The sequence below is a fragment of the Necator americanus genome, chromosome III (genome assembly GCF_031761385.1).
Source record: "Necator americanus strain Aroian chromosome III, whole genome shotgun sequence".
In the NCBI taxonomy this organism is placed as follows: domain Eukaryota; kingdom Metazoa; phylum Nematoda; class Chromadorea; order Rhabditida; family Ancylostomatidae; genus Necator; species Necator americanus.
The window spans coordinates 9,818,142-9,962,320 of NC_087373.1; the positions used below are offsets into that span (position 1 = coordinate 9,818,142).

The 144,179-nt window shown below is 38.7% G+C and overlaps 13 protein-coding genes across 22 annotated transcripts; 6 read left to right on the top strand and 7 right to left on the bottom strand.

Annotated features, from left to right (window-relative positions):
- Positions 1-4,553: 4,553 nt before the first annotated feature.
- On the top strand, positions 4,554-18,488 carry RB195_009119 (uncharacterized protein; the record flags this gene model as incomplete). 4 transcript variants are annotated; one of them, XM_064195964.1, is made up of 22 exons in its annotated part: positions 4,554-4,586; positions 6,186-6,281; positions 10,043-10,204; positions 10,282-10,435; positions 10,506-10,649; positions 11,330-11,454; positions 11,523-11,627; positions 12,700-12,848; positions 12,943-13,030; positions 13,155-13,284; positions 13,341-13,446; positions 13,505-13,601; positions 15,132-15,245; positions 15,341-15,430; positions 15,533-15,673; positions 16,058-16,153; positions 16,242-16,388; positions 16,528-16,695; positions 16,774-16,902; positions 16,972-17,121; positions 17,190-17,355; positions 18,481-18,488. In XM_064195964.1, 22 exons carry the CDS (start codon positions 4,554-4,556, stop codon positions 18,486-18,488), a joined length of 2,598 nt encoding a protein of 865 aa, XP_064047106.1. The 4 variants fall into 4 exon arrangements, with proteins under 4 accessions (XP_064047106.1, XP_064047108.1, XP_064047107.1 ...); XM_064195961.1 differs by having other exon boundaries at positions 13,350-13,446; XM_064195962.1 differs by lacking the exon at positions 16,774-16,902.
- Positions 18,489-23,612: 5,124 nt separating this feature from the next.
- RB195_009120 (uncharacterized protein) lies at positions 23,613-31,600 on the bottom strand (the record flags this gene model as incomplete). The annotated part of the gene is made up of 16 exons (XM_064195965.1): positions 23,613-23,773; positions 23,883-23,988; positions 24,640-24,742; positions 24,859-24,980; positions 25,065-25,160; positions 25,233-25,401; positions 26,026-26,123; positions 26,206-26,328; positions 26,465-26,596; positions 27,263-27,339; positions 27,393-27,569; positions 27,624-27,786; positions 27,903-28,069; positions 28,226-28,352; positions 28,463-28,576; positions 31,490-31,600. 16 exons carry the CDS (start codon positions 31,598-31,600, stop codon positions 23,613-23,615), a joined length of 2,046 nt encoding a protein of 681 aa, XP_064047110.1.
- Positions 31,601-31,840: 240 nt separating this feature from the next.
- On the top strand, positions 31,841-34,779 carry RB195_009121 (uncharacterized protein; the record flags this gene model as incomplete). Of its 3 annotated transcripts, XM_064195967.1 has the most annotated exons (4): positions 31,841-31,857; positions 31,942-32,945; positions 33,020-34,073; positions 34,121-34,205. In XM_064195967.1, 4 exons carry the CDS (start codon positions 31,841-31,843, stop codon positions 34,203-34,205), a joined length of 2,160 nt encoding a protein of 719 aa, XP_064047112.1. The 3 variants fall into 3 exon arrangements, with proteins under 3 accessions (XP_064047112.1, XP_064047111.1, XP_064047114.1); XM_064195968.1 differs by having other exon boundaries at positions 33,020-34,779; XM_064195966.1 differs by lacking the exons at positions 31,841-31,857; positions 31,942-32,945 and having other exon boundaries at positions 33,136-34,779.
- Positions 32,075-32,950, top strand: RB195_009122 (uncharacterized protein; the record flags this gene model as incomplete). Its single annotated transcript, XM_064195969.1, has 1 exon — positions 32,075-32,950. One exon carries the CDS (start codon positions 32,075-32,077, stop codon positions 32,948-32,950), a length of 876 nt encoding a protein of 291 aa, XP_064047113.1.
- Positions 34,780-44,767: 9,988 nt separating the features above from the next.
- Positions 44,768-45,312, top strand: RB195_009123 (uncharacterized protein; the record flags this gene model as incomplete). Its single annotated transcript, XM_013438787.2, has 3 exons — positions 44,768-44,904; positions 45,057-45,152; positions 45,222-45,312. The coding sequence occupies 3 exons, from the start codon at positions 44,768-44,770 to the stop codon at positions 45,310-45,312; spliced, it is 324 nt and encodes a 107-aa protein (XP_013294241.2).
- A 3,529-nt stretch (positions 45,313-48,841) lies between these two features.
- RB195_009124 (uncharacterized protein) lies at positions 48,842-49,696 on the bottom strand (the record flags this gene model as incomplete). 2 transcript variants are annotated; one of them, XM_064195970.1, is made up of 4 exons in its annotated part: positions 48,842-49,060; positions 49,147-49,242; positions 49,310-49,438; positions 49,565-49,696. In XM_064195970.1, 4 exons carry the CDS (start codon positions 49,694-49,696, stop codon positions 48,842-48,844), a joined length of 576 nt encoding a protein of 191 aa, XP_064047115.1. The 2 variants fall into 2 exon arrangements, with proteins under 2 accessions (XP_064047115.1, XP_064047116.1); XM_064195971.1 differs by lacking the exon at positions 49,565-49,696 and having other exon boundaries at positions 49,310-49,423.
- Positions 49,697-51,979: 2,283 nt separating this feature from the next.
- Positions 51,980-55,618, bottom strand: RB195_009125 (uncharacterized protein; the record flags this gene model as incomplete). The annotated part of the gene is made up of 13 exons (XM_064195972.1): positions 51,980-52,135; positions 52,449-52,574; positions 52,703-52,825; positions 52,873-53,010; positions 53,191-53,345; positions 53,450-53,520; positions 53,606-53,736; positions 53,825-53,983; positions 54,044-54,172; positions 54,231-54,284; positions 55,101-55,196; positions 55,432-55,512; positions 55,565-55,618. 13 exons carry the CDS (start codon positions 55,616-55,618, stop codon positions 51,980-51,982), a joined length of 1,473 nt encoding a protein of 490 aa, XP_064047117.1.
- Positions 55,619-56,247: 629 nt separating this feature from the next.
- On the bottom strand, positions 56,248-71,661 carry RB195_009126 (uncharacterized protein; the record flags this gene model as incomplete). 3 transcript variants are annotated; one of them, XM_064195973.1, is made up of 21 exons in its annotated part: positions 56,248-56,412; positions 58,855-58,987; positions 59,068-59,162; positions 61,910-62,026; positions 63,163-63,225; positions 63,282-63,399; positions 63,653-63,741; positions 63,814-63,909; positions 64,073-64,165; positions 64,226-64,294; positions 64,780-64,895; positions 64,996-65,085; positions 65,348-65,491; positions 68,769-68,901; positions 69,123-69,251; positions 69,311-69,385; positions 69,485-69,572; positions 69,722-69,819; positions 71,152-71,289; positions 71,352-71,473; positions 71,538-71,661. In XM_064195973.1, 21 exons carry the CDS (start codon positions 71,659-71,661, stop codon positions 56,248-56,250), a joined length of 2,295 nt encoding a protein of 764 aa, XP_064047118.1. The 3 variants fall into 3 exon arrangements, with proteins under 3 accessions (XP_064047118.1, XP_064047119.1, XP_064047120.1); XM_064195974.1 differs by lacking the exons at positions 68,769-68,901; positions 69,123-69,251; positions 69,311-69,385; ... (3 more) ...; positions 71,352-71,473; positions 71,538-71,661 and adding exons at positions 64,362-64,569; positions 65,530-65,604 and having other exon boundaries at positions 64,784-64,895; positions 65,348-65,474; XM_064195975.1 differs by lacking the exons at positions 56,248-56,412; positions 58,855-58,987; positions 59,068-59,162; ... (8 more) ...; positions 64,996-65,085; positions 65,348-65,491 and adding an exon at positions 65,806-65,897.
- A 582-nt stretch (positions 71,662-72,243) lies between these two features.
- On the top strand, positions 72,244-81,105 carry RB195_009127 (uncharacterized protein; the record flags this gene model as incomplete). Of its 2 annotated transcripts, XM_064195976.1 has the most annotated exons (25): positions 72,244-72,276; positions 72,357-72,365; positions 72,442-72,588; positions 72,717-72,884; positions 73,286-73,452; positions 74,249-74,340; positions 74,450-74,589; positions 74,647-74,790; positions 75,230-75,313; positions 75,383-75,514; positions 75,582-75,679; positions 75,772-75,847; positions 75,924-75,992; positions 76,085-76,150; positions 76,434-76,556; positions 76,652-76,794; positions 76,974-77,064; positions 77,158-77,262; positions 77,412-77,531; positions 77,592-77,723; positions 77,787-77,914; positions 78,049-78,166; positions 78,342-78,503; positions 80,853-80,947; positions 81,024-81,105. In XM_064195976.1, the coding sequence occupies 25 exons, from the start codon at positions 72,244-72,246 to the stop codon at positions 81,103-81,105; spliced, it is 2,724 nt and encodes a 907-aa protein (XP_064047121.1). The 2 variants fall into 2 exon arrangements, with proteins under 2 accessions (XP_064047121.1, XP_013301968.2); XM_013446514.2 differs by lacking the exons at positions 72,244-72,276; positions 72,357-72,365 and having other exon boundaries at positions 72,445-72,588.
- A 2,494-nt stretch (positions 81,106-83,599) lies between these two features.
- RB195_009128 (uncharacterized protein) lies at positions 83,600-99,340 on the bottom strand (the record flags this gene model as incomplete). Its single annotated transcript, XM_013446515.2, has 19 exons — positions 83,600-83,698; positions 84,310-84,431; positions 84,498-84,585; positions 84,943-85,024; positions 85,197-85,354; positions 85,573-85,693; positions 85,998-86,136; positions 86,426-86,487; positions 86,596-86,664; positions 87,076-87,166; positions 88,205-88,273; positions 88,612-88,727; positions 88,909-89,097; positions 89,179-89,259; positions 89,341-89,426; positions 90,576-90,673; positions 90,904-90,994; positions 97,564-97,648; positions 99,294-99,340. The coding sequence occupies 19 exons, from the start codon at positions 99,338-99,340 to the stop codon at positions 83,600-83,602; spliced, it is 1,893 nt and encodes a 630-aa protein (XP_013301969.2).
- Positions 99,341-104,282: 4,942 nt separating this feature from the next.
- Positions 104,283-106,571, top strand: RB195_009129 (uncharacterized protein; the record flags this gene model as incomplete). The annotated part of the gene is made up of 1 exon (XM_064195977.1): positions 104,283-106,571. One exon carries the CDS (start codon positions 104,283-104,285, stop codon positions 106,569-106,571), a length of 2,289 nt encoding a protein of 762 aa, XP_064047122.1.
- A 9,196-nt stretch (positions 106,572-115,767) lies between these two features.
- Positions 115,768-115,998, bottom strand: RB195_009130 (uncharacterized protein; the record flags this gene model as incomplete). The annotated part of the gene is made up of 1 exon (XM_064195978.1): positions 115,768-115,998. One exon carries the CDS (start codon positions 115,996-115,998, stop codon positions 115,768-115,770), a length of 231 nt encoding a protein of 76 aa, XP_064047123.1.
- Positions 115,999-139,658: 23,660 nt separating this feature from the next.
- Positions 139,659-140,378, bottom strand: RB195_009131 (uncharacterized protein; the record flags this gene model as incomplete). The annotated part of the gene is made up of 2 exons (XM_064195979.1): positions 139,659-139,810; positions 140,174-140,378. 2 exons carry the CDS (start codon positions 140,376-140,378, stop codon positions 139,659-139,661), a joined length of 357 nt encoding a protein of 118 aa, XP_064047124.1.
- Between the last annotated feature and the right edge of the window lie 3,801 nt (positions 140,379-144,179).

Below are 144,179 nucleotides of genomic sequence, written 5' to 3' on the forward strand. Positions count from 1 at the left end.
ATTCACATTCGTTTTAGTACTGGAAATGTCCCAGCAATAAACCGCTAGGTCCCACGGCGAGATGCTCCTACACCCAGTTTTCGTCAGCAAAATAACCAAATAATCGTGATTAGCACGGTTGGAACAAGAATTCGCCGATATGGACTATATAAGTGGGTGACTAGAGACCTAGGGGTTTTATCACCCTAATTGAACAGATCGAAACGGTAGTTCAGTGGAATGTGTTTATTATACAGTAGGCAGAGAATGTGAGCGAAGTAATGAGTGGACAGAGCGTTGCCTGCCGCATTCTTGGACGGTACAAGTCGTTATGCCACGAAAATAACCACAACAGCGAACATATATATTTACAAATACGTATATTGGATATATTTACAAATACAATACAAATATGTAATACAAATACAAATACATACACAAGGACGGACACGTAACCATAACACGGTTTTCCACTAGAGCTCGTTTATCCAGCTGGAGAATTTCATTGGATACATGTTCCAGTTATAATTAACACGACTACCTATGTTGATTACAATCACAATTGTATGCGCGTATACGTCACATGGGTAGAATGTAATTGGAGTTGTGCGAGGGGAGCACTCAGCGTTGCTCTAATCGAACTATACATCCGGGCGCAAAAAACGTTTTCAGAGCACAAAAAGCGTGCTTACCCGTCATACGCGGATTGCAGGGAAGCCACCTCTGAGGTCATTTTCGAATTCGTTGAAGAAACTACATGATATGAATGAGATATTCACTTTCACTAAGGTTATTCGGGGAATTTGGTAAAGTTAAAGAATTGGTAATGGCAGCAATAGCTTCCCCTTTTCCTCTAGTAGCTTTAGCCTACACTTCATGGATCCCGAAAAGTAATACTTAGGTTTTAGGGCTGTCATTGACTCAGCTATGCACTTACAGTGATGAAGTTTCGATTGATGAAGTATCGCCTTCTCAAATAAGAAGTCTATTCAAGAGTTAAGGACGATTTCATGTGCTCTGGGATAGATTTCCTGCGCCCTAATCGCAGTTTGAATAGAGTTCGATTAGAGCAGTGTTAAATACCCCCAACTATACTTTACCCGTCCCATTATCGAACACAAAGCTCCGCGCCGACAACCGCACGGGTTAAAATTACCGGCGGGCCAAGCGGCCAGCCGCCGGACGGTACTTGACGGCTTCTGTTAGCTGCGATGCGACGCGCTGTGGCGGTCAGACAACGTCCGAGAGAGCGTGCGACGCACGGAGACGTCGACGATGCGCGTCGCGGTCGTCGGGTCAGCGCGCGCCGATAATTGCGGACCGGAGCAGTGCTCGCCCGCTCGCTCGCCAGCAAACCCGATGTTTCGCAATCCAGAGATGCCCATTCCGTCGGCGGATTCGGATTCCCCCTCCCCACACCCCCCATACTCCGCGCAATGATTTCCGTTGTTTTCGTTGTTCAGCTGATCCTCATTTTGCAACGACGTTGACGTTTGTTTCGTCGATTTGTTCAGCGTTCTTCTCTTCTTCTCGGGGCCTTTCTTCAACTAATTATAGCCCGTCATTCCGGTCTAAAATTACCTCCATTTCGAGCCGTTTCTTTTTCTTTTTTCTCTGGAACCTGTGTTGTTTTGCCGACATTGTTCGCATTTCTCTTGGTTTATTGTTCATTTCACATTCTATCATGTCAACAAATGTTGCTTATATTTTTATTAGTAACCTACATACGTCAATATCTTACACGGGACTGATCTCTGCTCGTTATATTTTCTTTTGTGTCTTTTCACTGTGTATTCACTGTATTTATCCTTGCCACATCCTCTTCTTCCATGCCATTGAGCGTAACCAATAAATAAATAAATATCTCTTCTTGCCAACTCATTTCATTCAACATTTTTGTTTTTCCGTTGGAGATACGTGGACTGTTGGATGAAGTGTTCGTTCGTTACCGTCTTGCCTTTCATCATTTTTCTTTATTATCCAATAAGCACATCGATTCACAGAGGTTCTCTACATTCAATAAATGCAATTTGGCTTTTTCTTTCCTCTCCATCTAATTTCCTTCAGAATCCACGGCAATGTCTATCTGCTCTAGCGTCATCGACCATAAACAACGTTATATTAATTCAAAGGGTTATGGTGGTTTAAACAGAGCACTCAGAGCGTTCAGTTCCCATTTTATCGTAGTAATAATGTACGTTAGTGATGAATAGACTTACCTTGGCATTCCTGGCAGTATTTTTCCGTTTACTTTTTCTTTTGTTGTGCAACACACTCGTACGGTCATGGACAAGTGAGTGCTATGATTCACCTTAGCTGACTCTTTTCCTTACTAATCTATGATTCATTTGTTTCTTCCTAAACGCAACGAAATCACTATCACTATAATCATTCATTTTAGTTAATATGAACATAAAACTAAATTAATCACAGAAACTCTCAGGAACAGCAAAGTTGCATGGTTGTCATGGATGGAGTTAGTCCTCCAGTTCCATGTAACCATCTTTTCGTCACCCAAAGAGGCTCAAAAATATCTTTAACTTTCAAAGTTGTTAGCTGTATGCACGTACTTTGAAGTGTCAATTGGGTGTCAATCAAAACAATTGACCTCGGTTTTTTTTTTTTTTTTGAGACCTCTTCGTTCACTTCTTGAGACGTTCACACAATCACATGATCATTTCAACAGAAAAGTGCAGAGGAGTGCTTCTGCAAAACCCGGTCACAGATTGTTACTGATGTAAACGGACCGGGCCTCCTGAGAAAAAAAAACTGACTACTGCAACGGTTCTACGAGGAACTGTCAAGCATGCCTCCACAGTAGAAGATTCTGAATAAATTCTGTTACAAAACGTCGAGGTGCATCTGTCACTTTTTTTTTGCAGTACTTTCCGTTTCTTGTTTTATTTTCTTATAATGACGTGCTCATATTCTTTCCACATCCAGTTTCTTTTTATCTTAAAACGTTTATATATGTACTATAGTATGTAGTATACGTATATTAAGTATATAATTAACGAACATAACTTTGTTATACAAGTATTACTAAGTATATTGTGTATTTATCTTTATTATTATTATCACTATATATCATTATAGCTTGCATTTTAGTGCATACATATGCATGCAATAGATGTCTATACATATGCTTAAGTAAATCTTAGGTATATGTAATTATATGTACGTATATATCAACTACTAATTTTCTGGCACAAAAAATCTCTTGGATGTTAAAAGATGTGCCGCTTATTCAACGCTAACAGTTTTTATTTACCAACAATTAAGTGCAGATCTAGTTCCCAAGTTTTCTGTCTCACATCAGGACCACTGCGATGCGACTGGTCATAATATCAGTATCGATTGGCGTAATTGTGTTGCATACAGCCGCCAGTATACACAGGAGCTGTTAAGAATTATTAATAATGCATACGGTTAGGCTGTCACCATTTAAAGTGAAGAATACTTTTACGGATTCTTTATCAGAGCTCATCTAGGAAATTTTCCCTTTTTTGTTATTTTGGCCGAGTACGCACACGTACTCGATCAGTTTTCAATCGTATTTTGCACTTCTATCGATTTCGAGGCGATGGCGAAGTGGTCTCTGAAGTGTCGCATCGCATTGTATATTGTTAGGACTCCTTTTGGAAGTTTTTCCTTACTCTTAAACTCTTAAAATGACAAAATATTAACATCCCATCGCACAATTTTGACCTTCATTCAAAACTTAAATTTAAACATGGAATTTACATTAAATAATTTTGCACTATTTTAACAACTGAGAAAGAAAAAACAATAGATGACCTCGCAGAATTTCTTCGTGACAATGGGATGTGAGTATCAATAAATGCGGTTTTCTTTTCCCAAAGAACAAGAGCAACATCTGGTACATCTGTCAGCCTTCTCCACATTACTACAATCACAGCTTCAAGGTCGTCATTGCAAGTAGAATTCTTTCGAAAACATTTCTCGTTTTTTCCCTCCACTTAACGATTATTCTAGACATAAGACACAAGAGGCTAGGAATTGATTTCGAACATATTTCATCAGTTCCTGCCTCATAGTTAATTTCGCGCAGTCTCGTGCAGCTTTCCGAAAATTACTCTTCACTGGGATCGAAGTCGCCTCTAACCATTCAATGTTCTGCGTTGCGATGATGTTTTGAAACTCTTGTTTTGGTTCATAAAGTACAGCATGAAGTCGAGCATATTTGTAGCGCCATAGTCTCGGAATTTTGTCTGGAAGCTCTCGGTTTCGTGTGGTGCTATGGCCGAGAATCGATACATTTCGCAATGGCCGCACGCTTGTTATATCCATGCACTCGGCGCTTATCCGTATCCATTTCTGTGCCATGGAAGTTCGATTGTTAGCCTCATTCTTTCCTCATCCGGTTGCGCATCTCGGTTCTTTCCTCACCCGGTTCATCAACTTCGATCCGATATTCTTAAGAAGTGCGATTCCTTAGAACGAAATTTCGTTATTTTTGCAATTTGTGTGTGTTTGTATAGCGACTCAGGTTATTTTTTCTTCCATTTCAGTGCTGAATTTTTCAGGGTAGGTAGACCGAGCACGGTAACAAGATGGCCGAAGGTCCAGCTGAATGCGGCGTGCAGGTGCTGTTCGGTTTTTTTTTTGCTTCAAAATTATATTTCTATATTTAGCGGAACAGATTAGAAAATATTAAGGACAGTATACGTCAAAACAGATTATTGTGAAAATAGTTGATACTAATTGCATATGCATTCTTGTCGAGTAAATGGTTCATGGTCTTACTGTTCTCCTGAACCATGTTTTTTTAGCCTTCCTCAACTTCCTAAGGTTGTATAAGTGTAACTTGGGAGAAAAGAGTTTTACGAGTAGAAATAGGGTTCTTTCATTATGTCTCCTTTTCTGATTTCATTTTGAAGTTCTGCATCATTTTTCCCACAAAGTTTTCTTAAATGTTTTGAGAACTTCGAAGAACTGTGTTTGCACTTTCTTTCATATTCACGATGGTTTCTAATTTCTGCACTACAACGTTCTAGTGGGTCCAACTCATATTTGCTTGCACGGTTTTACTGCTGTGGAAATTGTCTATGCAACCTAAACGAACCCGCAAAGCATGCTGTCAATTTCAGTTTCTATATTATGTTATTTGTTTTTGTCCATGATATTTAGATTTACTCTATTGTATGTCCCCGTCACCCTCAATTTTCTTCAAAAACATCGGAGGTCGTACCATTAGCATTCTTTTTATTTTTTGTTGAACCTATTCCTTTTCTTCATTTGTGATTGTTTCCTGATCACCTGTAATGGCACAGCGCATATGCCTATTGGCTATGGAGGCACTGAAATCACATAAGAGGAAAAACTATTGGATTTGCATGAATTCATCAAGAAGACTGCTTTATAGAGCTTAGCGATTATTCACGATCCTGTGGAAATATAAGACGTCGGTGCTAAATTTATGCGCAGAATTCTGCACTTGCAGACTTAAAATGAGGGAAGGCTGGATTTACGGCATTTCTGACTTCACATAATCACTAGACGTTGAATGAATCACAAGAGAGTGCTTGTTATGGTTGCAAAGTGCATGAAATATAAGGCTACAGTAGTAGGGGATTAATTCTGGGTGCATTTCCTTACTTAAGACTTGGGATTACCTCTATGCTTTTGTTGAGACATTGGCACTTGCACTTCTTGTCTTTCGAACCTCGTTAGAGCTGCAGTACATAGTTTAGCTGGAAAGTCCCACTTTGTCCTAGACTTTTTGAGAAATCAACTTATACATTTTCCTCAACACTAATCTGCAATCTTATTCCAAATTCCTAGTCGGGTTCTAAGAATTCAGAGATTTACGTAATTTTCTTTGAATTCGCTTGAAAAATGTGATGCTGTAATACAAACTGTCGAAGAAAAAGTTAGATTGTAATCTGACAACTAGCATCTCACCGTGAAACTTACAACACTCTCAATATTTGATTATTTGCGTGGTCATGTACGATTTTTATCTGTTACATTTTAGTGTCAGTTGAAAAGGAATAGGACATTGGAATCAATAAAATCTTTGTTGACAAACCAATAAATGCACCGTCATTTTCTACGGTATTGTACAAATATTCGGGACTTATGAATACTGTGGTCTTTAAAAAAGGACATTCTCATCTTTATAATGACATTTTTTTATTTCATGTTTTCTTTTCAATTAAAGTTCTTTCATTTCTGTTATTTAGGTGTTCTGTCGTATCCGACCGCTCAATAAGACGGAAGAAAAGAATGGCGATCGATTTTTGCCGAAATTCCCCAGCGAAGACACAATTTCCATCGGGGTGAGTTGTCGTTCACTGTTGTTGAATGAGGTTCACTCACGCGCTCTCTGCACAAAACCCTCAGCGATGTCGATGTCTTCTCACCATCCCTCTGCGGGTTGCGATCACTATTGATTTAGGTGTGTTCTCGGGGGTTTCAGACCTGAACAGGTGTGTCATCATTGTGTATGTGCATGTCGGCGGGCCCCATTACCACAGTAATTGGGTTGTAAGTTGCAGCGCATATTTATAGGGTTTCTGAACGCTGCATGAAAGAAATAATATAAATTGGAGGATTTTAAGGATTCAGAATTATAATTCGGGTGTTTTGGTTGGACTGAAACGAGGACTTATTCCTATTCTTGGGCTGCACTTCTTCTACATTTCTCGGCCTTGAAATTGGTCTGTTTACGATCGTTTACGATGTTAGAGGTATAGAGTGGAAGTATATCTATCGTGGATGACCTCATTCAATAGTCGTGCTTTCCCGAATATGTAGTGGGTCGGAGAACGCTATAAAATAGTTTGTGAAATGAAGACTGAAAAAGAGAACAGATATTGATCGCAGTTTTCAATATTGAAGTTAAGGTTATTATAAATACTAAACTTTTATCAAAGATAGCTTGCGGCACATGCATTTGTTTTATCAATCTTTTTTCGTTCAACTCATCACTTTCAGATGTTTTTTTAGTTATTGACAAATCCATTTATAAATATGTTCCAAAAATTCGAAGGTAGACGATTCAAGACAGATGGCTGCTGAATCTTGAATGTTTCTGTGCAACTTACGGTAAACGATGGAAAAATTTTGTTGTTGTGGACAAATAAGGAGATATTCCTTTGACTGACTGCTAGTAATTCTTGCGTATTCTTGTTTGCTTCATTTTAGCTTAGGCTAGTGAGGATTTTTGAGTCCAGAAAATGTTGGGATGCCGATTTGATTGTTGGGTACAATAATATGCTTCGTACTTTTAAAATGCTTTCAAACACCGCAGCATAACTTTAACTGGTTTGAGAATAAATAGAAACATTTCCATTCATTTACTCTGTCGTCTGTTGAATATTCGTCGAAAACGAAACGTGAGCGGCATTCTAAAATTGTTGAAAACGAAGTTTACGGTCGTTTGTGGATCTTGTGAATTGGTAATTGTATTTAAATACTTAATGGAAACGGAGAGCTTCTCTTATTATATTGACACCACATTCGTCTGTTCCAGTGAGGTTTAGGATCCGGCACGGAAAAAGAGGATCGTATGGCTGGCAACTGCAGATCGCTGTCGCGATAGTGTTCGGTTTCGCCAACTGGCCGCATCTTGTCAATACACATTAGTTCATAGAGTTTTTCGGGCACATATGTGTTTTCGGGAATGGGCTCGTACGCTCTACAATGGCCAGGCGTACAATGTTTGATACAAAGGGGCGGTGCAGATCAGTTGTTCACTTCTAGCGTGTTACATTAAGAAATTATCAAAAATTGATGAGTTGGGGATCATGAAGTAGTTAGAGCTCAATATATTCCCAATGATTAATGGCTAAACTTCTTCCCTAATACTCTTGACTGGCCGCTGTTTCACACAGAGACAAGCGATTAATCTCAATGGCGTTAGCCGATCGATGTGTGCAGGGAAACAGCGCGCTGCTATTGAGAGAAAGGGGTGAGCCGCGGTGGTGCAGCTTCTGCCATCGTGTCTGATGGATTCAGCGGATTCAAGTACACCGCTTAAAACATCCTCCCCCATAAGTTATGTTATGGAATGTATTTAACTCCGCTGGACTTGCTTTTATCAATCGTAGTGTGACGTATGAGTGAAGACAGAACAGATCAACCTGACGGAATTAATTTGGAGAAATATGACAGCACGGATAAATATTTTTCTTTTTTTTTCGTTTGACGTACAACATTTCACATTTTCGTTCTCAGCTGAATGAGAAATCGAGTCTAACTAGCCCTCCACACAAAAAGCTGGGTCTGTGCGGTGTAGTAGTGTCATCGTTTGTACTAGAGGCACAAATGTTGCTTGATTATTCCTCAAAACCTGAAGAAACCTTCCTCATGGAAGAAAAATTCTGAAGAATTGAAGAAAAATTTTGAGAAGAAGTTATCGGCGTGGACAATTCCTTCAAAGGTCTTTTTTTTATGAAGTTGTGTCATCAATGACGCAAGCGCACGGCTGCAGTGATATGTGGATTGCATTTGGAGAGGGGCGTAAAGGCAAGAAATGGGAAAACATTCGATTTTTTGTTAAGAAAAAAGATCCTGCGACTTTTATTGGTAACATTTGCTCGTGTAGTTAATACCACACAATACATTGCAAAATGTTTGCATCCTTTATTAGAACTTTTTTAACACGAACTCTGCTGTCGGTTACGCGGACCACATTTTCTTTTTTTCTATGAGTCTGTTTTAATTTTGGAACTTGATTCAAACCCATTTGAAGACTCAGTAACTTCGTGACATGCATAAGGAACTGTTGTGGATAATTTTATAGTCTGAGGAACGGTATGCAATGTTTTCGTTTTACCAAAAAATTATTAGCTTTAGTTTATTAGCTTTTCTACAAAATTTTGGCGAATTAATCATGCTGTCTTCTATTTCTTGAATTGGTTCAAAATTTTTGTTGCTGTATTTAAGTAGTTGCGTACTCATCTTTGTTCAGCTTTACACGACGGAAATAGTTTCCTTGGCTCACGTAATTTTTTTGGAGCATCGATTTAATATACGTAGCTCTTAACTCACAGAGTCTCAGACCCAGAGGTTTTGGTTACTATTTCATCCAAATTTTTGCGTTTTATTCCTTCTCTGGCAAAGGCTTCCAAGGTAGATTCGAAGTAAAAGTGTCTGATTTTGAAAGGGAGGAGAGCAACTGTAATCGGATACTTTGAGAGAGCCCACAAGGTGAACGTGAAGTGCGCTTTTTTGACTTGTGCTGTTTGCGGTGCTTTTCCGCAATGTAGTTAGATACAGTAGTGCATTTAAACACGGCCTTTAAAGGCATCACCGCACGAATCTGAGGTGGTGCAGATTTCAGGTGGAGTGTTTTTATGAGGGATAGTAGATTATGGGGAGGAGGGTGATTCCGCCCATTTCTTCCTAATTGCCGTAAAAAACGGCCTGGAAGATGCGGTGCCGCACAAGGCTGGTGCGCTCCAGTCGAACTCCCTGTAGAAAATAGTGCGCCAGAACGCCCGAAGCTGTATTTCCCGGGCCGTTTTTTACAGCAATTAGGAAGAAATGGACGGAATCACTCTCCTCTTCATAATCTACAATGCCGTATACGAATACTCCACCTGTAATCCGTACCACCTCAGATTCGTGGAGTGATGCCTTTAAGGAAAAGTAACGAATGCGACTGGAAGTAAAAAGATTATTGGGAGGAAAGAAGGTAGTACATATAATGCACTATGTAGTGTTGAAGCCAAAACAATCAGATCAGGTCTGGTACTATTAGGATATGACTATTCTCACAGTAGTTGTTACCGGTGCTGAATTCGTTTGTTGTCTCCTTTTCCTGTATTATTGATGCTCTCGCTATTTTCCTCTTACACGCAGATGGAAATGCAGCGAGGATAGATAGTGTAGTGAATGGATGAATGTAGTTATTCAGCAGCGATTTTACGTGTTCTCAGTTTCCTGTAGTGAATAGTTGAGATTCAAGCGAAATGAAATTGGGCCAAAAAGACTGGTCCTTAACAACTCTTGAAACCAAAACAGTTCCACTTATTTTCCTCCTTTTTTTCTTCCTTAGAATAGCCAGATTTATTTGTTTTATTTATTTTTCTAGGGCAAAGTGTTCGTCTATGATAAAGTCTTCAAGCCAAACACCACTCAAGAACAGGTATACATGGGAGCAGCGTATCACATAGTACAAGATGTGTTGTCTGGTTATAACGGGACTGTATTTGCGTACGGTCAAACATCTTCTGGAAAAACGCATACCATGGAGGTAAGCCGTGTTTACGTCATAACGTATCTCTTATGTAAAATATGTGTTCATTATTTAATCAAAAATCTTTTTTTAAGGGTGTAATTGGTGATCAAGTAATGCAGGGTATCATTCCACGAATAGTACAGGACATTTTTAACCACATTTATACTATGGACACAGAGCTCGAATTTCACATAAAGGTCTCCTACTTCGAGATTTATAATGAAAAGATTCGCGATTTGTTAGATCGTGAGTGTTGCTCTTTTATTTTTATTTCCGTATTTATATACACGATAACATAAATAGTCATGTTTTGCAGCTGAAAAAGTTAACCTTTCAATTCACGAAGACAAAAACCGTGTTCCTTATGTGAAAGGTGCCACTGAAAGATTTGTTGGAAGTCCGGATGAGGTATTACAAACCATCGAAGATGGAAAGAGTAACCGAATGGTCGCTGTTACTAGTGAGTCTACCGGTTTTTTTTCAATTAACTATTTTAGAATTGTTTATTTTCATTGAAGTAATTTTATCGCAATCTATGCTTCCATAAGTTTCTCCTATTTCAATTCTGTTCTATTTCTAAAGCATGGGTTTTCAACAAATAAACTTGGGTTCATTTCACTCAAAAAAAGCAGTTGTAGTATATTCGTTCATTGGGTGCGCCGCATACAGAATGCAGCTTGCACTCACCGTCGTCAATTCAAGATTTAAGATGCAATTACATATGCGTCTTTTTTAAAAGCTAAGAGGCGTGCTATATTGGGTTGCGAAACGTTATTTTTTCAACTTCGTCTAATTTCGAGCATACTTTTAATTTTATTCTTAAGTTCAGTGCAGTTTTTTTAGTGCGAATTCTGCATCAATTACTTCAAAAATAGTGAATGGCTTTCCGTTAATAGAGTTTGAGCTTAGCATTACCCGTTAACGTTAGGGATATTGGACGCCCTAATTTTAGAGCGCGGAAGCTTCATCGTCATGGGTTGCATGAGAGCCTTGTCGTAACTTCCTCATCGGAACCTTCCTCCTTAAGCATTATATCTAATGTGTTTGTGAAGTGCTAACTAATCAATGACCAGTCATAGTTTCGTTATGTTTCCATTTTTAGCGTTATCCTATCATGCAAGTGATGATTTCAATTTTTAGACATGAATGAGCATTCATCTCGTTCTCATTCCGTGTTTCTAATCACGGTTAAACAGGAACATCAAGCAACAAAGAAACAATTAGCTGGAAAACTATACTTGGTAGATTTAGCAGGTTCAGAAAAAGTGAGTTACCCATTAAGCATTGATCTCGTGTTTCCCTTTCTCACCTCCTCAATGTTATTTACTTTTAGGTTAGTAAAACTGGTGCCCAAGGTACAGTTTTAGAAGAAGCTAAGAATATTAACAAATCGCTCACAGCTCTTGGTATCGTCATTTCCGCCTTAGCTGAGGGGACGGTAAGATGTACTTTTTTCTTCGTTTGACCATCCGACCGAACTTTTTAGGGTTGTTTTTGTTCGGTAGAATTCTGAAATAAACTTCGTATCATTACAATTAAGAACCAAATCTTTGAAACTAGCTATGAACAGCATGATAAATTCGTCTTTTTTTCGATTCTTTCTGTAAGTTGATGAAAAGTCTGTGAGCAATTTATTTTTTCGTTCTTTCATGCATTCTTTACGTCACCTGTGTCATGTTTAATTTTTCTTTTCATCTCAAGTTCGTATACTCCCGCTTCAAATCTTCCTTATTCCTCATATATGTGGTTGATGGGTGTTTAAATCTTACTAGGAATCTTATGCTCACTTTAATCACAAATTCAAGGCCAAATAAGGAGGAACTCGTTTGAAATTATTCAATCCGTATCGCTTTAGACGTACTTTTTTCTACAACTTAGTTTTGAACACATTAACGGCAATGTTAGTGGTTTTTTTTTTTTTTGGGACTTTGTCCGAGGGTGCAGCCGGACATTCGGCGCTCGAAAAAAAAAACGCAAAAAAACCGCTTAGTCGCCAATGTATTAATTAGGTTAGGATTGTTCTGCATGACGGATGGTTACTATTGTAGATTTATTCTTTTGCTTTTTGAAGTTTCGACTCCTACTTCTTCGTTGGAGTTCGAGTTAGTGGTTGTTTTATGTGTGGTTCGGGCCATCAATCCAGATTTATCTCCCTTTTGGAATGTACTGATTGAGGCCCTTCACTAAGGATAACTTCGAAATGTAAGGTGCAAGCACTACCAACGAAATAAATGCCGAGTCGAGACGAAATGTTAAGAGTAAATCAACCACCATAGCAATCTGTCTTTCAAATACTCCTAACATAGTTTGGATGTCCAGTTTTAAAGGGCGGGGAACTCCGAGTTTTCTACTCTTTGACATTTTTGTCGTAATAATTCTGAAGAACAAAATTCTTGAAGCATTGCATTTTAGTAATCTAATTCATAAGTGACGGGACTCGGAATGTAGATACGAGCAAACATAAACTTTGATGTTGTTTCTGAAATACTCTGCAAAAAATTGTCTTCCAGAAATCCCATGTACCATATCGAGACTCGAAACTCACTCGAATTCTTCAAGAATCACTAGGAGGAAACTCACGTACAACTGTCATCATTTGTGCTTCTCCATCACACTTCAATGAAGCGGAAACAAAATCTACGCTCATGTTCGGTCAACGGTGCGTTATATAGCGAAAATTATTTTAGCATCATCCTTCCAACGTTTTCTGTGCAGTCTTTCTCTTGATGAGCTCTTTTCAATATTTAATTCAGTGCGAAGACTATAAAGAATGTCGTCCAAATCAATGAGGAGCTGACTGCTGAGGAATGGAAGCGCCGATATGAAAAGGAGAGGGATAAGGTTTGTTTGTTTCTCTCTGTTCGTGAGACAGCCTTTTCCATTTTCTGCTTTCCCTGAAGGCATTGTGTTTTTAAACAGAATAAAAACTTAGATTTTTGCTCTCTGGAAACGGGTTTCTTTTCAGGTCACTCGTCTTTCGACCGTTCTACAAGCCCTCAATTTAGAGATGACTCGATGGCGGGGAGGTGAACGTGTCAGTGAGGCTGAATGGATCAACCTCAATGATACTGCTGGTCTCTTGGCTGTCTCTGAGAGTAAGCTGATGTTTACCATATACTGGGCACTTGTTGCAGAAGTAGTTGACTTTCAGCTCCTACAGATTCGACGACTCCGTCAATGGAAAGGTCGATGATCGCCCCAGCACCACCGATGCTCACTTCAGTTACTGGTCCTATCACGGATGAAGAGAAGAAGAAGTTTGTGTTCACGTGTGTGAAAACAGCTATTCTGCATTTGACGTATTTTTCTTTGAAGGTATGAGGAAGAACGAGTGAAGTTATACCAGCAGCTCGATGAGAAGGATGATGAGATCCAACGCGTTAGTCAGGAACACGAGAAGCTGAAGGCTCAGGTAACGAGGATTTCTCCTCCCTTTTTTCTTGAAAAAAAAAACAGATACAATCGAAGTAAGCATAATCGAGCATTAGTAACGTATTCTGCATAGCAGCACAGATCTTATTTCACCAAAATGATTGGCTAAAAACAGAAGAAGATATTTTAAAAAACACGCCAAGTTTCGAAAGAGGATTAACTTGGAACATTATAGTCGATGAACCACCAATTGTATTCGTACTCGTGTACCGAATCTTCTCGTTCCAGCTGAAAGTGGTTGTAGTTCGGGGAAAAACAGCTTTTTGGAATATTTTCTATTATAATCGTTTGCATACTAAAATTGAAGTTGGAATAATGTGGATAGAAAACCAGTACGTTTTGGACTACAATGATAGATCACTGTTGTTGATGTTCGCCTACTTGGTGCGGAAGTAAGAGCTTCTGAACCCTTATGTTCTGGAGTAGCCTTTAAAGAGAGCACAAACGTGGAATGATTTATGACATTAGTTGTTAAAGATAAAGATATGAAAGATATAAAAAGAATTGAAGAGATACAAAAGATAGGATTTCGTAGTTGCGAACGAGAGTTGCTTACTCGGTGATGAATTAATTGTCGTCGGTTCCCTGCTTCGTTTCGCCTTTTTGCCATAATATTACTGTTTTCATGTTATTTTGTCATGACAATATTAACCATCGATGTGTCGTCATTGTCCGTGCAACTTTTTCGCCATCTCCATGACTTTCTTCATTAATTTCCGCTTACTTTCTTTTTGGAACTAATTCTCTGAAGGAATATTTACGTTGTAGTTATTTAAAATGCAGTAAATTACTTCTGTAAATTTTACGAAACATTTGGAGCACGTGAGAGTTAACATCATTTGTGTCTGTTAAACTTCCAGTATTTGTAGTAAAGTCAATGCGAAAGGAAGCAGCGTGTAGTCGTAGTGGAAGCTTGTGTATTAGAACTAAGCAGCCAATGAACTTGTGCATGAAAGAAATTTCTCGTATTGATCGATCATTATTTGTATGTACGAGCGCACTCCTCTTCTTATCATAAATTTGAAGGCATCACTCCACGAATGTGGGGTGGCACGGATTTCAGGTGGAGAGCTCCTATACGGGTCGTAGATTAAGGGAAGGAAAGTGATTCCGTCCATTTCTTCCTAACTGCAGTAAGAAAAAAAAACGAGCGAGAAGATACGGCTCGTGTGCAAGGCTGGAGCGCTCCAGTCGAACTCGTTGTAGAAAATAGCGCACCGGAACGCTTGAAGCCGTATCTTCCGGGCCATTTTTTACGGCTGATAAGGAAGAAATGGACAGAATCACCCTTCTCTCCACAATCTACGACTCCGTATAGGCATATCCCACCTGAATTCCACACCACCCCAGATTCGTGGGGTTATGCCTTTAAATCGTTAGACTTGTTCCCGTTGTTGTAAGTACAGTCATATGCACTGTTTTTGGACAAAACATTAATTTCTTATTACTGCATTCGATTTCCTGTTTTACTGTGTACAATCCTGAAAAAACGTGTTTCTTCTGTCTATAGGTATTGCTGCAAGATGAATCGATTCAAGCGATGCGAGAAAACGAGGAGACCTTACGCGAGGAGCTCGTACGAATCCAGAAAGAGAGCGACGATAAGCAGAACGAAACCAAAGAGGTTTGATGTTCTCTTTTACAGCACTTATGGTGTTTGTTATGTTTGTGATCCTAATCATTTTCTTGAAAACCAGGTAAAATACGGTTCGGTTTCAGATGATCTCCGCAATTGAGGATATCGCAGTTCAACTCGAGGTCCGAAACGCTGAGTATGAGAAGTTGAAGAAGGAGCTAGAGATTGTGATGGTTTGTGCTAATATCGTTTCGCAACATTTCTGTTTTTTCCTGGATTCGCTGCGAAGAAATTCATCATTACGAGTGTTTCTAACGCTAATTTTCTGGTTTTAGGAGGAGAATCAACAACTCGAAGATAGCTCAAGCCAGGCTACGAGTGCATTGAACGCCCATCTTGATGAGTGCGGCCCGAAGATCAAACATTTCAAGGACGCGATTTATAACATCATCCGCGAGTACAACATTGCAGACATTGTGAGTTCCATTGTTTTAAAGTAGATTTTTTTCCCTACAGTCATTTATCTATCTTGGATATAGTATGATGTTAGTATAAGTGGTTTTTGAGATTCTGCTTCTTCAGTAATGTTTCATTAATCCAGTCATCCGTAAATTCTTGATGGTTGCCGATTTTTCATGAGACAATTGGTAGAATTTTACGGGTAATTTGAAACTGTTCAACGACCATGTATATTCAGTTTTTAAGTAACCATGCAAATAGTTGTCTAGTAAGCCACTACACATCAATTGATTAGGTTATTTCCACCTTAACGGGTAATTCACGACAACTGGTCATCCTTAAATCCTCGGAAACATTTCGTCTTCTTATTGTTGGATAGATTTTGTGATGCTTCAATTCAGGTTAACCAGAATGACATTCTTCCTGATCACGAGCTGCTCAACCACATGCGTATCGGTGTATCGAAATTATTCAGCGAGAACACTGCTGCAAAAGAGGTAATTCATCTAACATTTGAAAAGAATTCTTTCTCTGATTCATTTCTTCCTTATCACTATTTCGTAACCTAGCACAAACGTTTTCCAGATGAACTCAGCCGAGGCGCAAGCTGCCGGCAAGAAGCTGGAGGAGATGAATTCTGTCCAAGGAACGGATGCGAACAAATTGAAGCAGCTTCTTGTGAAGGATCAAGCGGCCCGAGAACTCAAGCCACTTTCCGATAGAGTCAATGTGGTTAGTGATTCTTCTTGGTTATTTCAAACATGGAAAATATTCTCTCAATTGTAATTCCGCTATGCATTTAATTGTTAACATCGTCAATATACACAGTGGGAGTATTTCATTTCTCTTATTCTCCCATTATCGTTTGCAGGAGCTGGCTACCCTCAAGAATTTGAAAAAGGAGTTCGTACGTATGATCCTCTCACGATGCCAGGCTGGTCTCGATGTTGAGGAAGACTGTCTTTCTGGCCCCGCACAGAAACAACGCATTCAGTTCCTTGAGAACAACCTGGATAAACTCACCAAAGTTCACAAACAGGTGAAATCGAGCGGTCTCGCTTTTGTCTAGTACGGTCTAGGGCTTATCATAGCCAACTTAGTTGTGATCTGTTTTTAGATACAAGAAAAAGTGCTTCGCACACAATCAGCAATTTCTAGAAAAGCAATGTCATTTTTGAATAAGGATTCAGATTGTGAAGAGTATATTAAAGGAAATGCTGCTGTTATTCGACCATTATTTGAACGTGTTCGACTTTCATTTCATTCGTGTAAATTTCTTCGGTATGACCGCTATGAAAATTATGAAAATATTCAGCTCGTACGCGACAACGCTGACCTTCGTGTTGAGTTACCGAAGATGGAGGCTCGTCTTCGCGGAAGAGAAGATCGTATCAAGCAGTTGGAGACGGCTTTGAGGGAGACGAAAGAGCGCTCACAACTTGAGCGAAGGAAGTACCAGCAAGAGGTACGGAGTTTTGTTTTATGTTCTTATTATTATTTTTTCAGTATTGGTTGTGGAACTGTTAATTTTAGGTGGAGCGCATCAAGGATGCCGTTCGACAGCGTAATATGCGCCGTCAAAACACACCACAAATTGTGAAGCCGATTCGACCTGGACAGATCTACTCTCCCTCCCCGGCTGTGGTCGGAGGCGTCCCATCTCCGGCCGTCCGACCAGCAAATGCGACACAAATGAACGGTGAGGAGCCATCCGATGTCGTCCTCTAGGAATTCGTGGTCGGTACATTCAGTGCCGACCACCAAGAGGATTGTTCAGTGATGAGCGTCAGTTTAAATCATAGCTTCTTCATCGAACAATGTAATAAACGAGAAAAAGCTGATCGAATGACTATTTCTCAACTAATTGCTGATTTGTAGCGTGGTTCAAAACAACTGTTTTGCTTTGGTAAACAAATGTAGAGAGGCTTTGAGTCTAGTTTTTAGTATTCCTTGATAACACACGCATACCCTTCGATTTATCTTTTGTGGCTACAGCTTTGAGTTTGTTGTGGTAGAAAACCCCCTCTAGTGTTTTCCTTAACGTCAAACCAGAAGCTGGAGACAGAAAAAAATGGAGATTGTTTTGTTGACGATTTTTTTCTGTTTCTAGTTTGGTATCCTTGCTCGTGCAATTCCTTATGTCAACTCCACTCAGAAACATCACTTTTTCGTAGAGACCGAATCCGCGGAAACTTTCATTTTGGAACTGCCCAACTTTTGATCCCACTTTGAAGATCTGTGATTTTTTGGCAATATCGAGGCAAACATCGAGAATAATCTTTTTTAAAAAACCGAGAGATTATCCCACAACCACCGTCCCTTACATACACTGCTAAAACTTTGTTTACTGATTTACCCTCTTACGAAAGTGTAAAATGTAGTAGTTGCCAGGAAGTGATATTTTTAGCTGTGTCACCTTAGTATGTGTATCCAAACGCTGATAGACTATCCTAACAGCTAGCTTTTCGAAAAAAAAAATTCTGTGTAAATTGAAGCCTCGTTGTGTGATTAGCACGAAAATGCGGTTAATGGGTTAAATGACCCAATTCTTCTTGTTTCTAAACGATTCTCACGTTTGTTTCTAGTATATTCATTGAACAATATTCTTCTTCGCGGAGAACAAAGTAGTTTGAAAATGGAAGCTCCAGTGGATGATATGTCTCAAAGAGAATTGTCGAGTCAAGCGAGTGAAACCTTGTGTTGAGGTGGGGAACTCAGATTTCCCTGAGCAAATTTCTAATCTCCAACAAATGTACTTGAGTGTCCCTTTTGTTTCAAACCAACTAACTCGTCAATATCGTGTGTTTAACGGAGTTAATTTCAGCACAGTAAGACAGTGATGGAGTAGCAACGCCTTTTGTGGTTTCTCCCAACATTTGGAAAAAAAAATCAGGTCGGAAAGCGCTTTTCCTTTTTGTGGAAAATCGTTTGATTGCCTAGTAACTTATTATTATTTCTCTATGAATATGACCTATTATTGCCTGTTGCATAGTAAGTTCTCTGTGATGAAATACCAGTCCCATTGTTTGCATCTAGTTTCAAGTTGTTGTTCGAGTATCAGTGCTAGTTGTTCTATTCGTCTTGAATTCTGGGGGTTTCTGGCATGCTTTTTGTTCTCTTGTTTCGATATTGTCGTTTAGTGATGAGCTTATCAAGCTATATGGATTGATTGGTTGTGCATGCGTTCAGCTAGGACTTTGTCCGTGTTCGCTATTTTTTTTAATCCTCTCTATGTTTCTAAGATAACCGCCCTTCTAGCTTTCCTTTCGCTTAACATAACCTTCATTGTCTGACAGAACCTTTCAAGCATGTCCTAACAATCCCGCGAGATTTGTGTCTGTTTGTTTGAGCAGCCTAATAAAGTTTTAATGAATGTTCTTGTGTAACAAAATGACCGAGATTTGATCGCAAAACACGGTTTGTTCTAACAAGAATTTTCCCCGCACAAAACGCGGGAGCATGTGACATTTCACTCACGATCGATTCATTAGCTTTGAGCATGTTATGCTTTGTAAATTAGGGAATCTGTGTAATTCTAGTTTTTTCCCGTGCTTATTGTCAAATTCACCATTCAGCGCCGCGATATTATGGCCTCTCAATGTTGATTTTCCTTGTGATTTGAAAATGCAGTTATGATTCGACATCCCATGCCAATATGTATAAATATTATTAATTCTACTGTTATGAATATGTATTCCGGTTATTGTTTGCCGTTCGTATCGAAGTCGATTTACTTTTGTGTGCACGTTCAAATGTTTGGAGTAAAAGGGGGTATCCAGAAATGGTTCTGTGGAGATCTGCCGGTATCAACTATGTGCGTTTTTCGCAGATTGCTGCTCAAGTAACGAAAGAGTGCTCAAAGGTGGGAAACAAGTAGAATAGATTATGAAGTTTCTATCACGTTAGAAAAGATATTATTAGGCAGGGAAAGGTATGGAAGGACACAAGGCGCGCACTTGGCTGAAGACCGTCTACTGGGAAAACGGAAAACCCAATATCAGCAACAATAACAACAACAAGAAATGAAAACTGCAATAAGGATGTTAGAAGCTGAGTCAAGGATTCCACTCATAATTTTGCAGGATAGGATATATTCATAGAATAAAGTTATCTAGTAGCATATTTGTTGCTTTTAAAGAACTGGTAAGTTTGTTGTATTCCATGTTACGTATTCTAAGACTTGCTAAATCGCCATTGATATTTCAATGCCACAAATTTTCCACGCTCCACGGTGAGTGGGCAAGCGCTATTGCGGTAAACAAAAAACAAACAACGACTTGGTTCAACAGTGAAAGATGCCCAGAACGCATCCTATTTACACTCAGCATATTTACGTATAGTAGGGTCAAAACGGAATGAAGCATGGTCCAGTTGCTTGGGAGGCTACGGTCGAAGAAGTGCGGAGGAGCGTAACGGTAAGGATCGTGGTGAAAGCAGCTACGCGTCGCTTCAGACGCAGGCGCTCACGCTACTGCACCATGTTTAATATAGTTTTGACCCAATTATGCGATACGTAGTACCAACAATATCGAGGTTTTGCTTTGTTGACGACCGTTGTGATGCAGTTGTCGATGCGAGGTGCTTTGTTAGTTGAATTCTGTGTTTGTAATCCCGTTACCTTACAATTGAATCAAGTAATGTGGCGGAGATATTGTAGTTATTATTATTATTATTATTGAATCAAGAAATATTTGTTTAGAAATTATCGGCAGAGTACTGGAAGAAGTGGGACCGTTATTCGATAAAAAAATATTATTATTATTATTATTATTATTATTATTATATTATTATTATTATATTATTATTATTATTATTATTATTATTATTATTATTATTATTATTATATTATTATATTAATATATTATTATTATTATTATTATTATTATTATTATTATATATTATATTATTATTTATATAATATTATATTATTATTATTATTATTATTATATATTATATTATTATTATTATTATTATTATTATTATTATTATTATTATTATTATTATTATTATTATTATTATTATTATTATTATTATTATTATTATTATTATTATTATTATTATTATTATTATTATTATTATTATTATTATTATTATTATTATTATTATTATTATTATTATTATTATTATTATTTATTATTATTATTATTATTATTATTATTATTATTATTATTATATAATCGATACCTAATCAGTTAGTATAGGGATGATCTCCTGCAGTCGGATCAAAACTGCATGAAGTACGGTGTTAGTTGTGTAAGTGGTGGAGCGTAGTGGTTGGGATTGAAGTGGAGGGGGGTTGGAGGACTTGCTAGGACCACTCATCGGTGCAGTTCGCGATGATCCCACGTCGATCACTACCGTGCTGCTTCGAGCGTAGACGCTTACGCAACTGCACCGAGCTTCGCTTTGTTTTGACCCTACTTTACTTGTCTATGTGTAAAACGTCCTCATAGTGTGCGCTTATTTGCTTCCATTTCTTCCGTAGTCGGTCAGGAACTCCTCTTTTTACATCCTTTCGTTGCATTGCGCTTGAAGCTGCAACATTACAGCGACAAATGGAGTGCCTCGCTCAACACACAGAATACAACGCTGAGATCCGCGGTTTTTTGACCACGCTTTAGAAAGTGTCTGAGTCCGCGCAAATGCCTCACACATCCTGAATTCTCGATTCAGTTGTTCTTCAGACTTTGCGGTAACGGGTTAGCGTACCTATTCGTTGATGTAATCAGTGAGATAGTGATGTCCTGCTTGTATGTGTAAGGCAGTTCCTCTTGTTTTGTGCTTGATCGCTTATTTCTGTCGTTGGACCTCAACACGGGACATGAAACGCTGCTACAAAGCAGGAAAAAGTGACCGTATGAGCAGATTGAGTGATCAGCGAATGCTATTTCTGTAAATTGTCGAAGTGATTCTCAAAACCAAGGATCTCAGTCCCGCAAAATTGTTGATTCAGTTGCGCTAGTGCAGATACGTAGTAATTTTCGTGATCCACATCATCAGTAACTTCTGTATGAACTTTTGAGAATCCATTTTTCCCATTACCCCTTTCAGGATACACCTCTGGGGTAAAGTGTGGTTTGGGGGCACTCAACCACGCCTTCATTTCTCGAAGTAAATAACCAAACGAATCGAGGCTCTAAGAGTATTAAACACCAACCTTAAGGTACCTATGACATGCAGGCTAAAGCTACTAAGAGAAAAAGGAAGATAGAGCTTTTAGAAATAAGGGCGCGGTTGAATTTCCCCCTCCACCACAACTACATTTTCCCTCACCTCTGGGTCATTGAAGTCCCCTAGCTCCTGGCTTTTTTTTCGATATAATTACGATATGCATTGTCGAGTAAAAGGACCTGAGGCTCAATGTAGTTGCGTAAGCGGTTGCGGTCGATGCGATGGAGGGTAGGGAGTGGTTGGAATTGATGAGGGATCCTTACTTTGAGTTACTTGTTTGAGAAGTGAAGCAAATGATGAGCGATTTCCGCAAAACACTACATTATGAAAAACCTCCAGATGATGAAAAAGAATCCACTTAGAAATTCCTACATATTTTAGCGGGAAGACGTGCAACCGGATAAACAATGAGGCATTTATCTAGGATGAGCCATAGTGCAAGTTGCAAACAAAAACTCCTAAGCCGAACTTGCAATGAATGAACTGAAGTATCGAATATTATGTCACTAGTGAAAACATCCGGTTTTCGCTGGCATTCCTGCTACACTCCGGTCAAAACTTTCATGGATTTTTAGCAGTACTACTCAGATTCCGAGTGGACCAGACCAGTGCAAGCGGTCCTATGCGCGCCGGTTACCGGCATTGTGTCTGTTGGGATAAGGTTCTTCCTTACTTTCAACCACTTCCCAGTGGCCTATCGTTCGGATTTGTCGTGGTTGTTCCTAGATGTGGTCTTATACCTCGAACCACTAATATTCCGTTTCGCTTATCCAATATTTTCTCTTTGAACTGCAGTGTATTCTGCTTAGTAAAATCAAACCATATCCATTATTGCGCGGTGGATTATGACGTTTTCTCTGCGAAAGAGCGCAACTTAGGCTGAGCTCTGCAGTTTTACCGCCCTTCGCAGCGTTGTTGTCCTCGTCTCTCCTTTAGATCCCTGAACTAGGACAGAGTTCGTTCTCCTCTACAACACATTGGAACACGAAATGCTCTTCAAGCGTGCTTTATTAAAGGTTGGAAGACGGTGGAGCCTATATTTCCCGCATCGAAGCATCGAAGGAGTTGCACCGCCAGGAAGCTAAAATGATTAAAGGCAGCATACCGAATCTGAGGTGATACGGATTTCAGGTGGAATGCACGGGATCGTAGATTATGGAAAGGTGGGTGATTCTGTCCATTTCTTGCGAATTGGCGCAAAAAAAAACGGCCCGAAAGATGCGGCGCGTGTACAGGGCTGGCGCGCTCCAATCGGACTTCTTGTGGAAAGTAGCGCGCCGGAACGCCCGAAGCCGTATCTTCCGGGCCGTTTTTTTACGACAATTAGGAAGAAATGGACGTAACCCCCCTCCCCCATAATCTACTATCCCGTATACGAATACTCCATCTGAAATCCGTACCACCTCAGATTCGTGGTATGCTGCCTTTAAATATGGACAAGCAGTAGTGTGATCACCAGAACGCTCACCCAGCAAAACACCACTGGCTTTATATGGGACAAAATTGCGCACTTGGAGGAAACCTTTTCTGGAAGTACTGCTAGCACTTAACGTACTCGTTTCACTTCTGGTTAAGACCGCCACCTTTCAGTGCCTTCGCTTGAATAGATCTTTGAAAGGAACACCGAAGCGTGGGCGTCCAATCCCACTACATCGAATTAGCCTACTCCTAACAATAGCTATAAACTCCATGTAATAATACAACATTGAGAAAGAGGTTTTTAGGACAAAATTTACAATAAGATGAGTGATACGTCGGAAATATTGGCGTTAACATTGTTGAAGTTTAGAAAAGCCCATCGATAATCTCAGTGTTGGGATCAATTGTGATGTCGAAGAAGCAAGGACGGGTACCAAGTCCGGGCATCGTAGTAATTTCCCCCGTCAATGGAAATATAAATCCAGCACCAATCGAAGCGCTGACGTCACGAATCGGTAGCGTAAAGTCTGTAAATAAACAATTAGAAATGCTACAAATGCAGTTTTACTGCTCGCAAAGCTACAAAAGAATTGCAACAAAAAAAAAAGAAGGAAAATGCGGAGAAGAGGTACTCACTTGTTGGAGCTCCCTTCTTCGTAGGGTCGTGCGAAAGTGAAAGTTGAGTTTTAGCCATGCAAATCGGTAAGGCTCCGAATCCTTGCTTTGTGTAAAGTTCCAGTTTCTGGACAAAAATTGTTGCAAGTTTATCAGTGTAATTCTTACCGAGCTGTATAGTTCAGCAATGCAAACTGATGAAACTTATGAATGAAGAATGTTCGAGAAGAGATAATTTATGAACTAAAGGATAAAGGATGAAGTCCCTGGCTTTTTTTTTATTCTTTATTTCATATTAAAAAAAGTGCCTGGCTGAAGTGGTTGAGTTCCGGATGCGCCACCGCATTCCTTTCATTCCAGAATCTTTTGAGGTTTATGAACACATGCAAAGATTTAGAATGACCTGCGGGGCGAACCGAAGTGCTAAGTCAGTGTTTTTATCCTCTCAGACAAGTCTGATACGAAATCTTCGACTTCGGAGAGTTGGAAGGCTTTGCTGGCACTAGGGGGTTTCGAGCCATCAATCGATCGTGCAGTCACAGTTGAAACTGCTACCGGCTGCGCTACACTCGCCTCAATACATGAATTATTGTTTTGTAAATAATCAAAAATGGTGAAATATCACCTTCCGAAGAAAGAGAATCCGGAATCATTTGATTTGCCGTTGAAGATACTCTACAATTTTTGTTCGATTTTTGGCTCTTTTTTTTCTAGGAGACGCTATCCTTCTTTTTTGTAGGTGTGTAGTTATTAATGCCTTACGCAGAAATATCCTCACATCTCTGGCTTCTTTTGTGAAATCAACTCCATCAGCGCCATAAATCTCACGAGCAATGACATCTATCTTCTCCTCAAGTGGAATGCTTAGCGGATACAGGAATCTGGAAAAAAGTACAATTAAATTAAAAGAGAATAAAATAAATAAGAATTATTTGAAAAAGAAAACAAATAAAGTGAAAAATGCTTAGAATAAATAGAAAAAAGATCTCTACATCACCTGAAATTTTCATTATGTCCAGATGTGGCTTCAACAACAGCGTTAGCCAGTGGAATTGCTCCAGCTCCACCTTTAGACCAATGCGATGAGATAACCGCATTCCGAGCACCATGAGCTAATGCCTAATGAGAGAATATAAAGATAAAAAAGAGAATGAACTTTTCACGAAAAAAAAATCGTTGGGAATTGCTGTTGGATTCGCTTACCCTACTAACAACCAACTGCAGTTCTCTATTCGTATCGGTGGTGAATCTATTCACACATACAACCACAGGTATTCCAAATTTGTTCGTGTTTTCAATCTGAGAAACATTTGTTTTTTTTTTTAACATTTACCACTAAGAAACGAGTTGATAACTTCCTTAGATTCTCACCTGCTTCCTTAAATTCGAATCACAACCTTGTCGTACAAGATCAAGGTTCTCTTCAGTATATTCGTGTCTCAACGGCGTCCCCGGCAGCACAGCTGGACCTCCACCGTGCATTTTTAGCGCTCTCACCGTTGCCACCAGTACAACAACGGATGGCTCCAAGCCAGAGTACCTGTCAATTTCTTTTCTCCTTTTTCTTCCAAGACATATTCCAAAGTATTTTTTGGAAGCATGACAGACAATAAAATAAAATTCTTCATTTACTTTAATTTTTTTTGGATATTTCTGCGAGATCTTTAAGCAGACGGGACAAATCGTTACTTCCGTAGATCATCCCAGTGGGAAATCAAAGACTTTTACTGCAAAATCTTCTAGAAAAAAAAACGGAGTGATATTCGAAGAAGCGATTATTATGGTAGGAAATAAAGTTTGAAGCAGTTTTTAGGAATTATTCAAGAATATTAAATTCGAATAATAAAGTTTGCTTACCTATGACTTCCGCGATTCGCGCTTTTTTAAATAGCGGAATACAGACACTTAAATAGCTTAAATAGAATTCAAATAACAAATATTGAAATCATCACAATATTTTCGGCCCATTTTTTGGTGAAAAAGACAAGCAGACGGGTGAACTTGGTTACCAGTGTTCGCTGGGCCATCTCAGCCATAGTAATATAGAAATTACTGAATAAAAGTTAATTTTGATTCGGAAAATTTCTTTCGGGGAAAATTTCAAGTGCTACGATAGAGATTTGATCAAAATTTGAAGGAAAATTTCCCAGAACAATGTGTTCACCTGCACTTAATGTTGAAAAATTTCTCCATACCAATATCGGCACCAAATCCAGCCTCAGTGATCACAAATCCATCTTCTCCAACAAGTTTAAGCGCAATCTGAACGGCTTGGATTTTTTTTTCTGTGGTCAAGAGTGCTAGTACAGTACAAAGTACAGCATTGATATCGTGGACATTTCACCTCATCTGCAATAATGCTGCTCGATCCATGGGCAATATTAGCAAACGGTCCAGCATGCACAAATACTGGGTTCCCCTCGAGGGTTTGCATCAATGTTGGCCGCACCGTATCACGCATCAGAACCTTTAAAAACGATCATCAGTTGAATTCTTAAGAAATTCCCTCGAAATATAACTAGCAGCGATAAATTTGAAATGATTTTGTACTTCTGTAAGTGAGTCTAGAACCAAGAAAAAGAGTTTAATTTCAAAATTCTTACTGTCATCGCATCTGTCACTCCTATGTCATCTGCTGTCACTGGTCTACCGTGCACATCCGATCCGATTACTATTCGGCTTATACGCTCACGCAGGTCTCTCAGTGATGTTGTGAGAGCAAGAATTGCCATCAGCTGAAAAAAGCTTATATTTTGTGTATTTCTGAAAATGTGCGAGATCCCAAACACATTTTTTTTGACGTTGGTATGTTTCTGCGTTGAGAAGGTATCGGTAAATTATTGTATTCCTAACTTCGTATGATCCGATTGTTATGTATCCAAAAAAGCAACATTTTGCGTTAACATAGAGCCTTCACGTGATTCTTTCTTTGTTCCTTTCAAAATAATCAATAATTGAAATTTAAATCAATGTGATTAAAATGTAAGATCTATTCTTGCAAAAATTTTATAGGTTCCTAGGTAGCCTTGCACCAATGGTGGTGAAAAACTCGAAGAACAGCCGGAGTCCTATAGAAGAATATTCTTATTTTTTTCCATAGATATTTCGTATTGTTTTTTTTTTTTTGCAAGAAATCCCACTTTCAGTCGAAAGATGAAACACCTTTTACACAGCTTTCCATTTGAAATCCTTTGTTGTCTACGTATAATTTCAAATATAGGAGAATTTGGTCCTAAAAATCTTTGCATCTACGCCTAAGGAACCATGGATGCTCGAGAGGGCCGGCAAAGCATTTCCATTTCTTTTTTTTTATTCCTTTGATAATTCTTCTCTTTTGAATTATTTCCTTTCTGTTTCTTAACAAAAGCGTTTGAAAAAATATATCAAGAGAGGAAAATTACCTCACTGGCAACAGATATATCGAATTTTGTTCTTCTTTTATGACCTTTTTCAGATGGTGACAAACCGATCTCAATTTCTAAAATGACAAAGTATAAACAGACAGATCACTCAGATCAGTGAAAAATTAACCTCGAAGGAAACGATCATTCGTATCGATCACACGATTCCAAGTGATTGAATTCGGATCGATATTAAGTCGACTGAATTCAACACGTTGTTCTGGTGTCAGTAAGTTCCCATCTTTAATGTCACTAATCCCCAAACGAGAAAGTCGTCGTTGCTGGACCGCTGTCAGAGGACGTTGACCTATAAACATGGTGGTAAGCATTAGCGTTATCGTTAGGTAAACTCTAAGTACACCTTGCTTATTCAAAGGACAAAGCCTGTTGAAAAGCGCATCGTCTTTTTGTGTGGATTCATGGAACATTCTAGCATCAATAGCTGCGGCGAGAAGATTGTTGGCCGCCGTGATAGCATGGATATCGCCGGTCAAATGAAGATTGAATTCTTCCATCGGAATTACCTGGAAAACTAGGCTCCACTCAGAATTAGTTAGAATCAAAAATAAATAAAAATAAATTATTTGAACAAAAATTAACTGGAATAATAAAATATATACAATTAATTTTTTTTGTGAACCTGAGAATATCCTCCTCCTGCTGCACCGCCTTTAATCCCGAACGTGGGTCCCTGTGAAGGTTGACGCATGCAAGCGAATACGTTCTTATGTAGATGAGCACCAAGCGCTTGAGTAAGACCCAGGGTTGCTGTGGATTTACCCTCACCTAGCGGAGTTGGTGTGATTCCTGAAACATACAAAAACATCCTAATCCGACAGCTTTCTCGGAAAAAAAACGAATACTTTCTTATGCAGATTATGAGATGGAGATAGATATTCTGGATAGTTTTTTTAATTCTTTTTTTTTTTTGCTTTCTCAAAAAAAATTAGAAGTAAACATTACCTACGACGACCACATACTTCCCGTTTTTCACATGTTGCAATCGTTTCAAAATGTTCAACGAAACTTTCGCCTTCTTTCTGCCATACGGGTCTAACTCCTCCGGCAAGATACCGACTTCCCTGGCTACCTGAGAGCATATCGTAACCCGTCAAATATCAAAAAGATCTCAGAAACTGAATAAGACATCACTACCCTTCTAAATAAAGCATATTGGTGTAATTAAATAAAAACTGTAACCTGTTCAACGTCCTTAGGAACTTGGCTTCGCGAAATCACAATATCAGATGGAACAGGGTCCACTAGGTTTGGCTTCAAATATTGGATATTCCAGGTGTTAACGCTAATATTACTCTAAATGAAGGATATTTCTGTGATATGTTGAAAATGTTAATAAGATTTGATGTTGCAGTGTACATATTTTCGAAGGATTCAATTTTTGAAGATGTATCATCTAAGGATAAGAATTGTAAAAAGCCATAGTGGAAAAGTTCCTGTTTGTCATGAGGTTATACTTCATTCTAATATAGTTTAAGCGATTTCTGAGGTGTATATACTCATCCTTCGATTTCAGAAAATTTTCAAAACCATATAATCAGTTTACAAAATGATCTACAAATCATCCGTACCACTTGTTTTCTGCCTGTAGAAATTCTACAGCGGTTTAAAAAACACTAGCAGAATTTCTGCGAACGGTCACAGTTCTACTTAAAGACAGCATACCACGAATCTGACGTGGTCAGGGAATCCGCTGAAAAATCTAGAGTTACGATTGTAGATTGCTGGATAAGGGGTGGTACTGCTCATTCCTCCCTAATCGTCGTAAGGAACGGCGTGGAAAAGGACTTTTTATAGAAAACAATTTCAGTTGCAACGCGCCACCGTTGTGCACGCGCCGCATCCAATTGCGAGCGGTCGAAGATCGGTGATCTCTTCCCATCAGCCTATGCAAATGAAATCAATGAATATGCTGCTAAGAGAACCTGAGCGTGTGCATAGAAGAGTGTTCTAGCGTATCTCGTAGGAACTGAAGAGGTTCCCACGCCGTTTCTTACGACGATCAGGGAAAGATGAGCGGAACCGCCTCTGATCCCGCAACAACCTACAACCTTATCTCTAGCTTTTCTCGTGGATTCCATGACCACGCCAGATTCGTGGTATGCCGCCTTTAAGCAATAGATATGGGTCATATCGTGTGTCACCGTTTTCCACGGTGGATTGGTAATGTAGCCTTATACATATGTGATGAACGACACCGAGGTTACCGAGAGCCTGTCTCATCGCCACTGAGGTATGAAGACAAGCGACTTGAAATCTTACTGAGCTGGAAAAATTCTTTTGTGTCATTTAATTAGATTTAAACTGATTGGCTCTATTCTAATAACCTGTTATATCATTCCTGAGGAAAAAGGAGGAGTAGAGACGAAAAAAAAAACTGAGAAGTGACTGGAAGTGAGGTGTGGTGAATAAGGTAAAAATTCCGGGAAAGATACTAGGTTGTGGAGACATAGCATACACAGAGACTTTCGATTTCGGGCGAGTTCACCGGGAATATCCGCATTGTTTTGAACTTGTGAAAGGTGATTATGTTTTCTGTGTTCAGTTAAGGGGACCACTATTGACATCATTGTTTGTGTAACTTCTAGCTGTCATTAATATCAGTATGAATAAGTTCTGCCATAACACCAAAATATAACAATTCAAAATACTCAGTGCTCAGAAAAAGAAGTGAAAGGATGCGAGGAAATTTGCTTCGAAAAATTATGGATCTATCAGGCTACCTTCTATCTTTCTTTCCCTTTGACATCAGAGTTTTGAGAAGGTTGAGAATTCAAAAATATAGTGTTTTACCGTCTTTACCTCGAACATGGTAAACCTCAAAATGGATTTTTTTCTACCGTACACAAGTTCTCAAAGTAAACCGGGTGATTTCAAGATGTCGGCGAAGTGAAACATCATGAGTGAACCTTACGGTTTTTGAATTATTGCTAGATAAGCGACTCTTTGCGTACTGTATTGACATAGCGAAGGGTCGCTATGCATTTGCATTTATAAGAATTGATAGAGAATTGAATAATATCTTCAGGAGGAACGGGAATCCTCAAAGATCAGAGAATTTAACCTTGATTTGGTCTTTGAGATTTGAATAGGTTCAAACCTGAGGATGTTGAATGAGGAGATGAATTTTTACAACTTCATTCTCCATTCAAAAAATTTCTGTAGCTTTTTTAGGTTAGCTGTAAGTTACTGGTTTTCGTATACTGATCAAACAGTATTTGCATTATTATTAATTAATTATTATTATTAGTATTAATAGTTTTGATCGAATTTTCTTTCACTTTTGAAGACTGTTAATTAACGTGTTATTTAATGTTATTTGTTAATTTGGCGGTGTAAATAAAAAACAATTCTATAAAGACTCGCCATTGCTGTTGAGGGCGCGCAGCGAAAGCGAAGAAGAAACTGACACCACCCTTTTCTTCTATATTTATTCACTTTGTCATGATTTACGGTGTAATGTGCGGCTGCATTAAAAACAACCAGTTATTCTTTTATTAGTATGTGATAAGTGAATAGAGAGAGAGGTGGATATAAATAGGTCGTTTATGAACGAGAAAACTCTTATCACCACTATTCGGTCATTGATCGTTTTTAACCACCGGATAATCACTGAATGATTAGATCATTAGACGATTACGGATGTTTTCTATAGAAGTTATGAAATATAAAGAAATTCCAGTGAAACGCGTTGGCGCATCCCAAGTGGATTGATACGCCGGTGAATTTATCCTTTTTTTTAAATTGTGATGCTTATAGGCTCCACTTGTTTACAATACAGCTCAAAAGATTGATATAATGATAACTAGGTGACATTTCATCGAGTTCGCTTTTGTTCAGGATCTTGATAGCTTGAAATCAACAAGAATTGCTAAAAGCAAACATCTGTACCGTAAGCCTATTTGGTACGTATCATTCCGTAAATTAACGAGAACAGCGTACTTTAACGGTAGACCATGCGTCTGAGATGTTACGTGGGATCATGAGTTACTGTCCATCCATCATCGCCTGTCAGTCAGTAAAATTGGGCGTGGCGCTTTATATAATGGTCTGGGATGCGGTGTAAAACGATCAAAAATCAACAGTTTCCTGTTCCGGCTGGTACAACCATCCTGCTTCTGCGTAGTATTCTATTTCATACTCTTGGCTTTAGGCAAATAATTGACTATAATATAATAATAGCTAAATAAGCCCTCCACAAAGGTTTACCGCCTCATAGTGGCGTGGAGGTGACACTGGGCGTCGAACTGCGATGCACAGCGGAGGTTCGTCCTCCGGCAGGGTCTTCCAAGCTGAGAAGGAGTTCGACACATCCGACATTCCGACTTCTCGGAATCGGAAGCCTAGCTAAGAGTAAACCACTGCTAAGATTCACCACCGTCTTGGCAAAATGTCGCAAGGTGGTTCCCTGATCCATATAGGTTGGGCGACGACCTGTGGTGAAAGCTAAGCTCGCCGTGGCATGGCTGCTTATTTTGGGAAAAAGTCTCCTTGCCACTCCAGCATATTCACTGCCTCAGTACCCTGCACACTGCCCTGCCGTCTCAGACGTCGGACGGTATGGCGACCAGTGAGAGGTGATCAAATCTCAGGTTGCTCAGGATATCATCGATTCTGGACCAAGGCGACACACGCACGACTCGCCATGGAGACTGTCTCAGACTGTGTACTTACAACGCGAGAACAGTTTCCACAGACGCTGACCTGTATGCCCTTCGCGGAGCTGCAGAGCTTATCAAATTTCACGTGATTGCTCTGCAGGAGACCAAATGCAGAAGGAGCGACGTACAACAGATGAAAGACGGTACACTCGTCATTCGTGGAGAGAAGGTTCCGTCGCGAAATGTAGGCGGGGTTGGTTTTGTTGTACACCCATCTGTCGTCCATCTCGTCGATTCTCACGAGATCCTGTCACCTCGTCTGGCCATTCTTCGCCTCCGTCCTCTGCGCCAAAAATCCATCAGTATCATCAACTGCTATTCACCAACATCAACAGCTGATGATTCCGAATTGGACGCGTTTTACGAGGAGCTGGAGGAAGTAGTCCGCAACGAGAAGTCCTTTTACAAATTCGTTGTCGGAGACTTCAACGCAAAACTAGGAAAGGCCACAGAAGAGGAATACAGGATTGGAAGATTTGGACTAGGGGACCGGAATGAAAATGGCAATCGTCTCGCCGGGCTGTTGTCCGCCGCTCGCCTCTTTCATGGGAACTCTCTTTTCATGAAAAAAGATCATCGTCGGTGGACATGGGAATCGCCCAATGGCGCGACTCGTGCGGAGATCGACCACATACTCACCAACCGGAGGTGGTGTCTACTTGACGTCTCAGTAGTACCATCCTTTTGTAGTGGTTCTGATCACCGTCTCCTTCGTGCGAAAATACGACTTAGCCACACGATGGAAAAGAACATCTGCTATCGGCAACGAAGGAGAAAAGAAGTCGTCTACGACGATTGCGTTCTCGAGGACTCCTTGTCCCAAGGTGACTGGCACATCGAGGAGGACCCAAACGTGGACGACGAGATGCTGCTCAGAGGATTACGAGCCTGTGCTGAACGTGCCTCGAAGTCGCGCACGACAAACTTGGATCGAATTTCGAAGACCACCAAGGAATTGTTGGAAAGAAGAAGGACTTCGAGGCTTGATCCGAATGCATTGAGCGGTTAGTAGTAAACACTAGCTGCAGAAAAGCGTTGCAGGAGGATCTTTTGAAGTACAGGCAGAAGAAGATTCTAGAAGCAGCACAAAGAAGAACGAGTCTAAAGAAGTGCCGCAGGGATCTCCGCGAATATAATATTCCGCTAGCAACCTTGCTGAGCGAAGACGGGACTCGCATATCTTCTCGTCGTGAGATGGAAATCATTACGGAGAGGTTCTACTCGAACCTTTTCCGTTCATCAACTCTTGTGTCAAGCCCAATCATCCCCACTGGCGAAGCTCCACCACGGATTCTCCCTTCGGAAGTACGAGTCGCTATCAAGAGCATGAAACCTGGCACAGGCATCGGATCTGATTTTATATCCTCAGACTTTCTTCGTGCTGGTGGGCATCCGCTTCATGTAATCTTAGCAGCGCACATGACATCCTATCTTCAGAAAGAAAGGATCCCAGACCAGTGGAAGACTTCGCGAACCGTTCTTATCCATAAGAAAGGTGACCGAGAGGACCTTCGGAACTACCGTCCGATATGCTTGCTGAGCGTGTTATACAAAGTATTCACCAAGATCATCCTCACGCGCATATCTAGGACGCTGGATGAAGCCCAGCCTCAAGAACAAGCTGGATTCCGCCAAAAGTTCAGCTGCTTGGACCACATCCAGACCGTGTCAAGGGTCATAGAGGTTTGCCGGGAATACCGCCTGCTCCTTGTTCTAACCTTCGTCGACTATGAGAAAGCCTTTGACAGCGTAGAAACGAATGCAATACTGTCAGCGCTGGTCGATCAAGGTGTGGACGCGTCGTATGTGAGGACATTAGCCAATTGCTACGAACGATGCACGACTAGGATACAGCTTTTCCACCGCCGTCTCACCATACCCATTAGAAAGGGGGTACGACAAGGCGATACTATATCGCCGAAGCTGTTCACGGCTGCATTGCAATGGATAATGAAATCACTATCCTGGGAAGAAAGGGGCATACGTGTTGATGGAAGATTTCTTTCGAACCTTCGTTTCGCGAACGACATCTTTCTCTTTTCGAGCAGTACCAATGAAGCAGAAACGATGCTCAACGAATTGAACGAAGCAGGGAAGAGAATAGGACTACGAATAAACAGAAAGAAGACACAGTTCATGCAGAACGCCCACTGCGAGGACGGAGGAGTACAACTTGAAGGCTCCCAAATCGTGGAAACTCCGTCATACGTATACCTCGGACGTTCTATGAACATGGAAAACGACTTGAAGGAAGAACTGAATAGAAGAATGAGAGCAGCATGGGCAGCATTCGCAGCCGTCAGGGAAGCTACGGACCAACTGACGGACCAAGATCTTCGTACTCATCTGTTCGACTCGACAGTCCTTCCATCGTTCTGTTACGCAGCGGAGACGTGGGCAGACACCACGGCCACGTCTAGGAAGTTACTTACTACCCACAGAGTCCTTGAGAGATGTCTCCTGAAGTTTAACCGGCGCACACAACACCTTGCCGGTCTTCGTAGCTCCGACTTAAGAGGAATGTCCCGTCTTCGCTACCCAGCGGAATATGTATCGAAAGCAAAACATAGATGGGCCGGTCACATCATGAGAAGAATCGATGATAGATGGACCAAAAGAACGCTAGAGTGGATCCCAAGGGACGCTAAACGCCCCCGAGGGAGACCGCCAACGAGATGGGGTGACGTGTTCGTTGCACGGATGGACCAGCTGAGAGCTCAGCTGGATACGGCTCAAGGACCTCGTCAACGTCACTCACGAAGCTTGAGAACATCTTGGATGACAATGGCGAGGCAACGAAACGAGTGGAAGAGATGCTGGGGCCCGCACGTCGAGTGAAAACGGGCCATCTAAATATCTAAGTAAGTAAGTAAATAAGCCTAGGCTATGCCAAAACAAGGCTAAAGTGGCTGGTAGTCCATACGAATGGTTCTGGAGGTGGGGGTTTGGAGGTTTTCTGAATGAAAATAGCAGGACATTAACAATTTTGGAGCGAATGATACGCCTGGCCCAGTTGGTAAGAGCTTTAACTGGGAAGGTCGACGGTTGGCTGCCGCTCTAGACCCCACCAAGCCTTTCCTCCTTCCAGGATTGATTAATTAGTACCAGACCTGTCTGAGAAGGATAAAACACTGACTAGATAGATCATTGTAAGGCTGCACACACTCCCATGAATCTCAAACGATTCCGAATTGCCTACAAATACGTTGGCGTATCCGAAGAAGGGCAATTTGGAACGCTAGAGATTTTTGTTTTCAAATATATTTTATAAATGAGACTTTCAAGATATAGGCAATCTAATTTCCAGCGAACGGCGAGTATGAATAGAAAAAAAAAAAAACAGAGAGAATGATGAAGTGGCTTACAACTTTATTATTTTGCGGATGATGAAGCGACACCACCGAATATAGTTACAACTCATTGTCTACGTTAAAAATATATGCATTTTTCTGTCAGGGTGATATACACAGGCTAGTTTTTCTTGATTCAGGGTGATGTGATAATTAAAATGACGATTGGATCATATCTTCTGATTTTATCGATGTTTACTACTTTAGATGGTAATTTCTATAGTCTTTGCAACCCGAGCATTTGATGGAGATGTTTTTCTTTCGTTCTCCGTTCATTGACTTTAACTCGACGTGCAAGATTGATTATTGTTGGTTGGTTACTTGACTTGATAAATAAACTAGTAAATATACAAAAAGTACATTTAGGACATGAACGAGGAAGACGATGAATAAAGCTCTCCTTTCCACAAATCACCGAGCAACGGCTCGTGCTCGTTGCCGATCCGACGAAGCTTCGAAGCGAAATTCACGAGCGCTTTTCAGTGATTCCTCGAATAAACGTACGTAATGCCTAACGTTGAGTCAACGTTAGGCGTTCTACCATGGAATACGTATGTGTATGTACCTTACATGTGTGTGTGTGTGCGTACATGACTCGTGATAGCATTCAACCTGGCCCGTCTGACTCATCCTTGTCCCTCTTTTCTCCCTCCTCAATCCTGACCATCGTTAAAGTATTCGTTCGCCAAACATACAGCTATAATTTCGTATCCGTTGCTTGTTGTACTGTATTTTCATGTGAAATCTCTTTTTTTTGTTGTTTTCCCTGTTTTTTTTTTTAAACGAGTACAGGAAGAAATGAAGAAGTTTTTCCAACGCATAGAGAAGAAGATCTTTTTTATCAATTAATGTATGGATTGTGTGGCGTAAAATGTTTTATTTTTTCCTCTAAAACCTTCTGCAAATTTTTTTTATGGATAATGCTTGTTCTAAGATAGTTGTAATATTTATAATTTATTGTGTTTGAATTACAGTTGTAAATTATTTATTCTAATGGTTATGGATTAAATTCCAATTAGTTATAAGATTTGATTCTAATTATGAGTGTTGGGTAAAGCAGAAAACCTTAAAAAACCTAAACTCACTGAAAATAAATAACACCACATCAAACGTAAAATCATCCGTCACAAAAGAAACAGTTATGAAAACTTTCTAAACCCTTCTCAGAAAATTTATTTTTTACTTCACTTCGTACCACCTACCAATGAAAATGATTTTTTTTTAGAAATATTCAACAAATTCATTCGAATATTTGCATTAATTAAAGTACTGTCAGAGTCTTCTCTAGGAAATTATTCTCAATTTAACTGTTCTGAACACTGAGGAGTTGGTGATGATATGAATGAATCTTAGTATCTTCGAGTAATCCTTTTAAAGGTATCACCCCACGAATCTGAGGTGGTGCAGATTTCAGGTGGAGTATCCGTATACGGGATGGGAGACTACGGAGAGGAGGGTGATTCCGTCCATTTCTTCCTAACTGCCGTAAAAAACGGCAGATAGCTTGAGAAAGATAGCTTGAGGGTTCCGGCGCGCTATTTTCTACAACGAGTTCAATTGGAGCGCGCCAGCCTTGTGTACGCGCCGCATCTTTCGGGCCGTTTTTTACGGCAATTAGCGGCAAGAAATGGACGGAATCACCTCCTCTCCATAATCTACTATCCCGTATACGAATAATCCACCTGAAATCTGCACCACCTCAGATTCGTGGGGTGATGCCTTTATTAAATGATCGGAAAAAAACTTTTAAACTTTGTTCAAGTCATGGAGAGATAAAAATTTATTCGGTAGTTGTTCATCCATTACTTTGTATAACTTGATAATTTACTGAACTTCCAAAGCACACGATACACTGTGTGAGCAATTACATATTATCCTTTTCTACAAATTCATCCCATTAAAAGTATATTTTTTAGGATTGATTTTCTAGGAAAACCTTAACTCCTACTTTTAACTTAACTTTTCTATTTTTGATAGATGTAAGAGGATTTGTAGAATGTTCTACATTATGGATATATAATCATTTCCTCCTCTTTGGAATTCCAAAACAATGACAACAAATGTTGATAAAAAATAGTTGCTGCAAGTCATCTACTTTTACGAATTCGGAGAAAACATTGTTTTAAACTTCTCCATGACACCTATACAGAAAGAGACGTCACGGACACATATATACAAAAAATGAGGTCGGATACAGAAGTCAATCTGATACTCGTTTAAGAAAAATTGCAGACAAAACAGCAGAACAACGGCCGATTCGTGCTCCACTACGGTGATGCAGGTCCACCTTTTTTTTAGTCGATGTAAAAAAATTGCAAAAAGTTGAAGTCGCAAATTTAAAGGCATCACCCCACGAATCTGAGGTGGCACGGATTTTAAGTGGAGTATTCGTATACGGGATGGTAGATTATGGGGAGGAGGGTGATTCTGTCCATTTCTTCTTAATTGCCGTAAAAAAACAGCCCGGAAGATCCGCGGGTGCACAAGGCTGGCGCGCTCCAATCGAGATCGTTGTAGAGAATAGCGCGCTGGAACGCTCGAAGCTATATCTTTCAGGCCGTTTTTTTTGCGGCAATTAGGAAGAAATGGACGAAATCACCCTTCTCTCCATAATCTGCTATCCCGTATACGAATACTCCACCTGAAATCCGTGCCACCTCAGATTCGTGGAGTGATGCCTTTAAGGCGTTGTTCATAACTATCACAATGGAAACGAGCAGATCCCTGCCCAAAAAAAAAATGAGGAAATTCGATCTTTGAAATCATAGAAGAATTAAGAAACATTTCAATTAAGTGATTGAGCAGCTACGGGAACAATAATAAGTAATCAATGGAGGATTTGTATTTGTTGATAGTCGAATTTAGGCAACAGCCAAGATTGTTAACAAAATTTATTACGGCTAAGGTTTCGGCGTTGTCGCCTTCGTCAGAGCCTCAGTAGCCTTAGACTATCAACAAGTTGCAATCTCTATGCCAAGATTCAAGGAAAGTCGAACTTTCGCACTTCTGGAAGATTTGTATCTGTTTTTTTTTCTAAACTTAACTGCCTAACTTTTAACTGGCTCCATTTACTGCACGTTTTTGTCAACAAACCTGCCAACATTTAGCTTGCTGTCAGAAGCTTCCATTGCTTACATTCCGCGATGATCCGTATCGTCACTACTGATCTGATACTAATCGATACCGTCCCTGACCATTTCTCTCCGTATGTTCCAGGAATAGAAGTGGTCTGTTTGTTTGAGCAACGAAATTCCACTTACTTTTATGTGCGTTGAACGCCTTTCGATCGATAACACTCAGAAAAATATTTGCGCGTGCAGTTTTGCAAAGATATTAACTGGATTCAGGTACAGTATAGAATTTGAAAAAATAAGGGAAAAACATTTTTTACGCTCAAATATATTCTGGGTTAGCGCAGGTTAACGTCGGCTAGGCTCTGAAGTGATCTTCGGAGAAGCGAACATATGGGTACTGCAGTGACTCCAGGAATATGAGTACACACAGAAATGCTTTTGTAAAATTTCCTTCAAATGTAACCGTTTTAGGTTAATTACACCTATAGAATTTTCCAGGGATTCTGAGACGATAGAAAAAATGTGTGAGAAAGAATGATAGGAGAAAAAGCAGCGTGAAGCTGTAAATCCCCCAAAAGTGAAAAGTTGGGAAAAAAAATCGATAAAATTTTATGCCAAAAGAGAATCAACAGCATAAGTCCCTAGGTACGTGGCCAAGTTTGCAAGACCTGAAGAGATCCAGATTCGTTTGCAAATTTTAAGAAAGGGTCCCACTATACAAGCGCTCACTGTAAAGTCAGGGAGTGAAACGCAGTGTGGACATTCGCAAACACCAGGAAAAAAATCCAGCTTTCAAAATTGCCCCGCTTTAAGTGTATCGCGATTTTTTAATATAAATAAAAGCATTTCCACCAATTCCCTCTATCTTACACATTTATTTATTATTTTTTAGTTAGTTTTTTAGTTTTTTCTTTGGTTTTGGAAACTTTAGAAACAATGGACGAATTTTTTTTGGTAGCTATCAGAGCTGGTACCATCAATAAAATGGATGACACTCATAGAATCCAACGGTCCGTGCTGAATTGATCCGCAAAAGAACTTTCAAACACTTTCAATAATGAACGTTAGCGCCAAAAATGGAAACCTCATCGTTCTCATTGAAGAGCTGTTCGTACAGTATTTGCCTACGTGTGATCGTGATCTCTCAAGTATCGCCGGTAACTCATTTACACACCTCTTCTGACTTTCCATTATTTATTTGACATTTGAAAATTCAAATTCCAGAAAGATCGTTGTCCAGAGACACTACGATTATTTGTTGCTACTAGAAACACTAGAAATCATTCATACCTAGGTCCTCATCTCCTCCTATTCTCTCTCATTCCGTAGAATTTTCCATCCTTTGTACATAGCTTTGGATCTCTTGTCGTGGAACTGTTACCAATTAGTTAATTAATGGAAACATGGTATAACCGTGATTATAATTAATTAATTAATTAACATATGTATTAAATTAATTGAATTAATGTATTATGATCACGGTTATACCATTATTCTCGTATACGTTTCTGTTTGAATCGTTTTTAAGGCATTAGTTTGTTTGTCTTAAACCTTCTGTCTTATGATTTAGCGTTTTTACGCTTTACTTTTCTGGAATCTGAACAATTGTTTTTAAAAATTATGTTTTTGCAAAAATTTAAGTCATATATACTACGATATTTCGAGGTTTTTTCTCGCTTTTCATGCTTTTCTAATTTTATTTTTTTCCTAATTAGAACAAAAAATTTAAAGGTGGTGTTCAGAGAATTTTTTGATGTTAGTTGTATAGAGTTGAGGACGTGTATCACAAGCACTCAGCCTGATCAGAGTAACGCAACGAAGCAACTCTTTACACCAATAATAGCGGTCCACTTCGCGTAATTCCAGTTTCATTGATCATATGGATGTAAATAGTTGCTTCGTTGGATGAACTGAGAAATGTCACAGTTGGATTATCCTGGAGGTTCAACGTTCCTGTTGTGAGACTAGCATATGCTACGTTCCTTCGAACCTTACTCGCTAATGAAACAAAAAAAATTGCAGTTCTGAAAATTTTACGAACTTTCCCTTAGAATTGGATAGGAGTTTTAGTACGTGCATCTATCATTGGTTATTTCTTATGGACCACGCCCACTTTTTCCCATTCTCACATAGGAGGCCGGTTTGCTGCTGCAACTATCGATGCAAACATATCAAACAGTTCTGGATCGCTATGTGAAACTAGAATTTGCGCATGACTGAGTACATTTTTCCTTGTTGAGGTGCTTTAACCAATCGAAGCAAAGTTGGGGGAATTTTCGACGAAGTAGTAGCAAACGAAAGACATCGCACAAATTCGAAAATCGAAGTTCAGTGAAAATTTGTAGGGGTCAGTTTGCCCAACGAAACAATTTTTAACACTAGTGAAGTGTTAGAACAGTACGAGATCTCAGAATCTAGACTTGGGACCAGTCCAATGTTTTTTTTTCAATCGAAACTTGCATACTTTGCACCTCAACAAGTACTGTTTGAAAAGTTTTGAAAAGTACTCGTTCCATGTCGTTACTGGTGTAAATTGTTGCATCGTCATGTGAATTGATTCTTTTGGGTGTTTTTACTGTGTTCTTTGCAAAATACGCGTCGAAAGAACCATTTCGAGATTTCCTCGATGTTCCTTTCAAATAAATGACGTTAGTGAGTCACCGATGTCTCACGATGTTGCAGAGCACAAGCGTTGGCCGAAAGAAGGTCTATAGTAACACAAAACGTCTCTTTTACCGCATTTTTGTGTTTCTTTTTTGCTATCGGTATTAAGAAAAAAACTGCATTTTTGTACTTTTTGTAAATTATGTAGGCCTTTTAAATGCCCTCAAGCTGTTTCTGATATTTCTCTAAGATGATTAGAACAGAATCAGGTAGTTGACCGGTTCTCCTACCTCCGCCCCCATATTTCAGACCATAAAATTTTGCGTAGGATTTTCTTTCCTTCTAAAAACGTGTTCCAAATAACTCAGTCTTTGAGGTCTTCAAAACTACGTGCTTCACTGCTACTCTGGAAGAGGTACGCAGTCAATTGGTCGTTGTTACTTTAATTACGCCTTCGTTTTGTTAAATTTAGAAAAAATCACTTGCGATAAAACTACAAAAGCAATGATAAACGCTTGTGATGAATAAGCTAAAAAATAATAAAATGATGAATAAGCGAATAAAGGAGGACAACACGTCAGGAAGAAATTTTCATGGAAAATTCTAATTCACGCTCGCTGAACATTTCGATCCAAAGAAAAAGTCTAACAATGGTCGACCTTTCGTTTGTGAAAGAAATTGAGATTTATGTCCTACTAGCGCTTATATCACGCAAAGAATCATTTTTATATACCATCATTTTTATTTATTCTCATTTATTTATTTTTGTTTTTATATTTCTCCCCATTTTTTCCTTGCCTTCGATTACATTTTTCTAGAATGTGTGTATAAAGAAGTGACAGATGTTGGGAAGGGTTTCAGTGGAATTCGTTTCCAACGTTTATTGTTTAAGTAATGAACTATGGTGGAGAATTACTTCAATTATCTGTTGTTGGTCCACCATAAACGCACAGCACAGTCATTTCGTTGACGTCTACTTCTTAGCATCCGGCTGAGAAGAAAGCAAATATTGCACTGCATAGATTTCTAGTTAACAGTGCGACGTGCTCATTTCTCAAATTAAAACTCAAACATTTTCCTCTGTTCTTTTTTTTACTTTATTAATTTTTCATTTTACTTATTTGTTTTTAATTTGTAGTTCCTTTTTGTTCCTAAGATTCTTGGACTCAAACAAAGTGTGTTCCATTTTTTTACCCTTCTTTTCTGGTGCACCATTGGTGTATGTGAATAAATGAATAAATAAATTATTCCCAGTTCTTTACTTACTTTATATTACTACTACCACTTTACTTCACTACTACTACTACTATTATTTCGATTACTTAACTCATAGAAAAGAAACTATCGGAACCTGGCTTCAACGTTCACACATACAGTCGACGCAAACCGTGTTGAACTCGTTGCCGCGACGCGTTCCCGGTGAAAATGACTTCACAAAGACCACGTACGCCTACTGATGCACTATGAAACGACGAAAAGTGAATGAGAATAAAAATCGAAAAGAGAGGAGAACTGGGAACACCTAAAGCATACTGTAAGAGGAGCGCTGTGCACGCCCTCACTGAGCACTGAGGACGCGTTGCGTCACTGCATACGCTGCAACACGTTTCAAATCGACTGTAGGTGCACACACCTACGTAAGCATAAACACATACAATTAAGGAGATGAATAAACCACCGCATCGAAGTGAGTTTAGGTGTTTCCTCGAAAAAGAAAGACACCATCTAAGAAACAACTTATAAGTAAGTAAAAGAAAAAGTATATACAATAAAGTAAATAATATATAACATAAATATACATAATATATATAGTATTGGGATTCTTTTTAAACTTATTTTAAATGGTCCTTAATCGTGAAATGTCCGCTTATCAATTTTTTACAGTGTCTGTGATTCGATTTTTTATCTCACACACTTTCCTTTCCTCAAGTTTTTTTTTTCATATCTACTCATAAGTCCGCGTACATTATAAGAAACAACTTTCCTCTTTTCTTTTTTTTTAACGATTTTTTCCTCTTAAGAAGTCCATACACATGCAAATATAAACAAATAAACGAATAAATAAATAAATATGCGATAGCACTGTACTTTAATCAAATGTTTTCCATTCATTTATTTCCTAGAATATCAGAAGGAAATTTTGTTGGATTCAAATATTTCCAGAAGTCTTCAAGTGTCTGATTATAAATATATAAGATTTCTAGGTTACCGTGTTTATTTGTGCTACATTATATTTTCGTTTTAATTCCAAAGTTCGAGATCAAGTTCATGTCGAAATTTCTTAACAGAAAGAAATAAGCAATGTAGGAGATGGGTTTGCTCTTCGATGTGTATTAAGTTGTCTAAGATTTGTTTATTGTTTGTTTCACTTCTCTTACAAGATCATAAAACCGTGGTTCATATTGACCAACACTTTCCATCCTGACTAGGAGAGAAGACTAGAGCGATGTGCAACATTCACAAAACAAAAACGAATAATTTTCCTCACTCCTACAAATTTATGGTAAGAGTTTGTCGAAACTCTGAACTTTGCACATCTTAATCTCAGTTTAAGAAATTGACCTTTTCTTCTAAGAATTAATTTTTACTATAGTTTATTTCACAGAAATACTACAAAAGAGTGATTTTCTCTGAAATCTACTGCGAATGACACATGAAATGATGATGATACCGTCAAAAAACCCACACTGTTCAATAATATGCAGCAATTTTTGTGAGATATGAGATCGCCCGCCAGAACTACAATATGGGGACTAAAATAGATGGTATAGTGATGCGGTGCACACGTATCATTTAAGTACTTGTTTTTTTTTATTTTAACACTTTATAATTACTTGCATCATGGTACAATGGTGATTATAATTATTTCGTCTTCGTATCTAGTGATAAAGCAACGTCTACGAACTGCTTCATCAATCAGAGATATGGTAGCGAGAAGCACGTAGGTTTATGAAACCCTTCCTGGAAATTTACTTGCTATCGTTGTTTACAATCCGAGAAATTTCTTGAAATTTGACTTTTGGAAGTGAAGACATCCAGGGCATGGTTGGGTTTTGTCAAAAATATCCACAAATAACTTCAAAAATTTCCATCTGAATTCTCTTAAATTCTTCAAATTTTGTTACTATTCGTATTTTGATATTAAAAATTTTCAGACTAATAGTAGTCCTCATTTTTCCTACAATTAACACCGACGTAACCACTGCGAAAGGAAAAAAATTGTCTTTTTTTTTACCTGGTTGAGGTTGCGAGACTAATATTATTGTCGTTGAAATTTCTACGATATATCCATTTTTTCGTTTATTTCTTGATTCTTTCCACGTGTAATCTTTTCTTTTAGCTTTTTTTAATATCCAGTAGAGAAATTTTTGTCCAATTCAAAAGTGACACATCTTTAAAAAACTGACATTCTGCCAATTAAGAATAGTAGCATGAAATGCAAGTATATGGAAGAAATTCACCTTTGAGGATTTCTCACCTTCTGTAGCAGGAGAATGACTTGCCAACCCACCACCCCTCACGCTTTGAAGGACCAGTCTTGTTGTGGAAAATTCAGGCGACATTTTAGTGAGCTTTGTTCCATCTTGTTTTTTTTTGTTTTAGGGCACACCTGTAGGTGTTTTCAATGAATAAATAAATAAATCGGTTCGATGTCGATTGTGACTTTTCAAAACGTATCAGTTTTTTTTCTCGAATTTTCTATATCCTCTGAATGTTGTTTATCTCGTAATATTATTGATCCTTTCTTATTATTGATTGATTTACACGAATAAATTTAGCTATTACTCCGAAATAATCATGATGGAGGCTGTTTGCCTCTACTCCGCTGTGTTCGTCTCGTTGATCGAAAGTTGTGCACCTATCTACGGTTGTCCAGGTGGTGGTCTGTTGTCGAACGTTCTGGGAACCGGCTACGGATACGGTGGTAGTTTTGGGTAAGGTATCAACATACGCCAACACATCCTCACTTTTTTCAAACAACTTTAAAATGTTTTATCAATTTTCTTTTCTTCAATTTTTTTCCAACTGTTTTTCTCAATTTCAATTCAAAATGATTTCAATTCTCCTACAATTTTTATATTTTTAGTTATGGTCGTTGTGGTCCGGATACGATCTTTTATCATTGGACTTGTTGTGATTACAACGTCTACGAGTGTTGTATTCAACTGGAGACATGGGTGATGTAAGAGAATCCGAAAGAAAATCCTTTTTCCCAATTTTTTTTTCTATCTAAAAAGAGAATTTCTTTCAGAGTACTGCTCGTAATATTCGGAATTGGAATATTTCTTTGTTGTATCTGTTGTGTAGCCGCTATTATATGGAATTATAGCAGAAATCGTTGATGGACGTTCACCGACAGATCCAGATCTGATTCCCGAAAATGTTTGGCACCTTCAGCATTTCATGATATGTGTATGTATATGTATGGCGGATCACATCGAAGGCCTTTTTCTCCAATCTTTCATCACTTCATCTCGGTTCTTGATTATTACTTATTCGTCTCCTTTACTGGACGATTATCTTGCATGAATTTGTCATGCGCTGCCCAAAATCCGCCCATGTTCTCAGCTCATAGCTCTCCATACCTTTGTGCCTTGCTAAGGGATAAAAGTTTTCTATGATTCTGCACAGAAAACACCTCGTGAAGGTGTTATTCAATACAGGAGCCTGTCTTCAATAATTCTAGAAAAATTAGGTTCTTTTCAAATGAAAACAACACCACTTTACTCATGAAAACAACAGAAAAGAGTACTTTTGTACTACTTGTACAGCAGGTCAATTTATCTGAAAGAACCGAAGAACCTGCGGACATGAGAAACGTCATCCAGAATTGCCGCAGTCGTAGAGATTTTCGAAATAGTGAAGTCGGATTACTGTGCACAGCTGTGAATCAAAAACAGCTGATCGAATGGCTCTATTCCTCCGTTAGAAAAGGATCAATGCGACCGTACCGCGCCTGTATGAAGAGACCACCAGTGCAACACTGTCCAGTACATAATTCTTCTTTGAATAATTGTGAAAATGGACAAATGTACAGTTAGAACAAGAGTAAAGCAGTCAGAGAGGAAACAAAAAGCAAAATTAGGCGGCACCAGTGAGAAAAGAAAGAAAGAAGCAAGAAAGTGTATTAAGAAACCCCATAGCAATGACTAGGGATTCGGCGTCCACCTCAAAAGCAGCATGCCGCGAATCAGGCGTTACGAGGGAGCCCGCGGGAAAAGCTAGAAATAGAGTGCTGTAGATTGTGAGATTAAAAGTGGTGCCGCTCATCTCCCCCTGATCGCGTGGAAAACATAAAAAATATAAAAAAAATAATAGAATAATAAAATAATAAAAAGTAAATAAAATGAAAAATGGCGTGGAAGACAACGTTTTTTCTTAGACGATTTCAGTTGTAACGCGCCACCGTTGTGCACGTGCCGCATCCAAGTGCGATCGGTCGAAGATCAGTGATGTCTTCTCCCCACCCTATTCAAGTAACACCAATGAATAGGCTGTTAAGGGGACCGCAACGTTTGCATTGAAGAGCGTTCTGCTGTACCTCGTAGGAACAAGAGCGGCTTCCACGCTGCTTTTCACGACGATTAGAGGGAGATTAACAGAAGCTCCCTGGATCCCGCAATCCACCATCCTATCTCTAGCTTTTCCAGCGGATTCCATCATAACGTCAGATTTGTGGTACGCTTCCTTTAAGTCGTTCTAGGCCCTATATGGGTTTGACGTATGAATCAATTAAAAGATAAAGGATAAAGTGGAGGCCAATGCCGTGTTTCAGTGTCTCATCCTCTTGAGCAAGTCTGGTACCAGCTTATCGACCCCTTGGGCTAGAGGCTTGGTTGGCGTTAGGGCGGTTTCGAGCCATCGATCCACCGTGCTGTCACAGACGAACCGCTTACCGACTGTGTGCTACACCCACCCCAAAGTTTTGTCGCGTCGCCCTGTGCCATTTTACGGAGAATATGTAGGGAAACCGAAACGAAGAGAGGCAAGAGGGCGCTTCTAGCTGGAAACGACACGGAGCGGGTTTTTGCACGCTTTCTTCGAAAACCGTTCGTTACCGTACTGCAGATTAAACGCATGAAGTGAGTCCGTTACGAATGAATTAGCGTGCAGTTGCCCACACGTAAATACAGGGTTTCTCAGGCATAGAGATTAAATTGAAGCAAATCATTTCTGCTCCACATTTAGAACATAAACGCACAAATAGAAAAAAGGATATTAAAAATTGAATTCTCTACAAAAGTCAAGTGTTTAATTTTACTTCTTTTCTAGATTCTTGTACCCACTAAGCATACCAGTTGAGGAGAAGATCGAAATCATTGCTCGTGAGATCTACGGAGGTGATAGGGTTGAATTCACAAAAGAAGCCAGAGATCCAAGGATACTTCCTTCTCAGGCATTACTAATAATTACGCAACAACAAAAAAATGGATAGCTCTCCTACAAAAACTGAACTGAAAGGTCGAACAAAAACTGCAGAGTACTAACTCAACCACTAATTAAGTGATTCCGAATTCTCTTTCTTTGGAGGGCGATGTTTCACCATTTTTGATTATTTACAACACAATAATTCATATACTGGGGCGAGTGTAGCACAGTAGGTAAGAGGTTCCGCTTTTTCTGCACGATCGATCGACGGTTCGAGACCACTCTAAACCCAAACAAGCTTTTCATCCCTCCGGAGTCGTAGATTTGGTATCAGACTTGTCTGAGAGGGTCTCTATCTATAGTAAGATAAAACATCTCTACTACTGCATTCTAGTACTTGGTTTTTATTATCAGTAATAAAGGAGCGGGTGTGGCGCAGTCGGTTAGTAGAGGTCCGTTGTAGCCACATGGTCGATGGTTCGAAATTGCGCTAGGGCAAACTGCAACGCCTTTCATCCCTCCGTAGTCGAAAATTTGGTACCAGACTTGTCTGAGAGGATAAAAACAGTGACTTTAGTTCGTTCCCTAAGTCATTCGACGGCTGTACACGTGTTCTTCATCCTAAACGATTCTGAATTGAAAACAAGCGCGTAGGCGCATCTCCATAGCGATTAGTCAAGGACATGCATTATATCCTTTACCCTAATTAATAAATTAGGCGATTTTTTCCAGAACTACTCGAAAAAAACGGATGCAAAAGAATGGCTCGAGATCAAAGGTTAGTCAGAAGACCAGCGGTAGCTGAATGTTTAACTCCTTTCCGGTGTTTGGCACAGAAATCAAAGGTGAATCCAACTTATTGAAATTGAGGATACTCTGGTGGAAGCGCATACGATGAGAGGTTAGGAGCATGTGATGCTTATATCGGCGGAAAGTAATGGGACGAGCATGATTAGAATAGGCGGAGATGTCCCACGGAGAGTGCTGGATGCTTTCTTAACAACTTGCTTGGATGCTTTCTTAACTTTCTGCTTTACCGACGTAAGAGGATTTGATTTGACACTTGACACTCCCTTGACCTTAATATAAATTGTGTTTATTTTGTATTTCTTCGTTGTTTACCACTGATTACCCCCGGAATTTGTAAATAGTTATTTGTATAGCTACTGGAAGACGTCTGTGTGTTTATACTCCTCGAAATGCAAGGCGGTCTCCATCATTTATGAGCTCTCCACAAAATGTTTAGAGTGGTATAGAGACAAAAGAAGATTTGTAGCTTACAAATCCATACCTTAAGGAAAGGGTGGAAAAGACAGTAACATTGATTTTTTTCTGTTAAAACCCCTTCCTTTCTGATAAATAACTACGCAACAGGGAACTGTGGTCAAAAAAAGTGAATGAGGTGAATAACTGGTAATGTTTCATGGATAGTATAGACTTCCTATCCATGATTTTCACTTGGTCACAAAAATGGCTTGTCGAAAATGAAATAACATTTTTATCTCATTTATCTGACGCCGATTTAATCTCATTATTTCCAAATTCTTCCCGCAATTTTCGCTGCATTTCACGTTTTTTCTTCGCTTTCGCCTCTTTTTCACGTTGTAACCGCTTGTACTGTTCCTCGTAACAATTATCACCGTTCAGATGTCTATCCAAGACGTGCTTTAATCGTTCGAATGCTATGTCGATGTTTTTCGGGAGAAGTCGTGATTCGTGGACCTAAAAAATGAGGAGAAAATGAGTGAAATTTTACTGGAACTTCCCTACTGAGGATAATGATAGCAGTCAGCTGGCTGTCAACAAACCTTAACGACGAGACCTGTTGGTAGATGTCGCAGTTGGACAGCATTTTGTGCTGTGTTCACTTTTTGTCCGCCTGGGCCCCATCCGGAAATGTATTTCTGTAGAATAAGCGCATTAAAGACGTATCGCAAAGCTTGAATCTCAGAAGAAAATTTCCTATTGAACCTGCTCACAGTCTTCTGGTTTCAGTTCTGGAAACTTGTAACCTTTTAACTTTTCCTTTATGGAGACATGTCGGACACTTATCAGGAATGCAGGTGACACTCGATATCGTGCCATTTCCCAAAAAAAAAACTGTAAAATCGGAATCAATATCCTTTACACAGCGTGACATTTCAATATTTGGAGTAGAAGACTCCAAACACATTGGAAAAAAACAAATAAGGGTAGAACTGCAGAGTGTACCGAGTATTTACTTACTACCAGTACATCAGAGCATAATTCCAAGAAGATAACAGCGAACAAGCCCGAAAGAGCAACTCCAGCAAGCATTTTTCGGATCAAATCGTTATGGATCAGATCAGGAACTTTTGCGTATATCTGCTTCATCATTAACGTCATAGAAATCCAGGGAAAAGGGACGCGTGCATAGATTCAAAAGAATTCTGTGCTCTTCGTTTATTTGTGACTAATACTGAATTAGCCTATAATTTCTCGTCCATTTCCACATCGTTTTACTTCTAGGTTTTTTCACATTTTTCTCTACAAACGTAAACTAGGATACGATGGAATTTTCCAGACAGATTACCATAAGAAGCATATTGGTAGAGGAGAGACTGTAGCGATTTCATATCTAAAGTGACTTTTCGCTTCAATATTGGTTAGAGCATAAACGATCCACTCTAGACACATGTAGCAAAAATTGAGGCCATGACTGAACCTGTCGCAAGATTTTCCTTTGGGGTAGGTGGTGGGAAAAGCATAGCAAAAGCAGTTTCTTCAGCATTGTTCCCATTAAAGGCAGCATACCACGACTCTGGAGTGGTACGGATTTGAGGTGGAGTATCCGTATACGGAGTCGTAGATTATGAAGACCGGGGTGGTTCCGCTCATCTCTCCCTGCATCACTGCAAACAGCCTCCAGAATATTGTTTTGTACGATGCCTTCTATTCCACCCTTGCACGCCTAGCGTCCCTTACTGCCTATGGGCAGTCCGGATTGATTTTCGACGAATCGCAGGGCGGAGGCGGCGCAAGGGGTGGAGCGTTGCAGCAGATGGCGTCGTACAGAACAGCATTGTGGAGGCGACTGTTTGCAGTGATGTAGGGAGAGATGAGCGGAACCATCCCGTCTCCATAATCTACAACCCCGTGTACGGATACTCCACCTGAAATCCGCACCACTTCAGATTCGTGGTATGCTGCCTTTAAGTCCCACCAATGCGATGCAGTCGAAGTGCACCAATTTTCAGAGCACACTATGACAGCGTACAAACAGGACCACTCTTATAGATCAGATTCTTATTACAACAGCACTAATCTTACCAGAAGGATAATGCTGGCTGATTCCAACTTTTATGGGCTTGTAATGAAATCCTACAGCCGCCGAGAAATGTGTTTAACGGGATTAGAAGCAACTTCCCACGGAATTGACGATGTTGGGATCTCTCCAGGAAAAAGTAGAGTTAGCGGTGTAGATTACGAATATGAGCGTGATTACGCTCGGTTCCGCATAATCCTCCTGAAAAAAAATGACCGGAAGGCAGCCTTCTTGTACGAATTTCACTACGTTAAGCACATTAGAACGCGCCACCTTTGCAAACATGCCGCGAACAGGAGCAAGCGGACGAAAATCGAAGGTTATCCCTATAGGACACTTAAATGAAACCAATGGAAAGGCTGCTGGAACCGTTGCGCATAGAAAGATGACGTTATAGGGTGTCTCGTAGGAAAATTCCTACAGGAATGACGCTTCCCACGTCGTTTTTTTTAGGACGATTACCTGAAATTGAGTGGGGGTCAACTTCATACTCGCGGTCTACACCATGAACCTTATCTTCTCCTAGAAAGATCCCAACGTTGTCATTTTCGTAGCATGCTACCTTTAACGCGATGCGTACGCGCGTTCGACGAAGGTGTTGCGAGGACCGTAGTAAAACTACCTCAGCGATAGGTGGGTGCATCATAAAGTTATACGTTCATTTCCTCCGTCGAAATCAGAGGCCGCGACTATTTCATAAAGATTATCTTTGATTTTTCCTTTCTAATCATGCAAAAAGATTACTTGCGCGCATCTTCAAATCTTCTGACATTTGGATTTTCACTTTTTATTGGAATGGAAAGGACTGTTTACCAGCAGTGAATTACAACCTAGTGATAAGCTCTCTAAATACTTTTATTCAAATGAAAAATAATCAGTAAAGAAGGCACAAAGCCAATGTTCGACTCCCTCCTTAGTAAACTCCCTCCTTAGTAAACTGATTAGGTTTACTTGAATAAGAGGAAAAAATTGCTAAACTGGACCTTATGGGTTCACCAGGTCCATTCCGCCTAACCACACTAGAACACTACCATAAGAATCTGTATAAGGAATTCAAACATTTCATGCCCAATAATATTTCTATAGACAAAACATCTACGGAATCTCTAGGGTAAAAATAGCCTTTTGACACAAATATCGGATAAGAAAGCAAGAATAGCAAGGAACAGATCATAGAAGGAAGATCAACAGAGGGGAATTGATAGGCAGGAGATGCTCACCTTCACAACGCTAAACAACTAATTTCGATACATTCCTGAGTGAATGGAAGTTAGTTAATACGAATAAGCACTTTGACTATGAAGGTAATCCGGGAACAGTGACTATTTAATCTTGAGTATTGCACCAAGAGATGATTAGCTAGTCATATCGCCGTTGCCTTTGTGAACACCATTGACAAAAACGTTCTTCTTGCTTTTCTTCACCAAATCGATTTCTGCCCTCTTTCGAATTTCATCCAGCGTCCAGTCAACAAGTAAATGGCCATTTTCAAATACTGTCTGGAGAAGATCCTAAAAAGCGGGAAAATTCAAGCACTAAGAACATTAGCCAGAGTACCACTCAAAAACAACAGCGTTGAGAGTACACGGTTTCATAAAAGAATCAGTAATCTAATTTTTTTTTAGTAATGTATAGAACCATAATCTAACTTTTAATTATAATCCTCCAATTTTAAGCCAATCCTCTCAGGAAGCTTATGACAGAGTTATGAAAGAAACTTCATTTCACTACTATCGATCGCACTCAAGCTTTAATCCCGAACAGTTCGTAAAGTTCCACGGGATTCCTTTGTAGGGCAATCAATTGATATAAAGACGAAATTACCTTGTTCGGGTCACCCAACCCTTCCTGAACCGTTTCCAAGTTCCCGGTTTCATTGCGTACCAATGTGAGGTATCCTTTTTTCGAACGCTTTCCTTCATCAGTGGCAGGGTTTTTATAGACATCTCTCTGAATGAAAGAAAAGAGGGACTACAAGAAAGAGGTGGAAGAAAAAGAAAAACGAATAGGTCTATGGAAATCAAAAAAAAAGGGAAGAACCAGAGCATAAATCACAATACATATGAAATAAAACTTACGTGCTCCCCGTTAACAACAACGTGGCTACATTTGAACGCGCACTTCTGTGTATCGCGATCAATTCTTTGTAGGAGAGCGCCACCCGCGCCAAATACTACATTATCCGTACTCCATCCGGCATTCTATAGAATAGACTATAGAAAATTCACATATAATCCTGATTATTTACCTTCAACGCCTCAAGAATCGCTCCAGTTGAATCGTAATTGATGCCATCTCCTTGAATAACCCGTAGGTATGCGGGTAGAACTTTGTATCCTTTACTATTACGAGTAACTGGGAACTTCTCTTCGAGTAAATTTAGTACCTAGAAAGACAACATTCCACACTCACTTTAAAGCACTATTTTCACCATTTACCATGATGACAAACGAACTGCTGCTCCGTAATTTTCTAACCACGTGGTAATTTGAAGTGAAAACAGTCAATAAGAAGTCGACCATGAACATTTATATGAGATGGGAAGTATAAATGTGTGAGAACTTACCTTAACTACCACAGTTATTGGATCACCCGAGTCCGGTCGAATAACAAGGCAACCATGCTCGCCTCTAGCAATTACTTCCTCACGGAGTTCTCCACCCCAAACCGACGAAACAGCATGATAGACGTCATAAGAATCAGATACAACAGACACAAGACCTTTAAAAGAAGAGGATAATCGTATTTCATTAGCACTTCACTGTTTGGGAAGCATCCCAGCAATGTTGGCTGAAATAAAAAAAAAAGAATAAAATTCTACTCACCCTTTGGATACTGCCGCAACATATTTCGGAAAGCTGCAACTTCCCCACTCCTCTTCCATGTGGTTATGGTGCTAGAAGTGTTTTCTGCCGAAAATTCATGGAGAACGAAAAACAAAGTAACTAGAAAGTGAAGATACGAATATGGATAGGACAAACCTATGCTCAGCAGCAGGAATACTATATCCAGCCATTTTGCAAGAGTAGTACTTGCGACACAGCTGCAACCCAGCTATGGTGTCAGTACCAAAAAAATTGACCAAATGAGCCGCACCTCCGATGCCTGCGCTCTAAAATTTCAGACACTATAGTACAATAAAAGGAGATAAAACCGGCAAAAAAATAAGAGGTGAAGAAACAAAAAACATTATAACTTACTTCTACAGATGTTGATCCTCGATAACCGAAATCGTGCAGTTTGAAAGGGAGGCCTTCCATGGTATCACTAGTTGCGTCTAGATACCGAGCGATCAGTTGTTTGTACGCTCTTGAACTCGTGCATACTGTTATGGGATACCATGCTTGCACGAGCAAAGTCTGAACAGACAGAACTTCTAGAATTTCTGCGGATTTTATCTAAAAATATTAAACTTTTACCTCGAACCAATTTGTTAACCATGGAACTGCTGAATCCGTGTTTTCAATTGTAAACAACACATTTTTCGTTGGCACTACACTCCCCTCTGGTACAGCTTTAATTCGTAAAGGAAGGCGACCTCCATGTTTCTGCAAAATAACAAATAAAAAATGAAATGGATCAATATAGAAAAAAAAATCGCGTTACTTCTACAATATGTCTCCAACCACCTTCATTGAACACATCCATAGTAAAGTGGAGCTGTAAATAGACAAACATAGACCACAAACGAATAAACCTGTTTCCATAAAGCAAATCTTTCCCATGATGCACCAATTTATAGGTACAAAAAAGGGATTATTAGCTGGATCTAGTCTTTTCCACGACCTGCTCGAGGCAGATTCGTGGTTATAAACACAATCACAAAAACCAACACTCAATGCGTATGTGCATTCGAAAAAAAAAGTGCATAAAATAACAGTAAGTATTGTAGCAAGCACAAACATTTCAATGTGGTTGGGTTTGCAGAAGAGGGTTGTGGATTGACTACCTCAAGATACACAAATAAGCTCATGTTGGTATACTATACCTATAGCTTATACTACTTATTACTTACATCATGTCAACACAATATCATTGTATTTTCACACCTACTTGCAATGTATAACTCTCTTTTCTTTATGTTAATACTTGCGCCAATCCGAATTTGATCTTTTAGGTGTCCGATAATAGGAACAGACCAATTAAAACTTGGTGGCTTACAAAATATAGAGTGCACAAAATCCTTGGTGTTGATCAGTTCCCCTTGAACTGGTCTAATACGTTCGACTTCAAGTTAGAACCCATAATTTTGATGAATAAATAAATAAATAAATAAATCTGCGGTCTGAACGGTAATTTCTAGGAAGAAGGAACCAATGCAATGGGACAGAAATATGGTATCATTTTGTAGAGACCCGAAACGATGAAACGCTTAGTTGGCTTCCGGCGCAGTCGAACCGTCGACTGCGCAGATACGGTGGTGACCTTTTCCACTGAGCTACTGAATCCGCTTAAAAGATGCGCACAAAAGCATACCTTGTAGAACTCTTTGGCCTCATCAATCATTTCGTGAGTAACGACGACTCCAACAAGCCATCGCTTCAAAATATACTGCAGCCCGAAGAAGCATACCTAAATAACTTCAACTAGATGATTTAGCGGATTTTTCGCACCCAACAATGAAAATAATTGCAGGAGCGTTTTCTCCTTCATCTACAGGCAAAATAACAACAATGCCGAATCAAGGGAAGTGTGGCAGACTGTTGTAAAGGAACTTCTTCACTGACGAGTAAACTGTAGTTGGCATAGTTGGGGAAAAACAACAACTGCCATTCTATTTGCGAAGTAATCGGAGAAATACACGTACCTCTGGGAATTTTCCGCCTCTACTCTCAAAATACGAATAAACATGTGTTGTACCTTCAGGATATTGGTTATGGTGAGTGATCTGGAATAACAAACAAAATTGTAGTCAGTTATAAGTGAAAAGAAACCCTGACCTTGTAAGAATCAGCCAAATAAAGGACATTTTCTACGAAAGATGGTCCACTCATGATACTTTACCGAGCAGACAGCAATTTCTTGAAAATAAGCTGTCTTAATACAGTGGAAAACCTGGAAAAAAAACAATTCTGTAAAAGTGAAGAATATGAGAAAATCGTTCTCAATGATATGATGACATCGATGATGAAGGTTGACTAAATAGTATAAGGATGAGGAACCGAGCAAAACCATTGTAAATAACGAAACGATTGCTTTATTAGCACACAAACAAATGGGTAGGAGATAACAATCAAGAAACAACGAACCATAACCGTATTGAATAACAGATAAAAGCGAACCACGATGTGCTGTCATAGAACTCCGCAACTGATGGCACAACAACAATGTACTGAGTAAATAGTCTCCAGCATCATGTAGTCAGTCGCCGTAAAAAGTGAGCAACAATTATACACCAAATGACGTTTGAAGTTAAAAAAAAATAGTTACATAACCTACTACTGATAATTTGAATTCAGATTAAATTTCAAATTAGTAACATAACCAACAACTGATAATTTGGATTCGGATGAAACTTCAAATATCTACAAAAGAAGGTTACGGGAGGAACATTGGAACTAGTTCAAAGATCATGTACATTTAGGTAGAGATGTAAACATACTAACAACAAAAAAAAACTTCTTTAGTGTTTGAATTGACATTTATCTTTCATAGGGCATCCATCAGGATGATTTTCAGCCATCCAGCATGGTGTCACACCACTCCGAGCAGCTACCCTTTTGGATTTTTTGAAAGATCGTGAGGCATCTTCACGAAAATCACGCAACTGAGCCATGCCACCAGTGACCTAAATTCGTCAAAGTAACTTGATGTACGTCCGCATGTCAGTGAACGAGGAAAAGAGAAAATACGGTGCATGGATGTAGCAATTTTGACCAGATTCGTGCGGAAAGAACTAAAAATAAGCTGTAAAAAAGCAGTGCACGGAACTTGGTAAAACATCATCCATAATTATAGAGATGGAAACGATGACATTGACATTATTGACAATTTCAAGGCTTCATAAGGGAATCAGAAAAGCGATGTAATATTTGTACCCATCGCCAGATTTCAATCAAAAGAAATAAAAACAAATTGTGTCACGTCCGAATTTTTTTGTTCGGTGTGAATGCGCTCTCAACCAACTTTTCGATCCGATATCATTCAAAAACTGGAAAAAAGGAAACATAAGTGCGAAGAAAAAAAGATCCGTTAACATACAAGATTGTCAAAAGAACATTGCCTTCTCTTGCTGGATTTCTGGCACCGCAGAGACATTTTATATGTTGGTAAATCTCCACTGGTAAATATAAATCGGGATGCAATGTGCAAGTATCAAAACGAAAAGGCACAACAAAAAAGTTTTCCTTTGTTTTTTTTTGATTCTTGTTCTTTACATACTCCGTTGCGGATCCTGACTAATATTGGAGAAAATACAATTATCAGTTCAACATCGGAAATGAACCCTAGTGTTGTATTTGATGTAAAGAGACAATACAAAAAGTTGCATAAGGAATTCGACTTTGCTTTGCTTGGTCAGTGAGGCAAAGGAAGCATTGCAGGCACAATTACTGTACACCACTACTAGAAAATCTAGCGAATTCCATCGGCATCAGTAAAAATCGTCGTAAACTGAAGAGGATATCAATGAACATGAAGGAACAATGAGCGTGATGATAATGTGCAGTTGTTCAGCTGGCTATTGTCAGAGAGTATTTAGTCTCTGATGATCTAAACTACATGAGAGATTTTTTGTTTAGGGAATTTATTTATTTAGAGGTGGGACTATTGTGTGCTATGCTTGAAGGGAGTGAGTGTATCACGATTTTGACGTAGTGAGATGAGGAAAACACAACGAAAGCCTAGACTTCGGATTGTAGGTCGGAGTACCAAGTGTAGTTCGGCTCAATTTCCCTTAATCAGCGTAAAAAAAATGGCGTGGGAACCACATTTGTTCCTACGAAGTGCGCATAGGTGCGATAGAGAGGAGCCGGGCACTCCTTCCTTCGCCAATCGTCCAAAGGTGAGGGGGTCAGAGCTCCGATTCCGAATATCACATGTATGGAAGTGAGTTAGAAGGCTCTCTCTTGTACACGGCTTAGTGGCTCTCTTGTACACGCTAGGGTATCCAGCTGAAATCGTAGGAAAGAACAACATCTTCTACGCGTTCCTACGACGATTAGGGAAAGATGAGCGGAATAGCTCATACAATCTACCCAAACCCTAGGCTTTCGCTGTGGTTTCCACGTCACGTCAAAGCCGAGATACGCTGTCTTTAAGTTTAGCACAATTGAACTATTACACAAGCTAATGTATATAATGTAGTTGCTGAAACGTGTGAATAATGGTGGAGTTAGCAAAACGATTTCCTTAGGTAGTCTGTCCTTAACCAAGTTTTTTTTTTTAATAACGCCTGCGTGGGCCTTTTGTTGACATCTTACGCTACGTAATTAATGAAATCCGCTGTTTTGGAGTTGTTGTGTTGCAACCGAAGTTTGCCATCAACACAAACGATCTACGTGGTATCACAGTAATCAAGTGAAAAAGGTTTTCTGAAGTAAAATAGTATACAGAAACAATTTTAAAAAATTTCAAAAAATTATTCTACCTGTAGATTGAAAGAATGTAGCGACATGTGAAACTCGAATCGTTTACATTCGTAATTGGAAAGATGCGATAGATCTCACTCATCGTATAGGTTCAGGCTATCAGCGTTCTACACGCACATACTTTCCTGATCTTCAACAAAGGTAATGCGGTGAGCACTCAGGACAGCGTACAGTGATGATAAATAAGGTTAAGTAATCACTGGGTCAGTCACAGGATGGTTAATTCAAGAAATGCATCATGAACAGAAGTGCGGAAATTCGTCTGTTGGCTGTGTTGACATATTTTCAGAGTCTGAAGAATGAAGAAAGATACGAAGTTGTCAAAATAACTGCAAGCAAGATGAAAGTGGAGTGAGAAATTGAAAAACTATGACTATTAAAATCGTTCTTTGAATTTAGAAAACGGATAACGCACTTATCATAATGGAAAACGTGACAAAAGTATGGAGTCAATGTAAATTATGAAGATAAAATACATAAAATAGAGTGATAAACCACTTTCGAGAAGAAGGCACGGAGAAAAAATTAGAAAAAAAATGAAGCGATAAGAAAACATATAGCAGACAGCATCTGCTTCTCAAGGCCATTGTACCATAACATCAAAGAAGAAAGAAAAAAAAACCTTCCACATGTATACTTACCTTGAAAACTTGATGCTGATTCCTCAGAAATGTTTGCAAGCCTCCACACTGCTGCTTCATAAGTTGTTTTTCACTCTCAGTCAACATTAGCGCCAGTTCGCTAAGCTCAATTGCTCCACCACATCGCCAACCGCTAAAAGCCGGAAAATTATGTGTTTCTTAAACAGATAATATTAATAGAATAATAGCTGATAGAAAAATAATCGTATTCACTCTTTCAGCTCATCGCTATTCAGCAGAATCTTATCGAAGAAGCGTTTCGTTAACACCAACCGAGTTTCTGCTGGGATGTTCAGGCAATTACGAACCTAAAATATGGATCTAAGGAGAAAGAAAAAAATGTTGGGGTCGAGCAGAGTATGCATTCTAGAGTATTCTAGAGTTTCTTTTAGAGAAAATTGTCGAATTTTAACAATTGTCGGTTCAATAAATGACATATAATCAAGTACACATATATAACACAAAAGCCCTTCCTGTAACCAGGTACATCGACATACGCTCTGGGAGCGTGCTAAGCAAGGTGCGCCATTAGAATTCGGACAAACTTGTAGTACAATGAACTGAACTCAGGTGTACGCGTTAATTGGTGTTCAAGTTAATTACATATATATCAGTAAATCTTCTATAACTTCAGAATGGCAGATCTCGTCAAGCGAGACATGGATCATGATAAAAAAAGCTGCGATTGTAGAAACCCCTGCTTCGATAAGACGTCCGCGAAAACTATCAAAAAACCCCTCCTGGTACCTAAGATCGACGAGTGTTCTTCCGCTGGAACGAGGAAAATACACGACTCCAGAGACCATTCGAAGGGCCAAGACATGAGGACCACGATTCGGAAACTGTACTCTGTCTTGAGGATGAGCTTAACTATCACCCCCCAGATCGCTCAAGAGAATCTTATCTTTTTTTTCTTGGCATCATTGCATATTAGTTTTAAATAAACAACTTTTTTCACAGGGAAATTTTTTGTCCAGATTCGAACGGCGCATTATATACAGGCTGCATAGTTGTAGGTGAAAGTTTTTTTATATATTGTAAAAAAAAATTCATTCAGCGAGCAACCAGGCGAATACCACGATGATGTCGGCAATTCCTTCGGGAGATAACGTGAACTCGTCGATTTAATCAAAATATATTATGTATAAAAATATGTAAAACGCAAAATGTACAAAATGTAAGTATGCATAAATGGGGTGCAAAACAAAGCATAAATGGAATGCAAAAATCCGTTTGAATCGTGGCAGAGCGATTCCTCTCAATCAGCATTAAAATGCACAAGTGAATAAATTATAAATTTATGTATAGTGAATGCCGCCATCAAACGATCTAGACCAATTTTTGCACAAAGATGTTGTGGAACGGGTGCGTATTGTTAGGTACCCGCAGCCTCCGCGACAAACTATCCTTAGGGGAAACGACTGGGAACTGCTATGGTTAACTGCTCTACGGAGCAGTTAATAGCGTCAGCAGAGCATTGCTCTGCGTTTGCCTTATGCCCCGCCCATCATATCGTCCCTCATCGTCTAATGAGGTGCGAAACATGCTTCGCAGGAGCACGTTGTCTTTGGTATTGCTTCTGTACGGAGTACCGATCGCTTACGTATAGAGATACATCGAATTACACACGAAATGGCAGAAATAGAAAATAATAGTGTTTTATTCAAACGAAAAAAACGAACAAATCGAAAATTTTACGAACTACTGCAGTATTTTACGTGGATTATCTGTATAGATACCAACATACATCTATATCTTCTATATAGTTTTTCAATTACAAATCTACGCCTTTCAGACACCAGGTTCTCGTTTCTGCAACCTCTAATTTTATTTTGGAACGTTTTCAATTTTCAGCTTCATTTATGTTTTCTGTTGTTTTTTCTTGTACAAATCTTCTACGTTCCTTCATTTTTAGCATTTTCAATTTCTACGTTTTTTTGCGCTTGCTGCGTTGTTATCTTTTCGTTCTTTGAACCTTCCTTGAAGGCAACCCTATCACTTAATTGCAATACACACGGCATCTGACCTCAGTGATGTGGTGATGGTTGGGCGTGGCTTAGTGATTACAGCTAGCCTAAGATATGCCTGCTCTGGCCTACCGACAACCTCTTCTGTAGTCACATATTCGGCTGCGGGTACCTAACGACCTCCCTCGAGGCCACAGAAAAACATTTTGAATGAAAACACGTGTCCAAAGATTGTTACGCTCGCTGACTACGACTAAAATTACGCAGGTTGATTAGGGAGTTTGGTTTTGACGGACATCTATTGTCCAACCTTGAGAGATCATTGCCGGACGTCGACAACGCAATAATGGTGAGTTCTTCACATAATAGGGCCATCTATTCTCCTAATGCAGCCGGACCTTTTGCTAACCTCTCAGTAGCTTAATCATACGCAGCGTTTGTTGGAATCTTCGTTTTTCAAACACTTTCGCCGACCTGATACCGACCCAAAACTTTTAGTACTTTCAATGCTTCTAATTTCTGGATTTCAGCGAGGAGTTGCGCATTTTCACTGTGATAATTCCAAACCATGTTCAGGTCACTATGTACTGGTTGAGATCCCAACCTCAAAAATTACCCTGAATACTAAGTTAGCCATTTTCTAACCATTATATGGACTAACTGAAAAATTGTCAATTCAGGGCGAAAATGGGTATGCCGGCTAATTAACAAATAACGCAAAATTCGACAAGCAAATCGATAAGTTTACAAATGATAGTACAGTAAACATAAATATATATCCCGAACATGTACTAAAATTGGAATAATGAGCAGGAAGAAATCCTGTGAGCTGCAGCTGTATTTTTAAATGCATTCCGTAAAGTTGGTCGTATTTTTGAATACCATAAGAATCGAATGGGAAGAAATTTTTAATTGTAGGCTGAGATGTAAAGAAAAAGCGGGTGTTTTCACTCGATCTGTTGTATTTGAACAGAAAAGAAAAGAAAAAAAAAAACAAAGAAAAAGGGCACTAGCAAGTAGGGGCTGTGAAAGTTGTAGTGGGGTGATTACAAAGAGCTCTTTTTTTAGTTGATAAGCTACACGCGTACCTGTTCCATCTTTAGCCTGGGAATGAATGCTTTTGTTGAGGAAGAAGTGAGCTCTTCCACAACATCTTCAATGTCCGGCACTAGACCATGGGGAGGAATAGTGCAAACGAAGCAGAGCTGAACACGACTTAGAGTACTTTGGTAAAATACATGAATAAGTACAGGAATTTATCTGACACCTAGTTTGTAAAGACGTTCTTCTGTTTCGTGGCATATCACAAAGTAATTTTATGAAGGGAGTGAGCAGTTATAAAAAAGCTACCACCGAAATTCCGAAGATAATTCCTTCAATACATTTTTTTTGCGGAGGCAACTCTGCATGAGGGGACAGTCGAGGAAACACGACAGAACTTTTTCTGCGTTCTAGTAGTATAAGGGCACAAATCGATGGTACATGATGAAGAGCAATGGGTCAAAAAAGATTCAGCGATAGATGCAGAGCAGGCCAATCTCACTATCTCAAATCTATCGTAATAGCATAGATCACAGGGTCACGAAATCATCCATGATATACCTGATGAAGAGCGTTTCAAAGAATTAGTATAATCTGTTCGATGTATGAGAGTGAATTCGATAGAATGTCAACCAATGATATGAGCAATAAACGGTGCACTAATACGGGCAAGAAATTTCGGAATTTGTTTCAATTAAGAACAATCTCTTCCCGCCATTTAACTTCTTTTTCCCCTGAATTTCGCATACGATATCAGTAACGCAGATAAATAGGAACATCTTGCGTGGTCAATCCCCACTTAATATACACGGGATAAACAGTCGGCATAAAATGTTTTTCTAGTAATTACTCTTCCAATATTCTCACAACAAAAAAAAAGCATTTTGTGAAGAGTAAGGAATCAGTGACACTATCGAATTTGTACCCTCATTTATGAAACCAAATTACGCTGTAAAATATAAAGGGATGTTAAGAATGAAGCATTTTTCGAAGCAGTTTTCTATAGAAGAAAGAGAACAACAGTAGTGTTGATCAAGCGCAAGCACGATGGTGTGCAATTCATCAATCACGTGATTCAACCATACAATTCGTCATTCGTCAGGAATACTACAATATATGTTTGCGTTGTTACTCAGATTGGGAAGCAAACATTTAGAAAAAAAAACCAAAACGAATAAAAGAAACGAGTCCAACACGCTGCAGTAGTGTTTTTAGAGGTCCACGTTTCAACACACGCGTCAGCAGACGAACAAGTTTTCGTAAGCACGTGATTCACTACTAAATAAAACAAGTTACTCACTCTTTTGGTACTGGGAATGCTCAAACGATCTTCTTCCACAATGAAACCTAGGCGAACGCAAACCTACAAAAATCTTTCTGTATGAACAAGTAAATCAGCACGAGTAGATGATTGCCCACCTCCCGGACAAATCTCAGGAATGAATCGTACTGACTTCCGTTATCTCCACGTCGAGCAACGTACTTACCATGGAAATTAAATGGACAACAAGGCAAGACGAAGAAATTGCATTTTCTTCTGAATGAAGAAAAAGTTCCAGAAAGCATCAACTTCTCAGACACATACAGATCAGGAATGATATCGATAGGAACTACAGCTGCACATTTAATTGTCTCTAATTGTTTTCGCAACAAGATGCGATTGCAAAACAACATTAAACATGCAACATGAAACAAAAAGTGAGCCATCGATCCGCGGAACATCTACGTTTTCGGGCACAGACGTACACCAATAGAATTTCAAAAAACCCTCAATTGTATAGTAAACCAACCTAGCAGCAATAATAGGAATCCAAGGTGTCAGCTCGTCAGTATGGTTACCAATAAGATAATCCACATCGGCAGGTATACAATTTTCTTTCTGCATTTTTTATAACTTTTCGCAGTCATTCAACCACACACAGTTCGAAACAAGCTTGTTCAAATACGCTACCTCGGAAGGATCCACACTTGCTTCAATGAGAGAGGTGTCTGAGAGAAGCTGAGACCAAATTTTTCTTTTACGCACGTCGATTCCGATACCGTTAACCTGAATATTATAAGTTCATAACATAAAAACAAAGAAAAACGAACAAAGGAAGAAAAAAGCTACGAAACGTAAATCTATGTATATTTCATTGAAATAAAAAAGGTAATTGTAAACTAATAATTAGCCCTTAAAACGACAACAAGTGAACAAATGTCCATCTCACCCCTTCTTTGTTTAAAAGATGCACAAGCAGCCCATTTCCACATCCCAAATCTGCAAATTTTTTCGGAAAGCAATCGCGCATTCCCCAGTACTCCTTAAAAAAGAGCAGAAAGGTATGTGGTGCAACATGATAGAGGGATTATGACGAGCTAACCAACAGATAAGTAGCAATGCCACAATCTTCGTAGACGAACTTCTTTGGATCAGTCTTTTCTGTCCAATTCTAGAATGGAATAATTTTTCGTGAAAGTAACGCAGTAAGGACTAAAATCAATGCAAACGGGACTCACTTTAACTAAATTTCTTCCGTGTTCCTCTTTAATTCGCTTATAGCGAAGGCTGTACTCTTGAATATCCAATAAATTATTTGTTTTCCGCACCAGTTTGTGTGGATCCATGAATCGTAGCCATTTAAACAATGCGGGAAAAACCGTATTCAAGAGCCAGTGGCATTCTTTATCATCAAATTTTGTTGGGACGGAGATCATCAAACGCAAACTGTAATAAATACAGGAAGATAATGCATCAAAATTTCGTAATTCCAATGATCCCAGCCAGAAGAAAGAAGAGGGAAACCTTTGTAGAAAGCCTTATGAAAGAATGCAGTCCTACATCATGAAATGTCTAAAACTGAAATGGATGCTATGTATGCAATTTGATAGGTGGGTTATGAACCAATAAACAAAGCGAGACTAAAGCAACATTCACATGCCTGGAATCAGAAGACTGCTGGCAGCTAATCCTATAAGGGTAGGGAATGTGCGGTGTTTTCCTGCCGCTGTTGATATCTAGTTGCAAAGGAACGAAAACAATATCAAGATCACCTATAAAAAGATGAAAAACAGCTCTTGAAATTGGTTTCGTGCAAGCCTGACTCCGGTGTTCCCAGAGCAATTGTAAATGAAGTTCAATCGCGCAGCATACCTTCACGAAAAGAAACTTCGTAGCAATTATGGGAAAACAATCCATCTTTCGGTATCAGCTTTCGAACTTCACATTCTTGTTCAGATGGTACTAAGAACAGATTATCAACAAATATAACAAAACCACATTTGTTAGCAGACATCGTGCATAGAAATTTGTTAATCAACAGTTTTTCACCGCCTATTTTTAGCTTCTATTTTTAAAATTCCAGATTAATTATCTTATATTAGAATTCCAAAGAGGTCTTCATTTTGCTATTCCGCCCAGTTGTTGTTTTAAAAACTACAAATCAAAATTTTTGGTTGAGAAAGAGAACACGTGTCTCTTGAAACAAATATGGCCAAGAACTTACAATTATCTATCAGTTCCGAAGCCCTCTGAAGAATAACTTCATATTCCCCGGATTCAGCATCTACTCCCACCGTACCAAAAAGACGACGATTCACTGACTGACATTGGGTTCTCCAGATAAGCACTAACTGAAACATGTGTAGAACTGAAAGAAAAACTACTAAAAAAAAGCTGAATGTCAACCTTGTGAAAATAATCGTGAGCCACGACTGGAAACTCGTACGTTGCAGTGTCCTCACATAGCGTTCTCCAAAGCATAGAGTCCAAAATATGTAATAACTAATTACGACGGCCAAAATAAAATATATGTAGCATTCCAAGCATCCGGGGATCAAGCCCGTTTGCAAGCACTCGCTGGTTTCATTGACTACTGTACTTCTTTATGGAAAATGAGATCAGAACGTACCAACAATAACAATGCACAAACAATTATCAACAAGATGAGCAAGAAAGGCCGATTCATTGTGTCTGAGGTCCAATATATCCATAATTTTTCATTCGTTCAGCAACATCAGAGCTCGTATCAGAACCCGTAGCTCCAGCAGAGACATCTTGAAAGAAGAACTAATACATTCCAAATGCATAGAATAGAGCGTAGAATAGAAAAAAAAAGGAGAATTAAAGTATGGATCCAGCTAAATACCACAATTTGGAAATAATGTCCTCCAACGGAACTACAATGAAGAGAGAAATAGATTTGGTAGTAAAGGTAGGAGAAACTTGCCACCTTTTGCACAATACTGAATTCACAAATTTTGAGATATTTTGACGTTAAAAAAGAATTGCAGGACAGCTATCAATTTTGAATCATTGACACATGAAAATATTAGCTAAGATTGTTTCAAGGAGAAAAAGTGACGACCGAAAAACGAAAACCCTACTATTCATACTAAATGAAGGCTGAGACTTACATTAAATGATATCCATAGGAATGAAGTTTTCTTCAACCTATTGATGCAGAAGGATTTCAGAAGATTTTCTTATTTTGACTCAACTCTTCTTAGCCATAAGCGTATAGTTTTAATTAATGAAATAATCTGCTCCAAAAGACCTTGCTATGCAGCCACACGAATGCATCAAATACACCTAGCCATTATTATTTTAGTAAAACGCATTTTCATTTGGGATACAGTAGTGAGTGATCAATAAAGAGCTGAGAGTTACTAAACCCTTCTAGCTAACCAGATGTTCAGTACCAATGTAGCTAAGTAAAGAATGCTACCACAATCACTCTCAGCTGCATAGTATTTCTGCTTCCATTATTTTGCTTAGATCATTCTAATGATTTGATCAGAGTAGAAACGATAGCAGGCTGTAATCTGAAGGAAATGGCTTGGTTCTTGCGTGCACAACTAGCATTTTTTGATTTTTCCCTTTCAGTAATCGGTTTTAGAACGAATATTCTTCGAATGGTGAAGTAACAAGAAATGGTATCCCATTATAACTGTCATTATTATATTTTTTAAGAGAAAAGAAAAATGGCAAATAGAAAAAAGAAAAAAGACAGGAATTGAAAAACAAAACAGATGTCTGTTCTCCTATCTATCCGAAAAAGTGCAATTTTATGAAAAACTTCAAGATTACAGCTTAAATATTTACAATCTTGTTAGGAACTTTTCTTCCTGCGTTCCACTCATCGACGAAAGCATAGCTACCGTTTTTTGCAGTAGAGCTCTAGCTTAACTCCGTTCCTGAGCAGTAGAGCCATTAGCTCCGTTACAATGCTACGATGATACGCTCGTCGTACACTCGTCCAAACTACAATGTCGTCCGAAGGCGATCCGCTCTCTAACACTTTTTTTCAGTGTGATAATAGTATAATATTTAATATTAAGAAATAGTACAATAGCAACACTATGCAAAACACGTACTGATGGAGTTTTTAAAAATGGTTTTCTAAGGGTATTCGCGATTAAGGCTCCACAAATATTTATTTGAAAACACCCATAGATGCGCCATAAAACAGAAACAAGAAATAGCAGGGCACGCTGGAATTTCGCCAAAGTTTCCGCTTCAAAAAGAAACATTCATTGCACATTGTTTGATGGGTTGACAGGTTATTCTTCTGCTACGCTGTTAGAAAATGGGAATCCTCATGCGAGACTCTTTTCCCAAACAGAGAACGCTACAGTATACAAACGGTTACCAGGGTTTGGGTGACCAACTTATCCAGAACAGACAAGTCCGTCAGGGAGCCCAGCGCGAAGATGTAGGGGACCTCAAGCGAAAGGGCGGCGAGCGTGTGGAGCGACGTCATGCGAATATACTGTTCGGAGCCACGTTTTATCATTAAACTCCATGCATTTTTCTTACAAAAAAAAGAAGAAAAAATTGTGGATAGGAGGTTCCTTTCGTCCGCTACCGGGTCCTCAATTCACTAGGATAATACGGGGAAGATCAGGAACCGGATCTATTAAAGAAACTATTGCGTAAAGTTAGCCTGGCGCATTCAATGGAAATTAAAGCAAGTAATCACAATTCTTCTTAAATGACAAATCCACCTAGTATCCAAAAGAAAATTTTAGTTCCACAATTCAAAAGTGGAGCTCATGTAATATTATATCTTAATGTTATATGCTACAATTTTCAGATTCATTCCCTCAAAAGGAAATGCCCTCATACAATCTGTTTAGTCAACATATTACTTTAGTTGTATGTCTTCCTATCAGGGTTAATTTGTGTGATATGTCCTGTAAGGGTGACTTCTCCGTTGTTAGAGTTCCTCTTCAAGTCTTCTGTTCACTTTCAGAAGATTAATCAAAACTTCACCAACTCAAACGGCGACTAACACGGAGAGTTCTAGAGTAACTCCACGTTTTATTTTGAAAAACGGTTCCGAACAAGATTAGATGTAATTACACGTCTAATGTAAAGCTTAGAAAACATCTCTCAGCTCAGATTTTTTATGCCGCTGATCAGCAAAAGCGTCCATAAATTCCCAAGTTTTTTTGCCCTCGTAATTGTTGTTTTTGTGTTATCGAGTCTTGCAATCTCTACAACTCGATGACACAAAGTTCGACTGAAAGAGCACCAAGCACGTCACTCAAAAAGAGACGATGGAAACCCCGGAAGAGTTCCCTGCATTTTTGTAGGATTCATCGATATTGGAATAACCACATACTGACGTGAAATCCTTTTCCGTTAGTACCGTTAGGACGAAAACAGGCTATGAGCGATATGAGAACATCCACACTTATACGAAAGCATTTACGATTATTTAGGAGTTAGGTATTAAAATAACAAAACGTGATTGGATAACTAAGTCAGAAATGAATTCATTTCTTTTCTAAATAAGGGGTGAAGCAAGTCAAATATTGCAATAAATTACATAAGATAGCGTAGCAGAACCTATTGAATTTAACAAATTTAATCTGAAAATTTCTTGCTAAAAACAACACCGAAACAAAAATAAAGACACTTACTTTGACTTGGAGCTGTGTAGTTGTACGCATTTTGAAAAGCTGCTTGATCCAAAGCATTTTTGTATTGTCGCTGCATTTGATATTGCTGTACTTCACCATGGTATTTGTTGAGCTTTATTTGGTACTCAGCCAACTAAATAACTCTTAAATGTACTAGTGTTAAAAAGGGGAATGTACAGTTTGTACACAAACGAAATAACAAGAATCCGTCGACAAAGGACGACTATACTAGAAATTGACGCTTTGCGTCATGAAAAAAGCAGAACCTTATGATTTTGACAGGTATTTAACGCAAAAGAAAATCGGTCAAAGATTCAAGCAAAGCCCAACTGGATAATAAGATCACTTTCGCACCTGTTTTTGATATTCTACCATTTGTTGCTGATACTGTTCGTATTCACGAAGATACCGTTCCTGTGCGGGATCAACTTGTGGAGTAGATTGATAAGCATAACTGCTCGGATTAGCAGAAGGAAAGCCATTCTAAAGTTATGAGGAAATTAAAATGTATCAGCAACAGCAATAAATGATGAAACGTTTACCATAACAGCGACTTGCGAAGGTAATGCTGTTACCGCTACGTACGCTTTGCGATATCCAGCATAGCCATGCTTCTGCTGAAAACGTAACAGAAACTAAACGACGATGAAGAAACAACATAGTAGTCTGATAAAAGATTCCACCTAAAAAGGGATGACAAAATCGAATGAACTCACATGCTCCTCAAGATGTGCTCGCTCTCTTTCAGATTGTTCAGCCAATTTGACCTGTTCTTTTCTCACCGCTTTTCTCACCACTATAGACCTGAAAAGTGAATTTTCTGATAGAGAAAGCGACATGCAACTGTTCCTAGAAAGTTTTGACGTAACGGCGGAGCACAGTTAAAAAACGCAATGAAATTGAAAGGAGAGCATTGGGGAGTGATGAAAAAAAATACCGCAGCGAACACTTACCGGCCGTTCACGCAGTGATTGACGGCCAGACATCTATCTACCGATTCTTCTGTCTCGAAAGTGATAATCGCATAGTAAAGCAGATTTTCTTCATCATCCTAAAAACTGCAAGTTGAAGGGAACATGGGAAGAACTATAGATAACAAGAAGAAGATTGTTATAGGTCATCAGAGAATTAGAGATCAACATAACAACAAACATCAAAGATAAGTGAGAGAATGTACACATCGGATAATGAATTAGGAAAAGAGAGCTTGCAATAAACCACCAACAGTCGAATTTAGTAGTGAAAGAAATTTTGAAAGTAGAAATGCGTGCATTTCTAATGGTTTAAAGTCAACACAACTACCAGCTCATCAATTTTGATTCAGCAAGACGACGCAAAAAACGGAAGTGTAATTTGGTTGTCGATAGCAGTCTACTGCAAGTGAGTATCTATCTGTAGAATAGAGCACATCAGTGGAACCAAATAACATCAGCTCAATATTGTTTCAAAAATAACCATTGGTTGCCTGATTTTTTACCCGAAAGCTTGCAAAACTACAAGAAAAAGAAAAAAATTGGTTATCTTGTATGATCACGTAATTCGCGGCTCAATAACACTGCCGGTGTTCAATGACAAAACAACACCTGTACTATACGAGCATCTTTATGCATAACATTGTAAAACTATACAAAATCCCCTCAGAGTTATTACTCGCAACAACACATTTCCTATATACCCATTGGTGATCGGAGAATGTTTGTTGGAACAAATGATGCAAACGAACTAGTCGAGGGTAACTTTTTGGGAACCAAGAAAGCCGTATCCGAAATGAAAAGTCCCGTATCAGTCTATTTGACGTCTCATATATATTTATCTATTCCATATAGATATTCAAGGATTCTATTCTATATAGATACTCAGGGATTGAATATTTCACCTTATCTCAAGTCCAAAGTCACCTTACGCACTTTCTTAGCAAAAATTCCATTCTTTAAATTATTTTATTCTTATATTTTGACCTTCAGGACAAAATAAACAATTTGGAGCAACAACCTCCCAAAGAAATCCTAAAATCAAGTCGTAACGACAAAAACTACTCGTCAAAATCGGGCTACAGAGTCGAAGAAATGCGCAATCGGTGCAGAATGTGCTTGTTCCAATGAACTAAAAAGCGTGCATTGCGACAGATGCGCCACGTCCACCCGGTTGAACAGATTTGGTGCCGACTGTAGCTATTACGTGCGCGGTGGACTACCACCAATATCACAAAGGAAATTTATCGTTGCACTTTGTGCGTATGCAGAGGAAAAATTGAGTGACTTAGGAATAAAAAACTGAAGGTCAAATGTCGACAACTACTTATCTGATAGTGCCGTCAAACCTCAATGGAGGAATAAAGGTGGTGATATTAATCAAGTAGTAAAATTCTCGAGTAATGACGCACTCGGGCAAAATAGACGGATGAAATAGCACCGAATGGAGTAAACGCTTTTCGGAGTGCATCCTCATTCATTCCTTCAACACCAAGGAAACTGACGAATAACTTCCTCGACTTCAAAGCAGGCATTTTTGTGAGATTCCCCTGAAATAAAGGGAAAACGAAATTGTGAGGACTACCTTAAAAAAAAGATCTATCAAGCTTACTTCTTCCGCCATACTGGTCACGGTTATATCTCGATCCTTAATTTTATGAACACATTCTTCTAAGCACTTTGACGTCGACATCTCATCAGAATAGGTTATATATGCGAATCCTCTGTTCATGCCTACAATGTGGGAGTTGAGTTCGTAGAAAAAAAAAACAACTACAATTTGAACGAACAACCGCACCTGTTCCCCTTTCGATCGGCATCACGAATTCGGACATGAAGCCGAATCTTGAGAAATACATTCGAACAACATCCGCACCAATATTATTAGCAATCCCACTGACGAATAAACGTCTGCTGGTCATTTTCGAGTGGAACGTGGACGGTACATCAGCTGCAAGGTGACCAGGCTGGACGAAATTCGCGGACGTCCGGACCACCCGATATGGAACGAGTGCCGTCGGGAGCGACGCGTCCAGCGGCACGTGTCAGATTTTTTCGGTTCATGCGGGCGCTTCTCCTCTCGTGCTGTTCTTCTCCAACGTGCTGTTGAGGTGGTTCTTTTAAGTTCTAGATGTAGAATATTGTTCGAATGATTGTACTTGTGACCTGGTAGGTTTTATTAGTCACTTTGATGATGTATGTCCCTGATTCCCCTACTGATTCATGAGATATTGCTAGTTGTGGCGAATCATAGCCATAGTTGAACTTGCTCTACAGTTTTTGGCGCTATTCTCTTTTCTCAACACTACTAAAGGACTATGAAGCGACGTGAACCCTCCTTATTCGTAAATCTTCCAAAATACTGCTTTGCGCAATCTTTTAGGGATGTCATGTTTTTATTGTTCTGAAAAAGCGTTCTATTCGTGTGATTTCTCTTCGACTGATCTTTTTCTTCTTTCTATAGCTTCCTTTTCCAAACTGGAGTTTACTTATCTTATTGTGAGATGATACATTTACGAAATTTCCTAGGAGGAACTGTTGGTGATTGTCTGAATACAACCACGAGAAAAATTGTTGAAAAATCCAGCGCAAACACATTTTGTTGGCTTCCGTATAGTTAGATGAGGTTTGTTTATAGCGATGATCATTCACGTTGCGTAGATCAAAGCTTTTACTCCTAATTAGTGAATATTGAAATTCAGGTGATGTCGAAACGATCCCTATCTGATAACAGCGATGGATCGGATCAGGACGACTCACAGTCGACCGTTGACGATCAAGAAATCGCGGCGAAGAAGCGACGGCTTGTTGCTTTCGAGACAGTTCGCCTCCTTTCCGTTACTGGAGTTGTGAGTTTGAGTTCCGCTGCGTTTTCTATGGTACAGAAGTGTCATGTTGTTTCCAAAAATGGACCTAGTGTTATAGTTCTGTATCTCCGTAGTCAAGAGAATATACTACTGATTTTTCTCTTACTTAGAATGATATCGATGACAAGAAAGCGAAAGTGCAAGCGTACAAGCTTTCGGAAGCTTTGCGGCATAAGAATAAACAGCTGAAGACGAAGGAGCGGGAAATAGAAAGGCTACGTCAACGACAAATGACTGACGAGAATACCAGTTGTACAATCAACAGGCATTGGAATAATGTAGGTGTTTCGTGACTACTTTTAGGGAGAACCACTTTGAAAATGGAGACAGTAGAGAATTCCTGCAGTGCAAAGTGCTAAATTTATGTGCATAGCAGAGCTGACGCCTTTTCTTCAACTGAAAAGCGATAATCAGCTTTTTGTGACGAATTTCACGTGAAGTAGTCACGTGTGCGTTGTAGGCGCTGACTACATGAGTTTGATGCTACTGGAACTGTCCTAAGATGCACTATGTTTAAACATAGTTGGCAGGATATTCATAATCTTCATTTTCTTTTTCTTATTATTTGTGCTTGATTTGGATTGTTTATGGATAGATACCTTTACATACATACAGATATAGATAGATTACATATTATCCGATGATAAGGAGTATCCCTTGAGCAACTTACGTCTTCCAGCTCGACGAACAACTACGATTAATCGCATTGAGGGGTGCTTCGTCTGAAGAAGTCGAAGAATTGTTAGAAGGAGATGATGGAGCTCCCACAGGAGACTTTCTGGACGAAATCGTTCAAATGGAAGGTGTCCAGGGGGAGCATGTGTACGATAAGCGTGTGCAGCAGAGGTAATTTTAAAAACTGTGCTGAACCTAAAATAGTTTCAGAACTAAGCACATTATCCGTTTAAAAGGTCGTTGAGAGTTAGTAACGGGAATCTGAAATGGTTCCTGATATTGTCACTTGCACTTACCTATGTTTATTTCTTGTTTCCCGTATCTCGAAGAAGGAAGAACGCAAAGTAGACAATTTTTACTCGAATTAAAGATTGTTTGGATTTTTTTAAGTGAAATATGTCGAAGAAGAGGAGAAGAATGTCTAATATCATATTTCGAATTCATTTAATTCATTTTCTTTTTTGATTTGATGCTGCAGATTAGTCCGTATCGGAGAATTCTCCTTTCTAGTGGAATTTTTGCACTTTTTGAATTTCAGTGGAATTCATTATTTGTCTTCTGCGCAGAGATTACGTTTGCTGCTGATCACGATGTTTGCAGCCGGTAGACGATCCTATCTTTATCGTACTTTCTTTTCACATCTTTTCATAACAGGAGTTTATACTAGTTGAAATATTGAACATAATTGGGATAGCCGCCAAAAAAGTGCAGATGCAGTTGCTTGAATAATGAAATTTGACCCTTACATTACTTCTACCAATGATCTGTCAAAGGATGATAATTGTTGTTTTTTTTTTTGTTTTGGGAGATTCATAGGTGATAAAGAAGTGCGCTGACAGCTGCTCTGATTATTTCTGGATTCAAGTAAAGTTGTGTTTGAGTTTCAATAAAAGAGATTCGTATAGCCCGAGAAAATACGGATATTAGAACTCTCGTCAGTAAAATCTCTTCATTTTTGACTTTTCAGTGTTCGGTTACTGGACAAAATCATGCTGCAATTATCCAAGAAATCTGATCACCACCGATCTTTCAGCAAGAAGTTGTTAACAATGTTTGAAGGTTAGTTCTACTGGCTCTACTAAATGTGAATTTCGTCGATTCGTTTCATTTGGGTCTTTATTTGTTAGATTCAAAAGGTAACATTCTTGTTAACGAATCCGTTTTCCAGCATCACCCTTGGCTACGGAGAGTAGGGATGAAGCCTTCCAGGCCGTCCTTGCTGAAAATGAGCGATTAACGGAAGAAAACAGCCGTTTACAACGTGAAACGAACCGAGCTCAACAGAAATATTCGCGGTCTAGTCTCAAGGTGACCTCCTTTTCGAGAGACCCTTCTTATATAATGATGATATTGGGTTTAATTTAGTTGAAAGAATGTGAAGACCAAATAACGATGTTAACTACCCGTAATGAAGAGTTAGCGAGGGAGTTAGAAGAAGCCAAATTCGATCTTGACAAAGCTCAACGCCAAGTGAATAAGCTTGACTACAAATTGTACACATTAGCGAAGGTAAGCTGTTCTCAATTATCGAATGTACTTCGCTTAATTTTAACGAGCAAACCTGTTCTCACTGCATCAAACTTTAGAAGATAAACTGGGAAAAACTTAATCAGCTTGTATATCGATTAGTTTCACGAAGAGAAGTAATGTAGTAGTTAAGGCAGTGATTGCAGGAAAAAAACCTCTGTCGTGAACAGCTTTCTCAGGAAAAATTCCACCTAGCGTGTATCCTTTAATCGCGTACTTCTGAGCCCACCTACTTTTCAATCATTTTACTTCGTGAGCTGTTTTTGTCAACTTTGCGAAGCCAGCGGTAATCAAAAGATGTTTTTAATTCATGTCCAGCTTTGAAACCATTTTAATAATATTATTAATAATGTAACAATGTCTTAGATTTTTAATGTACAAATGCATTCCATCTCCGTTGAAAGTTTGCTTTATCTTCCAGGACAACACGGTACACTGTGAACTGCGTTCTACTGCTAAGATGCTCAATGGTGTTTCTAATGGAGGTGGACTGAGTGACTCACAGGTACTATCTATTTAATCATTACCTCATTAATAATGAGAAAAGGCTGGAGTATAAATGAAGCCTTTTTAGCTCGACGAGCTACGAGCTGAGAGCGAGCTGAATTCTGAACTTGCTAACAAGAGGCTTCAAGAGATACATGAGCTGAATGAACGAATACAAAAGTTTGTTGAAGACACAGTACGAATGGAATGCGATCTAAAGGTGGTTTATTGTGTTCTTTTCAGTTATATTTACTTACAACTCTTGATTTTATTTCCTATGGTTTCAGTCTGCGTACAGTTCATCTGCACAAATAATGCAGAGTACCGAGTATCAAAACCTGGTTGCATTTTATTCAGTTGTCATTGATGAATGTCGGAGATTAAGGTTCGTAGGGAACTTTGCCATTCTTCTTTTTTTATTCCTTTATGGTGTCCTAAACCATGCCATTCCATGCATGCAATCCTTTACCTTTTCAGAAGTGATTTTGAGGCAGTGACTGAAGAACGAGATCTACTAAGGCAAGAGATGCTTCAGAAGGTTGAAGAAATGAAGGTACTTGCTTGTTTCGTTGTCAATGCTTCCTCTCCGGCTCTACGACCATTAGATTCTACTCATTGATGTGATCTAGGCCGATGAACATCAATCAATGCGAAAGATGCGTTCTCTTTGCGAACAAATCACCAGGGACCTGAATCAAGTTGGTCTAGTTCGAATGTTTCATTATTTTTTTTGTGTCAAAAAACCACTGAGTTTTTGGCCCATCTTCAGTTTATATCAATCTGTATTCAGATGCGAACTGAATCTGACATGCTGCGAATGGAATTCGAGCAATCATTAGCAGCTCACAGTAAGCAGGTAAGTTCAAGAATTAATGTATTCTGATCTATATAATGGAGCTGCCACAGTGAATTCTAAGTTTGACAACAATAAAAGATGGGAGTTTTTATAGAAACAAGTTGTAGCCTTGCTTTTATTAGTCGTACGAATTTAGTCATCGCCTCTAGTCCACATTTACTCGGTTGATCTCCTGATAGTTCTTTTTTTTCTTTTCATCCAAGTTTTGGGATATTTCTAGAGGTTACGCTTTTTGTCCATCATTGTACTCAGTCAGTACCTGTATCCAACAACTTTCTTTTAGGATGCGAAACAGCAGGATATCAAAGTATTGTTCGGTACCTTGAAAACGCAAAACTATCAGTTGAATTCTGATGTGGCAAAGTATCGGAAGAAGTGGAAAGAAGGCGTTAATACCAACTACAAGGTACTCAAATTAAAAGATTACTTTAGCGCCATACAAATAACTTGCTCGTTTTGCTTATTTTTATCTTTTGGTTTCTACCTCTGCATTACGTTCAGATTCAAACTGAACTGGACAGTGAACGACGTCGACTTGAGCGATGCCTTGTAATAGAGCTAGACGACGAAGACTCAAATGAGCTAGCAAGTCCGGATCAGTCACGGGATGACCTCGATATCAGCGACGACGCGAACGGAGAAAGGTGAACTTCATAGTTTTCTGTATTTATCAATAATCGTTGCCCAGTTAATGTGATGTGATGTAGAAGTTCGCTCCATTGGAAATTTTCTCCGTTAGATCTGTATTTTCTGCCTTAATAAGCCAAGAGTAGTTAGATATAAGCTTCATTTGTTTTTTAGAATACATAGATTTCTCTCTTAGTGTCAGCTCCTTGCAAGCAAAAATATTGGAGCTGAAGCTCAAACTGGAAGTCTATGCAGATGTTGGAGCAGATGTGAGAGACAAAGCTGAGGTAATAATTCAAATGTTTTCTAAGAGCATTTCTATGTTGTAAACGTCCTTCGGATAGTGTTTTTTTTAATATTCGATTTCGATTCTTTCTCAGCTGTTGGTACGAGAACGACGGTTAAAGAAAGAAAATGAGCGGTTAATACATCAGATCAAGCGGTTAGGAAATATTGAAAGGAAAGAGAGAATGCGATACTTTGAGGTTTGTTCTCCTCCCAACTTGTAATTATTTGGAGGAAAAGAGAACTTTTTAGAGTGATCCGTCCAATTTTTTTCTTAGATCGACTGATTATCGCTACTAGGGAATACTGTATTTGAAATGTTCTCTTGTTCCAACTTCACTTTTTGCAGATGGATGCGAACAGATTGTTCTCACAAAAAGACAGTGAAATTGAACGATTGAAACGTGAAGTGGCTATGTTGAAAGATACAGAAGCATCGCTTATGCTTGATCTCGACAACACTGGTTCGGTGAGTATTCTTCTTTCTTCAAAGCCGTTCCCTATACGTTTTTATAGAAAGATGTTTTAGGCTCTTGAAGAACTACAAGAACAAAATGCCAAACTCATTTCTTTGCAAAAAGAGAACGACGAAGGTCATATCAAGATGATGAACGATCGCATCATAGCTACACAACTGCAGGTCAAAATAAAAGAGGAAATGGTACTAATTTGGTTTCTTATCTATTTTGTTCCTCCACTTTTTTCTCAAAAAACAGTGTTTTAGGCGCATTTGGAGTCGCAAGTTAATAATCTGACAAGGCAAATAGCGGCATTGCAATGCGAAAAAGAGTCACAAAATGAGGCACTAAGGCTAGCGCTTGAGACGATTGGAGTAAAGACAAAGGAGAATGTGTACGCATGATATTTTTCGCTTATTACGCCAAACTAGTGTTGTTAACGTATTAAGACTTTTTTTGTTCATTTTTGGCTTTGCTCTTTGCTAATGTCTGAGTTTTCGTCTTTACCACGGTTTGATATTGTTGTAGGCGACAAAATCGTATGATTGAAGCCCTTCGGAAGCAAGTAACAGAACAGTCATTGAACACGGCTGATTTGGGAACTCGTTGCGAGAAAATTGCTGCACAGCTTAGGGATGTTCAAGACGTAGGTTGAAAGCCAATACCCATTGTTTCACTCTTTTGAGATATTGGGATTACTCGTACGTTATGTGTCAAGAATTTCACTTTTTGGTTTTTTATATTTAGTTTTGTTTCTACGAGCTAATATCTTCTTACTTCATCATTGGGTCAAGCTCTCAATGACAAATAACTTTGCTCAGGTAGTTGCTTCGAAGACTCTTCAACTTGAAGTAGTTGATCAGAGGAAACGTCGGTTAGAAGAAGAAAACTCAACGCTTCGAAAACGTTTGGAGCGTGCGAAGAAAAGCGAGAAACTTGGAAGCACTGACGCCGTGTTAATGGAAGAAATACGGGAATTGAAAGTATGTTTTTTTTTCTTGTTTTGAAGTTCTTTTCTTTCTTCCTTCACCATTGAAGTCATAGTTTTTGAGACCGTCGTTTTTTCTCTTTGATTTAACCTTTTACATGCTCAAAGAATGATTCTTATGTAGTTTAAGTCTTCTCCTTACTTATAGTTAGTACAATTATTAACATATATACACCTGCTTTCCTCGTGTTTCTATATGGGAAAGACCAGAACATTTATGATTTTATGATTATACATTTGAACTCACGTAAGTCCATAACACATCTCGGCATTCTGGCTACACACTAAATAATTAGCCTTGGCTTAGCGGTAGCGCAGGTTTGGTTGGTTTCAATCGTTCGACATTTTGTCTCTAAAGACCTCTCCATTAACTGACCAACATTCACTCAGAACTCCAAAGCATCTGCAATTGCCTGCACTTGTGGATTTTTTGTTCTCTCCTCTATCCAGAAAGAACTGGCTATATTCAGAAGTGCAGCGTATTTAGAGTAGTAGAAGTTGGAAAAATACCTTTTTCTCTTATCCCATCCATAGGTGCGATAAGGGGGATCCGGCCCCTCCTTAGGTGGTGGTCTGGCTCATGGGGTGCAGCTCAAGTCATGAGGATTCCTCCGCCACCCGTCCAAAATTGAAAGGAGTCCCTTCGCAAACGATCCAAAAGTGAAGAGGGTTTTTTTTTGCCAACCGTCAGAAAGTGAAGGGGGTCGGAGCACCGGCTCCTACTATCGCGTCTATGATTCCATCCGAAAAAAGACAAGTGCGGTGTTATTCATCCGTCGCGAGCTAACGGTTTCTTAATTTATTGCTCACTAAGGTCATATTTGTACAAATACTGTTTTGTTTTTTTTTTTTTTTTTTTTTTTTATTTTTTTTTGTTTGGGTTTTTTCCCCCACAACTCTTTTTAAACTGGGGAGATTTTTTTTGTTTTGGTTTTTTTTTTTTTTTTGTTTTTCTTAAAAAAAAACAAATCACTGTTGTTCGCTATCTCCGTCGGAGAAAATTAACTGATTTCTTGGAATTCTTCGGAAAAATGCTTATTATCTCTTGAGACAAGGTAATTGTGGTCTCAAACTTTGCTTAATCCTTGTGGTAAGCGATCTTTCAGTTTCTTTTAATCAGAAAAGTTAGGACTCATATTTCCGTAATCACTTCCTGAAATAGAAGCTTTTGTTACATTGTGCCCATCAACCACTAAATCATGATTAAAGTATGAGTGGAATGGTAACCTCAAATGGTATTGTTTTACAGTTTGTTTTGCTAAAGGGGCGAGTGTGGCGCTGTCGGTTAGAGGTCCGTTATAGCTGCACGGTCGATGGTTCGAAATCACCCTAGTGCAAAACAACCCTTTCATCCCTCCGCCGTCGATAAATTGGTAACAAACTTGTCTGGGAGGTTAAAAACACTGACTTGCTACATCAACTGGACCCCGCAAGTCATTGTGGAGGCCGACACGGGTTCGGAAACCTCAACGGCTACGAATTGCAGTAAATCAGCGCATCCCAAGTGGATTGATACGCCAATGACTTTATCCTTTTTTATTTTGCGAAATGATTGGGAACTAAAAGAAATTCAACTGTGTTCCTAAAAGTCAGACTAAAATATCTGTTACAAACTAAAGACTAAAATATCTGTTACCATATCATAGTATTCTAATATAGCGGATTAGTAGTTACATGTGGTCGGTTTGTTTGAAAAAAAAAAAAACCTTTCAAAGTTTGGGCTAAGTGTTAGTCGCGCTGTTTTTACCGTGTTAAAGTGTGATATAACGTGGCCAGTAATCAAGAGGTAGTGTTCTGTCCAGAATTTTCTCAAATTTCATTTTTTTATTTAACAATTCGCTTGACTTTTCATTCGTTTTTTTTAATAACTCCACGTTCTAGAGGCAAATTCTTCGAGGTCGGGGTCATTGAAGATACATAAATTTCAGTGAAGGAGCTAATACTATGTGAAAAAACGTAGAACGAAGTTGATGATGTTAGTTGTGAACTACAAAATAATGAAGAAAAACTCTAGTATTCAGTAGACCCTAAGTGATGAAGTTGGAAAATTTGAATATAAGCTGTTGTGCATGTATGTAGGATCCTGAAATCTACCTAAATAATTTGGAAGAAGAAAAACACAGGAGGGCAATTATCTACAGAATTTCAGTAGATAACGCAAATGTAACGTGGTGTGCCACGGCTTGTGTTACGTAATAGTCCTTTTCAAACATGGAATAAGTGTTAGGTGGGATTCAAACTGGGCAATTCAAAGACGGTTTCACTGCAAATGGATTTGCCCTCGAATCTATTTACCTTTATCGTCCTGTCATTTACTGGGTACTTTATTTCTTTGAATTTTTAGGACGTGCTTACGTGCCCATCTTGTAAAGTTAACAGAAAGGACGCAATCCTTACGAAGTGCTTCCACGTATTCTGCATGAAGTGTTTGAAGACGAGGTAATATCGTATCTGTTTGTTTCTCGTTCTCCTTTTTTGTAATTGTTGTAAGAATACACCGATTCGATGTCTTCAGGTACGATACGAGGCAGCGGAAGTGTCCAAAATGCAACGCCGGCTTTGGTGCAAATGATTTCCATAGAGTATACATAGGATAAGCGTCGGTTGAATAGGGATCGGATGAAAAGTACTTGTGAGTTGTTTTTTTCATGTTCAAATTGTGACTTTCTATGTAGGCAGTGTTGCTTGCGAGTGATCTAGCTGATTACCGTTTATTTACATCTCCACCTATTTATACTAATATCATAATTATTTTAGCTAGCTGCTCTACCTCATCGTGTACGGTATGTCTCTGCCTTCTTCCTTACTCGGTCGTACGTTGTTCTCAACTGATCTGTGCAAGCGCTCGCTCGTTCGTCCCTAAAATGGGATCTGAAACATTGTTTCCATTGACTGAGATTGAATGTGCTATCCTTTCACAAATATTCACACCTTTCTCTTTCTGTTACGGTCATAGGTATCTTTTTTTTCATTTGTGACTCCATGGTGTTGATATTTCATGGTACAGGTTTTTTGTTCGTTTCGTTCTAATTTTGTCCAGTCATATTCGCTGCAGAAAAATTTTACGCTAAGAATTTTATTTGGTTAACTGGCTGCTGTGGAATTACACTATGCCCAGAATCCATTTTTCATTGAACTGTTATTAAAAATTCCCTCAGGAAGTGCACAGTAGCTGTGAGTGACCAGAGTGGGTAAATCTTGTGTTTTATACTCTGATTAACACCAAACTCATACGTTTGATCTTTTAGCACAACATTTCCATCGTTCGTTCATTCGTTATTGCTAATCTATTGTTAAATCTTCATGGCGATGTTTTAAGAGAGTTTTTTAGTTCGATCCATTTGAAAAGAGAAACTTGTAGTATAGGTTTATTCGAACTTAGGTTGTACCATTTATAGGGAACTTGATTGATTGCACTAAATTTACGGAAGCCTACGAGTCCCTTATTCTTCGTGAGATCTTTGGACAGAGTGTTACATGAGCACGCTATCAATTTCTGATTGTAAGTCTCATGTCATTTCTTATAAAGTATCTTGCTTCGTTTTGTGGTCGTTTTAGTACTGGAAACATTGCCGATTTTATTAATTTATTACTCGTGACTAAATAAACTATAATTCACTACGGAAATTTGCTGTGATTTTTCCCCACTGATTTTTCTTTCTCGAAAAATGTTAAGGATTTCATTTCTGTTTCTAGTCTCTTGGGACAGGACCATAAATAAAGACAGAAATTTTGATCAAATTGTCAAGAATCGAATGTGTGAAGCACTGGGAACCAGCGGTTGTATTTCGATTTTGACGATCCGGTATTTTTTTTTCTTTCCATTTAGAAGTGACCATTACTAATTGAATGTGGAATTTGAATTTGAGAGCTTGAGAGAGATTCTTCAAAGCATAGAGCATTCTTATACATTACTATTGACAGCATATTAGATGTATTAGCATTGTTTTTGTTCGTTTATTTCCATTTATCTTTCCCGTGACCACATTTCAAGAAATTGTAAAGATTTTTAAAGGCACTCGGGATAGGGGAGGTATACGAGATCGTAGATTAAAAGGATCCGTCCATTCATGTCGAAAACGGCCCGAACGGCGCCGCACAGGCGGCGCGCCCAGTCGAACGCCTAAAACAGTGCCCAAACGAAAGCCACCCGGGCCGTACGGCAATGAAAGACGAATCACCCCCCCACAGTCCCCATCCGAACATACCCACCAAATCCGACCACCCAGATCGGGAGGAGCTTTAAGGGATTTCATGATCCCGAGATCATGGTGAGTCATGTATAAATGAGCTCTACGGTGGTTAGTTCTGGTGTACTTCAGACCACCTGGAAAACATTCTTATTCGATGACGTCGAGCTTCTTCGTTGGATTCATTCATCTAATTTATCTCATATGTCGCTATAGTGGACAATTGCAAATTTTTAATTCTCGACAAAATAGAATCCTCAAACGTTCCGTGCCAATGTTTCTTTAGAGGCGGACCAAATCACAGAAACTCAGAGAAAAATCTATTTGTGAGCTAACATCTACGTTTTTGAGGTCCTCCCTATCATTTTAACAGTCACCGTAGTCCACATTTTTCGTTCGCGATCCCGTAGTAGCTCAAATATGGCATCGAACGGGTTTAGAGCAAAGTTTCATGTTGCTATCGCTTAAAGATACATTAGATTTTTTCTTATATTTTGAATACTTATGTATTATATATACTGTTATGTTCTATTTTATTTTATTATATTACATTTTTATTTTTATTTTGGAAATATTTTAAACAGTGCACAAGTTTATGTTAAAATTGGGAAGGCAACATGCATAAAATAAATCTCCAGTTCCATTTCGAATGATATGCATTGGGTTGGGAACTTATTTTTCAATGAACACGCATAATCTTTACAATTTCATAGTTTCTTAATTAATTTAATAATTTTAGCAATCAAATTTTGAGTAATATGTTGTCAGCCTTTTACGTTCTACAAAAGGAAAAATTAAAAACAATAACACAGCATATTAAAACAATTTATTCAACACTAGAATACACGTTTTGAATGACCCTTCCACCCGAGATTGCAAATTTGGGGATTTGGCGCAATTTTTACAGCTCCTCATGTAGCGCTCCGCCTGCTGCTCCGGACATGAACGGACAACCGCTGGTGCTTCCACTGATTGGCATGTCTGGCATATTGGCGTGGGTCTGTAATTCGTGAATCTGTTGCTCTGACGCCAGTAATTATGTTCGGCTTATAGCGAAAACACTGATAGGCTTTGTCTTTGTCGAAACCATTCTGTTTGAAGGCATCACCCCACGAATCTGGCGTGGTATGGATTTTCCTGGGAGTATACCCATATCGGATCGTAGTGAATACAGGTGTGGTTTCACTCTTTTCTCCTTGTATCCCTGTAAACAGACGGCTTCGGAATACGGTTCCTTACGACGTCCTGTATTGCAACGCGCCACCCCGCTCCACCGCCTGCGATTCGTCGGAAATCCATTCGGATGCCCCGATAGGCAACTCACTTCATTCGAAGATCCATTCAGACGCCCCGATATGCAACTCATTTCAACCGACGAATCGCAGGCGGGGGCGGGGCGCAACGGTGGCGTGTTGCAATAAACGACTTCGTAAAGAACTGCATTGCGAAGTCCTTTGTTTACAGTGATGCAGGGGGAGATGAACGGAACCTTCCCTGTATTCGTAATCTACGATCCGATCCGATATGGGTATACTCCAAGAAAAATCCATACCATGCCAGATTCGAGGGGTAATCCCTTCAGTGATTAAAAGACTAGTGGAAAACTCTTACAGTTATATCTTGGAACAATGTGTCATCAGCTAATATTAACGTATTCTGCGCACCAAACACCGAATCTATCCGAGCTTTTTGCAGGTATCGTAGAGGGTGTGGGTCTCGAACGGAAAGTTCACCTGAAAACAACACTTCATGTAGTTGTGCAGAGATAAGATGACAAAAAAATTCAAGATATTAAATACTTGTAGGGGTGTCTTCTTTCGCTTGCATCCATTCCCAAATTGTCTCGGATGATGTGGTTTCGTCCAGAGGGAACTTATATACGTTTAGCTGAATTTCAAAGCAAATACAGTACAGTACGCTTACCGTAACACAGTTATTAATCAGATGGTCGTTTTTGATCATTATGGATTTTCGTGTAGAGCCTTCTGTCTAATGTTTTCTATTGTAAGATATTGACTAAATTACTCCATCATATGATCTATGCTTCCTCAGTGGAATAGTGATTGTCCGTATTACCAATCTATTAGGTAATGATTAGATTAACTTAATTAATTGCTTGGAGAAGGAGTCCAGAAGTAGCAAACGCCAATTAAGAAGTAATTGATTAAAAATTCCTATTCGAAAGAAAAAGTACACCTAATAGTTTTCTCTGTGAAATGACCAATGAGATTAAATGTGACGTACTTTGTCGAGTAACAATATTTGAGGTTTATCGTCTTCTGGAAGATGGAATTTCTTCACAACATCTTCCACGACTTGTTGATCTCTGCAATATGACAGTAGTCACGGACATATTTTAAAAGAAAATTCTTCTTTCATCGAAGCCAGGTTTAAAATACTGGATTCTAGAGTTTTTCCCGATTAAAGTGGGGAAATTGCTGAAGCGGAAAAGTCTAGGCTTCAAAGGAAACTGAAACGAAAAACAATTTGAAACAGACCTATTAAGGAATGTGAAAAGTGCAAATTTTCTTGCGTCTTTTCTTGCTGCTAAGGTGGTGTATGAACCGTTGTTAAAGGAAGACGAAGCGACAAGGATTGCGATCTTGCGACGCTGTCGGAAAAGAAGATTTGTAGTGAATCCATTAGTGATGTCGATCTAAAAGGTATAGGTAGGATGGTGGTGAAAAAAGAATGACGCTATGATTTCTTAGGAAGTGTCAGCGAGAATTGCGCATTCTCGTCAAGAACCAACATTTAATTCAAGAATTGTTGGAGTATACGATATTCGTAGCATATTTGACCCACAGTACCGTATGATTTTTAGAAAAAATTTCTTTTTTTCCGTTGATGTGCAATTTGCTAATAAATACTTACCACACTAGGAAATGATGCCGTAGATACGAAACCCATAAGTGAAGCCGGATCGAATTTCCCCTCGTAATCTCGTCGTCGTTGTTTTTCAAAAGGACGATATGTGGATATGGTTGAAATGCTCCTGAAACTTCATAAAATTAGAAATTTGGTGAATTTTTTGGATCGTAGATTTAAGGGAATTGATTTCAGGAAAGTTCATAATTACAACCACTTACTCCTCTGGTACAAAAGAAGTTTTTTTTTCGGTAGAAAAATCTTACATGAAAATAAATAATAATAGATATTACTGATAAGTATTACAATAATATGGATTATATAATGAATAGAGGATACTGACAATTGACAATGAAAGAATAAATAAATAAATAGATCTTGGTTTGCATAGATACACTATATCAATTAGAATATCCTAATCAATAATGTACCCCGGCTTAATGTGAACAGCCATGAAATATCGACCATGGAATCGATCAGCAGCGATGGAAAAATGTTGAAACGGTGTACAGTCACGATCCGGGAATGTTCCAATCGTTACAGGATGCGGAGTGGAGCCAAACATCACACCTCAAAAAAAGGACGTACAGCGGATATCCTAATTTCAACTTTTTTTTTGTGAAGAAAAATGCATGCTTCAAAGATTCCATATTTCCATCGCTACAGCGAAGTTAGTGCTCGGCTAATAGCAAGGCTTCTTGTTCATCATCCTCGGAATTTCAATGATGCAACACAATAATCTTTCAAATGTAACCAATGAAAACCTCAAATATCTATTTAAAAAACCATGAAGAAAGTGTGAAAAGGGGAAGACTTTGAATTTCAATTTCAAAAAAGAGTCACCAAAATGAACTCTAACCTTTCTTGGCGTTTTTCACTTCTTCCTTGTTATGCAGCTCAATAAGAGGTCCAGAGAGCATTCTAAAATAATAAATTAATGAATCATATTATCATCATAATCATTGTAAATTAATCACTTCAGACTTCATATTGGAATCCTAAAATAATCGTTCGTTGAAAATAACTCACAAATACATCCACTGCAAGTAGAAATCTTCGTCACTGAGGTAGTATGTTGATCCAATGTTTTGTCCATTTCTTAAAAGTAATCTATCAACTTTTTGTGGAGAATTTTGGAAAATTTTCAAGGGTTAACGTTGGTGCCACGGTTTCCATTCCAGGAAATTCAGCACTAACAAGAGTGAAAGTGGTACAAGTTACCCGATATAGAAGTGTCTTGTGCTTCATGTTTTGCCTAGTCAGAAAACTTCTCCAAAAAATTGTGATAAATTTCGGAATTTTTTAAGTAGAATCCATAGCGTTGGTGTTTCAGTGTATACTGTCTTGCGATAGAATGAGTGGTATGCATCAAAAATGCTGAGAATAAGTGAAAAATTAAGTGATGAGAAGGGAAGGAAATGAAATTTTTGCTTAGAATAACTTTGCTGAGGATTTTACCGTGAAGTAGATTTTTTTCGATCAGAACTGAACTGAGTAATGAGCAATTACCGATATGCGACAACCGTATGAAAGTCCTTGCGAGTTAAACCATGGCAAAAATCGGCGTACTTATGGCATTCAACGTGAGCGAGGATGACGTCTGAAATGAAAAATTTCTAGAAGGCCAGTAAGAAATTCCGCTTGATCGATATTTATTAATGATATTTAGGAGTCGATTGGATATGGATATATTAGATTGTCACTAATAAGTTTCCTTCCACGATCGTTGATCACTTTGATTCGAAAGAACCTGAATCCTAAGCTAAAGAAGCAACAGTTAATCAATCATCAATCAATGGACACTTAATCAATCGATGGACGAAGACTATTGACTATTCTACGGTTCACGCTGTTGATTGGAACATTGTTTGTTTCTTATTGAATAAAAATAGAATGTTGTTATTGAATAAAAATAGAAATACCAGAAAAGTAAGGGAGAAACCTATGGGACGGCCTTATACTTGCTGTTGAAATTATTGTTCATATTGTGGATCACTTTTTCTGGATTTCGGAATCTTACGTTACGTTTACAGATCGACGTTTTAATGAGTTGTAATGCATACGCTGTTTTTATGTTGTACGATCAAGTCACAGAAAGTTAGTGACTAAATGGTTTTTTTTTTACATTGCGTTGTTTTTTTTTTCGTTTTTTTTTTGTTTTGTTTTTTTTTTGTTATGTTGCGAACATTTCATTTCCAAATGTTCTGTCCATGGTGCTTTTATTGATAGTGCAGTCTACTGACTCTATGTTGTTCAGAAGGGATTTGAAGGGTTCTTCATAAATTTTGCTTAAAAAAATTTCTCGATAAACTTATTTGGAGAGAGGGAGAAAGAGTGATGAGTGCTGTTCTGAACAGCTTTAGTTATGGATACTATCTCACCTAAATATTCCTTATTCCTAAAGATTATTCTTCCAGTAATTTTTGTAACTTTGTTGAAGGAACTGAATGTCAGTTTTGAGAATTTTACGGCGGACGGTAGTGTTGCCCGCAGTTCAATAATTTCAGGAAGAATCTTTCCATTTATAAGATGAGAGGTTTTTATGTGTCCTGTATTTTATGTTCTCTATTTTTATACCCATGTTCTAAATTGTTATTTCTATTTTTTTCCTCTAAAGTACGCTTTCAGTATTACTCACCTTTGCCAAAATTCGCCTTCTTTGACGTTTTCGCCCATAGGTTGAAAGCGTGCAGGCTCACGCTGTATACTGTAATCAGTTACTTTATTTAAACAAGAAGATTACAGTTATAAAGAAAATGAAAATGAAAGGATTACAAAGAGAAAGTGGATATAAATGATATGTAGCTTCACAGTCCATTTATAAAAAATTTTATGTATAATTTTATGAAGTGTTAAGATTTATTCACCACATGAACCATAAATCAACAGTTTTTTTTTCAATTTCTCCTGACTTTTTTCCATCCTTTTTGGAATCTTTCTACGTTTTTTCCTTGAAATTGGTATTAACCACGGCTTTGAAAGCGAAACCGACAACTTTAAATGGTCTACATAGTGGAAACCGAAAGTGAAATAGTGAGAATTCACCATGACTCCAGAATAACACGAAAAGATCCTTTTTTTCATTGACAGCGTTGTCGAATTCCCTTTGGCTCGTATATGAAACGAGATTGTGCTCGATTTTATCCAACTCTTCCCCACTCCTGAAATTCACTTCTCAAGATTTTCGTTAGTTTTACGAATATGTAAAAATGAATAAATATATAAAATAAAATGTTAATGTAATAAAAATGAACAGATAAATTTCAAATAAATAAATAAATCAAATACGATATAAATAAATATGTAGAAATAATATTATATATAATAATATAGAATGTGCACCTGAACTCCAACAGATCCGTATCGATTAAGTCCAGCTCCGTAGGACTGTAGAGCTCCATCTCCACTGGTGGTGGCTTACTGATCGCCTGGAGTTCCTTGATCGACAGCTCCCTCACAAATCCTACCTCCTTCTCACCCTCCGGGGATGCATAGTTAGTCAGTGGTTGAGGTGAATGCCGAGATAGAGCACTGAATTTTGCGGCACTGTTACGGTACTTTAACGTACAGCCTACAGTATTTTTACAACGCATAAGCTAGCTTCAAACTCACTCTAAAATTGCCATTTCCGTAGCGCCTGGATTATTTTCGTTCAATTTTTGTTCCAACGAATATACTGCTGCTCCTTTTGTCCTGCAGACGGAGAAACAGTAATTTTAGAAATTCTATGGAATACTCAAGACTCTAAGGTTGTTATTCGCTCTAGGAACCTACGAATCTTCAACGACCAAGTAATGATAGCTGCCTTCTTGTTGATATTCGCCACAGCGATAATGCTCCGAGTCTTCGACGCATGAGATCTGAAGCAGAAGGGTTTGTTTTCTCCTGTATTTCATGTATTATGTCCTAAATTTCATATTTACAAGATAACTCTAACGCGAAACAACAACAATAAACAACAAACACAACAAGAACATGAATATTTTTAAGGTTTTTTTAAACTTTAGCAACTTTCTTTATAGGCATTTTTTTATTTTCTGCCAAGCATCCATTGCCAGAAAGGGAAAAAAAAACGGTTGTCAAGGAGAATGACAGAAACGACAGCTAGAGGTTGGTAATTGAGCGGTTTCAATGACAGTTGTGGTCTCGTGCCGCTTACAGTTGAAATGGACATTTTAAGCACAAGCACACTAACTACCCAGTGGTAGTGGTGACACACCTCCTAAATGTGCCTCCGGCAGTTGCTGTATGGAGACAGTCCACACCGCTAGGGTTGGTGGTTCCCAATGTTGAAAGCAACGTATCATGAAATTATCGATGTTCAAATCTTCCAGGGACAACATAGAGTTCAGGGTGTAGGTTACGAATATGAGCGTGGCTCTGCTCAGTTCCCTATTATTGTTCTGAAACCAGCATGGGAAACGGCGTCCCTTCCTACAGGATACGTTACAACGCGTCACCCTTTCACACGCGCCGCTTTCACGAGTGAGCGGTCGAGAATCAATTAGGTGTCTTCAGCGGTCTATTCAAGTAAAACCTGGTAATTCTAACATACCGCGTAGGAACTAGCTAATTCCTGCGAGGCCTGTTTCCTACGCAGCTCTTTTTTTCAGGGCAATTGGGGTGAACGCACGTTAAAACACGTTGTCATTTCACACACGCCGCATCCACGCGCGAGCGGTCGAGGATCAATAAGGTCTCCTCAGCGGCCTGCTCAAGTAAAACGAATGAATAGGCTACTGAGGACACCGGAGCATGTATGTATGTACAAGGGTGGCGCTTTCTAAAGTACTTTGAATCTATTGATTCGTTTCCTACACCGTTTTTTAGGGTGATTAGGAGGCGTTAGTCGATGTCACTCTTGTACTCGTAATCTACACTTTGAACTCGTCCACGAGAGATTGAAACTCCAGAAATCCTATCATACACTGCCTTTAAGGCTCGCATCACCAACGAATCAGCTTTCTCTACACCTAATTGTTGTGACGACAGACAAAGTAAAATCTCACCACTTCATTGTCAATCGTCAGCCGGGCCTGTTGTTTCAGTCGTTGTCTCAATTCGCCCAATTTTGTAAGGATTAGCGTAGCAAATTCCTTTTGTTGCTCTGAAATCGACAGTGATAGTTAAGATAAGTGAAAAAGAGGCAGTATAAAAAAAGAAGACAAGTATGGAGATGGGATGAATGGTAAAGAGGAAAGAGGTAAAATTGGATACTTACCGAAGGAATAACATAAAATGACAACACGAAGTAATTTCTTTGTTCCACTTTTTTTGGATTCGTCAGCTTATTTTACGCTTTGATGGAGAGGAAATCAAAGGAAATCAGAAACGTACTATTCTCGCTACGATGTACGAACGTAGTCTGAATGAAGAACTCTTGTGGTACGGAACCAGGTGCACCGGATGGTTCGTCGAAATCCCAACCCTGAACAAAAGTTGAAGTGTGCATTCAGTTTTTATCCGAACAAGCTTAAGGAGGCTAGGGAGAGATTAAGGATGTCGATATTTTTACTGTATTTTAAAATTGCAGACTATTGTGGAAAAAATAAATACTGAAATTGAATAAATTAAGTTAACGATCTAGCAGAACTGAAAAAATAGTAGAAATATTGTATGGGTGATGTGTAAGTAATAAACATTGTCACAATACTACAAATATTGCTAAAAATCACATGGAAATCTATTTATATTCTAGAAAAATTGGAGTGATTGTAATGATAATCATAAACTATCTTTCTCTAAGAAATTTTCCTTATAAAAAAAGCAATTCTTCATGTACGAAGGGAATACACACGTACATAGAACGTCCCAACATCTGCTTTTTGGTTCTTGATTAGACTGTAAGTTTATTCAAGGTGGCCTTCCTCAAAGTGCTTTTTACTTCAACCACCATAACCATTCGTCCCTCTATCTCATTCAGTATTTTTCTTTTCTGCATGAATTTTGGTCCCATTTGCAGAGACGAATTGTCCAGCTTTAGGGTGATTTGTCGACGCTAAAAATGTTCACAAAAAGCGGCAAATGGATTCAAACAGCCGGCTTAATGGCGAGTGCAAAGTGTGGGTGCTTCAGACATCAAGTGGCTTTGCTGACGTTAGCAGGTGAAATTTAACTGCCTGGAGTTTAGTTTTTTTTTAGCACAATCGGCTTACAGAAAGAAAACACTGCATGTTTTTAGCTTAGAAATGTGCAAATGTAAGATAATCATGTTACATTTCTATTTCTTTGCTCCTTTGTCGATTAATACATCGCTGCTCAACTTGAAACTCAATTGACATTGTATTCTGGGAAAAATCAATATCCCAACTGAATAAATTAAATCAGCAATATAATTTTTCTTTTAAGATTCTTTTGCATTGTATATTGCCATATAATATAATATAGCAATATACAATACAAAAGTATCGAAAAATAATAGAAATTTTGAAGAACAGCATAGAAAACACGCAATTTGTTGGAGTACTGTGAATCGCAATGTGTACACTGTGTATATTTGGTACCTAGTTATTTGTTGTTATGTTATGCTTTTATGACTCGTAGTCATTATTGCTAGGCCTAGAATTAGTGAGGAAACCGAGAGGTCCTGAGCAGCGGTCATCGATTAGTCATCGAGTTGTTGCTGAATGGGGGTGGAGGTCACGCGCAATATTTCGAAAGTAGCTAGGATCTACCAGATCACTACCAACTAGTGGTTGCAACTAGGGAGGTCGCAATACCCCCGCCACCAATTGAGAACGAGCTCTCATATTTTACTCATGTTTATTGTTGTTCCCCTTTTAACCTTAGTGCATTGTAAACCTTTACCTCATATGATCTCAGAAATAGATCCTCAACGTTCTCTTGATCTCACCAGTTAATATTGTTACTGGTTATAAGGACAAAGGAATATTACTTCGACTTTGTTGGCTGTGAGGGCAACTGTTCATACCACGAATACTATCCGTTGTGTACCTTCGCTTTGTTTTAATCGTGAGAGTACAACCGCCGATCATTAGTTCTACTTTTAGGCTGCAAGTAGCGCCAAACAACGTCATGAAGAACTACGCGCTGTTACGGAGGTGACTTTTACTGGTCTGAAATTCCAGAGTGCTGACTAATGAAATTTACATGAGACCAAGTCAACCCGCAATCATCGAAGTCAAGGTATAAAGTGGAAAACATTTTAGAACAGGTGGTAAATCGCTCAGTCCTTAATGAGCAACAACTTCGAGAGCCAATGCAATTAGAAGAAGCGAATGAATGGCAAAAAATTATGGAACATATATTGCAAGCGTGTGACGGAGCACTATCAGAATAATTTCGCAATCCAAGAGGGAACACATCCTTCTGTACAGCAGTCAATCGATGGAGGGAGTAATACAGTTCGAGAGTATGGACCGGGGAAATCAATGTGATGAGCTTTTGCAAGCTCCGGGATTGATCCCAGTATTACTAACTTATAAGGTCAGTACCAGGAAAGCTTGCGGAGGTTCTTGGAAACCCTCTTTGAAAAGGTTTCAAAACTGATGCGTGATATTTCTAGGAACTGATCAATTGAGCTATAGCTTAATTCAGAAAGCGGTCCCAAAATCTATACTACCACTACGATGCAGCGAGTCCTAATTCCACCATTTGAAACGGCCGGATTGGAACTCTCGGGCGGTTAACTCGGAGGGGACATATGTGTTATGGTCTCAAGAGAACAGGATTCTGTCGGTCTGTCAGTTATCGGAAAGACCAACGAAGATGTCCGTGATTAACCATCAAAATGAACCATGGTTGATCACCAGGTTATGAGGACATGGGCCAACGACCAATGGAACCAAGAAAACGCCGTATAAACAAAAACCTAAACAAGGGCTAAATCCTGCTTAGTAACTGCATTCAAAGGAACTTCCTCTCCGATCACGAGAAATAATTACTAAATATGCCGATACATTACCCTTTTTTAATTTTTTTTTTTAGGTTTTTTTTTTCGGCGGAAAAAAAAAAGGCCCTTTTTCTTTTTTCCAAAAAGAAAGAGAGGGAAAGAATTTCCCCAAAGGGGGGAAAAACGTTAAGGAAAGCCCTTCCCCTAGCCCTTCCCCCATAGTGCTTGTCGCTAAAAGAGGTGGACGCATACGGTTGTGTGTGGAATATGAGGAAGTTAACAAAATGACTTAAAAAGAGTGTTATCCACTTCTGTTACTGACTTTCGGAACTTAAAGGGCAAAAGGTACTCGAGGGCCCTGCAAAAGGACATCAGGAAATTTTTCCTGATGAAGGAAGAAAAGGATTAGGGCCTTTACAACCACAGCCGGCCATTACCTGTTTTGAGTGATTACTTTTGAACTGACAAATGCGCCGTCAGCATTCCAAAGGCTAATGGAAAGGGTGTTAGCTTACTGAGTCCGGAAGTCTCAGTCTATATCGAATACGTTTTGACCGCGACCGATACCATCGAATGTCAATATAAAATCTTGGAAAGTTTTGCTAGCATTTCTAGACGCAAACCTTAAGGTCAAACCTCAAAAGTGCAAGATATTGGAAACTCAAGTTGCATTCTTGGTTCATGTTAGAGGCAAAAAAGGGACAAGGATGGATTCTGACAAAGTAAACAATATCCTCGTTTTAAGAAATTGCAAGAATTGAGGACCTTCCTAGGAATGATCGGATACTATAGGAAATTTGTTCTGCGATACGCTTAGGCAGCGAAGGCACTATATGACCTTGTGAGCACCATTGTAAAATGTGAGTGGAATTATCAACACGAAAGTGCGTTTATAACGCTAGAAGAACTGCTAACGCAAGCTGCGCAGTGGAATTTGCAAATTGAAATTAATAGTCTAAAAAAATCAAATAGATTAGTCGAGAGAAGTGGTTAATTGCTTCTAGATGACCCGAAGCGTAAGCAAACGACGAAAAAAAGGTTGCGCCGACAAGTTCATCCGAATGAGCGTAACGGGCACTCGGAAGGTAGAGCGATGAGAAGTAACGCAGAGAAACAGCACACGTTGCAGCAAACGCGTCATGGTCATTCAGTTGAGCATATTCGGTGGCAACAATATTTCGTCTTTGTATGCTTTCAAGTTTTTTGTTTTTTGCTTTTTATTCCCTTTTTTTTGTTTTCATATTTTTATCTATTTATCTATAAGTGAACTCAGAAGCTGCGAATGGCAGCATGAGGAAGAACATAGCGGGCAGAATGAATGCTGGTCGGATGAAACATATGGATGCATCGGTCTTCAACTGAGTCTGAACAAAACGTTGTTCATGAGGAACGAATGGGTTTCTAATGCCCTTTCACCCTTACCGGAACGAATATATCAGGATGCTCTAGCTTTATATGTGTAGGTCGGGAAACTAACATGGTGAAGGACCTGATCTCGGAATTGGGCAAGAGGAAACGGCCGGCTTGGGGAGCGTATAGGAGCGTCGAGGACGTAGTGAAGAGAACTAAGAACATGTACCTCTGTGCTCACCTATTCATCACCACCGTTCTGCTCACTCTGTGCTCACCTATTCATCACCACCGTTCTTCCTACTCTGGCCTATGCTGAGCATTTTTTCGCAAGCAGAAGGAAGATGCTTTTGGGGGATCATTCAGAAAGGGTGGCACTAAGAGTATCGATCATTAGGCGATTGAAAGAGGGTATTCGATGTGCAGTTCTACGTCAACAATTGAAGATCAGAGGCTCTGCTGCATTCGCCAGGCAAAGTAAAATTACATGGACTGGACACGTTATGCGCCTCAATGACAACCGTAGGAGCAGGGCAGTGAGCGACTGGATACAACACGGCATAAAACGTACCACAGGGACACCTGTTTGACTTATGGTCAAACTTTTTCATCGAGTCCTTCGAGGAAACCACGATTTTCTTCAAGTGTCCTGCGAGAAGAAAAACCACTTGGGAATCCTTGCACAAGTGAAAGAGACACTGATACCCGCTCAAGCGAATCGAAGAACAATAGGAGTACAGGTGATATATGAAGCCATAATAATAAATGTAGGCGCGCATACTTCAGTATTTCTGCTTCACATAACTCCTGTTTTTACATAGCATATACTTCTATCCAACCTTCATCACATTCTCATCTAAGCCGAAATTCTCAGCTAATATTCACATACTACGAAATTCCAATTTTTCTCTTTTGAGAGGATTTTGGAAATTGACCCACGACCGAGCTACTAAAGAACGGTGACGTATTCCTAAATGAGCCGGGCACTTGCCTACGGCTTTCTTGATACCTATAATTCCATTTCATGTAAATGTACTTTATGGATAAAAGTGCTGCTCTTCATTTCAATCAGGAACACTCTGAAATCATGCAATGTGTTTTTATCTTGCTACTACGTAAAGTACGGCTTTCTAATGCAGTCGAAACCTTAAACTCAAAGAAATCTAATTCTGTAACCGTACCCAAATGATGTAATTCAATCTCATTTGAAATCCTTTATCCTTTGAAAGCTCCATTACATAGCGTTTTGTGCTTTTGATATCCTAATTCAATATCTCAATGAACTCAGATGGGAAGAGGAATAGTAGCGTTAGTCTAAGTTGCTCTGCAACATGGGCAATTCTCCTTTGAAAGCTTGAGCTGGTCTTCAGGATTACCGCAAATGTTTCTACATTGTGCTGATTTTGCTGACATTCTCCAGCTTTTCTCTCGGAGTCAAGGAGCTTAAAATGAGTGAACGGCACTCTTTTTAGAAGTAACAACGTATGTTCTTTTTGAAATCTCAAAATTCGTCTGCAGTGCACTTGAGTTACTTGTTTGAGTTACAGTTACATACTCTAGCAATTATCCCACCACCAGCACAAGCGGTTACGGTATCGCACCATGTTTCTTTTCTTTGTGAACCGTAATTTTCATTTGATCCAAAGGATGGACAGAATATCTGGTAAATTACTAAATTGTCCCCTGCTTTACTGTTCGCGTGACTTATTTCTGCTTATTCTCATTCTACTCTTCTAATTGCTAGATTTTCTATTGTTTATTTGTATTCGTTCCTTGCCTCTTACTCTGGGCACGCCTTTGAGCGTAATAAATAAATAAATAAATAAATAAATAAATAAATAGATAAATATCCTGTCTTTTTAAACTGGTGGTGAGCTTTTGGCTTGAAATTTATATCATGTTAAAATACCAAATTAGTAGATATCCTAAAATCCTATAGATAAGTGCGATTTCATTTTTGCGGAAAGACACATGTTTTTTTACTCCGCCTTTTTCCTTGAAAATAATTTTCTGGTGAGTGTTTTTTTCTAAATTTTAAACATCGAAACGTTATAACGAAAACAACTATGTTAAGCAACTTATAGCGCTCAGTTCGTCAAGCGGACTTATCCAGGAGATTTTGGAGTAATTCTTTCTAGGAAATTTGACAATTAATACTAAAACTATTTAAATATTGATACAAATATAGTAGGCGTTTATATTCGCTGCGCATTCGATCAAGTCAGAGTCGAGAAAGAGGCGGGGTGCAGTGTCAAGCACAAGTTAAGCACACGCTACGGCAGCGTGCGCCGCGTCCCATCGGCTGAACACAATTAGGGCCGTCCGTAAACTCTAGACTTCGTTTGCAGCTCTCGTTTTTTTGTATATGGTAGTCACTCACTTTGTGATGTATGATATTAACATCTCTTCTCTGACAGGTACGCATTTTCTGCGGCCGTGGTTCTGGATCATGCTTACAACCGTTTCTTTCTTCTTAAAACCTACGCTATGTACACAGTAATCAATTAATTTAATTAATACCCAAATTTCAAAGGTTGTAATGAAGATTTAAATTAATTATTAGTTTGATCAATTTATTGAAAATTTAAAAAGAAAACAGCTAGAGTGCAGCTCGGTGACCTGTTTAGGCATAAGTACTAGTTCTTCCTACATCTTTTCTATCCAATCCGAATAAAAGAATAGCCTTTTTTAAAATTCTTACATGACCCCACAATGCGATTTTCCACCATTAGCTTACCTTATGAGTCTTTTTTTTGCATGCACTATGCGCTCAAAATCCAGCTACCGTAACTAACCTTATCATCATCCGGAAGAATACTCGGTGGTGCTGGTCCATCCGCTTTCGTCTTCTTCATACCCATCAAATGTGGACAATGACATCTGTGAAGAAAAAACATGGAATTCATCATTGTTCGTGGCTCACTTTCATCTGTATCTGTTCACTTGGATTCAGACATGCAGAGGAGAGCGAATAAATAAGTAGTTTTTCATCATTCAACCCTATTCAAATACACGTTCACGGATACGCGCTCTTATTTTTCATGCTCTCGTTTTTTTTTCAGCTTGTTGCCATGATAATAGGTTTTATGAGCACTAAAACCATAGAAATGTGCAGAATCTCTAAATTAGCTGCACCCAAACGGCATTTTTTTTCGAGCGTTTCCCATATTTTCTTTATTTGTCACCATTTTCATGGTGTTATGACAAATTTTGACGAAGATTCGACCTTAAGGTTAAGAGATTATGTATCCAGGAAAGTTGTAGGAAAGTGAATACCTAATGAATGGAATCATTTTCAGCTGTGACTTTGCAAATCCCCTCTTCTTCTAAAAAAAAAACTATTTCTAGAAAAACTAAAAAAAAAACCGAGAAAAAACAACGGGCTTTTATACATTTCTATTTAAGAATATCTGTCGTATTATTAGTAACCTCAAAACTCAAATCCTTCAAAAATTGCGTGCTAGCCAAATAAACCAAAAGCGCGTACTGTAGGAAAGTTTTCATTTGAAGGTGAGCGAAGAAACAAAAAGAAAGAAAAAAACAAGAAAAGAGTTAGAAAACCAGTGAGAAAAGAAGGAAATAGTACAAAAAATGAAAGAAAAAGAGAAAAACATTAAGAGAAACGTTAGGTTCAAAAAGCTTTTTTGTCAATGTTATAAACTTATTTTTTGTGTCCTGTACTTGGATAATTATTTCCCTAAGAATGACTTTAAAATTGCTACCTATTTTGAATGCTGGCAACAGGTAAACACATAGAAAATTCATGTAAATATTCTTCAAAAGCAATTGAGACATTATGCGCCATGTGCCTTTGAATTTTTGCGGGATATGTATTGTACCAAAACATTATTTTCATCTTTTTCATATTACCACCGATGAATGATCGAATTTTCCTCAGTATTAATACTTTTTTTCGATAATTTTCTAAAAATTACTTTGTCCTGAGGCGGTGCATGAATAATACTACGCACGTGATTAGCATACGACTCATCCGAAGGCAGTGCTGGTCGAAGGAATTAAAAAAACACTAAACCATTAGAAGATCAAATTTCCAGGCAATTTTGTAAAAACAGTTCATCGATAAAAATCCAAACTTAACAGGAACAAGCATTCAAATGGTGGGATTTAAAAGAAAAAAGAAAGTAGAAATAGAAAGGACAGCATACAAAGAAAAATAAGAGAATTTCCATCAAGAAATTTATATTTTCGACAGGTAAAATGCTAGAAAACGTGAGTATACTTCGGGTAGGATTAGAAATCAGCATTGAAGGGAATATTTTCATATAATGTAGGAATTTTGCAAGCTAAGCTTGGTAATTTGCAGTGTTTTTTCGTAAATGTCAAATGTTCCTTGATTTTGTTTTGTTTCACTTCTCAAGCTACAGTATGAATGATCAGAGAAAAAAAAACAAAACTAGCTGAAAAGATTGATTTCAGGAAAAGAAGTGTGCTGCTTCCGATGTGCTTTTGCGATTTTTACGGATTTTTTGAAATTTTGCAATTTAAAAGAAAAAAAATCACTTACTGTGATTGAAGAACAAGAAGAGACAGGATCAGAAAGCCGAATGACATCCTTCAGAAACGCGTATAAACAATGTGCTATCGATTAGAAGTGGACGGTTTGATCGTTTCGATAGAATCGATCGATCGCACAATGTCAGACGACGACGACGACGACTGCACGAACGAGACCTTGACCTGAGCACGGGCGTTCTTGAGAAGGTTCAGTATGGAAGTGTGCGCCGAATCCGAAATTTGAAGTTAAGAATTTCCTGGAAAAACAGTGGGGCTAGCGTGAAACTAAGTTATTATGGAGCGAGACCCCTTTTTTGCTTGATATTTTTTCGACGAAAGAATTTTCTGATTCTTTCTATACTATTATCAGGGATTCATGCTCTTGTAATGAAAGAAACAACTAGAAATAGGGATGCAAAAGAAGATTTATTCTGTTCAAAATAATGAAAAAAATAGGGAAAAATTAGAAGAAAAAAAACTCTCAACTACTTTCTATGCGCTTTTCTCGAGCCTTTTTTTCGGTAACAAAATATTCAGGTAATAAATAGTAAATAGTATAACAATGAGTAATAAATAATAGCAATAAATAATATAAATTCGGAACAGCAGAGATATCAAGAAGATCTTATGGTGAAGATACGAATGTGTATGGGCGGCGGTAGTAACGTTAATCATCGGCGCCTCTATTGATTTGTTTTAAAAATAACCATTTTTGAGGAGTTTTTATCGATTTGGGACTAATATTCTCTGCTTCAGTATTCTCGAACATTTCCAACAATTTTTAAGTCATACTATTTTACTAGCCCGGTTCTCAAGAAACTCTAAAAAATAGATTCTTTTTAAATATCATATTTTTGAAAGTAGTTTTTTTTACAAACATACGGTTTCATTGGAATTAAATAGTTTCTACAGGCGAATCCAGGAACGTAACCGCACTACAGAATGTTCTCTAAATATATTGGGTACAAATATGTGAAAATCAATTGGTAATGGTTGTAACATCTCTTCTCACTTTTTTCCACTATTTAACACTACGAAAGAATTTCTGGATATAGTAAATTGCTCTTACGCGAATAATTTCTCAAATACAGGATCCATTAAAAACTTAAATATTATTGAAACTTAAAACAAGCAGAAAACAAAACAACTAAGAAACCAAAAAAAAAGAACCAAAACAAAGAAAAAACCAAAACAAACTAAAAAAACTCGACTTATATTACTTCTTTTCAAACTGGACATGTATTATTTCAAGCGAATATCTATCTATTGTGCTCTTAACCACATTTCCCCGACGCACATGAAATTATCACAGCACTTGAAATTTTCAGAGAGGACTTAGTTAAAAAATAATCATTTGAAAGATTTTAAGTTTTAACACTTAAAATTTTGAATTTTCAGCGGTAGAAGGGAGGGGAGGACAGAATTTGGAACTGTCGTCTTTATTATACTGAAAAATACAAAATCATTTTTCTGTTAATTTAAATTTCCATCAGTTTTCAGTATTGTTTAGGAGTAGGCGCATTTCAAAAATCTCTAAGGCTTTAGTTATCGATAGGGTTCTGTGATGCATTGCAGTTCAAGTACACTCTTCTCGGAGGACATCAATAGAATTTGCCTCATTTCCATAAAACGAAGGATCAAATTATCAAACACTTAACTCTAAGGGTTATTCGCTAAGTAAACGAAGGTAAACAAAGGACAGAAATAGATCACTTGGCATGAACTCAAATTCCCAAATATTGTCAACTTGGGTCCCTGTGGTTACTTACATGGGTCCCACTACATGGTTCACATGAAATTTCTTCGTTTCGCTTACGATTATTGTTATATTCTTACAACATGAGTTTAAAATTTGACGAATTTATGGATTTCTCCTTAAGAATAACTCTGATTAACTGACTTTTGTGGGGGATTATCAAAACCTTACCGTAATTGTATGAAAAATGTGAAAAGAAGAAGAGATGAAAAATGTGAAGGAAATCCTATGAATCCGAAAAGAATCCTAATTAAAAATTCCCTCACCTTTTCGAAACAACAAATTTCTATCTCTCGTTGTTCAGACGTTGATCAGACCGGAAAAGGAATCAGTCGAAGAATTGTTGACCGCTCATCTTTCCCAGATTCATTTATCATTCATTAATTCGTTCACTCGGCGATTTGTTCATTCGTTTCCCGAAAGATTATCTTGAATGGTCGTTCGAGTTCTCTTCAACTCGGCCACTACATTCGTCACCTTTTGTTTACGTTAGAATTTCCAAGAATTCACGTTAGTTGGTTTATTAATTTGTATCTAATGTAGATAATGTGTAGTTAGACCGAGCACTACGGCATTGTTTACTACATATGATGGCAATAACCAATAACATAAAAATCAAAAATGTGTCACTGCTATGTTTCCGTTCTGCTGCGCTGCGCCCGTACATAAAATTACGTAGTAATTTTCAAAAAAAAAATAATACAACAAATTCTCTTCTGATTATGGGAAAGTAATCAAGTTTTAAAGTCGGAAATCACAATAAATAAATCGCTCACATAAGATCAATAAATAAATAAATAAACAATAAATAAATCGCTCACATAAGATCGAGTATCAAGTTCAGTCGCGTATCGCCTGTTACTGTATTGTTGCATCATTTTGTTTTTGTTTTTTATTTTTCTGCGATTTGTTGCCCGATCTGGCCCTTGTTATCTCTTGTTTTTTTCGCACCCGATAAAACCTGCCTAAGGATGCTCTAAAGCCAACGAGTAATCCAGAAAAAGTAATTGCTAACGCTCAACGAAGCAATCTCATTGAAACAATCCATTAACCACAGGAGCTGTGCGGAACATCCGTTTGAAGACGTAGTACTTAATTGCAATCACGAGAATTTCTCAAGTGGAATTTATTGCGGAATTCCCATGTTTGTGCATAGATCACTAACGTTTTTTTTCGAAGAAAAAATACATTACAAAATGGCAAATTCAGTAGAAGAGGATTTACATTTTTTTTCTGTGAATATTTATTATAGATTATTGAATTATGACGATTTTTCCTGCGCCAAACGATATCATTGAACAGATACGGTCTCTTATTCATCGAATCCTGGACCACACATCTTATTAGGGCTGGCAGAAACGACAAATCCCAGCATTCATTCATTTTTCTTCCAGGAAACGAGCGTGACAAAAGTCTGCAGAATCAGCACAATGTGCATTCATAGAAGAATCTTCTTATTCATTTTCATGCTGTTTTTATTGTTGGAACTTTTCAACTGGACACTAATAATGCTTTTCAAAGTATTCAGAAGTGCATAAATCACCACAATATGTATTCATCGAGGAATCCTCTTCCGTTTCTTTCCAGAACATTCTTTTCAACTAGACAGTAATAATGCTTTTGAAAGTATTCAGAAGTAGATAAGATAGGATTGTATTCGGAACGAACAAAGGATTTTTCAAGTTTTTTTTTCCTTTTCTCAATTCCTATATCAAAATCTCTCATCCGCCAAGAAAATGATTTTACTTTTCACCTATCTAGATCTCTTTTCTTCTTCCTTTTTAAACATGGATTTTTGTACATGGAAACAGTACATATTTTATGGTGTCGAACCTTTATGAGTTTATTTGTGATTTTAAATTGCCATTGTTTGCCATTCTCCCTGAAATAATTCAACGAGAATGTTTAGAAATTGTAAGCGACAATAGGAGGAATAATTTAATAGTTTTGAAACGAGAAGAAGTATTGAAAAATCTGCCTGATTTTTGTTTCCGTTTGGCAACGAACGTTAGATGACAATTGTGATTTTGAACTAGAATTGTTCCTGAGCGATTAAAACATGTTTTGTTCTCAAAAAAGCTACTCATTGTGAACTTTTTCTCATTTCATTTTTAAATCAGGGCGTGTTCTATTTTTATATTGAGTATATTTTCTATTAGAGATCGTAGCGGTGGCAGATGCCATTTTTTCTTGACTTTCTTCTTTCTCTTTTTTGATTTTCTCTTTCTCTTTCTTTTTCTTTTTTTATTTCTTTGGAAAGGCGTAGGACTTGAAGTGCCAGGCAGTAGAAGTAAGGAAAATCCATCACAGTAACATAAATAAAAGATAATCATGGAACGCTTCTCATTTTTCCTTCTCATTTTTTCCTTCTCATTTTAATAAAAGTTATTGATTACTCAAGTATTCACTTTATTTTCGTTACTCACTAAGAGAAAATGTTCTTTGTGTTGACACAACCGTGTTCAAAATTGGGAAAAGAAGAAGATAGTGGTTCCCATGTGCAATTACGGACTTTCGCTGAATTCATTGCGAGCGCTTAATAACTACAATAATAATAATAATAACGCTTTATAACTAATAAAAATTTATTTCTCGACAGTTTAAACTGATTTCCTTGAGCTGTAGCCAAGATTGGTATCGATCTTTATTAAACAGCGGCTAACGTTTCGGCGATATCGCCTTCGTCAGAGCCTGGAAAACTCAAAGCCATTAGTGACCTATCCCCTCAAGCGCCTCATCACCCTACAGAAAGCACCCAAACGGTAAGCAAACTCAAACAGCAACACATAGGCTAGTACTTACCTCATTAGCTAGACTTGTTAACTCAGCAGACCACCACGTACCACAACTACGAGTCACAAGGGTTTTTATATAGGGACCTCACGGCCCGCCCCGTAGATCAGAACCCGCATAAGTCTTGATACGGGGATAACTCGTTTGTGATCGCAATGCACTCATCCTTCTTGTTCATTTTTGGACTTTTGGCGGTTATCCAAAAGGCCTCTAGCGTTTTGCGTGCTGTGATTTCGGACTCGTAGGATAATATACGAACTTCTACCTCTACTTCGGAGTTTGGATGACATATTCTACGGTGTGCTCCAAGTGGGGTGAAGGTTTTTGATTTTGCGAGTCCATCTAGATGCTCCTTGACCCTAATACACAATGGGCGTCCCGTTTCCCCTATATAATCGTCGCCGCACAACCTGCACGTGATACGATACACCACTCCCGATACTCCTACGTATGGCATTGAAGGCAAAACAGGATCACATGTTCTCTTTGCTTAAGAAGTGTGTGTATAAAGAACATTGTTGTGAACGTTTTGTGCCGGAACGCATTTGGAGGAGAATAGTGGGTGAGTCAAAGTCCATTTGTGATTATATTCGCTCTAGTGCTAAATCTAGACTGCAGGAAAAGTTCAGACGATTAGTAGACCATCAGCAACATCAGAAGGTTAGTAAATCTGTTAAATCTACCTCTGTATGTGCAGATCACAACAGCACCATTGCTAATAAGAACAGTGAACAAAGTTCATTTCGTGTTTCTGTGATTGGCGATGTACTCATCTCAGCTGACGCGCTTTCCGTTTTGGATCTCGGCCCTAGTTTCGCGCCTGTGCAATCAATAAGTCCGGAGGTATCACGCAAGGTTGTGGGCAGCCTCCAATTGGTTCATGATAGGTTGCGACTGAGAGCAAAAGAAGAAGAGCGAAGGCAAGAGAACAGAATAGCTGAGCAAGTATCCTTACCCTCCATACCTTTCCCGCGTATGATGTATAAACCACCTGAACCCAACCCCACGGTAGACAACAAGTTTCGAGTGTTCGCAACATCGGTGTATTCCGTTTTGGAGCGTTTCTCGAGAAAACACGTAAATTTCAATCTCACTGTCGCGCAACGTCGAGGCCTACGTGAGATTCGTAATCTTATTACAGCTGGAGAGATCAAGGTTTCCGTTAGTGATAAGGGAGGCGAATTTGTTGTTCTATCACGTGAACTAGACAAGGCGATAACGAGACAACATCTTGAGGATGACAGTCTATATGTCCCATCCTCCGCCAATGAGTTTAGAAAGCAATATCGCCGCCTAAACAGGGTTTGGGTAGAAACGGCAGGAACAGCAGGGCTCCCAAAAAACTTTATTACGCGTCTCAAGAACGACTTACCCGCATGTCCAGTCCTATACACGCTAATCAAAACTCACAAGCTCTCTGAAAATGGCCTCACTTCGAACGATCCACGTGACTTTAAAGTGAGGCCTATCATTAGTGGTATCGGGGGCCCCACGGATAGAATTTCCTGGCTGCTCAACATAATCCTAAATCAGCTGCTTAGATATGTCCCTGCCCACCTCAGCAGTTCTAGCAACTTCCTAAAACATCTCTGCAGTACCTCATTTGAGCGTGAATGTGTAGTAGAGACCTTTGACGTTACGTCACTCTATACGAACGTTTCAAACGATGTAGCGATGCAGGCTGTTCACGAACTGCTCACGCAGCGCCAGGCTTCTTTGAACATGTATGGATTCAGCATCAGGCAGATCATGACATTGATAAACGAATGCCTGAATTGCTCCATTTTCCGATGGTCGGGACAGTACTACCGACAACTTAGAGGCCTAGCTATGGGACAAAGGCTGGCACCCACTCTCGCCATTGTTTTCATGGCCAAGATCGAAAAGCCTATAATAGACCGCAAACCACTGCTGTATTATCGTTACATAGATGATTGCTGCGTCGTCTGCTCAACCCAAGCAGAACTAGACGCCTGCTTCAATCTGCTCAATCAGCAGTGTCCGCACATCAAGTTCACAAGGGAGAGGCCGATAGACAACTGGTTGGCTTTCCTGAATGTGCACATTTACTTGCGGAATGGGATATGTAAGACTAAGTGGTACCGGAAACCCAGTAGTAAAAACATCTTAATCCACTATCTTTCAGCGCATCCCAGCAAAATGAAAAAATCTGTTATAGGTAACATGTACAGAACGGCGGCAAGAGTCTCATCGAGTAGCCAGGAAAAAGCATGGTCTATAAATGTGGCCCATAAAGTAGCAATGTCCAATGGGTACCCAGCTGGAGATGGTGCTACCCGACAAGCACGGTATCCCTCTCGAAGACCCAACGTAGTGGATGGCCCAGAGAAGATCCCTTTCTGTTTACCTTATATATCTGATGATATGAGCAGAGCAGTACGGGGCTGTCTACGAAAAGCGGGTCTAGGGAATGACGTGAGGGTTGTGGAAATACCTCCAGCAAACCTCAAGGCGAAGCTGGTACGTAACCGTGTGTATGATCGACTCTGCACAACTCCCAGCTGCGTGGTTTGCCCGTATGGCAGAGAGGGTGATTGCATGATATCGGGAGTGGTGTATCGTATCACGTGCAGGTTGTGCGGCGACGATTATATAGGGGAAACGGGACGCCCATTGTGTATTAGGGTCAAGGAGCATCTAGATGGACTCGCAAAATCAAAAACCTTCACCCCACTTGGAGCACACCGTAGAATATGTCATCCAAACTCCGAAGTATAGGTAGAAGTTCGTATATTATCCTACGAGTCCGAAATCACAGCACGCAAAACGCTAGAGGCCTTTTGGATAACCGCCAAAAGTCCAAAAATGAACAAGAAGGATGAGTGCATTGCGATCACAAACGAGTTATCCCCGTATCAAGACTTATGCGGGTTCTGATCTACGGGGCGGGCCGTGAGGTCCCTATATAAAAACCCTTGTGACTCGTAGTTGTGGTACGTGGTGGTCTGCTGAGTTAACAAGTCTAGCTAATGAGGTAAGTACTAGCCTATGTGTTGCTGTTTGAGTTTGCTTACCGTTTGGGTGCTTTCTGTAGGGTGATGAGGCGCTTGAGGGGATAGGTCACTAATGGCTTTGAGTTTTCCAGGCTCTGACGAAGGCGATATCGCCGAAACGTTAGCCGCTGTTTAATAAAGATCGATACCAATCTTGGCTACAGCTCAAGGAAATCAGTTTAAACTACGTTTCAACATGCCGAGATTCAAAGACAGTCGAACATGGGCAATATTTCTCGACAGTTTGAGATTCTCCTCAAACGTACACCATTGTGCTCATTGCTGTCCCCATGACGATATCGTTTTTAAAGAAATGGCGAAAAGGAAACCGAAGCCGTAGGGCTCCGCCTTCAGTTCAGCTCTCTGTAGGGAGCGATAATTTCTCTAATTTCCAGCGAGAGACCCGTTCTCCTCTTCCGCGTCATATTTTTCTTCTTCTAGGTTTTTTATTTTCGCTCTTAGGTTTTTAACGTATTCTATCGGCCTTCTGAGATTTTTCGCCACTAAATTATGCAGCAGGCGATGGAAATGGATGTTGACATAATCTAGAATACATTCTCCCTTCAACTCCTACTAGAACTTAGCATAGAATTTCAAACAGAACTGCAAATTTTAAGTTGAAAAAAAAACTCACGTTAGCTGAACGAATTCAAAAGTAACCGATGTTTTCAGTTATTCGGCTTGTTGAGTTGGTGAGATTCGAATTATTTGACTATGAAAACATTGCTAAATTTCATTAATGCTGTTTTTCTCTTCCTGGAGAACCGAAGCGGCTTTGTTAGGAGATGATGTTGTTCACCACCACATCTTCAGACACCTCACGTTTTTTCCTCTTACTCTAAATTCAATTATAATACTCGAAACAAAATCCAAGTTGGTGAGGGGACGAACGTGTCGTCTTTGGTGAGTGCTTAGAAGTCACGGTAGTAGCAAGAAGAGTTCGCGTAGTGGAGTATGAACAGAAAATGCCGGTCTCTGGATTCCAGAGTTTTTCTTCAATCCAGGCGTAATGATTAGATTTTAAAAAAAATCGTTGAAATATAAGGGTCATCCCCCTATCCGGTCACGCTACCTGGACGTGAATATCCGGAGACATCACGGATGATAACGTTTCCTCAAAACTTTGACTTCCAAAAATAGGAGAATGTCTGTTTTAAGACCGTCTCACTACTTGTATCCAATGTGAACAACACTGAGTGTATGAGTAAATAAATAAATAAATAAATGACAAGATTCCCCCAGGTCCCTTGTCGGCTAGAAGAAGCACGGATCGGCTGTGAGAGGATGGTAATTTGTCGACGTGCGGAAGCGTTGTTGTTATTTAGTGGTTAACGTACCAATCCAGTCGAATTCTACATACCTCGTAAACAATATGTTCCACCAGCTTCCTGGAATTTCTGCCTTCCTTCCTTCGTTCTCCAATGGCTGTGGTACACATTCTTCATTATTTATCTACAGATGTGGGTATTTGTGAAAACTTTTGCTGGACTTATAAGTTCTTTATAAAAGTTTAGAACTCGAACAATGGATTTTTGCACTGGAATACCTTTAAAATCTGTATTTTTGTAACGAAAAGTGATTTTTGTGAAATGACCTGAATATTTTTGTGCAAAAGTCGCTGCTTATGATACTAAGGAGTTTTAGGAGGTGCAGAAAAATTATTCGCTGGTTTTCTTCACAATATCAGTTACTTATTAGAAGTACCATTAAATCCTTCCTTTTTCTGAATGTTTTAAGGATTTCAACGGAGAAACAAAGACAACGAAACAGAGAAATGCGTTTCCAACAGATGTTTTCCCGGCTTGTCTAGGCAGCTCCGACGAGGCACTGACTACTGTAAGCACGTTAGATTCGGATTTTCCACACGTGCTGCACACGTGCTCACTCTTTTGCATTTTCAGCGGAACGGTAAATGGGTATCATAATATTGCCGGGAGCAGCAAAAAAGTATTCTGAACCATAGGGACCGTGACTGACTATGACTCCAAACGTACACATTTTGAAAAAAATTAAGCATTTGACCGTAAACATCTCAAAAATCGGATCCTGGCTAATTTAGTTTGGAATGAGTTAGTGTTCATCGAAGCATTGGAAAAATAATAATAATAAATGAATAAATAAATGAAATAATGTTAATAAAATGCCTATTAGATTGTGATTTTGATAGCGACACCTTTTCTCTTTCTATAGCAGAAAAGCTTTGATGAACGTAATTCGCGGCTACAGTAATCCTCAGTTTTCTCAACGATGACATCGGTCTTCGGGATAGTGTTACAATTCTACAAGTTCCTTGGTTTATTTCTTCTACAAGGCAAGTTTCTTGCGATTTTTATGTTTGGGCAGCAGAAAATAAAGATGTAAAAGATAAAAACACAAGACTTTCCCTTTTTCGATCAAAATTGTAAATTGAGCTCTTGGATAAAGGCTACCTTGCTGTCTTAAATCCCTATTGTTATTGTAGAATTCGATTTATAGTCAAAACACGATTTGAAGTTGGTCAGACCTTCTCCGAGAAAAAAAATCAAATGCCTATATGCCCTAAGTGCCAGGATTTTTAAAGTCTCCAATTTTGAAATTTAAGTTACGGGACGGGTAATCAATTTGTTGCTTTAGCACTAGGGAAGGCAGCATTTACAGTTTCTTCTTCTTTGTTCACAAAGTCCAAAAATTAATAAAAGTAGTATAATTTTTTATTTTTATTTTTTTCCATACATTCGTTGATAAAATGAACAGAAGTCGACAATTCCAGGTTAGAAGACTAATCATTTTAGCTATCACTTTTATAGCGTTAGTGGTTTATTTTCTTCGAATATGGAATGAAATGCGAAAATTATGAAAAGAAAAAAATGTAAGAACAATATTAACGGAAAGGTATGAAATGGATGAAGGACAGGAAGGACAGTAACAGCTTGGATGGTAGCTTTATAAAAAAGCAACCAAGGTGCTGCCCTTTCGGTTCAGCTCCGCATTTCCCTCACATCCCACATGAATCTTACATGATCCTGTTTTCTTTTTCTTTTCTTTTTTTGAAGCGGTACCAAAAGTATATGATTTATTATATGATTTCATCATTATTCTCTTATTTATTATTCTTATTGTTTATTATTATGACTGAACTATGCCCACTTCGTGCTTGTGGTTCTTATGATTGTAGCAAAGTAAACATCATGCAAAGTTTAGGTCCCATATTTTTGCGTATACGCAACTTGTTGTTCTCCCAACTCAACAGTATTTAAATTGAAATTTTTGGAAATCCTAATTCACTTCTACTCGTCGTTGAAATCTACGTGGATTGAAAAGCCATTTCTACGAGATGTCGGAAAAATTTGCAATTTCACAACGATTTATGGTTTCTTATGGAGAATATGATTTTTAAAAAAAGTATTACCTCAATATAATAAGCCACTAATTTTTATAGCCTACCTATACTTTCTTATTTTCCAAGAGTTTTAATTCCCACCCCGTCGAGTTCATGTGTTTTTTTGAAATTACTAAGTCGTCCCTTGCTTTACTGTTCGCGTGACTTATCCCTCGTTATTTTCATTCTACTCTTTTCTCGTTGTTGGATTTCCTATTGTTTATTTGTATTCATTCCTTGTCTGTTACTCTGGGCACGCCTTTGAGCGTAATAAATAAATGAATATAATTTCTACAATTTTCTTAGCGCTAAAGTACACCGTTCTACGGTCGTAACATAAATGTATACGATTGAAGAAGGTTTAAAAGTTCTTGTTAATTTAGAACAGGTACAAATGTAATAATACAGGGATCCCTGCTTATTTTTTCATCTATTAGAAAGAATCAACTATGGCTAGGCCGAGAAAGCATGGACAATTTCTACTACACCAGTTGTTCCATCGTTATTAGTACTAAATTAGCGAATAAGAAATTTTTTTAGTAAATTTTTTCTGATTTCTCTAATTTAAAGTTTTTTCAGAAAATCCAGACGTTTTAGAAAATAAGATTTTTTTGTGATTTTTTTCCCTTTTCCATGACTAAATGGTGGTGGTAAATTCTTTTTTCCTGACTATTTTCTGAAATATTTTTTTCTACCACAGTTCTATGGTGCCGTTTGAGCAGTTTGAGCTCAGCAACTGATCCGGAACGAATTTGCTGTTCATTGAATACCAAAGGATATTTGGATGTTCTCCTCCCTTCTTGTCATGTTTGTTGTTTTTTTTTGCCTTCGTTCTGGGATGTTATGGAATACTTTGTCAGCAACATTTTTTTTTGCTAATGGACGTATGGACGTGACCCTTTAATGACAGTGGAGCTCAGCGATGAGGAGCACACTTTTTTTCCTTATGGAATCCTAATTTTTTAAAGGTTTTTCCTTGTACTCAATGGGATTTACGGGGTATTTCGTATGTACTCACTAACGATATTTATTCAAGATTTGTAATCAATAATGGACAATTAATGGATACTTCGCTGCTATTTTTTTCTTCACTGAAAAACCTTGAATTATTTACCGTATACTTATGAGAAGTCTATGACTATCTCTCCCTTCATTCTTTCAATCCTGTCCCGTGCCAATCCTTCCCCAACAAACGTACCCCGCTACACAAAACGTTTCCGGCATGTCCAATTAGTTTCGTATTCTTTCTTTCCTTTCACCACAACAATGCGTCGCTTTTTTTTTCGAACACGAAACATTTTCTTTTCTCTGTTTCCTTGCTATGAACATATTCAGAGCATGTTTCAATCAGAAACGAAACCTTAATGTCAGGAAACAATCGGTTCCTGAGATTTGTGGGCAACATTTTTGGTTACTGTCATTGAGGGAGAAATTTCTGTGGTTATGATCTCTCAAGCACTAGATGGTGGATGCGACGTAGTTTACAATTCAGTGGTAGAGTGGTAACGTACAAATCCCCGCGAAAAGTAAAGGATTTGATGTACGCGGATCACTCAGACCTGTCGGTACGCAAATATCTGTGCAGAAAATACGTCTAGAAAGTCCCTGCACAAAACCAGAAAAAATTCCGTATTTAATTTCCTTTTAATTTCCTATGATCGAGCTACCAGTAGTTTAACAAGAAATTCTATTTATTTCTCCAGCAGAACACAGGAGTTTATTTTGTAAGATTTTGTATTCTGCGGAGCTCAGTTCACTTTCCTGGATGTGTTTTCGCAAACGCTATCTGTCAATGACATAAGGAAATTTTCTACAGTTTCTAGATCGACGTTCCACGAGAATCGGCGCGGGATAGCGAATGAATCTTACAGAATTCACACAAGTTTACCCAGCACCACGGATTTTTCTAGCTTTCATGACATTTCGTGGATGCTTGGTTCCATAAAGCTATGGAAACGATCTAATACTATCAATAGAAGGGTTGCTTTCCTTTTGGGACCCATGTTTTTAATGTTTTCTTCCCACTAAAAATGTATTTTTGTGCTGTTGTTTTTTTTAAACCAATATTACCTCTAGTAATCGCTTCGTATCATGCAATCTTACAGTACTTTTTGGAATTCCCTGTAGTTTCCGTTCCTAAGAAATTCAGCTAATTGTTAAAGGCATCACCCCACGAATCTGAGGTGGTGCAGATTTCAGGTGGAGTATTCGTATACGGGATGGTAGACTACGAAGAGGGGGGTGATTCCGTCCATTTCTTCCTAATTGCCGTAAAAAAACGGCCCGGAAGATACAGCTTCGTTCGTTTTGGCGCACCATTTTGTACAAGAGGTTCGATTGGAGCGCGCCAGTCTTGTGCGGCGCCGCATCTTCCGGGCCGTTTTTTACGGCAATTAGCAAGAAATGGACGGAATCACCTCCCTCTCCGTAGTCTCCCATCCCGTATACGAATACTCCACCTAAAATCTGCACCACCTCAGATTCGTGGGGTGATGCCTTTAAAGCTGTACGTTTCTTCCCTATCTCCTGGATTTTCAATAGTTCATTTCGGAGTACTTTGCATCTACGTAGCAAGTACAGTATTTGTCTAAACTATATGATTTATTGTGCAGTTACAGAGGCGACTGCGTTTGATGCAAAGCTTCGCAGACAGCTCCGCATCCTTTGTTGGAGCTAAGAGAGGTCCCGCCGGGAGCGCAAAAACTCACGCAGTTGCACACCCCAAATCAGATCGTTTTGACCTGACTGTCGGTCGTCATTCGACTATTTTTCCCTTGATTTTAGTTCTTCAATGTTCTGCATATCAATGTTGCTCGCAATAGGCGCAAAATGAACTCGATGATCTCAACGACTGCAGGCGACGTTGTTGCAACGAAGGATCTTCTAAAAAGTCTTCTATCGGGTTTTCCAGGACAGTGTTTGTTTTGTTTTTTTTTTGTTTGAAACTATGACGCATGTGGGGATAAAAGTATATTTGTCAGGTCTTTTTTTTTTGGTGCATTGCATCGTTCGTTTGTTCTCAAACTTCGGAGAAAGTGTTAATATATTTGTCACATTGAAATGTACTATTTCCATACTGAATTTGTTTGGTTTCATATTACTCGCATGCTACAATGATTATGTTTATGGGTATAGCGCAGTCCGTAAGAGGTCTGCTATAAGCACACAGTCGGTGGTTCATAACCGCTCAAGTGCAAACCAAGTCTTTCATCCCTCCGCGATTGGTACCAGACTTGCGTGGAAGGATGAAAACATTGACTTCGAGTTCGAAAACCTCAACGATTACGAACTGCACTAAAACGCGTTGGCGCGTCCCAGGTGGATTTATACGCCAATGACTTTACTTTGACTTTTTACGGTGATTTCACTCTTCGCTTGAAACTAATATTCTTTCAAAAACTCCATCACGCTCTTCTATTTCGCTCTTCTTGACGTTGTTTCGCGGATGTTTCAGATTCTGTCAAGTCTCTGATCTCTGGTTATAATCAGCTTCACATTTGTGAGCTAATTCAGTCTTGAAAAACATGAAACAGTTAGCCTGGAAGCTCTTCGAATATTTCTCACAATAAGCTGAATCCGGAGTGCTTGAGTTTGATTGATGTTCTCTTGATTTTCATGTGGCGATGTCTCTCATTTCTACCATCTGTTAAGAGCACCATACCTCGAAATTGACGATGTTAGGATCGTTCTACGAAAACATAGGGACAATAGATCATCATTATGTGCGCGATTGCGCCCAATTCTCACTAATTGTTCGTAAAAATGGCTTGGGAAAGGGCCTAGGCGATCGAATTTCCTTACGAAGCACCTAATGACGTACCGCGAGGAGTGCACGTCTACGCACCACGTCTGCCAAGGAGGGAGAAGAGCGTCACCTGCCCGTAGATTGTCATCTCCTTGGTAGACGCGACGCGTTCGAATATTAGCACGTTGCTAAGTGCCTCGTAAAAAAATTCGATCTCTAAGGCTGATTCCCACACCGCTTTTGAGGACAATTAGGATGAGTTGAGCGTGATGGCGCTCATACTCGTGATCTAAACTTCCAACAGTAGCTTTTCTTGGATCAGTATTGTCAAATTCATGGTATACTCTCTTTAAGAAGATCTTTAAGAAGAGTTATGAGGAATGAGAAGACGATGTTGCGATAGAGAAAAGTGGTTGTTATGTTTAACGTCGGAATCCGACGGCTCACCACTTATCCGTCATTGCTTTTGGTTATGTTAAAGTTGTTTCTTTTTTCTTTTTGGAATTGTATTATTTGTCTTTGGTCTGATCCGCTGGTGGCGAAAAATGGTGGAAGAGTCGCAGATGGCGCACAAGATCTCGCAGGATACTCGAGACTAATTCAGCTTCAACTTGAAACGTTTGGAAATCTTAGATCTGTTGTTGTTTTTTTCTGTGGTTTCTATGAAACCACCTGTATCTTGGTGTTGCAGTTGTACTTAAAGACAGCATATCACGATTTGAACGTGGTGTGGAACCCACACCAAGAGTGTAGAGTTTTTTTTTAAATAATAGATCGTGGAACACAACATGGTTCTGTTCGTCCTTTCCCAATCGTGAGTCGTAAAAAGAATGGTGTCTTTTTTTTACGCCGAAGATTAGGAAAAGATGAGCGGAACAGCCCTGCGTTCCGCAATCTATTCCCCGAACTCTACGCTTTCATTTTGGATTCCGCACTGCGTCATAAGAATTTTACATAACGTTGTTGAAAGTTGGAAAGAGTTGAGAAGATGATGCTTGGAATTTGGAAATAAAATTCAGACTGAACAGTAGCAAAGAATGAAAAGGTTGCTTATACAGTCTTATATTGTTTTTTCATTATTGAAATAAATGTCTTCCGCTTGTGAAACATCTATCTTCGGCATAAGGTTGACAATATGTTGAATTTGCTGCTTGCCGCAAATATAAAATCATCGTGCACTGAAGATCTGCCAAGAGAGGCTCTCATTGTGCTAAAACGATGGAGGAAGGACACTGATCGACTGTTCTTCGCATGGCGAAGTTGAACGGGGAAGCTCCTACCTTTTCTCTGCCTTTGTCTTACTCCAGTTACCACTTTAAACGGTGTTGTACATCCGACTTGTGTTTGAACTGCAGCTGTTGTCCTTTGATTCATGTCATCAAGCAAGCTAACGAATTTTCCTGGTATTCCATCGGCGCGGAGCTTGTTGATAAAACGGCCTCGATGAGTGGAGTCGGAAGCGGCTCGAAAGTCGAGAAATGCTAATTGTATTGGCTTCGAATATCGCCAGATTTTGATCACTCTCCTAACGATGAACACCTAGTCCATCGTAGATCGCCCAGGACGAAAGCCAGATTGCTTGTTGCGCGTTGTTTATTCGGTATGTTTAATAAGTCTGCTTAGGTTCATCCGCCACAAAACTTTGTGCATAACACGCAGCAAAGATATCCCTTGATAATCCCTAGCATCGGTGATAGATAACTTCCTGGGAATTATGATAGCGTGTCCCCACGAGACAGTAATCCTTTCCTCTATTCATATTGAGGAGCTGAATTTTGTCATTTGTCATCTGACGAATCGCAGAAAGAGGAAGATGTTTTAGCAGTTGCTGATTTCGTCGCCTCCACCAGATTCTCGATTCTTTTGGATACGGGCCACAACCTCCGACTTGGTTGATGGATTGATTGGAAGGGTTGCTTCACCGACAGCCACCCCACTGGGAGTGTTGAGGACTGGAGAACATCTTTTCATCTTGCCGCTATACTTCTTCAATAAAGCATAGGCTTTCCGCGCGTTCGTGTCCTCATGCGCCTTTTCAAACTCCTCCATTCTTGGCGTCCACTCTCCACCGCGTTATCGCGGTCTTGCTGCAGTCGACTACGCAACTTCCTTCACAGACCCTTTTTCTGGTTGAAATCATCAATGCTGCATGCACAATATACAGAATTGTACGTGATTCGTGTCTCCGCAGATGCAAAGGCAAACTTCTTCCACACCATTTGAACCGGAACTATTTCCCTTGCAGTGTCCTAGATGCACTTTGTAAAGGAATCGCAAAGCTTCTTCCTGATTCGTACTCCAACTGAACTGAATAAATAGACTGACGCTGACAAAATTTTGTTCCGATTCTTCGTCTTTCAGACCGATTCCCGGTTAAGGAGGAACTCATCCGTTTCTCACGTGGAACTGTTTCTTGAAGCTAAGAAGAAGTCAGAGTCGAATGCAACATCCCAAACAGCTCTGGATTTTCGAATATCCGACTGAGTAATGTTAATCAGAACTTAAAAGAATTGAACTTTGCCAAGTAAAGCGTCAGCATAGATGGTCAGTCCTAAAGCGGTGATGAGACCTGTCTGGTCACATAACGTGACCAGACAGTCACCGTTATCCGATACCTCTGCTGGTTAGTACTATTTCCTCAGCACATCGGATTGTTGTTCGAGTCCTATCTCCGCATTTGCATCGATTCCGACAATGACCACCTGCTGGTTTGGTATTTTAGACATCAACAGTTTTGAGTTCATTGTAGAAGAGGGTCTTTAGGTTTTGTTGTCCTCAGTGGTTTTCGTAGTTGCGTGAGCAATTATGAAATCGTACAAACGCGCATGTAGACAAATTTGAGCCAAATGCCTCCACCTGGTTGTTGCAATCGTTCCTTAAAGCTATCACGAAGCCACTTACATTCTTCTCATCAGCATCAATGCAGTATATAGTGTAACTTTCGATGCTGACGACGAGCCGATCTCTGATGCATGTTTCCCGCAGTGCAACAAAGGGCACACAGAGAAAGCTTACGGCGGCTTGGTGGAGTTCGACAGTGTTCAGCAGTTCAGCGTGACGAAATGAATAGTTGTTGCAGAAGATTCCATGCTTCCTTCATGCGGTTGACCCGCCAGGTTATGGGCTTGGCGATGTGCTGGACGACAGCGTCTCCTTCCATTGTATAGAATTTTTGTGTCATGTGATTGTGCACATTATATCACACGCGCGTACGCTACCAATGCATACACTCGGACGCCTGATTGCGTTCAATTAAAGCAAGGCTACCAGGAGCAATCACACTCGTGTGAGCGACCCCTTTGATGAGGATGTTCTACAAGTTGCTACCGATGCAAGCAAAGGTCCTCAACACTTTTTTTACAAGGACCAGCAGCAAACTACGTAGGAGTTATGCAAACAGTAATTTAGCACTATGGGAGCAAAATTCTTGTCTGTTACCTTATACTCAATGTTACTGAATAATTAAATAACTAGAGTTTAAATGACATTCTCATTGCAAAAAGGATAGTGGGAAACCTTAACCAACAAACCTTCATTAAATAATTGGTTTTTATTCGAGCTGGAAGACGCAGAACCTCTGTTTCTTTCTTGCGAGGCTGTTGACCCACAGAAAAATCCTACGCATCTATCGTGCGCTTCTTTTCTTTTCTTTTCTCTATTACCCCTCGTATTTCTTCCAAATACATTTTTGAACAAGTTTGGATTCTTTACATTTTTTTCTCATTAAGTTTCTCTTGCTTTACAGCTAATTTTTGTTGTAGTTTTGCTATTGTTTTTTCAAGACAGGTGAGAAGTAGGCTTAAAGGCGGCATACCAATCTCGAGTAGTGAGGAAAAGCGCTGAGATGGGATTGCAACGCGCCGCATCCAGCTGCGCAGCAGTCGAAAGCCAATGAGGTCTCCTCGATTGCCTATTCAAGTGAAACCAATAGGTTGTGGAGGGAACCAGAACGCATACGTAGAGGAGCGTTCTGACGTTCCTCGTAGGAACTAAAGCGGTTTCCACGCCGTTTTTTTAGGACGGCTAGGGAAGAGTGAGACCGAGTGGAAAGCGCGTTTAGTTCTTACGTTAGTGCCACCCTTGTACTTTTTTCTCAGGTTCTCAGCGTTTCTTTTTCTTCGGTTTCTCAGCATTCTCTATCCATTGGTTTTACTTGAATATGGTGCTGAGGAAACTTCACAGATTTCCGACCGCTCGCTCGTGGACGCGGCGCGTTCTAAAGTACCTTATCCAAGGTCGTTTTTCAGAGCGATTAGAAGGAATTGAGAATGGCTACTTATATTTTACAACTCTGACTCTATAATGTTCCCTAGAGGCGTCCAACATCGTCATTTTTGTGATAAACTGCCTTTATATGTCAAAAGGACAGGAATCACTCTCCATTTGTCCAGTCTTGAAGAAACCACGAAAAAGAGACTATTCTCATTCCATACCATGTGGCATCAAACTAAACTGAACTGATATCTTCGTATATTGCTGAATAAAGGGAGGGGGGAATACGGAAATTTGTCCTTATATGGGGAAAACAGGGCTACAACAGGCTTAAAGATGAGCACTGGCGTCATGATATGTAAGTATATTGAACATGTGGAACAAACATTATCAACTTTTGTGGTTTTCGCTTCGCTCGCTTCCACTGATCAACAAAAATTAGTAATACTATTTGCATTTTTTTTTTTTGTAAAATTAGATTTATTTTTTTCTAACGGGGCTTTTTTTCGTTTTTTTAAATAAATTTAAGCGTAGACGAAAGATTTCAAGGTTTTCTTCCTGAACGCGTCTGTTCTGCTTTTAAAAAGTGTTCAAACTTCATCCTTAATCCATACTCTTTCGATAACGTCGTAATTTATACGACGGCAGTACGACCTTAGGCGAAGTATGGCTTCTCCTCCTTTTTTCCTACAAAAATTAACAAAGAATGATGTACAAACGTGAAATGAGGTGAAGTGAAGCTAATCGTACTGTTAAAGCTAACTTTCTACGTGAAATCATGTAAACTGTTGGCTACTATTCAGAGGCATCACCACACGAATCTGAGGTGGTACGGATTTTAGGTGGACTATTCGTATACAGGTATTCGTCGATTATGAAGAGGGGGTGATTCCGTCCATTTCTCCCTGTATCAGTGGGAAAGGACAACCCCGGAACGCTGTTTCTTACAACGTCCTCAATTGCAGCGCGCCACCCTTGCGCCGCTCCTTCCTGCGATTCGTCCGAATGGGTTTTCGACGAATCGCAGGCGAGGCGGGGTAGGGCACAGCGCAAACACATGCGCTTTGCAACATAATCCGTCATATGGAACATCATCCCGGTGTTGTCCATTTTCACTGATACAGGGAGAAATGGACGGAATTACCCCCTTCTCTATAATCTGCGATCCCGTATTCGAATAATCCACCTGAAATCCGTACCACTTCAGATTCGTGGGGTGATGCCTTTAAGCAGCCGTTTGCATGGGTGCTTCCAATTTCTAAAGCAAGGGTTTCACCAACATGATAGAGGGAATGTGCAATGAAATAGAGACGCGACGGAGTACAATGAGTTGAAACGCAACACATGCAGTTCTTACGGATATGAGACGGTTTACGACGTCTCATTCACTGTTTGCCAATTCCGCATGAACTATCTGTGTCATCCTACCGCAACACGGAACACCAACTACACGCCAGTGGATCCGTTTCACCTCATTTCACCTCCTTGCGCCCTCGACGCACTGCTCCGGCGCCGTGGGACCCGTTTCAGCATAGTTTATTGCTTTCTTCCACCGGCAACGTCGTGGGACCCGTCTCATCAAGTCTATTTTTCTGGCACCAATGAACCAATCCGACACTGTTGGACACTACTTCCAGAACATCCCGACTGACAGAATACGCTCGTTATTATACAGCATGATTACTTTTTTTTGTTTACAAAAAAAAAAAAAATATTAATAAAAAAATTTTTTAATAATTTTTTACCTTTTTTATTTTTTTTTTTTTTTTTTTTTTTTTTTTTATTTTTTTTTTTTTTTTTTTTTTTTTTTTTTTTTTTTTTAATTTAATTTTTTTTTTTCACGGAATTTCGCTCAAAATATTTCCTCAGAATTCTACAGTATCCATGAAAATGCTGCAAGCTCACTGTAGAGTTCCAATTTCCCCTTTATAAATCTTGAGTCCTCACCGTCCCTTCTATATTTCTCATTATTATGAGTTCATGATTTCTTGATCCTCGAACCCTATGATGCCTCATCTAATAAATCCTAGCACTTTCGTGAATCATTCACTCCATTATGTTCCCTAGATTTTCTGGGATTCACGTGAATTTCACAACTTCCTGGATCTGCAAGGATCTGCAAGTGGGTGGGTGAGCTTTGGACACGAGCATAAATCTGGCGAGCCCACCCTCGAGATATCTATGCATCCCATCGACCCATCGTAAAGTCTTTTTTCTATTGAAAAGGTTATTTATGTGCGGATGTTTTTTTTTTGTGCGAGATTCCGCATCACCGCTCATAAACCAAAATCTACTTGGAACTGAATTCAAAAAAAAAAAATTGAAATCAAGTACAAAAATTCTGGAAAAATCAAGGCGCATACGGCACATGCGTGAGATTTTCATTGCAAAGTTGCATTTTTGTGAGAACAACTGTCGGAAAATTACAAACAAAGGTCAGACATTACACATTTACTGTGGCGTAGAAGTACATTGTTTTTTTTTTCTCAATTCTTTAATCTTTGGTTCAACCAAATAATGATTCATAATTTCATGTAAGCCTACTTTTTAAGTGTAAACAAATATTAAAGTAATTGAAATTAAATCCAAAGCAGAATACGAAATCTAAATACGAGGGTCAAACGCAAAGTAAGCGAAAACTAAAAGTTGAATTAGAAATGTGTCACATATCTTTCAACCATAATTTAAACGAAAATAGTTGTTGGGATAATAATAATAACAATAATAACAATGATAATAATAATAATAATAATAATAATAATAATAATAATAATAACAATAATAACAATGAAAATAATAATAATAATAATAATAATAATAATAAGATGACGATGATGATTAAGAATATATAATTCAAGAGCACACGTTCTAACTCTGCTTTGTTTTTATTTTGTTGTTTGAACACGGTAGGAGATCCGGCGAAATCGCTATTTTGGTTTGCACTAATTCCCCATTATTAATTCAAAAATACAGGTAACCAGCATCAGAAACAACGATCCAGCCAGCAATTTTCGATAATAATTTTTTTTTCTCACAGGAGAATAACCGTCTTCGAGCGCTTCTCAGTTTTCGTGCAAATTTATTCGCTACAGTTTCAATCATCTGTCATGTATGACTAATGCTGTGGGTAGACGGTGGTCCGAGCGTTTTTTCTGACCTACAGAGATATTTATTTCCAAAGCAAAGTTGGGAACACCACGGCTCTTGTTTTTGCTGATTTGAATAACTCTTGCGGAGCAAAAAACAAACGTCACCATTGTTCTGGGGAGAATCCATTGGATCCTCTTTGTCCTAGGTGATGTGTGAAGTGGTTCCTGGTTTGTTGTCCATGTCCATCGTGAAAATCCAAACTATTTTCACGCTTTTCTTTATACATTGTAGTTTTATTTCTTCTGCTCTGATTATTTTGAGAGTCGAGTGCTCTTCCCATAGTCCCTCCACTTCTTATAGTGCCTTAAAAGGTGAGAGATGCTTAATGCTCCATCCTGGATATAAAATCACTAAATCTTGATACAAAAAGATATATTATTTGTATTTAACATTATTTATTTCTTACATTCATTATTTGTTGCTGTATTATTTATCATTAAAGACAATTTATTTATTCTCAACTCCTAAAAAAGTTATATTGATTCCAATCTTATTATGAAACTAGCTATTGTCATAAACTTTGATCATTTCTTTTGCTCTGTCGTCTCCTAAGATGTAATCAGATTCCGAAGACGTTTATGATCATTTTTTGAGGACTAGAGCCTCATTTTAAATTTATATGCGATTTTTCTTTAATGATTTAAGATGCTGTAGACAACCGCCAACAAGTTCGAAGATTACACTGAAGAGGGATGGAGATCACTTGTCAATCAACAATAAGCTGTATGTTTTTAGTGCAACAGGCGCATCGAAATCTTTTCCGGTTTCTCTGAGGGTTGGTTAACCACAAAACAGTTTTGAACCTCTGCCCTATTCAATTATTCCATCATGTTCGACGTAATTTCGTTGAGAATCCTTAAGCTTGTAGACAGCGCTCACAGAAAGGAGTTTTCTTTTAAAAGAAGTTTTTTTTCCCCAAATTTCATTCCCCTTTTCTTCTTCTTTTCAATTTCATTCTTTTTTTTTTGCGACGCTGAGAGAACCACATCCCCCAGGATCGAAACGTCGAATCATTCACTGGTTTACGAGTAAGGCGTTTGCAACGTTTTACTCATTTCCCCTCCCTTGCACACCACTGCCAATCGGTTTTTGTCCGTTCCTGCCGGCGCAGTGTGACCATTACAATAATTGTGAACTATATAATAGCGAGTCAATACAAATTTATCGATAACGGTGATCTACGTCGCAGTTCGTCAACCATTCCACTTCAAGCGCAACGTTTCAAGACGAAAGATAGAAAACATAGAGTTCAGAGTGCATATTACGAATATGAGCATGAACCTGTTCAAGCTCTCTGAATATACCTAAATAATAGCGTGGGAAAGGCATTTGTTCCTATGAGGTGCGTTATAACACTCTCGTTTGCAATCGTCCCAGTCTCCTCAGTAACCCATTCATCGATTTACTTGAATAGCTTAGTTGGGAGACCTCATTGATTTCTGACCGCTCGCTCGTGGACGCGGCGCGTGCACAAAGTTTGAGCCTCGTGGGAACATCACGCCGCTTTTATTTCTTGAGGACAATCAGCGGAAATTTGTCGGTGCTCCGCTCATATTCGTGGTCTGCATCCTGAACTGTATGTTTTCCATCGGGCATGCCACATTTCGTCAATTTTGTGATACACCGCCTTTAATCACCTAAATCTACGACATGAGAACCTTATGTGAGAAAAAAATGAGGTTTCTTTCATCGATTTCAGCTTTTTGAGCTGTTTCTTCACTATAGTCGGTTATTAATGCATACTTGGGAAAGATTTGTTAGAGGAAACAAATTATGTTATGATCTTTTTTAATTAACGTTTTTATGTTTCAAATTAGGTTCTTATAATTTTTAATTAAATTACAGTTGTGAGTACTGTCGTAGTGTAAAAGAATCTGATAGGAAATCCCAACAGGAAGAAGTGGATCTCAAATCGCTCACGTGACAATGTGAAGATCTTCTTGAGCACATTCAAACATTACAACAAAGAACGTACACATTTGAGATGGAATCATAAATCATAATATCCAGATATAAAATTCAGTCGTATGCATCCATTGAATTTTACAATTGGATTTTGTGGCTGATCCGAATTTAAGGAGCAGAGTGCAGATGTAGCACAGAAAATCCGATTTTTTGATTCCTTAGCGATCATTTGAGTCTCCAGAAAAGTGAGCGCAGACTTTTCTGAAATGCTGCTCTTTGCGAAATTCCGGGGAAAATACCGTGATTGAAGGGTAGGAGAGATTATATTCAACTCAACCGATGACTACTACGTGATCACGATATTATAATAATAGCATAATCTACGTTTTCTATCAGCGTGGCTGCGAGGTTTTTAGATGGGACCTTTATTTGCCTGACATTTCGCTTTTTTGCCATCTTCAGATGCCTAAATAGAGGTTGACCGGAGGAACAATCTTAGGTTTATTCCATTAATCTTAAACAACAACAGAAGGAATACTCCTTCCGTTGCTACACTGAGTAGCGAACAGTACGTGGGACCAGCGGTCTTATATCCGCTGGGACCCCACGCCTCTTCTGACAATGGAATAACGAAACGTCAGCAAACCAGAGGTTCCGTCTAAAAATCTCGTAGCTACATTAAGTGGAAACATAAACAGAAGTATCCGGAAAAATGAGAACGTTTTAACTACTATGATCTATATCTACAACAATCACAAAAGGATAAAGTTTCTGGCGTCAGTCAATCCATTTGGGATGCGCCCCCACGTTCACTTCAATTCAGAATCGTTTGAGGTTTACGAACGTGTAACTGGCCCGTACAACGACTTGCGGGGGCCAGCCGATGTGTCAAGGCAGTGTTTTTATCCTCCCAGACAAGTCTGGTGCCAATTTATCGACCCCGGAGGGATGAAAGGCTTGGTGAGCACTTGGGCGGGTTCGAACCTCCGATCGATCGTGCAGGAAATGGGAGCCTCTAACCGCTACACTACACTCGCCCTACAACAACTATAACAACCTATAATAATGTGCGATATAATAGTATAAGATATACAATAGTATTAATCTATAATTTACTATAATAATCCTAATACTATAAAAATACTAATAAATCTGTAAAGAATGGTCGATTTTTTCGACTCCACACGTATAGCGGATCAAAACCGCTTGAGGTTCGATGCAGTTGTTTGTCGACTCGAACTGTTTTGAGTCGACAAACAACTGCATCGAACTTCTAGCGGTTTTAAGGAGGAGAGTTTCGTGGAGCTGACGAAGGTCCCAGCTCCATTGCAACCGCTAGCTTCGCCTAGTCACTTAGACGGCTCCCGCCTGCGTAACCGCTCCGAGCCTCAGGCGGTTTCGACTATAATCAACCAAGACTTTTTTTTTTTGGCCAAGGTAAAAAATCAATACAAGGTTTCTTTCAATGAATTAAAAAAACAGTAGTAATGTGTCTGTTGACCCCACGCAAGTCATTGCATACTGTAGGCCTCAGGTGCATTCATAGACCTCTACGCTTCGGAACAGAACTCACAAATAGGCTTCAACCAAAGGAATTGATTAACTTCAATCATTTTATTCATTTTTGTATTCTATTTATTTATTTATATTTGTTATTATTTACTTTGTTCATTCTTTATTTTTATTTTATTATTTTTATTTTCTATTATTCTTTGTTCCGTTTTTTCCCCTAATTCAGAAGTTTCATACAATATGAAAATTCTTTTTTTACAGTCTACCACACTATTTTCTTGGGTCCCCTGTATACAACGTTCAGTCGATTTTTCTTTTTGGATGCCTCATAGGCTAACCTCTCTGATCGCTGCTTTCTTTCACTTTTGCCTACTTTTCATTTTAGTTCGTATTACTTTAATAATTCTTTTTAGAGATAAACTATTAGTTAGTTTAGTTTTATAAGTCAAACTTAGAGAAAACTGTATTTGTTGGTCAGAGGATGATATGTTCCCGTTTTGTTTTCAATTCGGGATTCAGGTTCTTCCTGGTGCTGTTTTCCAATTTGCACAGCTTGCTTTTCTTGCTGTTGTGCCCACGCAAGAATCCTTAATGAGGAAATTGTCAACTTGATAGACACGGAGACGTTCATATTCCGGAGGAGAGAAAAACGCATCAGAAACAAAATCTTATTTGTTTTTTTTTACAACAATAAGAATTTGAGCACGGAAAAATTCAGGAAGTTAATTAAAATGTAGAAGTGACGAAGTGGGTAGGAAAGAAAAGACTGCACCCAATATACTACTATGTTCCAGGATCTGCTATTTTTTTTTGCTGTTTATTCTTTTTGAGGACTTTTTTCAACGAAAAAAAAGGAAAAAACGCCTTTTTTGGCGATATCATATGTATTAGCAAAAAAAAAAGTTTTGCTTCCGTTCAACAATTATTCTAGTTGAACCAATTATTTTAATTAAATTTTACTTGCACTCGATTATGTACAAATCCTGAAAGAAAAAATTGTTTTTTTTATCGTACGGTACACTTGTTTACGGTCGACCTCTATCACCAACGTAGTCAAGCTGCATGTGCATCTATTCGCAACTCCCCCTATTCGACGTAGGGATCGGAGACTTGGCACCGTCTACAGTAATGGCAAAAGTCGACTACCTGAAAATAAAGCTGGCTTAGACGGTTACTCGGCTGCTTCTGGCCTAGGATAAGGAACAGCGAAGATTTTTTCGTGGGCCAATGTGGCGTACCGGGGGATGACACTTGAAAAGAAGGAACATCCTGCGCAGCCATCGAAAGCGCCTACGGAGAATTTTCAGTCGAGCCTCCGTTCACAGTATGAGCGGACCAGTTGATCACCTTTTGTCGATGTGTCCTGCGGACTTCAGCAAGACGTCCGGTTACGTTCGTACGGTTAAAGGCATCACCCCACCAATCTGAGGTGGTACGGATTTCAGGAGGAGTATTCGTATACTGGATCGTAGATTATGGGGAGGGGGGTGATTCCGTCCATTTCTTCCTAATTGCCGTTAAAAAAACGGCCCGGAAGATGCGGCGCGCACAAGGCTGGCGCGCTCCAGTCGAACTCCCTGTAGAAAATAGTGCGCCAGAACGCCCGAAGCCGTATCTTTCGGGCCGTTTTTGCGGCAATTAGGAAGAAATGGACGGGATCACCCATCTACAATTCCGTATACGAATACTCCGCGTGAAATCTGTACCACCTCAGATTCGTGAGGTGATGCCTTTAACCGTACGAACGTAACCGGACGTCTTGCTGAACCTCTCCATAGGCCATACTAAAAATCGGAAAGATTGGAGTTAGCTATACTCAGGAGCGATTTACCTCTGCAAAGATGCGAGGAATCACGTGAGCCGATAATATCAGCCTGACGAATCGGTCAAATGAATTATCTTAGAATGGGCGAGATAGATTTGTTCCTAAAATGTACTTGTGACACAATAAACACGGATTCCCTCTCTAGAAATGATGGATAGATGTGGTCGCACCCATTTTGCGCTGGAAATGCTGCTAATCTTTGAATTTCTTGATTGATTGAATCTGAATCCTTGATTTTAAGTCAACTTTTCGCGATGGACTAATCTCCTCCTAAAGTGATGAACAAGAATCCAATCTTATTCAAAGATTAGAATGGTTTCTCAAATCCAGACAGAAACACATGAGATATGAGGTTTCTCAACTGCTAAACAGTCTGGACAACGTCAACAACCCGGATTGATTTGGAAACTAACTCTCTCAGACGAGCAGATACGAAGAGAAAGTAGAGAAGCATCGTGAACAACAGATTCGTGGTCAATTCCCATTGGAACTCAAGAACTATCCATTTCTTTCTATAATTAGGAATAGAGCATACATAGATCCATAATTCCTGTTTCACTTAATTCCATCCGTAGGAACCAATAAGTGTCAGATTTCTGAAGTTATTTCCACATATTGGATCTTTGCGTATCTTTTTTTTTTTAATTTTCTAAATTTTACTTGTACATATCAAGGATCAGCAATCCAATTATCATCGGCAACATCTAGCCATTTATTGGGCAAAGTCTCAATGCCCTTCTTCCAGAAGGCGCGGGTTGGCAACGATGAAAAGTAGTTGAGTAGGTCGTTTTTGAGGTCATCGAGGTCTGTGGAAGTTTTTTCTTTTTCTCTCGCACAGGTGCTGCCTCAAGGCCAAGGAGCAGATGAGAGTCGATTGGAGCAAGGTTAAGGCTATAGAGAAGGTTGGACACTATCGTGCAGCCCGAGATCTCCAGAAATTAATGCGTCACCTTTTCCGTGTGAAGTCTCGCGCTGTCGTGCATTATGAGGATTTCGAGGCGTTTTTCGGGTGTTTTCTTGTACTGGATTGGCCGGCTTCTGGAGGCGCCTCACGTAGATTTAGGATTTTCATTGATTGTCTAATTCCTCTTCAGCTGCTTTTCAACGGCATAAACTAGAATTAAAATTAAAATCAAAAGTGGAGGAAAAATGCAAAGACGCAATATGTATTGTCTGATTACTTTTAATTTATTAATAAATAATAATGGATAATAATAAAATCAAATTAAATTTATTATTAGTTTTTTGGATAACAGGTGGGAATTGCGTCTAGATATCAAGGATTAATCCTGCTCGAGATGAGACAAGGACAACATCCTATGAATCCACCCTCATCTTAGGCCACCTACAAGCTCGCTTTCGATCCGCATCTAGACCGTATCCGCCATCCGCCAGAGATGGTACGCAGCGCAGCTTTTCGATTATTTGGCTCTCTAGCGAGGGAGATGCGTTGCTGTGCGATGGTCCTTACGGGTGCATAGTTAACACCTTTTTCTAACTACTACTTTTACTAGTTTTCAGTATTTTTAAGATCAAGTCACGAAAAGAAAGGTGAATACTTCAGGGCACAGTTTTCTGTGAATAAAAAACAGGATAATAACTTTACCTTCATATGAAATATCCCTTTTTTATTTATTTTTATTTTATTACGCTCACTAGCATTTTGTCTCCGCTTAGTTATTTTCATCTGTTGATTGGTTGATTTGATTTCTCTTTGATACTTACCGCTTCTACCTTTTTTTTTATTGTTCTTAATCTGTTAGCTGACAAAAAAATATATAAAATAATCTTTTCTTAGAAATTTTTGAAGTGAACAAGACTAGTGAGATTTACACCTTTTTTTACTTTCAAATTATCTGTCTTCAAATAGTTTACATAAAAATTTTGCTTTATTTGGAATGCAAAGCAAAATGATGCGATAAAAATGTGAAAAAAGTACTAAAGATAATCTCCTGCTTCTTCAAGTTCTCAAGCGCCATCTTGTCTCAATTATAAAAAAGAACAATAGATTTGTGGTCAATTCCTATTCGAGCACAAGAATCTTGATTTCTTGTTCTGCATTTTCTTCGTGTTAATTATTTATGGATTTTACTGGGATAATACTTTATAATTTTTCGGACCCTTTTGTGACATTACAACTGCTGCTTTTCTTCTATCGAAACAAATTAAATGTAAAGTGTAAATTTTAGCTATATTGTGATGTTTGAAATGCCGCGCTAAGTAACCTAGTGAAAAGGTCAGCTCTCCTCAGGGGACCAACTCACTCAGCTGCATTGCTCGCTCATCATTAATCACAAAATAATATTTTATGTCTGTTACGCTTCGACAACATTTCTTTAAACAGAGAAACATTATCCTTCAAGTTCAGTAGTACTGACTGTTATCTGTGTACGAAAGAATTAAAGCCGTTCCCAGCGGATTTTTAGTTCTTGGAAAAATAAAAACGATAACGAGCATAATGAGGGGATTATTCATCAACATTTTACTTTTAAACCATTTTCATATGAATGCATATTGTAAGTGCACCTATGACAGACGTATAAAACCAGTCAAAAAAAAACTGTCATCAATGGTACAGTATGCCATGTCACATCGCTGAACACACGCTTATTTTTATGATCCGAAGTTTTTTTTTTGACGCCAAGAGAATACTCGTTTCATTTTTTTTTTTGAATTCTGCTTAGTTTTCTCACTTTTTGGAATTTCTTATCGAATTGCTATCGCTTTGACGCACTTTGTGGATTGTAGTGATTTGTAGAGGTTTGTTTAGGAGCACATTTTGAAACAAACATTATTTAAAGAGAGAACATTATTTAAGGAGAGACTACAAGAACGCTAAAGTTCAATTTCTAGACGAAGGAAATTTTTGCAAGATGCTTTAATTTCGAATTCAGGCAATTATGCGAGTTTAGATTATTTTATTATTTCTAAAGAGAAAAATTTTCGAATAGAAATTTCCGATCTTAAAGTCCCTTTTCCCATAAGATAGAATCGGCAAGTAGCAGATTCTCAGAGATACATAACTGTCAAAATGCAAAATAATCCTGAACAATCCAGGTAGTAGAGGCCTCTGAAGCATCCAGAAGAATCAAAGGCCTGATGTTACTTCACTTGACGATGAATCTTTTTACATCTATAGGAAAAAAGGAAAAATTCGAGGCTTTGATTTGCATTGCCGGACCAGTTGAGGCCTCTGATTCCCTTGGACTTGTGATTGGCTTCAATTTTTGTTTGAGTTGTTCCTTTTTTATTCGTTTGGATTAGAGATCCAAACGAAGAAAATAATAACGAGAAATTTCAGCATAGTTTTGGTTGGGATTTTTGAAAGCCACGTTTTAAACCGCATTTTTTCCATCGAGGAGAAGCTAACGTCTAGAAAATTTTTTTGGAAGTTGATTTATTAGGATACGGTGGTAAAGATTCACAAAATCCGATTATCGATATGGCACGTCAAAAAAATTCAAAAATGTTTTTTAAAAACACTTTTTAATACGTCTAATACTTAGCCGTTGTCGTGTTCGTCGTCAACGTCTGCAAAGTCAGAACATTTGCATAAGAGATTTGCTCTCGAACGATTATCCTGAAAGTGTTCTTGATTTCCGTTTACCGTAACCTGGACTATTCCTACACTAACATTTTTCCCGCCTCTTCAGTTCTCTTACTGCATCCGCAGCTTCTACACAGTCTATTAATTGGCCTCTGAACTGGTCTTTTGCATTCGTTTCCTCGGATTAGATCCAAGCTGGTGATTATTTTTGCAGGATTCGTGCATAATTCGTTTCAGAAGAAGTTCTGCTCCGGAAATTGACCCAACATTATTACGCCCTCGCATCGGTCTTTTTTTTTCTTCTTCCAACGGATCCACCCTCTGCAATTTTTCCTCATTCTGTCAGGAACTAGGCATTTTTCTTTCTTTTTTCACTCACATTCTCAGCTTTTCTTTATTCTTTATGTGATAGTTGTTTATCTGGATAGGAGTCTTGAAGGAGTGGCTTCAATTGCTGGATTACACTGTTTGCAAAGACTTCACACTTCGAGGGGATCCTGAAAATATCTCAGCTGGCCATTTTATAGCATTTCAGTGTGTATGATTCCATTTCTCGATATGTCTTCCGGAGGGGCGGTGCCTGATGTGGATTTATGAACGTTGAACTCGGAGCTTTTCCTCTCTGAATCCATTTGTCTCCGTCTCAAATTTTCACTAATAGTCTTTTTTGTGAAAAAAAAATGTTGACATGTTGCACAGCTCGGTAACTGGGACCTTCAAGCGCTTTCTGGATCAATCCCTGCTGTATGATTTGTGATCACCTTTTTTCGCTCGGAGAGGTGAGTTTCCGGGTCATCTTTGATCAGATCGAAGATGGATCGCAATTTTCTTTTTTATGTCAGTTTTATCTATTCGATGAGGATACATACAGTGCCTAAGGGCAGGGTTCGAGGAGAAGTTCAGTCTCCTGCAGTTATGAAAAGGCTTCGGAACATAGAGTTTGCAAGTCTCATCCCGAAATACTAATGCCATCCAGAGATCAAATGGATCAGACTGGGTGCAGAAAACAATTCACTCAACGAAGCAACTCTTTACATCTGTACGAGAGATGGAAGGAAGGCTTGCGGTAAAACTTGCTTTTCCTATACAACACGTACTGCAGTACATTTTTCGGAGGTGAATCATCCAGTAAATTTTTTTAATCGTGACTTGTTCTTCGAATTTATTGGAAAAAAAGAGATTTGAATTGTTAGATAGGTACATCTAGGAATAATTGTAGCCCTGTGATAAGATATTCCTGCAATCCGTTTGCCGTTCCAAACCATCCAAGCCGTTCATCCCTCCGGGGACGATTAATTGGTAGCAGACTGACTGGTATGGGCGGATAAAAACACTGACTTGATTCAACCATCCGTTGGCCGCCCCCGCAACAGCGCTGTATCAGCTGCACACGTGTTCATGGACCTCAAAAACGAGGTCTAACCTAAAATCGAATACGTGGGCGCAGCCCAAAACGACTAATTAATGCCGAGGATTTTATTTTCTTATCCATTATCTGCTTAGTTCCTATGCATCCATGTAACCAGATGAGAGTATTACAATTTAATGCATTTTAATACATTTTAATAATATTTTATACATAATACATTTTTACATTTAATACATCCATTTAGTACAACCTGGGTATTCGAATTTTGTATGAACTATTATGAGTCATATGAATTTTTATATGAATAGTAGCATGAATTTTTTTGTACGTGATCGTGCTACGGCAATTTTTCAAACGACTCATCCGGTGAATTTTTTTATTCGGGACTTGTGGTTTGAATTAATTGAAAAAAGAGAGTTGAATTATTATAATACATCATTGATACATCATATATAATATTTGATCATTTTTCCGAGCCCATGCAATTTTTGCGAAAAAAAAAATCCATAGCCTAAAAAAATTGAAACAAAGAAAGACAAAAATCTTGGTGTAATATTTGAAAGTAGCTCTTCTTTCCTTCTTTCTTCATTTTTTTCCTTAAATATCACTCGAATCGCAGCTAAATTCCTCGTACAATTAGATTCAGGAGAAGTTCTTCGGTGATTCTATTTTCTTAATTAGGAGTATGCCTTATTCTAGTAGAAAATAATTCCTTAGGGCATCTCTAGAACATGTTTATTTCACAGAAAATTTTGTCCAGAACTCTTGTGGAGTTTATTTATGTGAATTTAATTTGCATCACAAGATTGAGATTCTAGCGTGACGTGATTGTAGTCTTACGTTAATTTGAATTCACCCGTCACGTATAATGCCGAAGGAAACACAGCTCGTGTAGTCCTTCAGCGGACAATTAAGATTCAGTTGAAGTGGTTTAGCTGTATAGGATCTCAGATGAAATTCGATCCTGTCCAGTCAATAAGCTGACCGATAGCTCATTGGTCGTAATTATCACGTGGCCCCTGGCTATAATTACTTTATTCGATGTATAATTTTAGGTTTTTAAACAATTTGTGCTGAACAGTACATAGTACTTTGGTATAGGATCTCAGGGATTTGGTGGTCCTAAGCTAGAGCTGGAGACGATGTCAGTGGAAGCCATGTTCTTCGTGTATGATTCCTTGATTCGATTTCGAGAAATTCCGAGAAAAATTTCCAATTTTTTCTCCTTTTTTTCGTGGAAAATTCGTTCGGATTCAAGTTTCACAAAATTTCAGTGATGTTTCAGTAGTAGTTATCCAAATTCTCGCAAGTTTCTTTTTCGAAAAGGCTCAGATTAGCCACGGGAGGCGGCTGTGGCTAATTTCTACCATTTTTCCTTCTAAAAACCTTTCACCGGTTTATTTATATGCTGGAGGGATGCCAAATTCGTTCACAGTGTTTGAAACAACGTCTGAAGTTGTGTGGTTTGAAAATTAAAAATTAACTGACTTTTCTGAATTGAGTTATTTAAATTCAAAATTGGATTCCTGTCCCCTCCACCTATCCTTGTGCCTTGTATTTCAAACTTCACTAGAGCTTAAATTATTCGAGGTAATTGGTGGTTTCTAACCAATCAACGTTAAATATAGCATATAAGCACTAGATTTGGATTAAATCCTGAGATTTTCTCAGAAAGAAGGTTTCCAGTGATTCCACGAAACTCTAAGGCACGTTCTAGTACAAATATTTCGTAGCACAGCCAACTGGCTAACCTGAACACTTCAAAATGGGGGTCCTCGTAGGAAATTGTTTTCGCGCTGCCTACGGATAACTCAATGACCACTCGTTTCTCCATTCGAACAAGGGGAATTCCAAGTTTTATTTACGTCGAGATTAATATTTTCCGATATTGAGGAATTCAATCCCATGTCTCCGCGACAAAATATATATCATTAATATTTCAGTAACAGTAGAAGTTCTGCTGCACTTTTTGGTATAAGGATCTAAGGAACGGGTCCCGAAATGAAACCTTAGCCAAGTTTGCATATTTTTATAGCAGCGGAAGTGTTGGAATACATATACTCTGGAGATTTTTCGAGGCAAAGTTAGACGATATTAGTAGATGGGGACAAAAAGACCTCAAGAGATATTTCCATGTCAGGCACGCTGGAAGCGAATAAGATTATTTCTCTCCTTCCAGTGAAAAATTTTAAACTTCTAAAGGAGTCTAATCCAGTGCTGAGCAATGGCCAGAAAACCGAGCGCTTTCCTTTCCTGGAAAAAAAAGGATGAAACAGACAAAAAATTGCATAGAAATCAAAATATTCAGGAGGTTCTTTCTGCAAGGAACTGTACCAAATCATAAAGTCAAAATAAGTTGATAACCAAGACTCAACATATAAGGGAGAGCGAATATCTGTGGATCTTCTTGAGGACTTGGTATCTCTATAGATTTGTCCTTTGGAGCGTTTTAGGGACTAAAATAGAATGACTTTCTATTTTTCTTTACAACTTTTTGTGGATTTAATGTTCTCAAACTTTTGTGTACAAGAAGTAGGTAGTGCATTTCACATCTACACTGAATAGTGGACCAGTTCAGTACGTATAGATCTTTTTACAAAAATATATAGATAGGAGCGGGGTAACAATCATGTGAACGATCAAAATTTGAGAAATTACCAAAAAAAAACGGTATTTGCTACTGCACTTACAAGTTTTGAATAGTGCGTACTGTTATAATCTTCCACCATTCCGTTTTCTTCTTCTCTTTTTATTTTTTGAGCGATTTTCTTGACTGTTACAGGAAATTAAAATTCGGATTGAAGAACGTCACGTATACAAATCTATCCGTGACATATTTTATTTCCCGTTTTTATCTTTATATAAAATTTGCCGCTTGAAAGATTTTTTAAAGAGGAAAGCAAGCGATGGTGGTTTGGTTGATTTGTCCGGGTAGGGGCACATGAGGATCCGTGACTGTTCAGTAAGTTTCAAGAAGCTGGAAGTTTCTAGATATTTTACCCTACGACCTACCAAATTTCTTCAATTGTTTTATCGAGACATACTGCATATCGAAATCGAAACTTTTCGCATTTACAAGTTAACAATTAAAAAGTTATTGTGGATAAAAAGTATTTAATAGAAATTAAGTTAGTAGGAATAATTTTCTTCTATTTTAATTTTACTGTTTTATTTTTTTTTTATTTTGAGGAGATATGCGGAAAGTGTTTAGTCTTGTGAGCACTTTCCGGTTTCCATCAGGCTAGTATGTCGGAAAGGGGATCCAGCATCCAGAGAATAAGCGTAGGGATTGCGGCACAGGCGTCGTGTCCACTCGGTTGAACGTGTCCGCTTCCAAATATGGATAAAAACTATGGTTTCTGTCGAAAATTTGCGATTCTTCCTGGAATCCAGAAGCAAAATGAATTATTTTCCAGTAGTTTTTGCTCCTTGTCCTAGTCCTAGTTATTGGCACGACTGCAGCGGCTGTATTTTTCCACAGTAGGCAGAATAAGCTAAGCGATGTTGAATACTACACTCGAAAAGTCACTCAGAACTGGATGCGTGAAGATTTTTCTTTAAAAAAAAGTAGATTAAAATAAATTAATATGAATAAATTTGATCACATAGATGAAATCTAATTTGCATAATACTCCAATATAAGAATTGTTCTAAAGTTCTGCAGTGCAGCTGAAAAGGTAGAATTTATGTTAGATCCTTCGTTATGTTTGTGCTTCGCTCAAAAAACATTCGATCAGATCAAATACAGGATCGAGAAGAAAGTATGGACAAGAGAATTGAGGCTAACTTTTCTTTTTAGAAGCATCAGTTCGAATAAAAGCTTATTTAATTCACAATATATATGAGAACAAACATTTTTTACGACAATTTCTCAAAATAGCCTCCACTGATGAAAAAGTTTTCATAATCATTACCCCTTTTTCGTAATTATTACTAGCTATTATTTCTATGTACATATTTTTATAACTTCTACTATTTCTATTTGTTTCTAATTTGTTGAAGATGCTGATGATGTTCATATTAGACATACCGTATATATTATAGCGATGGCACAAAGAAATTGTTGTCAGTGATAACTAATGGATTAATCGTTCCTCTCTCAACTCAACTCTCTCAATTAAAGGCATCACCCCACGAATCTGAGGTGGTACGGATTTCAGGTGGAGTATTCATATACGGGATCGTAGATTATGGAGAGCGGGGTGATTCTGTCCATTTCTTCCTAATTGCCGTAAAAAACGGCCCGGAAGATACGGCTTCGAGCGTTCCGGTGCGCTATTTTCTACAACGAGTTCGACTGGAGCGCGCCAATCTCGTGCACGCACCCCAGCTTCCGGGCCGTTTTTCACGGCAATTAGGAAGAAATGGACGGAATCACCCTCCTCTCCATAGTCTCCCATCCCGTATAAGAATACTCCACCTGAAATCTGCACCACCTCAGATTCGTGGTGTGATGCCTTTAACTCTCAACTTTCGACATAGATGTAATAGAGTAGAGAGGAGGGAATTTTCGAGAATTTCGTCGCATACTGGAATTCCAAATCATCTACTAATCATGACTACTAGTAATAATCATGACTCATACAAAGATACTACGTACACGTTTGCTTTTATTCATAGAATTTGTGGAATTTTCCAGATGTTTCACTTTCCTTTCACTAAAAAAAATATAAGATTACTGCATAAATCCTCTTCAATTTTGACGACCAATCAGTTTTATTTCAATCAACTCAGATTGCATTACTATACTATTATTTACTATTATTTACTAATCAGTTTTATTTTTTAAACACTTGCATAAAACAACTTACAGTGGACAGTCGATTTGATTATCGATAAGTTGCAACCTCTATGCCAAGATTCAAGGAAGGTCGAACGTTCGCACTTCTGGACAATTTTCGACAATTTTCCAAGAAGAAAGTGTTCACTTTTTCCAATTAAGGAATTCAGGTTTATTTATAAGAAAGTAGTGATAATGAAAGAACACTGATAGCAACGTTGTAGGAATGATTAATCTCATAGTAATGATGAAATGAAAGCGGATGAAGTCATCTACGTACATCACTTGTGTGTAGGTGTAAAGAGTAGTATCGTCGTTGAATTTAAGCACTACATATTGAACACTTTCATTTCTTCATTCCTATTGAATGTAAATGTTTGTCTCTCCTGGCATATGAGATCTCTAATTCCTGGACTTACTATTCTTATTATTTTTGTTTTATTACATCATTTATTCATATTATTTATTATATTTATATTATTATAATGGTTTTGTGTTATATATATATATATATATCATTTATTTATTTTATTTTTATTTTTCGTTTTTTTTTTTGTTTTGTTTCACGTTCTATTTCAACTCTAGCTCGAGAAACTGCTGTTTCTAGTGGTTATGGGATTGGAAGTCCGAGACAGGACGATATCGAAGTGTACGAGCACGACAGTTGGAAATCGCCACCACAGATGAGATAGCTTTCCGCTGTCCTTATAACTCTGATGGAATGAGCACTGCCTTTAGGCGATGTTTGAGGAGAACAGACTTGGATAGTTCCGTTTCGGTCGTTGAAATACCACCGAACAATTTGAAACATCAGCTAGTTCGGAATCGCTTGTACGATACCATCTGTACAACTCCGAACTATATTATTTGTCCTCACAGGTAGACCAGGAGACTGCTTGAAATCCGATGTAATCGATCTGATTTCTTGCACGAACTGTAGCGACGATTACGTTGGGGTGAAACGGCACGAGCGATGTATGTTCGCATCGAAGAGTAAGGAAAGAATAGGGGGTACAAGAATGGACATCTCTTGATGCCCGGAGAACAGAAAAACACGACGGAGCCGATTTTGAGGGGGGAGGGAGGGTAGGGTCCAAATCTCAGCGCACGAAGAAAAAAGCGTTTGCTCGAAAATCGCTGCAGGGATTTTGGGCCCAAGTTAACCTCGTGTAAAGCTTATTAAATTTCAATACGATATCCATTTTCATTAAAGATTTTACACTGTATTTTTTATGAGGGAGTGTTTCGAATTTTCGCCGCCGCATTTTTAAACACAACCTCCCAAAATTTTCTTACCATTAGGAAGAAACAAACACTGAAAACATTAACTTTGAGAGATAGTCCTTTGAACTTCATAATCTTTTTATAGATCATTCGCCGAACGACTATCCTCATGAGTATTTCCATGCAATCAATCAGTTACCTTTAATAAGCAAAAAAAAAAGTTCCCATACTTGGAAAGTATGTAATTTCAGACCTTACTCTTTTTTTTTCTTTTGTTTTTCTGATAGAGTAATTGCAGTTCTCGTAGAATAATCCATTTTTGTTGCTGAAAACGTACTGAACTATATATTTTCCCGTAGCTTATGGGGGATAAATAAGTTCTTTTTCCTCGAAGGCGTCGTGAATGTATACGTTTATAACGTTAACAATAACGTTTAACAGGAATCCCGGAATAGTTCTTGCACAAAAATTCCATTAGCACAGAAATTCTTCTATATTCAGATGAACAAGTTATGAAATGCTAAAAAAAATGCTCATAATAAGGAAGAACGAGAAGAAATTGGTGCTTAGGAAAAATTAAATTAAATTAGGAAAAAATAAGAAGCACGCGCAAGGTCTCTGTTGCTCGCGGATGGGCGGATGGATAGGTGGATCGTTTTTGACCTGCGGTTTTCTCAGAATATTCGTTTTGCATAAAGAGAATCTTTACGACCTAATAACTAATTAAACTCTCTCGATTTTTTTTAAAATTTCATACATTCCTTTTCTGATTGGATGGGATTTCGGACAAGTAGGGTCCCCAGATTTTCTCTCTTACAAATCTCTGGCTTGACAACTTGGAAGAAATTTCGAAGTTACGGTAGGCTCAGTAGAAGACATTCCCTCAAAAGATTGTCGTAAAACACAGAAATTACAACAAAAAAGAGTTTAAAAAAAACCCCTGCGTTTAGGAATTTCAGTTCAAGCTCTGACCATTGGATCTAATCCTAAAGCTGCAGATCAAATTACATTGTCGGTTTTCATTGCAGCTTCAAAATCCGCCTGAACTCCTCAGCCTTCAGTCCTCCCGGCTCGCATCGCGTACTTTAGTCGCTGACAACTCGACCAGCTGTTTCGATGTGTTGTGTTGTTCCACTCCTGTTCTACGTATTGATAGTCTGGCTATACTTTGTTACTTCTTCTTCTTCTTTTTTCTCGGATGTGTTATGTCAAATTTGACGCTATGCTTCCGAGATTTTTCCTGCAAAACCTTCATACATACAGCTGAAACAACGAATTAAACTTTCCTATTACACTACTTCTCTTTTTTCCTGAAAAAAAAACTTCTTTTAAGACATCCTCTTTCCTTATGAGTTTTTTTTATTGGGAATTTTTCATCTTTAAAGAATTCTGAGCAAAGAAATCACTTCTCTCAGCTAATAGTTCTGAATTTTTTGCTTCAGAGAAGAACACTGAGTATTTTCTCTGGATTTTTTCTATCAAAAAAGATGTTAAACGATTCAATTGTCTACATTACGTTCCAAAATACAACTCTAGTATTTTTTAAACTGATTTATAAGGATTTACAGGAAATATGTGGATAGTCTTGTTTGTGCTTCATGATGACTCCATCCGCATCCGCAAACATTTCCGCGTTTTTCTTCACTTGTTTTGATTTTTTTTTTTGCATAGCTATTTTTTTTTAATTGCGAAAAAGTAAAGGCAGTAGCAGACTTTAAACAACTTCGTTCTGAAATAATAATATGAAAATAAGGATAGCTTCACACTGATCGTGTGGGACCCAGCACCCAGTTTCTTCTCTTCGTTATTTTCCTATGCAATCAAGACGTGCGTAAGTTTTTCTAAGTGACCTCGACAAGGTTTTTGAACCGTATCCAGCTGATGAGCTGGTGTATTTGTGCGGTAAACAAGTCAGGGCATCTCCCTAGAGGACATTTAGCATTTCTTGAGATCCACTCTAACGTTCTTTCAGTCTATCTATCGTCCATCTCCTCATAGTATGATGGACCCATGCATGCTCCTCAGCTTTTGAGAAATATCTCACTGAGTCGCGAAGACGGGACATTTCACTTAAGTGGGAACCTTGAAGACCAACTAAGTGTTGTGTGTGCTCCGGTCAAACTTCAGAAGACATCTCAAAAGCGCTCTGTGAATAGTAAATAACTAGTGAGGCGTGGCACCGATCTCATTCTTCGCCTTCGCCGCGCAAGAGAGCTGGAAGAACTGTCGAGTCGAAAAGAGGAGCACGGAACTCTTGGTGCATAGCTTCCATGACGGGAGCGAGTGCTACCAACACTGCTCTGATCCTTCTTTTCAACTCTTCTCCTAAGTCCTCCTCTACATTCATGGAACGTCCGAGATACAACGAGAATTCTCCACTATTAGTCAGCATTCAAGTTTCTTCTGACAGAGATTCTTCATTTACTGTTTTCCTTCTATCCTCTTCTATTTCTAGAGAAGAGAACGTTTTTCGTCAATGAAAATGAAGTTTTAGATGATTATTCCAGCACCGCTGTCCCAAGGGGCAAGTGATTTCATTATCCATTGCAATGCAGCCGTGAACAGCTTCGGTGATTATAGTATCGCCTTGTCGTACCCCCTTTCCAATGGGTATGGTGAGGGAGCGGTGAAAGAACTGTATCTTCGTGGTGTTTCGTTCGTAGCAATTGGTTAATGTCCTCACATACGACGCGTCCACACCTTGATCGACCAGCGCTGACTGTATTGAATTCGTTTCTATGCTGTCGAAGGCTTTCTCATAGTCGACGAAGGTCAAAACAAGGGGCAGGTGGTATTCTCGGCAAATCTTTATGGCCTTCATGACGTGACACATCTGAATGCGATCCATGGAACCGAAACGCTGACTGACATCAGTTTGCTTCGGTTGCTTGGCATTATCCAGCATCCTAAGAGAGCATGAACATGAGAATGATCTTCGCGAATGCTTTGTATGAAACGCTCAGCAAACATGTCGTACTTATCCATAAAAAGGGATTGAAAGGCCTACAAAACTTCTTTCGATTCCCTTTTTTTATGCAAAAGAACAGTTCTCAAAGTCTTTCACCAGTCTGTGATCCTTTCTTTATGGACTATGGAGAGTATCAGCAATATGTTAATCGTTCTACAAACCAATTATAACGTGTTCCATTTTTTCGAAGCAATTTCTTCACAAAAGCTCCTGCGATTTTCCACCTCATTATTTATGCGTTGTCCTTCCATTTTGTTTTTATTTTTTTTGAGAGCGAACGTCTACGCAACGTTGGATGCACGTTCGCAGCTGGTTATTGATGTGTGTCACAAAGTTTCTTGTAGCTTATCGCCTCTGTTTCCCATTTTCTGTAACTTTCTGCAATTTACAGTTCATAAAGGATGGATGAACAGATGTAACGTAGTGCTAGAAGGTTCCCACGACGTTTTTAGGATCTATGTTCCCAAACCAGTCCAGGCCATCTTTTAGGATTTGATTTGTGTCTGAATTGTTTGGGAGAATAAAAACAGGCATCGCATTGAATTTTATATGCTCATACGCGTTTATAAAATCTGGGACATTTCTGGATTAATGCTGATTGCGTCAGCTCATCCAATGCGGATTGATTATTGTTTATCTTTTATTAAGGACAAATAGGCATTAAAAGAAGCTAGTGCAAACTTTAAAGTAACCAATTTACTTATCACATCCAAATCGAAATCATATAATCTAGTTAGGGCTACTGTAGAATTATGCACATAAAGTGCTTGGCGCTAAATAATCCGCTTGGAATGCGTCAATGTATCCACTTTAAATTAATGAAAGTTTAAGATTTACGAATTTATGTGCGCCTCATGCAATGACTTGAGGAGGCCAGCCAGGGTTCATTCAATTCATTGCCTCCCAGACATGTCTGCCATGAATTTAACGCCTCCAAAGGATGAAAAGATTAGTTGGCTGTGAACGGTCTCGAACTATCGACAGTGCACTTGCAGCAGAACCTCTTACCATTTGCGCTACACGCACTAAACTAAAAAATTGAATCTCATTGAATGTTTTTCGTAAGCTAAAAATGTCAAAAAAATACTGTTTCAAAATCAATTCCATGCTAAACTTGGATTTACGGATTTTCTTTTCCAAGATCATTCTCTACCTTCTCTGTAATGGTTACGTTCGAATGTATTATGCTTCTTTTCAAGATAAATGCTTTTTGAAAACATTGATCATGCGGTGGAATAAATGATCGATGCTTCTCATCGGTATTCAGCCAGATATGACTAATAGAATGCGATCCTTGCAGTCAGACCTCTTCCAGCCAACGAATCCTCCCCGTCCTGAAAATTACCTTAGCAGAAATTATTATTTTTAAATGCGATTCTCCATCGCTGCTGCTATTTCTCATCTTTATCACCATTTTTCGTCTATCTTAATTTCAATTTATTAAATTAATTACTTTATATCTTGATTTCAATTTTATTCAATTCTTAATTAAAATATGTGCATATATATGTAAATTTATTGAATTAGCTAATGTTCAATTTGAAGAAAAAACAATACTGAACGCTGAATAAAAAATTCATACTCACGTTAATAAAACTCAAGTTCAAAAAAAAAGTTCAAATTCAAAAAGTTCAGTTCATTCAAAAAGCAACTAAAAGTGAATACCATATATCGAATTACATACATAAAAGGATAGGTACGATGTATGGGCTACTGTAATCGAAGGGATCTATTCGGAAAGTTTTCCTGTCTTTCTTTCTTTCCCTTCAAAAATTTCTAAGTCTTTTGGAACATATTTGTCGATGTTTTCATTTCTGAATGAAGTAGCATTTTAATCAATTTTTCTCTGTTGTCTCAACTTCTCTGGTGTGTTTTAAGCTTTAGATTATATTATGAGAGAAATATTTATTTTACTGGGGATCTTCTCAGGACTCCTTATTTCGTCATGTTGCAAGTATTCTACGTAAAAACACGGCTGCTCTACACTGCTTCGACTAATGACCTGCGTTATCTATGCTGCCTATTAGCGCTGCTAACCACCTCCGGACTTCCTGAAAACGACCTGAATCACATGCTACGATCAAACAACGGCTTCCTCTTTTCTGCGCCGCACCCTGTGACGCGACACTCGAATCATAGAAGAAAAAGTCGGGACTTTTAAAATAAGACCTGTAACACTTTATATGGTTTTCACGTTATTATCGACGCTTCCGCGTACACAAAAGCGTCGGGATTAAACAACTGATGCAATTACCAGCTCATCAGCGAAGATCCCGAAGAGATAAGGCGCTCCGGAGAGGTTTGCAGCTCGTATTTCGGATTATTTGTTGCGTCAATGTCGTATGAAAATAAATAACGAAGTTAAGGATGAGTCTGTGATGAATTTTGAGTGTTATCTACATTATCTCATTTTCGATGGAGTTTTTTTTCCTGAAAGAATAATAACAAAAAAAAATAGGTGTTTCTTTCTTTAAGAAAAAAAAAACACCCACTTTTTTTGCTACTGTTGGAAAAGCTTCAGGATAAAGAAAATTGCTAACTACTAAACAATAATAAGTAAATTTACACAGTAATAATTATAGTCAACATAACCCCACTTTATTATTTTATTTTTCATTATATTTCTTTATATCTGTTTCTTTATTATTCTTTTATTATGTTGTGATCTTGTTGTAATTACACCATTCTCATTAACTCTAATTCATTATTTGATATTTTTGTAAATAACCTGATACTTTTGTAATGTTTGTACTAACAGTACCATACCTGTACGGTGGCGCCGTACAGGTATGGTACTGTTAGTACAAACATTACAAAAGTATCAGGTTATGCGCCGTAAATGTAAGTTTGACCAATTTGTTTCATTAGTGAATTATGACGTGGTTTTGTATGATTTTCTATTGGAATCAGAAAAAAAAACAATAATCTGATTCTAGAACATCTCGTGAAAAGAACACTAATGGGGCAAAAAAATAACTTCCAGACTTTTTTCATGGAATTGAAATTATGGTACATAGTTTTGGTTTTTTTCCAAAGATAATCTCATTTCTGAGCATCCAACTCTATCTGCGTCCGACTCTTCGACATGGTTTTATTTTCAGTTCCACTTTTAATAGACATCTTTTCAAAGAATCCCCAAAATGTCAAACTCCCAAATATCCCGTATTTTTGCTAGCAAATTTCATAGAACAAATCCTGACATTGCATTTCAACAAAAAGGTCACTTTTTTTCTTGATTTGTGGGCAAAAAAAAAGAATTTTGTTGAAGAAAATCATATTAGAGCATCATTTTCCAGCTATTCTAAAATTTCCAGTAGATTTGTATGGAATTCGGATATCGGATTAACGGATCTCTTGTAATACCATATTTCATGCATTGTTCTTCATTGTTCTTATTGTCCTTCCTTCTAGGACATTGTGTTCGAAACAGATTCTCATGTCATTCTCGCTATCTTTGAGGGCTTACTACTAGTTTCTATTCAACTTATCAACTGCAAGAAAATTTGTTTAGAAAAAAAAAACTGAAAAATTCAACTGCAACAAAATTTGTTTTCAGGAAGTTTCTATGTACTTCCCACTTAATTGTATTACTACAATCCGCCCTTCTTGCATTGCATGCGTATTAGATCCGGTCCCTTTCCAATGTCATTTATAAAACTATATGAGCGCTGATAAATTCTTCTCCGCTTTTCAGCTGATAAATGGGATTGGGTTCGAAACACTTCTAAAATTTGTAAA